The sequence below is a fragment of the Staurois parvus genome, unplaced genomic scaffold, assembly GCF_062004578.1.
Source record: "Staurois parvus isolate SC_StPar_1 unplaced genomic scaffold, SC_StPar_1.0 ptg001192l, whole genome shotgun sequence".
Lineage (NCBI taxonomy): Eukaryota > Metazoa > Chordata > Amphibia > Anura > Ranidae > Staurois > Staurois parvus.
The window spans coordinates 3,491,185-3,635,363 of record NW_028318988.1 but is presented as its reverse complement, the minus strand read 5'-3'; the positions used below and the strand labels follow the sequence as shown (position 1 = coordinate 3,635,363).

Below are 144,179 nucleotides of genomic sequence, written 5' to 3'. Positions count from 1 at the left end.
CGTTTCCATTGTATATTTACAAATGCATTCTGTCTGTGTATTATTACTGAGAATAGAATATTGTTGAGAGGAAAAACTGTACTGATAATAGTACCAAGTATTCATTTTCCTTACTGTTTGGAATGACAATATAAATATATGTTTAAAGTTAAGGGACGTGTCTAAGCAGGTACCACAATTTTTAATGAGTGAATAGAAGTTGTTTGAATGCAGAATTTTTTTTTGTGTGATTTTTTGTGTAACCTGTGGTCCTAGGACAAGTGGTCCTCAGCGGATAGCCACAGTGAATATATGACCCGCTGTGTGTTCTTTGGGGTAGGATGTTGAGTCAGAGACTAGCCTATTGCCACTCAGTGAGGGGACGCCCTTCTGAGCATAGAACAGTGAGATAAGAGATATAGCCGGCTGCTGGTACACAGCCTTTGAGTTAAAAATTGAAACTCTATGTCCCGGAGTTATGCATACTGTCATTTCTAAGCAGAATAATGAAAATCAAAAAGGGAAAATGGGAAATAGCTTAAATAAAAAAGTTTTACCGTTAATGAATAATTGCGGGCCAACAAAAGCAAAACCTTTACATTTACTAAAAATTGCAAAAGCTGCAGGGTTAAAAATGTCTAAACTTCACCCAAGCACCCCCATTGTTAAAATGACGGTGAGTGGGGTACCAAGTGCCCTCAAACATCATCCTAAGTGGTGCAAAATAACCAGAAAAGAATATAAGGAAGACCCTACTAAGTGGTGGCCACCCGAAGGATCCTTATACACACCAACCATAGATGCACTATTTAACTTGCTTTTTAAAATGTCTGATTGTGGGGGAATTGAAAGTTTAGCAGCATGGGAGGAGGTATCCAGATAAAATGAAAAAACCCTTTGAACCGCCTCCTTATAAGATATGTTTTGAAAAACTGTGTTACAACTAGAGGAGTAAGAGTTACCAAATGAATGGGCTTCCCCTTATGTTGTATATAGGAGACAGCTAGCAGCAGCATCAACCTCGATATTTGATGAACCTATACAAGGGGAAATGCCGGAAATGCCGGAACCCTCTTACATTGCCCAGCATCCCCCATAGTACTAAAGGATCCCCACAGAATAGCCTATAGAACTACCCAAGGCTAGACATGCAGCTGAACACAGGTATAGTACTGGAACATTATTCCAGCAGGATGAGGAAGTTTGGGAATTCACACCCCCAGAGCCCAGAAAAAACGTAGCTGAATTTACAAAAATAGATATAAAACCTCCTTTTATGAATCTAACCTCCACAGCAGTCACTAGATCAAAAGACAGGGAGCAGATGAAATGCACAACGGCAGATATTCAAAGGGATAGAGAGTACTATAGTTCCCAATGGCAGGATCCCCCCCTAGAGCAGATGCCATTAAGGGAGGTTCTCTACCAGGGTCAGAGCCAGATGGGGAAAAATATAGAGCAAGGATTGAGAAGGTATATGATCCTTGGAAGCATCACGAGATTAGGGTAATGATTGCAGATTTTCCTAATATTCAAAAGTGCCCAAATAAATGGTATAAAAGAATACTATGGCTACAAAAAACCCAACAAGCCACTTATAGAGATATGTGGATATTGATTGACTGTTCAATGCCAGAGAAATATGTGGATGTTTGGAAAGTGTTTACTAAGACTAAAGGATCATGTGAACAAGGGATAATAAAAAGGGAAGGAAATGTAGAGGATGTCTATGAGGAAATGGTTGAAAGATTAAATGCGTTTCTAAAAGATTGGCTGTCTACTACGTTTGATAAAGGCCAGGATATGCGAATGTTGATGGATGTAGTTCAGAAAAAGGATGAGGATGTTTTAGAATACTGGAGTAGATTTAAAGATGCCATTTAGAAACATACTGATTGGATGATTGATGATGATGGTGATATGCAACAACCTGAATTGATGAATGTTCTCTTGGGTGGATTGCTGCCTGAAGTAAGGGAAGAAATTGAATTTCGTACAGTGGGGTGGTGGAAGAAAGCTGCTGCAGAGTTGGTTAAAACCGCTCAGCTTGCATATGAAGTCTTTCAAAAGCGAAGAGAAAATAGAGAAGAAGGAAAAAACGAAAATAATGAATGTTCGAGCACCAATAGTGGAAGAGAAAAATAATGGGAAACCGGAACCCATGAGTGTACCTGTCACGTACCTGATAGGAGACTGAAATGACGATGTCGGCCTCACTTGTGTCACTAGCCCTGACCCCACTGGAGGTGGAACAGAGGGTGTCTAGGGACCAGGGGGACAAGAGCGCCAGTAGATGTTGTTTGCAGCTGTTGCAGTTGGTGACCTTGGAAGACTGATGAACCTCCGATTCAGGATCAGTAGTGATATGCAGAGCTGGTATGGTAGATCGCCAGGTGTGCACCAGAGCAAGGCAGGGAGCTGAGATGGGAGACAGGAGCAGTGTCAAAGGAATAGCCAGGGTCATCAACGGGCAGACAGCAAGGTGCCAAAGTCAGGAGCAGAGCCGAAGTCAGGAACCAATATCAAGCAGGAGAGTAATCAGAGTCAGGTCAGGAGCAAGTCGGGTCAGCAACAAGGAAATCACACAGGAACGAGCAGGAAACAGGAAACAGCTGAAGACCAGTCAGCACTCAGCATAGGCAGAGGCACCTTTTAAATAGTCCGTCTGGTCGTGCGTGTGCACGTGCATGTGTGTGCGCGATCATGCATTTCTGTGCGCATGTGCACGTCTATTCGCCAGCCGTCTCACGGGATGGTCAATACAACCATCTTGGAAAAAATTGCACACCTTGAATCCAGCTGTAATGGACCGCCTGGCGGCACCACTAGCACTCCACTGATCAGGCATCCCCAGAACACGGAATCTAAGCCCTAGAGTAGTCCTAGAGGGCCCCTGATGGTGGGGATGGACTTGGAGTACCCTGAGACCAGGTCGTGACTACTGAGTATACCTGTCAGTGGTAGGGGTGTTCGCCAGGGGCTCCCACAGGGGAGAGCCTGATATGAGGAGGTCGGGTGACCCCGATGGGATGGATGGATGGCTGAGCAGGTGCGAGGTCAGACAAGCCGGGTCGCTAGCCGTGGGGATGGTGCGGTACAAAGCAGCGGGCAGAGAATAGTCGGGTCACACGCCAGGTCAGTAACAGAAGATCAGATCCAATAGGGGGCATCCGGGAGAGAGGTCAGGCAAGCCAAGGGTCAGAGCAGGAGAATACAGCGTGGTCAGGTACAATCCGGGTCAGCAGCTTACAGGATACAGGTTCACAGGTTCAGGAATGCAGGTAAGACCAGAAGGCACTCAATGACAGTTCAGGGCCGTTTAAATATCGCGCCCTGCGCTGTCATTGGTGCCAGGTGCACTCCCGCGGCTCCTAGTGCGCTGGACCTAGTGCCCGTGTCCCTGCACAAGGCGGCGCACTGCGCCTGCACCGGGACCAGCGCCGCGCTGATCCATGACATTGCCCCCCCCCTACGGGCAACCTCCGGATGCCCACCCGATCTCTGCACCACGGGTGATCACGAAGAAACCCCCGGACAAGCCTAGGTGCATGAACATTTTGGGCCGGTTCCCAGGAATTGTCCTCCGGACCATAGCCCTTCCATTTAATTAGGAACTGGGTCTGACCCCCCTCCTTCGGCACTTCAGGATTGCTTCTACCTCAAATTCTTCTTGTTTTTCGATAGTTATGGCCTCCGGAGGTCTGGACTCTTGATTTGGAAAGGGATCTGGGACCACTGGTTTCAGCAGGGACACGTGGAATACTGGGTGGATCTTGAACCTCTCAGGGAGGATGAGCTTGTATGCCACTTTGTTAATTATTCGCTTCACACAGAAAGGGCCTACAAACTTTGGTCCCAATTTCCATGAAGGACACAACATTTTCAAATTTGTTGTTGCCAACCAGACCTTATCCCCAGGTTGCAGCACCAGGTCCCCCCTTCGCTTCTTATCAAAAGCCTTCTTGTTATCCTCCTGGGCCCGAGAGATGGCCTCCTGAAGTAATTTGTTGTTGGTGAAGAACAAAGTAAGCGCGTCTTGTGTGGCTGGAACTGGACACTCGGGGACCAGATCAGGAAGGAAAACAGGGTGAAATCCAGTTTGAAAAAAACGGGGATTGCTCCGTTGCTGAATGATTTGCATTGTTGTAGGCAAATTCTGCCAAGGGTAAGAGCGTCAGCCAATTATCCTGTAGGAAGGATGTGTAGCATCGCAGGTATTGCTCCAGGGTCTGGTTAGTCCTCTCTGTTTGCCTATTGGTCTGTGGGTGGAACGCGGAGGAGAGGGACAGTTTGATATCCAATGCCTTGCATAGAGCCCTCCAAAATTTAGAAGTGAATTGGACTGCTCGATCCGAGACGATGTCTTCTGGGACTCTGTGTAATCTTACTATTTCCTGAATGAAGATTCGTGCAGTCTCGGATGCCGACGGAGTATTCTACAAGGGTAAGAAGTGGGCCATCTTAGATAGTCGATCGATGACCACAAGGATTGCGGTGTGGCCCTGGGACGGAGGGAGCTTGACTATAAAGTCCATTGCGCTCCTTTGCCATGGTCGTTCAGGTATCGGCAGTGGGCGCAGCAGTCCTCAAGCCTTGTTTCTTGAAGGTTTGTTTCTTTGACAGACGGCGCAGGATTTAACGTAATGTTTGCAGTCCTTAGCCATGCTCAGCCACCAAAATGAGCGTTGGAGAAGATCCAGGGTTTTTGCTAGGCCAAAGTGTCCTGCCATCGGGTGATAATGACAATGTCCCAAGACTAAAGTTCGGACTTCTTCAGGTACCGCGATCAACCCCTCCTTCCATAGGAGTCCTCCCTTGTTCTGGAGGGACACCCCAGATGGGGCTGACATTGCCGTGGATGAGTCCAGGAGTTTCGACCGAAGCTCCGTTTGGAGGGCCAAGAAGTTCCCTGAGGACAGAATGGTATCGGGTACTGGTTCTTCCTTGGGTTCCTCAAACATGCGTGACAGTGTGTCGGGCTTCATGCAGGCGCAACCGCCCTAATACCTTTGCCACATGAATCCTGTGAGCCTTAAGTGAGGGAGAAAAGATCAGTATGTCATCCAAGTAGACGATTACAAAAACATCAAGGTAGTCCCTGAATATATCGTTCACAAAATGCTGGAACGTGGCTGGGGCATTGCACAGCCCAAATGGCATGACCAGATATTCAAAGTGCCCAAAATGAGTACGGAACGCTGTCTTCCACTCGTCCCCCTCCCTTATGCGAACCAGGTTGTAGGCCCCTCTTAAATCTAATTTGGTAAACACGGCCACGGATTTCAGACTCTGAAACAGTTCTGGGACCAGGGGCAAAGGGTAGCGATTTTTAATCGTGACCTTGTTCAACTCGCGATAATCAATGCAAGGTTTCAGAGATTTATCCTTTTTCTCCACAAAGAAGATCCCCGCCCCTGCTGGTGAAGTGGAGGAGCGGATGAACCCCTTTTGGAGATTGTCCTCAATATAATCCTTAAGGACCCCTAACTCTAGTTCAGATAGGGGGAAAATCCGCCCAAAAGGGATCTCAGAGCCTGGCAACAGGTCAATGGGACAGTCATATGGGCGGTGGGGGGGCAGGGTATCTGCCCCTCGCTTACTGAAAACATCCAAGAAGTCAGGATAGGCTGCGGGAATAACTTGTTTTAGGTTAGAGTCCCCTTCGGAGCACAGGAGGACTTGGGGGGTTGCTGGGCCCGAAGTGCGACAGTGTTCCTGACAGTATGGAGAGGGGAACAGGATAGACCTGGTCTCCCAGTCAATCTGGGGGTTATGGGCCCGCAACCAAGGGAGCCCCAGAATGACTGGGAAAAGGGGTGACGCAATGGCATCTAGGCGGAGGAACTCTTGATGCTGATTGGCTATTGTGGTGGCGATAAGGGGGGTCTTTTGATTAACCACTTCTGATTTAATCTGGGAGCCATCTGCCAAAAATATGTTAAGGCTCCTTTTTCTGGGTTGTAGGGGAATCTCCTGCTGGCGAGCAAAGTCTAAGTCCAGAAAGCAACTGCACGCTGTCACCTCCACGGTTCTTTCTGGAAGCTGGAAGGAGAGGGGCACAACTAAGTACTGGGAATGACTAACATTGCCAATAGATAAGGAGGAAAAAGAGGTAGACTTATTCGCTTTCAGAAGACAGGATCGTACCATATGACCGGCTTCACCGCAGTAGAGGCAGAGGTTCTGGGATCGTCTCCGCTGGCGTTCCTCGGGCGATAATTTAGGCCGGGCCAGACCCAGCTGCATAGGTTTCTGGGCATCCCCAGGAGGTGGGGTCTGGTTATCCACCCTAGTGGGTTGACCAGGGCCTAGGATCGGAGCCCATGTATTTCCGTGACCCTGGCCAGACCTCTCAAATCTGCGTTCCCGCAGTCTCCGGTCTATTTGGATTGCCAGGGCTATGGGATCTTCTAGAGACTCGGGTAGGCCTACTTGGGCCAACTCATCCTTAAGGGATTCTGAGAGACCCATACGAAACTGGTGCCACAGAGCAGCCTCGTTCCAACGTGTGTCCCCCATCCATCGCCTAAATACCGAAGCATACTCCTCCGCCGCCCGTCGGCCCTGTTTAAGCGAGTATAATGCCGATTCGGCGGAGGCTGCCCGCTGCGGGTCATCGTAGAGCAGTGGTTCTCAACCTTTCTAATGCCGCGACCCCTTAATACAGTTCCTCATGTTGTGGTGACCCCCAAACCATAAAATTATTTTCGTTGCTACTTCAGAACTGTAATTTTGTAGTGGGAGGACTAGCGCCCCATCACTGATGTCAGTGGGAGGAATAGTGTCCCATCGTTGGTATCAGTGGGATGAATAGTGCCCCATCGTTGGCGTCAGTGGGAGGAATAGTGCCCCATCGTTGGCGTCAGTGGGAGGAATAGTGCCCCATCCTTGGCGTTAGTGGGAGGAATAGTGCCCCATCGTTGGTGTCAATGGGAGGAATAGTGCCCCATCGTTGGCGTCAGTGGGAGGAATAGTGTCCCATCGTTGGCGTCAGTGGAAGGAATAGTGCCCCATCGTTGGCGTCAGTGGGAGGAATAGTGCCCCATCGTTGGCGTCAGTGGGAGGAATAGTGCCCCATCGTTGGCGTCAGTGGGAGGAATAGTGCCCCATCGTTGGCGTCAGTGGGAGGAGTAGTGCCCCATCGTTGGCGTCAGTGGGAGGAGTAGTGCCCCATCGTTGGCGTCAGTGGGAGGAATAGTGCCCCATCGTTGGCGTCAGTGGGAGGAATAGTGCCCCATCGTTGGCGTCAGTGGGAGGAATAGTGCCCCATCGTTGGCGTCAGTGGGAGGAATAGTGCCCCATCGTTGGCGTCAGTGGGAGGAATAGTGCCCCATCGTTGGCGTCAGTGGGAGGAATAGTGCCCCATCGTTGGCGTCAGTGGGAGGAACAGTGCCCCATCGTTGGCGTCAGTGGGAGGAACAGTGCCCCATCGTTGGCGTCAGTGGGAGGAACAGTGCCCCATCGTTGGCGTCAGTGGGAGGAACAGTGCCCCATCGTTGGCGTCAGTGGGAGGAACAGTGCCCCATCGTTTGTGTCAGTGGGAGGAACAGTGCCCCATCGTTGGTGTCAGTGGGAGGAACAGTGCCTTATCATTGGTGTCAGTGGGAGGAATAGTGCCCCATCGTTGGTGTCAGTGGGAGGAATAGTGCCCCATCGTTGGTGTCAGTGGGAGGAATAGTGCCCCATCGTTGGTGTCAGTGGGAGGAATAGTGCCCCATCGTTGGTGTCAGTGGGAGGAATAGTGCCCCATCGTTGGTGTCAGTGGGAGGAATAGTGCCCCATCGTTGGTGTCAGTGGGAGGAATAGTGCCCCATCGTTGGTGTCAGTGGGGGGAAGAATAGTGCCTATCATTGGTGTCAGTGGGGGGAGGAATAGTGCCCCATCGTTGGTGTCAGTGGGGGGAGGAATAGTGCCCCATCGTTGGTATTAGTGACACAAATGATGGGGCACTATCCCTTCCACTGACACCAATGATACTTACCTTGCTGGCCCCTGCTCCAGCCTGGGCTCGCTCTCTCCCTCTCCCATCTACAGCCTGCAGAAGCAAAATTTGCACTTACCTGTCAGCTGTCTTCCTTCTCTGGCCGCTCTCCTCTTTACTCGCTCCTGCAGAGCTCCCTCGGTCTTCTTCGATCTGCGCGCTCTGCCGCTCGGCTCCTCCTCTCCAAGCTCCACCTCCTCGCCGGTGATTGGCCGCCTGTGTGCCTCTCCTGAGCTACAGTTCCGGTGGCCAATCAGCGGCGAGGAGGTGGAGCTGTTGAGTGATCCCGGAGGTGTGGCCAGGTTACAGGGGCGCATATCATCCCGCCCACAGATCGCGAGACAGAGCAGCGGTGTCTCGGTTCCTAAGACCATCGGAAATATGTGTTTTCCGATGGTCTTAGGCGACCCCTGGGAAATGGTCGTTCGACCCCCAAAGGGGTCGCGACCCCCAGGTTGAGAACCGCTGTCGTAGAGGATGGCCATAGCCTCAAAAAAGTCTTTCACCGTCTCAAGGTGTGGGTCATGGTTCTCCCTTAACCGATGGGCCCAGTCCTGGGGTTCGTCCTGTAATAAGGAGAATATGAACCCCACCTTAACCGACTCTGTCACGAAGGTGCATGGTTGTAGGTCAAAAAATAGGAGACAAGAATTCCGGAAAGCCCTGAAACGAGTGCGGTCTCCGCGAAAACGTTCCGGCAGGGGTACTCGGGGTTCCACCATAAGTGGTGGGGCAGAAGCCCCCATGGCTGGCCCAGGAGCCTCTCCGAGCGGAGGTGCCGAAACAGGGGCCTGTGGGGTAGTGTCAGATACTGAAAGGGTCTGGAAACGGTTTTCCAAATGCATGCATTTGTCCTGTAGGGCCACCACGGCCTGTGTCAGGGCCAACAAGTGCCTGCAAATGTCTTCCAGCGGGGAGGGCCCTCCTCTAGGCTCAGTCATGGCCGTCTGGTACTGTAATGGACTGCCGGCACCACTAGCACTCCACTGATCAGGCGTCCCCAGAGCACGGAATCTAAGCCCCAGAGTACTTGTTCACCAGGGCCCCTGATGGTGGGGATGGACTTGGAGTACCCTGATACCAGGTCGTGACTACTGAATATACCTGTCAGTGGTAGGGGTGTTCGCCAGGGGCTCCCACAGGGGAGAGCCTGATATGAGGAGGTCGGGTGACCCCGATGGGATGGATGGATGGATGGCTGAGCAGGTGCGAGGTCAGACAAGCCGGGTCGGTAGCCGTGGGGACGGTGCGGTACAAAGCAGCGGGCAGAGAATAGTCGGGTCACACGCCAGGTCAGTAACAGAAGATCAGATCCAATAGGGGGCATCCGGGAGAAAGGTTAGGCAAGCCAAGGGTCAGAGCAGGAGAATACTGCATGGTCAGGTACAATCCGGGTCAGCAACTTACAGGATACAGGTTCACAGGTTCAGGAATGCAGGTAAGACCAGAAGGCACTCAATGACAGTTCAGGGCCGTTTAAATATCGCGCCCTGCGCTGTCATTGGCGCCAGGCGCGCACCCGCGGCTCCTAGTATCCATGCGTGAGTTCAGACGCTGCGGACGGCCTGGACCTAGTGCCCACGTCCCTGCACAAGGCGGTGCACTGCGTCTACGCCGGGACCAGCGCCACGGTGATCCCTGACACCAGCCTTGAGCAGAGGTTAAGGAGAGAGATACAGACATATCATGCCCAATTTTCTGAACCCTTCCATAACTCTTTTATATCCATGTATTTTCAGGCTGCCAAGAAACTGAACGTTAGCCAATGCTGAATATGTACAAATGCACCCATCTCACATCAAACCATACCATTGCTAGGTGTTCCCAATAGTTTGCAAGACTAGAGGACAATGCACATTTTGGTGGTGGTAGTCTTGCTCAAACTGATCGCTCCATTTCCCTTCTGTTATTAACTAATGTTCCTATGCAACCACCAGCAGTGTATTCACTTTACAAGGATCTACTCACCAGAGTTGACTGCACAAGGTTTTCAAACCACTACTCGGAATATAGGTAATTCTAACTGTATGGCCAAGGCTGACACACGATACTGGTTTGATGGCATAGACACAGTCTGGAGTACTGACAGATATCCCAAACTAGATGACCAGACACGGCAACAAAGCTCCAGACAAAATAAGACGAAACTCTAAATGTGCTTGCAAAGCTATAACTTTAAAAAGGCCTTCTCTGCTCCTCCCGGATATTACTTTATATGTGGGAAAAAAGGCTTATACATGGATTCCATTAAATGCCATGGGTGTTTGTTATTTTGGTAGAGTAATCCCTGCCACCTGGTATATGGAAGATGATGAGTTTAAAGAAACACAGATGCATAGGATACCTAAACACTTTATAAATATATAAAAGAGATCTGCCTATTGACCCAGACACTGGTAAAGCAGAGACGTCTAATACCAGTGATGGCGACAAGACAGAGATTGCATCACAGGATCAGAAATTTAAACCTCTGTTTGCTATACCATGGGTGAACAGATGTTGTCTTAAGAAATCTTTCAGTTTTATCATTGATTTGGCAGATCTGATGGATAACATCATTGTCTTATATGATAAACTTTGTAGTCATCACAAATAAGTTAAAAATGATTAAAAAGGAAGCACTCCAACACCGGCTCGTGTTGGATTACCTCACTGCTAGTCAAGGTGGAATGTGTGCCATGGTGGGATCTGTTTGCCGCAATTACATCAGAAATGATACAAGGGCAGAAGATGCCATCATTTCACATGTAGGAAGAGTGCAGCATTTGAAACTGGCTTTCCATAAGGAACATACTGAGACCGCTTGGGTTGATGGAAGCTGGGAGAGCTGGCTCTCGTGGCTTAATCCTCTCAACTGGTTCTCAGGAATTGGAGGTTGGTTTTATGGAATTCTGCATGGAATGTTGTACCTAGTCAGATTTATTGTTGCTATAATCCTTATAATCAAATGTGTACCAAATATTTTCAAATGTATGAAGATAGGTACAAAAGTGTGTACTAATACTGGTTCTTTTGAGCCCCAAACGTCACGTGTGATGACTGCTTATGAGATGGTGTCTCGCATTCCTGAAATTTGCCCTGAAGATACAGGGGAGGTCTAATACCTAAGAATTCGAACAACAGGAGGGACTGTAAAGATGAGAAACAAAATGGAGTCAGATCATCATATCATCCTTATATTGAGAGTTCCTTTTATTCTGTTTTCCTGTACTTGTTTTTCAGTTCTTGAATTCTTTTGGCATTATATAACCTTTGTAACATATCTTGTATCTTGTATCCTGTTGTTGTTGGGACATTATAATTCTCCAGTAAACTTATATCAGACGAATGCAACAGAATTGATGTTGATGGCCTTCATTCAAAAGGTGTACTTAACATCAGTAATCTGTGTTACCAAGCAATTGAGGTGTACCTAAAAAAGTGGCCAGTGAGTGTACTTAGCATTTACTTCCTGGGATGCATCTGCCCCTAGCTTAGGCATGCAGGCAGGACGATGTGCTTAGTTCAGCAAAGCCCTCCTCCTCTACTGAAGGCTGGGATGTATGACATTATTTGCCTAGGTATGGAAACCAGGAAGTAACTTAAGAAATGTAAAAAAAGTTTAAAACAGGTACATAAAATATACGTTCCTATCTATTTACTATCAGTATGAGGATTAAAAATAGTGAATTTTGATTGAGAGAATGAAGTTCCACTTTATTAAGTGCCGGCAACAGAGGGGAACAAGGCTATAGGAAAAGATTGTTTTACAATGTTGTAATGCTGTGTTTATTTGGACACCAGGCTGGTGATCTGGCAAAACACACCTCTTTTATTAGTGGGACGCAACTATTAGAAATTAGCGTTATTAACTATTAACTATTAATTATTAACTATTAGTTATTATCATAACTGTATAAGCAATAACAGTTAAAAAAAATAAAAAATAAAAAACTATTCCCCCCAGCCCAGAGTAGTACAATGTCACTATGGTGACACTGAACTACTCTGAGGAAAGTATGTGTCAGGGTCCTGTCCACGGCAGAATATCTGGAAGATCTGGCATTTCTGCCAGTACTCTGCATGGTCGCAGAAGTACACATCAGCCTCAGTTTGGTGCCAGATGGCCTTTATAAGGAGGCTCATCACTTCCTCTAGTTTCTGGATGATCTCTAGCTCCCTGTGCCCTGTTCCTGTTTCCTGTGATTCTGACCTGTGATTTCCTGTTACCGACTCGGCTTTCTCCTGGACCTGTCTACTCTGCTTTACCCCTGATCTGACCTCGGCTTGGCTTACGGATACTCTCTGTCTCGCTCCTCTGTGCATGACCTCGGCTATCCTATCTGACTACATCTAATCTGATTCCCACCTGGTACCTGACCTTGGCTTGAATTGACTACTCAGTAAACATCTAAATCCCAGAAGGGCTTACATGCCATGCACAGGCGCCTCCTGTCTGCAGACCTATCTCCGTGCACCAGCTGTGCTTCTGAGTGGACCACCAACCAGCACTCCTACAAGTGACCTGTGCAACTTTGGGCCAGACTCCCGCTGTCCGGAAGTCTGGGAGTCCGGGAGTCCAGAACTTAGCCGCAAGGGAAGCCCTCTCTCCATTGGCCTCCATCACCAGGTACGTGATAGTTTCATCCAGCCAGTATGTCCAAAGCCGAGAGAGGCGCTTCTGCACTAGAGGCCCTGTGCCAACAGATGACGGCACTTACCCAAGCAGTGAAGGATCTACAGCAAGGATATTTCCAGCTAGAAGGGCGTATTCACTCCCTCTCTACTTCGGCGGACCAGGATCGCTCCGCCAGTTCCAATCCAGTAGCGGCACCTGCCAGTCAGTCTCCTGCCACCACTCCATCTATATGGTTTTTTTTTTAGTTGTTTTTTTTTTTTTAGTTTAGAATGTTATTTTTCATAAACACAAAGATTTTAACAAAATAATCAATATATCAAACTTACCTTCCATAGTTCAGCTCCCATGACAAATAATAAAAGAAAACTTTTGGCAAGGATTGAAATGTTAATATTTTGATCTTCTTCAAAATTTAATGAAACAAACTGAATTTTGCACGATTGGTTTAAATGTTGTTTAGTAATTGGCTACATATGTGTAGCATGGCTTTTCCTTCATTTTTGCTTGCTAGTAAATAAACTACGCTGTGATTAGCTTCTATTTAAACCCCTGGTTATAACACAAACATGGGGTCTAAAACTAATTAGAATCCTCCAAGGAATGATTAACTAATGTTGCCATTGAAGTTGTTGTTGTTGTTTTGGTGGTTATAATTAATTGATTAAAAAATATCTTTCCCACATGCCTTGCCCTGTAGAGACTAATCAAATTGTTTCATTGTTAATTGGTTAATCTAACTATCCATAGACACAAAATCTAAAAACTATCCATAGACACAAAAAATGTATGTAGTGATTATTTTTTTTTACTATTTATATTATTTATAATTAGAAATTTTAATGTACAGTATATTCTTTAGAAACCTTCAAAGCATTATTTTCTTAAAGGATGTATTCATTCATGATCATAATTACTTAACTTAACATTACTTAACATTATTTAACAAATATAGTTCATATACTTTCTTTAGCATGTAGCACTACGCTTGTGATGGTCACTATGTTGTGGGCATTCCTAAGCCTCTCTGCATAGCCAGGAAACAGGTTTTTCTCACACCAACTTGCATCCAGAGACAATGACCAGTCCATGGGTTTTGTTATTTTTAAAAGGGAAATCAACTTGGATGGGGAATTGGGATTATGGGATGCGCAGTTTGGCTTGAACAATGGAAGGGGAACTACAACAACTATCTATCATCCTCCCTGGACGCTCTTGCTCCTCTTTCTACATGCAGAACCAGGCCTCGCCTGTCACAACCCTGGCAAACAAATGACACCAGAAGTCTCAAGAGACGCAGCCGCACTCTTGAGAGAGCATGGCGTAAAAATAAATCCCTGGAAAACTTTACACTCTACAAATCCGCTCTTCTCAAATACAACTCCAGCCTCCACGCTGCTAAGCAAACCTACTATAACACTCTCATCAAGACCCTCTCATCCAATCCTCATCAACTCTTCTCTACTCCTAATTCCTTACTCCACCCCCCACTGCCTCCACCCACCAACTTATTTACTGCACAGGAGATTGCTAGTCACTTCAAGAAGATCGACACAATTCGTGATGAGATCTCCAGTGTCAAGCTTCCTCCTCTAACCAACATACCAGGCCCAACACCAAACTCAACACTCTCCTCCTTCGACCCTGTTACCACCATGGAAGTTACCGAACTCCTTTCCAAGGCCCACTTCACCACCTGTCCCCTGGATCCTGTCCCCTCATGACTGTTGCAGCCTCCTTCCTGCTCTATCCTAAACTCTCTAACCCACATCTTCAACCTCTCACTCTCCATGGGCACCTTTCCCTCCCCACTCAAACATGCACTGGTTACCCCCATCCTCAAAAAACCCTCGCTGGTCCCCACTTGTCACTTGTTTGAATAACTTAAGACCCATCTCCCAAGCTTCTTGAGCACCTTGTTCACAACCGTATGAACTGCTACCTCACCGGCAACAACCTTCTTGATCCCCAACAGTCTGGCTTCCGCCCACAACATTCCACAGAAACTGCCCTTCTAAAGCTCACTAATGACCTACTAACTGCTAAAACCAATGGCCATTACTCCATACTCATACTCTTTGACCTTTCCACTGCCTGTGACACAGTCGACCACCCGCTCCTCCTCAGTAAACTCCACTCCATCGGCCTCCGTGACTCTGCTCTCTGCTGGTTCTCCTCTTACCTTTCTCAGAGCACTTTCAGTGTCACATACAACTCCTGCCACTCCGCTCCGCTTTCTCTTTCTGTTGGGGTACCCCAATGTTCTGTTCTTGGACCCCTCCTTTTCTCTCTCTATACCTCCTCCCTGGGCCAACTGATAACCTCCCATGGCTTCCAATACCACCTCTATGCTGATGCCACCCAGATCTATCTCTCCACTCCCCAGCTCACCCCCTCAATCTCCTCACATATCACAAATCTACTAAGTGACATATCAGCATGGATGTCACATCACTACCTGAAACTCAATCTTTCAAAAACTGAGCTTGTAATATTTTCTACTCCCCGATCCCCCACTCACGACTTTACCATTAAGATCAACAGCACAACCATTGGTCCTTCCCCTCATGCCAGGGTGCTAGGCGTAATCCTAGACTCTGACCTCTCCCTTGGGCCCCACATCCACTACCTGGCTAAATCCTGCCGCCTCAACCTCCGGAACATTTCCAAAATCCGCCCCTTCCTGACCAATGACACCACAAAACAACTTATCCACGCCTTGGTTATATCCCACCTCGATTACTTCAACTCCCTCCTCACTAGTCTACCGTTACACAGGCTATCCCCCCTTCAGTCTATTATGAATGCTGCTGCTAGACTCATACACCTTACCAACCAATCAACAACTGCTGCCCCTCTCTGCCAATCCCTTCACTGGCTTCCACTAACCCAACGTATAAAATTCAAAATACTAACCACAGCTTACAAAGCCATCCACAACACTGCCCCTAGCTACATCACCAACCTCATCCACAGATATCGGCCAAATCGCCCACTCCGCTCCTCCCAAGATATCTTCCTCTCTAGCTCCCTCATCACCTCCTCCCACGCTCACCTCCAGGACTTTTCCAGAGCCTCTCCCATCCTCTGGAACCCCCTACCACAGCATGTCCAGTCAGCCCCCACCCTGTCTGCCTTTAGGCGATCTTTGAAAACTCACTTCTTCATGGAAGCCTACCCCACCTCCACCTAAGAACTGTACTTGAATCACTTCCACCAGATCATCCCCCACAGCTATCACCTTTTTATCACCTCCCCCTTCCTTTAAATTGTAAGCTCCATGAGCCGGACCCTCCTATTCCTTCTGTACTGAAATGTATTGTTATTGTATTGTCTCCCTTATATTGTAAAGTGCTGCGCAAACTGTTAGCGCTATATAAATCCTGTATTATAATATTAATAATAATAATATGTACAAAGGCAGATCCTGGACTGTTCTTTTCCTGAAAGCCGTCAGTCATTGTGGATCAGTAGCAGCTGTCCTTTGCTGGAGAGGAACTAGAAGCCCCTCAAAAATCACTTTACTTCTTGTAACTACATGCAGAGATGTCTTCTCTCCCCTTCTCTCTATTTCCAGCTTCACAGCCTACAAGCACTACCAGTCCTCCTGGCTTCTTGGAAGATCTCCTGGGACAAGGATTAAAGATCAAGTTCAGTGCTGTCTTTAGAAAGCTTGCTACGTGTGGCAGTCTTTCCCCTTGTACATCCCAGAGTGTACTGCTGTACTCACACTGTCCTCTTTGCTCCCTGTTGCTCCAGGCCTTGATCCCATTTGCACCTCTCCTCTGAATGTATCCTCCTGAGCCAACCAAAGCCCAGTCCAGAGGCCGGCTCCCCCAGACCTAGGAGACCCCTCCTAGACACCGACAGTCTCCTCAGCACTCCATCTTCTCTTTCACCTGACTCCTCTGTGAGCCTGACTCTCCCATATTTATAGGCCTGTCCACTACTCTACCAGGGTCTCCAAATTTGGTATTGTCCAGATCCCCCCATAAATATGCATATTAGGCCTCCGTGCCTTCCTGCTTACCAACTTCTGGAAAGTTCTATAGTCCTCCTGAGTCAGGAGGAGGCAATAGAGCCACAACCTGTTGAGTCATCCAGCTGACTTGCAATAACCCGACCTTAATCACATGACTCACCCAACTACCATGAGTCATACTCAATGATTTTGCCTATAACACACTACACTACTCTAGTAGCACACTAGAGGGTGCTACAAGTATTTTCAGAATTTAAAAAAAAAAAAAATATTTTTTATTTACGTGTTGGTTATTCTTATATATACATATAATGAAAGGAGCGGCAAGTTCTTCTACAATAATAAATTGTTCTACTACATTACCATGGATTTATCCTTCAGTCTCGGGCCTTTGCTTGGGGGACTGTAGCCAACGTGGCATGTTCCTAACACATATGGTGGGATGTTTAGAATTCCGAATCACAAAGATAACAAATTTAAACAGATCCAAAATAATGAAATTAAATTCATCCAAAATTCGATTTGAAGACAAATTAGAAAACAACTTAGAAAACAAAATCAAAAACAAATTTGAATTTGAAAACAAAATTGAACACCAATTTAAAGCGGAGCTACATCCAAAAGGGGAAGTTCTGCTTTAAGGACTGGTCCCCCGCTCCCTATTAAGGAATGGCACCTTTAGGGAGCAAGGGGGGAGCAGGTACCTGAAACTGACAGGTATCCGCTCCCACTTCCTCTGTGATTGCCTAGGCGGTTCAAAGTGTAAGTTGAACTCCCTCCCTCCCTGTATCTTCTGGGACACGTGACAGGTCCTAGAAGACTACGGAACCATCACAAAGCCCAGCACAACTCGCGCATGCGCAGTTAGCATTGAAGCCGCAAGCTGTTACAGCTGGGGGCCCACACTGAAGATGCCAGCACCGGGATAACAGGGCGACTGGTGAAACGGCTGCAGGGGGGAGGGGGGCACCACAGGATCAAGGGACAGGTAAGTGTCCATTTTTTTAAAAGTCAGCAGCTGCAGTTTTTGTAGCTGCTGACTTTTATTTATTTTTGTTTATTTTGAAATCTACACGTGTATGGCCAGTTTAACTTTTCGAATTCTGTTGAATTTTTTCGAAGTCGGTTGAAATCTATTCGATTTCAAACTACTTTTCGAATTTCGAATGTGAACGACTTTTCAAATTTGGACAAAATGTTTCCGATCTGAATTTGAATACAAATTACTGAAGCAAATCGAATTGAACAAATTTACCAAATCCAACTACACCAAATTTATTAGATTTCGAATCGAAAGAAAACACATTTTTTTCTTTTGCACATATCTAGTGGGACTTCCCCAAAATCTGCACATCTATACAAAGTACAGTACTCATACAAGTGAAAAAGAGGTAAGAACAGGGGTGCCATACAGGAATGTGTGATCTTGCTTGAACCTTATATTGGAATAAACATTTTTGGACTTTACGAGAAGTGCCAATTCTATTGTAATGCTCCTGTTCTTATCGATTCCCTCAGTACTAGGCTGAAAAAACATTGTGAGGCTTTCAGTTTTGTGAGAACTACCAACCCAGTAAAAACATGCTGCACCCCACCACTGCTATAACATTTGGTGAAAACCAACCTTGGAAGTCTGGTTCTATCCATCTTCCACTCAAATTATTTCAGAGGAGACACTCCTCTCCCTCCTTCTCCATCTGCCTGTTGTATTCAGATAGGAGGTCAATCTACCACAGTTTACTGGTCAAGGAATCTCTGGCTTTCTCAGAAAAATTCCTGGCTGATAAATGCTGATGTACATATATAAAAGAAGACAGTTTTTCCGATCACCATCACAACAGTCACAGTGTCCCTAATCACCACCATAGAAGACACATTGTCCCTGATACCCGCCACACCAGTCATAGTGTCACCATAAGGAATCATTTACATGTGCAGTGCTTTCAGAAGAGGGATCCATGTTCAGATCGTTCTTCAGAAAGCATTTGACAGGCAGTAAGAAGGTGTGGTATTACCTCCTCACTGCCTGCTTTAACCCCTCGGACCTCGTACAAGAGCTCCAATTCGAATAGGTTGTGATCTGTGGGCATATAAGGGGTATAATCCCTGCTATGGCTTCTGCCTCTTCAGCTCAAAGGGGTAGTGGTTAAGAGGTAGTGTCCCTGATTGTAGCCATACAAGTTCCAAGTGTCACCAAACCAGTGTAAGTCAGTAATAGTGTTTCTGATTCCTGCCAAACTAGCTCTCAGTGTCACCAGACCAGTGTAAGCAAGAAACAGTATTCCTGATCACTACCACATTAGTGCAGAGTTGCCTCTGCCTGCAGCCTGTACTGACCCTGGCCTGTTTATTGACTTCATTTCTGCCTGCTGCCTGGACTCATCCTTTGCGACCACGTCTCTGCTTGCCACCTGAACTGACCCATTTCCAGAAACGTGGCAAAAAATTAAGTCTTCAAAATATTCACCATGACTCTTACCTTGGGGTGTCCAAAATGTGATAATTTTGTGGATGTTTCTACTGTGCTGGTGCTCCAGGACCTTCAAAATTGTGATAGGTAGTCAAGGAATTAGATCTGTGTTTTATGTTCCTAGAAAGACTGAAAGTGCTCCTTGGATTTCTGGCTTCTCTATATAGTTAGACTGTGAAAAAGGCTCACACATGTGCTATCCCCATACTAGGAAGGAGTAGCAGAATGTGCTTTGGTATGTAATTCCAAGTATGCCTGTTATGTCTGTTAGAAATATCTTATCAATTGACAACTTTGTGTTAAAAGCACAATTATATTTTCTTTTCTGCATTTTCTACAAACTTTTGAAAAGAAAATAGCATTTTCAAAAGATTTACTGTACCTTTCAGAAAATAACTTTTGGTGTTTGATTTTCAAAATGTGGTCATTGTGTAGCCTCACAAGTCTCTGGCACTTCAGGTAGTCAGGAGATGAGATGCTGAAATAATCTCCTTGAAAGCCCAAATGTGCTCCTTAAATTTTGGGCCCTATGTGGTATCCCCATACACAGGAGGAGTAGAAGAATGTGTTTTTGGGTGAAATTGTAAGTTTTCCTATGCTGTGTGTTAGAAATAACTTGGTAGATTTACAACTTTGTGGAAAAAATTATTTACTTTCTTAATTTTCCAAAAGATTGTGACAAAAAACTACAACTTCAAACTCACCATGCCTCCTACTAAATGACTTTCACTGTCTAGTTTCTAAAAAGGATAATTTTGGGCGTATGTCTACAGTTTTGGCATTTTAGGGCCTCAAAAAATGGGATAAGCAGTCAGTACATCAGGATTGATACATTTTCAAATAAATATACCATAGTTTATAACTTTCACACAAATAAAAAGTAGACATTGATTTGTTTTTTTTTTCCACTAAATAAATGTAACAGAATACATGTTGGCCCAAATTTATGAAGAAAGATTATTTATTTGCAAAATATTATACCAAAAATAAGAAACGCATTTTTTTTAATCAAAATGTTGGTCTTTTTTCCTTTATATACTGTAACAAAAATAAATTAATAAATTAAATGAAAAAACCCAGTGGTGACTAAATGTTACTATCTATCTAAAAAAATTCACTTGAGTACAGTGTTGCATTACTGAGTAATTGTCATTCAAAGGGTGATAGTGCTGAAAACTGAAAAAAAAAGCCTGGGCAGGAGGGGGGGGGGGGGGGGACTGGGACTGGGATGCTCTTCCTGGGCCAATCCAGAATAACATTCAGAGAATCTATTTTTTTTTTTAAACTAGCCATGGCTGTGAGATAGACCCAAACAACACAAACCACATCCATACAATAGAGCAAAATCTCAATCCGATGAATTGGTGCTGTGCTTAAGGTTGGAAAAACAATGTTTTGGTTGAGGTAAAAAGCCAAGACTGCCTTGGGAATAGAAGAGGGCTTAAACCCCAAAATAACCTTATGCTGGTTTAGAAAACCAGAAAAGTTTCCTTACAAGACAGGACAATCAGTTCAGACACTCGTCTAGCCAAACTGATAATTACATAGAGAGCCACCTTTTGACTAAAAACAGGAATATCTGTGAAAGGCTCAAAGGGAGGTTTGCGAAGCACTGAAATTCAGATCCCATGGAAGCAGAAATAATTTAATGACGAAACCCCCTTTAAGAAAAGCCTTCACGACTTTATGACTCCAACTGAGGCCTCAGTGCCAAAGTTGACTTCTGAGTTCAGGTTTAGGATCCAGGGACAGTGAAGGGACTGCACTGTAACAGACACATTGGGGGATCACTCAGAATTTGGTGCAGCTGTGCATGGTAGCCAATCCGATTCATAATTTCAACTTGTTCATTAAACTTTGACAAAAAAACTGAAAGCTGCTTGGTTTCTGTGCAGAGTTGCACCATATTTTGCACTCTCAGCTTTTAGTAAATCAACCCCAAATCTCACTAAGTGAACTCTGAGTTCCAGAAGTGCAGAAATATACTGGGGAAGATCTACAAGGAATTGAAAAGACACTGGGAAAGACCATAAAAAGAGGAGGTGGTAGAGAACAGACTATAATTTGTATCCCTTAGACATCACCTCTTGCACTCAGGCATTGAAGATGAAAGACTTCCAAGTGTTCACAATTTCCACAATATATCCCTCCACTTTGAAAACTGGAAGCACACCTTCATTCCGAGGACTTCTGTGGAGATATAGCACTGTTGGAGTGCCAATGTTTGTGAGCTCACAAAAAATGGCCTTGGGAAGCTGAGAGATGGGAATAAATTGTGTGACTGATTACAAAAGGTACACATTGAGAAAGAAAAGGATGGAGTACCCTTGTGTTGCTAATACTTACCCTTCTTACCTTTCAGTAGGTGAGTGCAATTGGTGCAGGGTAGGTTCACGGAAAAGCTTAGGGTTTAATGTTTATGTTTCCAGCAACTTCATGTAGAAATTCACCAGACCGAATTTTAATGACCCATAATGCCCTTCCTGACCTTTCAACTATGGTCATCTGGTGAACAAAAGCAAAACAGGGTGCACTCTCTTTGTGGTTTAGTTTGTTCATTTGGATCACGTCTTATGGTCAGCAGGGTTAGAATGTCCAAAAAATTTTGACTTTGTTATGTAGAAACCCAGTCACTATACTCACCACTTGTCAATTTATGTTGGAGTAGTTTAGGGAGAGCTGACACACTGTGTAGATAAAGTTGATGTCTCTATGGTGCTTTACTGTGCTATTGTGATGTACCTTGGTTGGTGGACAAGAGGTCTTCCCTTGTGGCTCTGGTCTGAGAACCCCTGAAGGTGGTGACAGAGGTACAAGGCTCAAAGAAGCACAGATGCCCATAGCTTGGCAGCAGGTTTGGAGACGTAGTCAGGATGAGCCACGTAATACAGCCAGAGGTAGCACAGCCAGGGGTAGCATTGGCAATGATCATCATGGATAAAGTATTGATCTTAGATTATGTATTGAGCATTGCACTTTGGCTCTGAATCATCTGAATAACTCTTCTCTATCCCATCACAGGTAAATATCTGCAATCAATATCCATCTGTAATATTGCCCATGCCATGTATGAATACTAATTCAAAACAGCAAAGAGAAGAAGCACCTCTAAGTGCAGTATAAACAACTTTAATAGGTAACAAATGTAGAACAACTCACATTGTGTATAATGAAAGCAAGCTCAAAAGGATGGGAGGACGGCTGTGTCCATGGTGTGTCAGCCGCGTCCGCACTATGAAGACCGTAGATGTACAGAAAGAGCCGGCCGGCATGTGCTATCTTCTGAAGATGGCGTCTGGAACCCATCTTGAGGCGCAACGTCGACTTGAGCGTAATGACGTATGTGGACCAGCATGCATAGCAACACTTTTCGGAGCATGCGCTAGACCTAAGGGTGATGATGAAAAATAATAAAGAAATGATGAATTAATAATAAGATAATAAAAATAATTCTAAAAAATTGCTTAGAATGATTTGAGAAATGTTTTTTTTAAAGATATAATTATCAATCAGAATAATAAGTAAAAATTGGTAGATAAGGATTAGAAACTTTAAAAAAAAATGTTTTTTTAATCTATTAAATAAAAACTAAAAATTGGAGAATTGTTAATTAAATTTAAATAAAACGCATGTACAATCACTATTCATAAGAAAGCACCAGAAGGCTTTAGAGGATGGTGTTAACGTCTAATTCTTCATTAAGACTAGAGATGAGCAAATTATTCAAAAATTCGATTCGGCTGATTCGCCGAATTTGCGGGAGAAATTCGATTCGATGCGAATTTATTCGCTGCAAATTTAACTAATTAAAAGGGTTTCTAGGCTTCAGAGAGCCTTTATATTAGTGCAGAACACTGTACCTTTAATTTAAATGCCCTTGGAGTCTGCTGGGGAAGAGAAATAATACTGTCAGTCAGTATGACATGCAGATGAGTGCCGTCGATCTTAGAATCACCGCACACTTCACTCATTTGGGCAGTCACGGGGCACGACGAAGAAGAAGAAGAAGAAGAATGAAAAGAAGAATGAAAAGAAGAATGAAAAGAAGAAGAAGAAGAATGAAAAGAAGAAGAAGAAGAAGAATGAAATGAAGAAGAAGAAGAAGAATGAAAAGAAGAATGAGAAGAAGAATGAAAAGAAGAAGAAGAAGAATGAAAAGAAGAAGAAGAAGAATGAAAAGAAGAATGAAAAGAAGAATGAGATGAATGAAAAGAAGAATGAGATGAATGAAAAGAAGAATGAAAAGAAGAAGAAGAAGAATGAAAAGAAGAAGAAGAAGAATGAAAAGAAGAAGAAGAAGAATGAAAAGAAGAATGAAAAGAAGAAGAAGAATGAAAAGAAGAAGAAGAAGAATGAAAAGAAGAATGAAAAGAAGAAGAAGAAGAATGAAAAGAAGAAGAAGAAGAATGAAAAGAAGAATGAGAAGAAGAATGAAAAGAAGAATGAAAAGAAGAATGAAAAGAAGAATGAAAAGAAGAAGAAGAAGAAGAAGAATGAAAAGAAGAAGAAGAAGAATGAAAAGAAGAATGAAAAGAAGAAGAAGAAGAATGAAAAGAAGAAGAAGAAGAATGAAAAGAAGAATGAAAAGAAGAAGAAGAAGAATGAAAAGAAGAAGAAGAAGAAGAAGAATGAAATGAAGAAGAAGAAGAAGAATGAAAAGAAGAATGAGAAGAAGAATGAAAAGAAGAATGAGAAGAAGAATGAAAAGAAGAAGAAGAAGAATGAAAAGAAGAAGAAGAAGAATGAAAAGAAGAATGAAAAGAAGAAGAAGAAGAATGAAAAGAAGAATGAAAAGAAGAAGAAGAATGAAAAGAAGAAGAAGAAGAAGAATGAAAAGAAGAAGAATGAAAAGAAGAAGAAGAATGAAAAGAAGAAGAAGAAGAAGAGGAAGAATGAAAAGAAGAAGAAGAATGAAAAGAAGAAGAATTCCAGTACAGCAAAAAGTGTATCTGCAGAGAGCTCCGCTATTTCTGACAGTTCTCTGACAGTTCCTTCACATTTACAGCGGTTGAAACATTGTATCTATTTGTTTCCGAATAAAAACATCTGTATCCTAAATGGAAACAAATAGATACAATGTTTCAACCGCTGTAAATGAACTGTCAGAACTGTCAGAGAACTGTCAGAAATAGCGGAGCTCTCTGCAGTGACACTTTTTGCCGGCTGATCGGGGAAAATTCGATTCGTGCATCCGAAGTTTGCTAAAATTCGGATTCGGTGCGAATCGAATTTTTCCTAATATTCGAAAGGAATTCCACTTTGCCAAGTTCGATTCACTCATCTCTAATTAAGACCCCTTGGAGACAATGTATCAAGCATGAAAATCAAATAGGTTTCTTGTGAGCATAACTTAGAAAAATGTTCAGATTCAGAGAGATGCTTGGATATAACTTTTTAAAACAGATTGTAGAGTCTCTCAGAATGCAATAGCTAACTTCCTGACCTATCATCTTTCGAGACCCTGTGTATATATGTGCCCTAGACTGTGTTGTGCTGTACCCTATACTAATATTCCACTAGTGTATGGTAGCGACAAAAGCAGTCCTTGAGGCAGAGACTAGGTTGGCCAGGACATGAGGGACAAAAAAAGCGGGTGTCATGCCTATATCCCCATCTGCTACAGACACAACATCTTTTTTGGGGTGTCCTTTGGGTTGGGGTACCAGGAATGGCATCGGGAAAATGTCTCTCATGCAGCTGGCTAACTGCATCTGTGTTGGGGGTGTGGGCCACAGCACCTTCTGGATACAAAAGGGCCGTGATAATCTCTTCCTGGAATTTTAGGAAGGATCCACTTCATCCAGTTGCTTTGTAAAGCACAAAAGCATTATATAGAGTCACCTGAAATGAATAAACAGACATGTTTTTGTACCAGTGTCTGGTTTTTCATGAAACTAAGTACGGCTTCATCATCTGGTCGTTGAAGTCCACCCTTCTCATGTTAAGGTTATAGTTGTGGACACAGAGGGGCTTCGCAACAACACCAGCTGCTGTGGCAATTTGGATGGTCGTGTCTGTGTGAATGGAAGACTGGATGAAAACATCCCGTTTGTCCTTCCACTTCACTGCAAGCAATTCATCATTCCTCAAGCAGGCTTTCTCCCCTTTTCTAAGTCGGGTATTTACAAGCCATTGGGGGAAGCCCCGGTGATTAGGACGCATGGTGCCACATGCGCCAATTCCAAGATTCTACAACTATCTAAATAGTGGCACGATTGAATAAAACCTGCCCACGTATAAGTGGTACCCCATATGGAAAAATTAGGACACCAAGTCCCAAACTATCTTGCCACTGTTCCCCATGTAGTCTGGGGGCTCCACGCAACTATCTTTTCCCTCGAAAATCCAAAACTTGTATGTATAGCCTGTTGCCCTCTCACAGGTCTTATACATCTTGACCCCATATCTTGCGGGGGAGAAATTGTTTGAGTGCAAGGCGGCCAGAAAAATTAATGAGGGACTCATCAACGCAGATATTTTCTGGGGAGTATAGACATCTGCAAATTTTTCGGTTAAGGTGATTTACAAGGGGCCGAATTTTGTGGAGCCAGCCAAATTCAGGGTCACCCTGAGGATGACAGAGTGTAAGGGACCGCCCGGCGGTACCACTAGCACTCCACTGATCGGCTGTTCCCAGCGTACGGAGTCTAAGCCCCAGAGTACTTGTTCACCAGAGCCCCTGATGGTGGGGATGGACTTGGAGTACCCTGGGACCAGGTCGTGACTACTGAGGACACCCGTCAGTGGTAGGGGTATTCGCCAGGGGCTCCCACGGGAGAGAGCCAGGTATGAGGAGGTCTGGAGACCCCGCTGAGAGGGATGGATGGATGGATGGCTGAGCAAGTGCAAGGTCATACAAGCCGGGTCGGTAACTATGGGGACGGTGCAGTACAGAGCAGCGGGCAAAGAATAGTCTGGTCACACGCCAGGTCAGCAACAGTAGGTCAGATCCAATAGGGGGCATTCAGGAGAGAGGTCAGGCAAGCAAGGGTCAAGAACAGGAGAAATCAGCAAGGTCAGGGCACAATCCGGGTCAATAACTTACTACAACAGGTTCACAGGATACAAGGAGACCAGAAGGCACTGAATGACAGCTCAGGGCCGTTTAAATATCCCGCCCTGCGCTGTCATTGGTGGCAGGCGTGCGCCCGCGATCTCTACTGCGCATGCGCAAACTTGGTTGCCGGGGTCGGCCAGGTCCCGGCGCCCGCGTTCCTGCACAGGGCGGCGCACTGCGCCTGCGCTGAGCCAAGCGGCGCGGCGATCCCCGACATTGCCCCCCCCCTACGGGCAACCTCCGGATGCCCACCCGATCTCTCCACCACGGGTGATCGCGAAGAAACTCCCGGACTAGTCTAGGTGAGTGGACATTATGATCCGGTTCCCAGGAATTGTCCTCTGGACCATAGCCCTTCCACTTGATTAGGAATTGGGTCTGGCCCCCCCTTCTTCGGCACTTAAGGATCGTTTCCACCTCAAATTCCTCTTGTCCTTCGACAGTTATGGCCTCCAGGGGTCTGGATTCTCGTTCTGGGAAGGCATCTGGGATCACTGGTTTCAGCAAGGATACGTGGAAAACTGGGTGAATTCTGAACATGTCAGGAAGGATAAGCTCATATGCTACTTCGTTGACCATCCGCTTTACCCGAAAAGGCCCCACAAATTTAGGTCCCAATTTTTTCGAGGGACAGAGCATCTTTAAATTGGTTGTGGCCAACCACACCTTCTGCCCAGGCCGCAACGCCAAATCTCCTCTTCGTTTCTTGTTAAATGCTTTCTTATTGTCCACTTGGGCCCGAGCGATGGCTTCCTGGAGTATTTTGTTGTTGGCGGAGAAGAAGGTCAATGCATCCTGCGTTGCCGGAACTGGGCATTCAGAGACCAGATCAGGGAGAAAGACAGGGTGAAACTCATAATTAGAAAAGAACGGGGACTGTCCCGTTGCAGAATGGCTTGCGTTGTTATAAGCTAACTCCGCCAGGGGTAAGAGTGACAACCAATCATCCTGCAGGAAAGACGTGTAGCAACGCAAGCATTGCTCCAGGGTCTGGTTCGTCCTCTCAGTCTGACCGTTGGTCTGAGGGTGGAACGCAGAGGAGAGAGACAACTTGATGTTCAGGGCCTTGCACAGAGCCCTCCAAAATTTAGATGTAAATTGGACCCCTCGATCAGAGACAATGTCCTCAGGTACTCCATGAAGTCTAACGATCTCCTGGATAAATATTCGCGCCGTCTCGGCTGCTGACGGAGTCTTCCTTAGTGGCACGAAGTGAGCCATTTTGGATAGGCGATCAATGACCACCAGAATGGCTGTGTGATCTTGCGATGGTGGGAGCTCGACTATGAAGTCCATCGCGATCCTCTGCCAAGGCCGTTCGGGAATCGGCAAAGGTCGCAACAGCCCCCAGGCTTTGCTCCTCGATGGTTTGCTCTTCTGGCAGATGGTACAGGATCTCACGTAGCACTTGCAATCCCTAGCCATGTTTGGCCACCAAAAAAGAGCGTCGGAGAAGCTCCAGAGTTTTGACTGGGCCAAAGTGTCCAGCCAGCGGGTGATCGTGGCAATGCCCCAAAACCAGGGTCCGGACCTCCTCAGGTACTACGATTGCATCTTACTTCCACAGGAGTCCCCCCTTGTTCTGGAGGGATATCCCAACTGGGGTTGATGTAGCCGTAGATGCTTCTATTAGCTTGGAGCGAAGGTCCGTCTGGAGCGCCAAGAAGTTCCCTGAAGACAGGATAGTGTCGGGTACCAGTTCTTCTTCGGAGTCCTCATACATACGGGATAGCGTGTCGGGCTTCGTATTCTTAGATCCGGGCCTGTAGGTAATATGAAAATTAAACCTGGAACAGAACAAGGCCCATCTCGCCTGCCGTGGGCGTAGACGCTTGGCAGTCCTCAGATACTCCAGATTCTTGTGGTCTGTGAAAATCAATATGGGGTGTGAGGCACCTTCCAGCAGGTACCTCCATTCCTCTAACGCGGCTTTGATAGCCAACAGTTCTCGATCACCGATATCGTAATTTTTCTCCGCTGAGGTGAGTTTCCTCGAGAAGAATGCTACGGGATGGAGTAATTCTTTGGTGCCTTTCCGCTGAGACAGGATGGACCCTACCGCATTCTCCGATGCATCTACCTCCAAGATGTAGGGCAGGGCCACGTCCGGATGGCCCAGAATGGGTACCAAGGTAAAAAGCTTTTTCAGGGCTTCGAAGGCTTCTTGAGCCTCTGGTGTCCATTTGAACCGGGTTCCAAGTTTGGTTAGTTGAGTAATGGGGGAGACCAGACCCGTGAAGTTCTTGATGAACTTCTGATAAAAGTTTGCGAACCTTATAAACCGTTGGACACCTTTTTTGTCCGTGGGTTCAGGCCAATCTAAAATTGCAGAGACCTTCTGGGGGTCCATCGCGACCCCCGCAGTGGAGATAATCAGGCCTAGAAACGTGATGCTAGATTGCTCGAAGCAACATTTCTCCGCCTTGGCATATAACCCATGCTGCCGCAACCGCCCCAATACCTTAGCCACATGCATCCTATGATCCTCCAGGGAGGGTGAAAAAATTAGTATCTCGTCCAAGTAGACGATAACGAAGACATCCAAAAAATCCCTGAAGATGTCGTTCACGAAATGTTGGAAGGTGGCTGGTGCATTGCACAGCCCAAATGGCATGACCAGGTATTCAAAGTGGCCAAACCGGGTACGGAAGGCTGTTTTCCACTCGTCCCCCTCCCTTATGCGTACCAGGTTATAGGCTCCCCTTAAATCAAGTTTTGTGAATATGACCGCAGCCTTTAGGCTCTGAAATAGTTCTGGTACCAATGGCAACGGGTAACGATTTTTGATCGTGACCCTGTTCAGCTCCCGATAATCGGTACAGGGTCTCAGGGTTTTGTCTTTTTTCTCCACGAAGAAGATTCCCGCTCCTGCTGGAGAAGTGGAGGGGCAGATGAATCCCTTCTGGAGGCTGTCCTCAATATATTCCTTTAGGGCCCCCAATTCAAGCTCAGATAGGGGAAAAATTTGCCCAAAAGGAATCTCAGAGCCTGGACAGTCATACGGGCGGTGGGGGGGCAGAGTATCAGCTCCCCGCTTACTGAATACATCCAGGAACCCATGGTAGGCTGCGGGAATAACCTGTTTCAAATCAGAGTCTCCTTCAGAGCATAGGAGAACTTGGGGCCCTGCAGGGCCCGAAGTGCGACAATGTTCCCGACAGTATGGAGAAGGGAACGAGATTGACCCGGTTTCCCAGTCAATTTGGGGGTTGTGGGCCCGTAGCCATGGGAGCCCCAGAATGACTGGGAAAAGAGGTGACGCAATAGCATCCAGGCGGAGGAATTCCTGGTGTTGGTTGGCAATGGTAGTGGCAATGGGGGGAGTTTCCTGATTAACTACCCCCGATTTTATCTGGGACCCATCGGCCAAAAAGATGTTGAAGCCCTTCTGTCTGTGTTGGAGGGGAATGCCCTGCTGGTGAGCAAAACCTAAATCCAGGAAACAGCTGCAAGCCCCCGAATCAACTATGGCTGTCACCTCCACGGTCCTTTCTGGAAGCTGAAAGGAGAGGGGCACTGCTAAGTATTGCGAAGGACAGGTATTGCTAATAGATAAAGAAGAAGAACGGGTGCACTTACTCATTTTCTGTGGGCAGGATCGCACCATATGACCAGCTTCACCGCAGTAGAGGCAGAGGTTCTGGGCTCGTCTGTGCTGGCGTTCCTCCGGTGGTAATTTAGGCCGCGCCAGGCCTAGCTGCATAGGTTCTGGAACATCTCCTGGTGGTGGATTCTGGATGCTTTGTCGGGTTGATTGGCTGGGGCCTAGGAATGGACCCCAGGCATTTCCGTGACCCTGGCCGGACCTCTCGAGCCTGCGTTCCCGCAGTCTTCGGTCAATTTTAATTTTCATGGCAATAAGGTCTTCTAGAGACTCGGGAACTTCCACCCAGGCTAGCTCATCTTTCAAGGGATCGGAGAGCCCCATACGGAACTGGTGCAGCAGAGCAAACTCGTTCCAGCATGTGTCCCCCATCCACCGCCTGAAATCAGAGGCGTATTCCTCTGCCGTCCGCCGGCCCTGTCGGAGCGCATACAAGGTCACTTCGGCAGAGGCTGCCCGCTGTGGGTCATCATATAAGATGGCCATCGCTTCAAAAAAACTATTGACTGATCCCAGATGAGGATCATTGTTTCCCCTTAACCGGTGGGCCCAATCCTGGGGTTCACCCTGCAATAGTGAAATGATGAATCCTACTTTCACATTTTCAGTCAGAAAGGTACGGGGTTGTAGCTCAAAGAACAAGAGGCAGAAATCACGGAATGACCGGAAGCGTGTGCGGTCCCCGTGAAAGCGCTCCGGTAAGGGTACTCGGGGTTCCGCCATAGGGACCGGGGCAGAAGCCTCTGAGACTGGTTCCTGAGCTACCAGAGCCGGGGGTGCAGAAACCGGGGCCTGTGGAGCTGGGTCAGAGATAGAGCAAGTCTGGAAGCGATTTTCCAGCTGCATACATCTGTCCTGCAGGGCCGTTACGGCCTGCGTCAAATTAGCTAGGTGCCTGCAAATTTCCTCTAGCGGGGAGGGCCCTCCTCTAGGCTCAGTCATGGCCTTCTGGTACTGTAAGGGACCGCCCGGCGGTACCACTAGCACTCCACTGATCGGCCGTTCCCAGCGTACGGAGTCTAAGCCCCAGAGTACTTGTTCACCAGAGCCCCTGATGGTGGGGATGGACTTGGAGTACCCTGGGACCAGGTCGTGACTACTGAGGACACCCGTCAGTGGTAGGGGTATTCGCCAGGGGCTCCCACGGGAGAGAGCCAGGTATGAGGAGGTCTGGAGACCCCGCTGAGAGGGATGGATGGATGGCTGAGCAAGTGCAAGGTCATACAAGCCGGGTCGGTAACTATGGGGACGGTGCGGTACAGAGCAGCGGGCAAAGAATAGTCGGGTCACACGCCAGGTCAGCAACAGCAGGTCAGATCCAATAGGGGGCATTCAGGAGAGAGGTCAGGCAAGCAAGGGCCAAGAACAGGAGAAAACAGCAAGGTCAGGGCACAATCCGGGTCAATAACTTACTACAACAGGTTCACAGGATACAAGGAGACCAGAAGGCACTGAATGACAGCTCAGGGCCATTTAAATATCCCGCCCTGCGCTGTCATTGGTGCCAGGCGCGCGCCCGCGATCTCTACTGTGCATGCGCGAACTTGGTTGCCGGGGTTGGCCAGGTCCCGTCGCCCGCGTTCCTGCACAGGGCGGCACATTGCTCCTGCGCCGAACCCAGCGGCGCGGCGATCCCCGACACAGAGTGTGTTGTCATTAAAATTCACATTATAAAAAACACATTATACTCTCATACTGTATCTATGCCTGGCCATGGCAACAGAGAACACGGGCATATGATGAATCGGGTCTGTGGACCTAAACAACCGCAATTCATTTTTTTAGCAATGCCCATGCTGAGGGTTAGGCCCCCCAAAAATTTAAAATCAGAAACCATAATGGGTTTCCATGCGAATGGTCTGACAAGGTTTGAATTTGGGTTGGCGGCGATAAACTGCTGTGCATATAAATTGCTTTGATCCACAATCAATGCATACAGATCATCTGTGAAAAACAGTTTAAAAAAATAAAGGGGAGTATTTAAATTTGCAGTTTCCACCTGAATTACAGGTTGGGCAGTGAATGGGGGAAGTATGGTTGCTGCAGAATTTGTGAGCTTCCATTCGGGATTTGCAAGCACATCCGGAAGGATACTAGGGGTTCTACAGATCTGTGTGCAAATTTTTAGTGGCTGTGGGACACTACCTGTGCTCGCCACCACACCAGCTTGTACTGCACTTATGGGACTCTCACATCATGAAGTGATACTGCAGTGCTGGTATGTAGAAGACCAGGATGTACTAGGCCACTGGTGCTTGCCAGTTCACCAAAAAGTAAAGTGGCACTAGTACTGGCACTCTGTTGCATTTGAGAATCATCATGCGTTTGTAACGGGAACGGGGTCGGGTACACCTGACCTTAGCAGGGACCTCTTCTCCATCGTCCCAGCTATCTGTCAGGGTGCCGCTGCTGTCTACAGGTTCATATTCTGAGGCTGATTGTGTCATTGAGTCTTCTTTTTCACTCTCACCTGACATGCTAAGAATACTGTAGGCCTCTTCTCTAGTGTACCTTTCCATTGACATTTTGGCCACTAAATTTATAGGTAGCTAGTGCGACTGACGGAAAAAAGAGCACCTAACTGTCAGGAACTGCTTGAACCTCTGCAAACAAAATTTACCAGCAAGTGCTAACAGAGATCAGGCGTGATTTTGCGATCACTGCAATTTTGTGTGTAATGTATCAAGTAACAGTGATCTACTGACACTGCACTTGCTGGGGGAGAAGAGGGGGTAAGCGTAGGGGCTAAATGCAGGTGCTGGCAGGTGGCAAGGCTGTTCCTGCTAACGCTGCATTTTTGGGAACACTATACTAATGTGAACGCTGGTATAGTACTGATCTGATCAAAGATATTGATCCGTGCAGACACTATACTAGCAATGGAGGTTTATTGTGTATATGACCGTGTTCCTGGCAATCAAGGGGTTGTGATTACTGGTGTGCTGATGGAATGTGCACAGAGGGAGAAGATTTCATCACTTCCTTTACCTGTGTAACTATAAACACAGGTACAGGAATATCCCTGATAGGACAGGGATCGATCATCTGATTTAGGCTGACCATCACTGGCCTAAATCTCACGACACCCGCGGGTTGGCGGGGACATGCGCGCGTACTCTTGGCCCCCAAAAACCATGGGAGTGCGAATCACGTATACATACATGATTTTGTGCACCCATACCGCCTTGTAGCAGTATTTCTGCTATAGGGCGGCATGAAACAGTTAAGGACCCCGTAGGACCCCAAATTCTTTCCAACCAGTACCATCCTGCCAGTATCCAAACCGGTGAGCCTGCCGTCTGAGAACCTGCCTTCCGTGGTTCAGCCTGGTGCCTCGGCACCCGCACTTGAGCCTGATGTCTCTACCCAGCCTGATGTCTGTACCCAGCCTGATGAACTGATCCAGCCTGATGTCTGTACCCAGCCTGATGTCTGGACCCAGCCTGATGTCTGGACCCAGCCTGATGAACTGACCCAGCCTGATGTCTGGACCCAGCCTGATGAACTGATCCAGCCTGATGAACTGATCCAGCCTGATGAACTGATCCAGCCTGATGAACTGATCCAGCCTGATGATCCTATCACGCCTGATGACCCAGTACCCGCTGTCGATCCAGACGATCCGGTACCTGATGACCCAGTGCCTGCTGTCATGCCTGGTGACCCGATGCCCGCTGTCGAGCCAGACGATTCAGCGCCAGATGACCCGGTGCCCGCTGTCGTGCCAATTGACTCAGAGTCCACTGTTGTGCCTGGTGACTCGGTGCCCACTGCCTTGCCAGATGACGCGGTGCCCGCTGTCAAGCCAAATGACCTGATGCCTGGTGACCCGATGCCCGCTGTCGGGCCAGACGATCCAATGTCTGACCCAGTGCCCGCGGTCATGCCAGTTGACTCGGAGCCCACTATCGTGCCTGTTGACTCGGTGCCCACTGCCTTGCCAGATGACGCGGTGCCCGCTGGCGAGCCAAATGACCTGATGCCTGGTGACCCAGTGCTCGCTGTCATACCTGGTGAACCGATGCCCGCCGTCGAGCCAGACAATCCCATGCCTGATGACGCGGTGCCCACTGGCGAGCCAAATGACCTGATGCCTGGTGACTCGGTGCCCACTGCCTTGCCAGATGACGCGGTGCCCGCTGGCGAGCCAAATGACCTGATGCCTGGTGACCCAGTGCCCGCTGTAATACCTGGTGACCCGATGCCTGCTGTCGAGCCAGACAATCCCATGCCTGATGACCCAGTGCCCGTTGTCATGCCTGGTGACCCGATGCCCGCTGTCGGGCCAGACAATCCAATGTCTGACCCAGTGCCCGCGGTCATGCCAGTTGACTCGGAGCCCACTGTCATGCCTGGTGACTCGGTGCCCACTGCCTTGCCAGATGACGCGGTGCCCACTGGCGAGCCAAATGACCTGATGCCTGGTGACCCGATGCCCATTGTCGTGCCTGATGACCCGGTGCCTGCCGTCCCTCCTGGGGGCCCGGTGCCCGCCGCTCCGCTTGGGGGCCCGATGCCCGCCGCTCCGCCTGGGGGCCCGATGCCTGTCACCCCGCCTGGGGGCCCGATGCCCGCCGCTCCGCCTGGGGGCCCGGCGCCCGCCGCTCTGCCTGGGGGCCCGGCTCCCGCCGCTCCGCCTGGGGGCCCGGCGCCTGGCACTCCGCCTGGGGGCCCGGCGCCCACCGCTCCGCCTGGGGGCCCGGCGCCCGTCGCCCCGCCTGGGGGCCTGATGCCTGTCGCCCCGCCTGGGAGCTCGATGCCTGTCGCCCCGCCTGGGGGCCCGATGCCCGTCGCCCCACCTGGGGGCCCGGCGCCCGCTGCTCCACCTGGTGGCCCGGTGCCTGCTGCTCCGCCTGGTGATCCGGTGTCCAGCTCGATGTGCCTCTGCCAGGAGTCCTGCCCGGAGTCCAGCTCGATGTGCCTCTGCCCGGAGTCCTGCCCGGAGTCCTGCCCGATGGGCCGCTGCCCGGAATCCTGCCCGATGTGCCGCTGCCCGGAGTCCTGCCCGATGTGCCGCTGCCCAGAGTCCTGCCCGATGTGCCGCTGCCCGGAGTCCTGCCCGATGTGCCTCTGCCCGGAGTCCTGCCCGATGTGCCTCTGCCCGGAGTCCTGCCCGATGTGCCTCTGCCCGGAGTCCTGCCCGATGTGCCTCTGGCCGGAGTCCTGCCCGATGTGCCTCTGCCCGGAGTCCTGCCCGATGTGCCTCTGCCCGGAGTCCTGCCCGATGTGCCTCTGCCCGGAGTCCGGCCCGATGTGCCTCTGCCCGGTGTGCCGCTGCCCGGAGTCCTGCCCGATGTGCCGCTGCCCGGAGTCCTGCCCGGTGTGCCGCTGCCCGGAGTCCTGCCCGATGTGCCTCTGCCCGGAGTCCTGCCCGATGTGCCCTTGCCCGGAGTCCAGCCCGATGTGCCGCTGCCCGGAGTCCTGCCCGATGTGCCGCTGCCCGGGGTCCAGCTCGATGTGCCTCTGCCCGGTGTGCTGCTGCCCGGAGTCCTGCCCGGTGTGCCGCTGCCCGGAGTCCAGCCCGATGTGCCGCTGCCCGGAGTCCTGCCCGATGTGCCAGTCTTTGATATCCCGCCAGTTACCAGACCCGGGCAGTGGAACATTTTGCCCAGCTAGGACTGTTTGGAGCGTCCTGAGGCCGCTCCTTGAGGGGGGGGGGTACTGTCAGGAATGGACTTTCCAGTAATGGTGGGACCCACCTGCCTTGTGGGCTGCAGTACCAAGGCTGGCCAGCGGGTGCTCCCGGCAATCAGAGACTCAACCCTGCAGCCAGCCTAACACCTGAAACTGCTTATGCAGGTGCATTTAAGTAATGGCCAGACCTGCAGTTTTTGCCTTGGTGTGTGTGTTTTTCCTGGGCCCTGTATCTTGTTCCTGCATTCCTGTTCCTGTTCCTGTCTCTGTCTGATTCGTTGCTGACCCTGCCTGATTCCGGACCTCTGCTGACTTCTCCTGTTTCATCCCTGGCTTGTGACCCCGACCATTCTCTGCCTGACCCCCTGTACCTACCTGCCCGATTGTTATTGACCCGGCCTGCCTGACAACGCTTGCATTGTATATATTGTTATCTGTGGGTGGTTTGGTTTGGTTTGTTTGCACTGTGTTATGTTTTAGTATTGCACTGCGTTTATGTTTGTATTGTTAGTGTTAATAAATTATATTGCTTATAACTTATCTGAAGCCTGCGTTTCCCTGCGTCAGTCACATACCTCTGGTCACACCCTGGAGCCCTGACATTTGGTGTGTGTTTTTCCATGGGCCCCTGTACCTTGTAACCTGCGTTCCTGTTCCTGCCTGACTTGTTGCCGACCCTGCCTGATCCTGACCTCTGCTGACTTCTGTTTGATCCCTGGCTTGTGACCCTGACCATTCTCTCCGCCTGCTCCTCCTGTACCTACCTGCCCGATAGTTATCGACCCGGCCTGCCTGATTACGTTGTGCTCTATATGTGTATGTACCTGTGTATCTTTATCAGTTTAGGTTTGGGTTTGTTTCACCTTGTTTTATGTATTTGTGTTAGCTTGGGGTTTGGTGCACTGCGTTTATGTTTGTATTGTTAGTCTTAATAAATTGTCTTATTTATACCATATCTGAAGCTTGCGTTTCCCTGTGTCAGTCCACACACTTCTGGTCACACCCGCATCCCTGACATTACACCAAGGCCATCCTGACCAGAAGTGGCTGCACAGGGAAGCCATCTTGGCTTGTTGCTGGGAAGGATGGATCTTGATGAGGTTGTGTATTTGTCGCTGCTGGTTTTTGATGACAGAGAATATGCTTATCAGACTCTGAGGGAGTATACCCGGGATCAACTGCTAGAATGTATACGGATCGCTCATGTTCTAGTAGATCAGGGCACAGAGTTCTCTGAGGTGCAACCTTTGATTCAGGTTTGTGTAGAGTTGGCTTCATCTGGTACCCCTGAAAGCAGGAATGACTTTTTGCCACCATTTAGTGCAGACCAGGTAGAGTCCCTGGGAGCATTCCTAGAGTTTTTGGAGCATTATGCTGCATGTTCACCACAGGTATTAAGGGATTGTATAAACGTAGTGCAGTCTTTGACCAGACAGGCTTTGTGTAAGCTGAGCTTTGTTCAACCCATACTGCAGACATGGTCAGACTTGTTGCACCCAGCCTCAGTCAGCTTACAACGTCATTCCTCCGCTCAAGGCACTCTTCCTGCATCCCCGACAGCACCCCCAGTGACGGCCCAGTATACTCTGCTAACTACCACATATCAGTCCTCTGCTCCCACTCGCTGCACCTATCCTTACTTTAACCCTGTAAAGAAGTCCTCTGTAGCAACTGCTCCTTCCTCTGTTCCATCCTCCAGCTCTTCTCTGTCTTCAGCTGCTCCATCCGTTTACAAACCTGCTCTTACTTACAGTGCTCCAGTAACTAAAACCAGGAAAAGGCGAAAATTCTTTCCAACCAATACCATCCTTCCAGTATCCAAACCGGTCAGCCTGCCATCTGAGAACCCACCTTCCGTGGTGCAGCCTGGTGCCTCGGCGCCCACAATTCAGACTGATGTCTCTACCCAGCCTGATATCTTTACCCAGCCTGATGTCCTTACCCAGCATAATGTCTCTACCCAGCCTGATGAACTGATCCAGCCTGATGATCCTATTATGCCAGACGACTCGATGCCCCTGTTCCGCCAGATGACTCGGTGCCCGCTGTCTTGCCAGTTGACTCAGAGCCCGCAGTCTTGCCAGACGATTCGGTGCCCGCAGTCTTGCCAGACGACTCGGTGCCCGCAGTCTTGCCAGACGACTCGGTGCCTGCTGTCTTGCCAGTTGACTCGGAGCCCGCAGTCTTGCCAGACGACTGGGTGCCCACAGTCTTGCCAGATGACTCGATGCCCGCTGTTCCGCCAGTTGACTCGGAGCCCGCTGTCGGGCCGGTTGACTCAGAGCCCGCTGTTGTGCCTGGTGACTCGGGGCCCGTGGTCTTGCCAGATGACTTGGAGCCCGCGGTCTTGCCCGATGACTCAGTGCCTGCTGTCGAGCTTAAAGACCCAATGCCCGCTGTTTTGCCAGATGACTCGGTGCCCGCTGTTCCACCAGACGACTCAGTGCCCGCAGTCTTGCCAGATGACTCAGTGCCCGCAGTCTTGCCAGACGACTCAGTGCCCGCAGTCTTGCCAGACGACTCGGTGCCCGCAGTCTTGCCAGATGACTCGGTGCCCGCAGTCTTGCCAGATGACTCGGTGCCCGCAGTCTTGCCAAACGACTCGGTGCCCGCAGTCTTGCCAGACGACTCGATGCCTGCTGTTCCACCAGTTGACTCGGAGCCCGCGGTCTTGCCAGATGACTCGGAGCCCGCGGTTTTGCCAGACGACTTGGTGCCCGCAGTCTTGCCAGATGACTCAGTGCCCGCAGTCTTGCCAGACGACTCAATGCCCGCTGTTCCGCCAGTTGACTCGGAGCCCGCTGTTGTGCCTGGTGACTCGGAGCCCGCGGTCTTGCCAGATGACTCGGAGCCCGCAGTCTTGCCAGACGATCCAATGCCTGATGACCCGTTGCCCGCTGTTGTACCTGGTGACCCGATACCCGCTGTCAAGCCAGATGGCCCGGTGCCCGCCGCTCCATCTGGGGGCCCGGTGCCCGCCGCTCCACCTGGGGGCCCGGTGCCTGACACCCTGCCTGGTGACCCGATGCCTGCTGTCGTGCCTGGTGACCCGATGCAAGCTGTTGAGCCAGATGACCTGGTGCCTGCGGTCGAGGAAGACAATCCAATGTCTGATGACCCGGTGCCCGCTGTTGTACCTGGTGACCCGATACCCGCTTTCGAGCCAGATGGCCCGGTGCCCGCCGCTCCATCTGGGGGCCCGGTGCCTGCTGCCCTGCCTGCGGGCCCGGTGCCCGCCGCTCCACCTGGGGGCCTGGCGCCTGCCGCTCCGCCTGGGGGCCCGGTGCCTGCAGCCCTGCCTGGTTGCCCGGTGCCTGCCGCTCTGCCTGGAGGCCCGGTGCCTGCTGCTCTGCCTGGTGGCCCGGTGCCTGCTGCTCCGCCTGGTTGCCTGGTGCCCACCGCTCCGCCTGATGGCCCGGTGCCCGCTGCTCCGCCTGGTAATCCGGCGTCCAGCCTGATGTGCCTCCGTCCGGTGCCCAGCTCAAAGTGCCTCCGTCCGGTGCCCAGCTCGAAGTGCCTCCGTCCGATGCCCAGCTCGAAGTGCCTCCCTCCGGTGCCCAGCCCGATGTGCCAGTCTTTGATATCTCGCCAGTCACCGGACACGGGCGGTGGAACATTTTGCCCAGCTAGGACTGTTTGGAGCATCCTGAGGCCGCTCCTTGAGGGGGGGGTACTGTCAGGAATGGACTTGCCAATAGTGGTGGGTCTCACCTGCCTTGTGGGCTGCAGTACCAGGGCTGTCCAGCGGGTGATCTCAACAACCAGAGGCTCACTTCGGCAATTAGCCATCACCTGGGGCTGATTGCAGGTGGTGTATTTAAGGGATGGCCAGACCTGCAGTCTGTGCCTTGGTGTGTGTTTTTCCATGGGCCCCTGTACCTTGTAACCTGCGTTCCTGTTCCTGCCTGACTTGTTGCCGACCCTGCCTGATCCTGACCTCTGCTGACTTCTCCTGTTTGATCCCTGGCTTGTGACCCTGACCATTCCCTCCACCTGCTCCTCCTGTACCTACCTGCCCGATAGTTATCGACCCGGCCTGCCTGATTACGTTGTGCTCTATATGTGTATGTACCTGTGTATCTGTATCAGTTTAGGTTTGGGTTTGTTTCACCTTGTTGTATGTATTTGTGTTAGCTTGGGGTTTGGTGCACTGCGTTTATGTTTGTATTGTTAGTCTTAATAAATTGTCTTATTTATACCATATCTGAAGCTTGCGTTTTCCTGTGTCAGTCCACACACTTCTGGTCACACCCGCATCCCTGACAGAGCATTTTTTCCTTTAAAAAATCTACATCAGCATTCCCTCACTCTAGACCTCACCCAAGATAGCCGCTTTGCAACTTTTGGTCTACGTCTGGTGTCCCTTACTGACGTGTTTTGTCACATCCATTTTTATCAAAGGATGTACTCGTCAGACCAGCAGCCACTTAGGCGGGTAGCAGTCGCTATTTTGGAAAAGGGCATTGCTATGCTTGTAAATCTCCTTGCATCTCCCTAGAGCTCCACATGAGTAAATAGGCAGATGAACAAATACAATACCTTAAAAATGATAAAATACAATACCTATTAATGATAATAAAAGGGCAATAAACCTATAGAATAAATAATATAGATCTAAAAATTGAGCACCTGAGAGCATGACAATCACACTGCCCTCTAATGGGGTAAAGTTTAACCATTATTAACTGCAACAGAATCTAGCACATATAGCCAATTATACACAGACAATAATAGCCTCATATCGTGCATTGTCAAAAGCTAGTCTCAAAACCCTTAGACAATACTCATAAAAGCATAATAACAATAATAATAATAATTGGGCAGCATAATAATAAAATTAATAGGGGAATATTATAATATAACATATTGTCTAGGCATCAATATTGGACCAACAATTTTATGATCACACATAGTGCCTGATAAATGGGTATATGGCCGGTCACTTAATATATCATCAGGAGATAAGTCCATTACCTGACATTAGGACCACTAATATATCAGACCCCACACAACATGATATATCACCAGGAGGAGGGGAGTCAGAAAAATGTATATAGTTAATTACACACCAGCATTATCCTGAAATGGTAAATGGTCAGAACATACTCATATTACCAAAGGAGAATCATAAGTCCTAGCAGAAAATGTATAGAATGATGGTCGCCTATTGTTAAGAGCCATACAGTGAAGAAACCACCAGAGACCAATAATCACCTATCAATAGGAATAATGTAGAAATTACAGCGATCATAAAGGAAGAACATGCCTGTGTATATCCAGTCTTCCCCATATGTTAAACTCAAAACAGGAATCATTGTGGTCAATTAAATAAGACCACTAGATATTCATACCTACTATTATGAAGATTGCTAAACAAAATTAATCTCCATACTCAGTAGAAGTAGCAGAATGTATTTTGTGTTGTAATTCCATATATACGCATGACTCGTGTGAGCAATATATCATTTAAGTGACAACTTTGTGCAAAAAAAAATGTCTTTGTCATTTTCCAAAAACTTGCAGAAAAAAAATAAATCTTCCATGGACTCAATATGCCTCTCAACAGATAGCTTAGGGTTTCTACTTTCCGAAAAGGGCTAATTTGGAAGTGTGTGTACTGTCCTGATATGTTAGCACCTAAAGAAATGTGATAGGCAGTCAGAAAGGAAAAGTTGTTTAAATTCCATTATCTATACCATAGCTTGTAGACGCTATAACTTTCACACAAAGCAATCAATATATAATTATTGTGATTTTTTTTTACCAAAGACATGTAGCAGAACACATTTTGGCTTAAATTTATGATGAAATTTGAGTTTTTTGGATATTTGTTATGACAGAAATGAGAAAATATAGGTTTTTTTTTCAAAATTTTCAGTCTTTTTTTATTTATAGCACCAAAAAGAAAAAGCGCACAGGTGGGGGGCATGGCTTGGCGCTCAAAGAAAATGGCCACCTAGAGAAGGAGCTCCACAAGACCCGCAGCTTCATAAGCACACCCGCTGTTAATCTGCCCATCTGACATGAGCAAAATAGCAAGGAACACTGCTGGGAATAGGTCCCACCACTCGATTGCTACACCTGTCGCTCAGAGCAGGAAATATTTAAACAGACTCCGCAAGTGAGCCGCGGGACACCAGCCAAGATGGCACCAAGCCATCAGAAGGAGGAGCATAGTGAGGACTCACACTCAGCTTCAGAGGACATGGTGAGATACATAAAGGCCCCGAATCTCCCCCTGACATTAGCTGACATGACGGTCATTGATGCCGACATTAAGGGAGCATTTTTCTCCGCCATTACAGAGCTAAGAGCTGATCTTTTAGCTCTCTCAGACAAGATAGTGGAACAGGCCAGCATTAAGAGGGACAAAGCCATTGGTAGATTAGAATCTGGGGCAGATGCCCATGCTTCACATCTGATCACTATTCACAGACAGAAGATCTGGACAATCGGGGGAGACGGAAGAATATTAGAGTGCGGGGATCCCTGAATCAGTGGAAGCTGATAAAATCCAAACTGCTTTATACTCAGTGTTTAATAGTTTGATTGATCGCCCCTCAGATATTCCTATTGACTTTGTCCATGCCCACAGAGCGTTAAAGTCTAAACCCTTTGATATGAATCGTCCTAGAGATATAATATGCTGTCTGCAAAGTTGCAGTTTAAAGGAGGACATTTTAGCTAAAGCCAGAGAGCAGGAGTTAATTACATTCAATGAGCACACCATTTTATTATTCCAGGATTTATCACCTATTACATTGAAGAACAGACGTGCACTACGCCCTTTACTGGGATTACTCAGAGAACAAGGGATAGCGTACAAATGGAGATTCCCTTTTGCATTACAAGCTTCTTACAATGGGAATGTCTACTTGCATAAGATGCCGGAGGATCTACATGCATTCTGTGAGAGTCTTCATCTACCAACCATGGACTTGTCAGAATGGTATGCTGAATTCCACCTCCCTGCTGCACCACATAGTCCACCATGATCCCCTCTATCTTCCCTGTGAAGCCACCTCACAAAATGGGTAAATACAATAGGCAACAGTGGGGTGGACTATTCCGCTCGCCATTCCTAAACAAAGGCCTACGGCAAGGAGAACTAGCTTGACTGCCCCATAATGTTTATCCACATTACTTACCGACCCCTGGGGGTTATCCAGATGGTACTTAATTGGATAGCATATTTTATAATATTGTCGCTCTCACCTTTTCTCCTCTTTAGTTTCTGGCGGATATTTATCTGTTGTTCTTGAGCTTTCAAAGGCTTTTAGTTTGAGATCACTAGTTCTCTTATCCTTATTGTTATACTAAAGTGATCATTGGTTTTGTGTATGGTTATATGGGCATGTTATGTCAGATGGCTTTTTGGAGGGTCAGCATGGCCTGCCCAAATATGGAGAGAGACGGGCCTAGCAAACCGCTGATGTCTTGTGGTACCTGCTGTGTCATTGATGGACAATGCTGTACCCAGAACCTCCTGGATTTCTAGTACTCCTTTTCTTTCTTTATGAGTACAGACTTGCCATTGGACATAGGATGCTTCCTTAGCTCATATTATACTAGATTTGAATTTTAAGTGCAGGTGGTATTACATGGTATACTATGACTGGGTATCTGAATCGCATTTATCATATGCTATGTGTTCTTCCAGTGCTCCTGTGTAGTATCTAACAGTTTATTTCTCTTGCTGCTCCAAACTCTTGGTGGCTCTAGTAAGAATCAGGCGAACACCTCACACGACTCCCCAACAGTGGTAACAAATTCTATTTATCACCTGTTCATTAACGTGACCACACTCTACTTCACCTAAATCCACACATATTGGAGGTATTATTATTGTATTTCTAGAGTCCATTACCCCTGGGTGACTCCAAGGGGCATATTTCTCCTCTTTCTCCTCTTCTCCCTATCTTCACCCACCTTTCTCCCTCCCTTTTATTCTTTCTGTCATCGTTTTTTCGTCTATTTTTTTATATTCTGACTATTCTGTGAGGTTAATACTTTTGAGATACTTTGCTGTAACATCGCGTACTCAGCTCTAGGGTCTCAACCCACTTTAATTTCACATAATGTTAAAGGTTTAAACATTTCAGAGAAACGTACGCAAATTTTGAGAAAGTTACAAAAAGCTCGACCTTTATTTGTCTTTTTGCAGGAAACACACTTTAGGACAAATCGTGTACCAAACCTGACTTCGTCTTACTTTCGTAAGGCATATCACTCTACCAACACACTGGCCAAGACCAAGGGAGTCTTGTCAAGGTCCTACCTTTTCGCAGAGGTTATGCTGCTCCATGTGCTGGCATCCATCTTGGGTTTCTGCAAGCATGGTGGGAGTCTTTTATGCTTTCAGGCCTCTGCGGTCCATCCCCCAGAGGGGTGTGATTGAGCACATTTAAGCTGGTTGTCTGCACGTGCTCTTTGCATTCATGTCCTGTTTGTTAGTGTTGTTGCAAGCTCTTATTCTACTCTCGTGGCTCTCCTGGAAACTGACTCGGCTTTGTCTAAGACTACTCTCAGCCTTATCCCTTTATCTGACCTCCTGTTGCTGAACCCGGATTGTGACCCGTGTATTCTTGTCTACCGTTCTGTACTGTCTGTCCCGCTGTTATCGACCTGGCCTGTCCGACTACGCTATCGCTCTTATCTGGTTCCTACCAGCTATACGCCATTGGCGGCGGCCATTACCGCAGCTGGGGTTTCTCAGGGGCCACGACCTGGTTCCTGGCTGCGTCAAGTCCATCCCCACCATCAGGGGCCCTGGTGAAGAGCAGCCTGGGGCTTAGACTCTGCGCCCTGTGACCCTGCCATTAGGCCTGCCTGTCCATTCCACAGCTCCTGCCCTGACAGGTCTCCATTTTAATCAGCAGGCTGGTGGGATTCGAGGTCACCCACCAATTAGTAGACCCTGAGGGTCGCTATTTGTTTATTAGAGGCACTCTTAGAGGGTTTCCACTTACACTGGTGAGCGCATATTTCCCCAACGTTAACCACATGGCTTTCTGTAAAAAGCTTGTTGAAGAGCTCAGGGGATTCGCTTCTGGTTGTCTTCTGCTGGGGGGAGACTTTAATATCCCCTTGAACCCTTTACAAGATACTTCCACCAGTAAACCTAGTGTGAGATATCCAATACTGAAACGCCTAAAACTGCTGTTGCAATCTCTAGCCCTTCTTGACTCCTGACGCTTACTTAACCCAAATGGCAGCAATTATACCTTTTTTTCACCACCCCATATTAAATATTCTAGGACAGATTTTATCTTTGTTTCCCAAAGGGATCTACCCCTATTACAGGAGGCCCATATTGGAATTCAAATATCTCAGATCATGAGCCATTTCCATTGCGCTTCAAGTACCTGAGACACAGACAAAACATAGTTTCTAAATCCCACTTTACTTACCGACCCAATCTCCTTACAAAAGGTTACTGAAGAGCTACAGATGTACTTCTCCCTAAACACATTGGAAGACCTGTCACCACTTACTGTTTGGGAAGATCACAAATGTATACTCACAGGGGAACTGATCAGTCTGCGGGCCTATTGTAAAAACTCTCAGAGAACAAAATTTGTGAACTTTCTACTAAAATTGCTTGGCTTGAGATGGCTCCTAAACAAACCTTAGCCAAACAAGTAGCGGTGGAACTAATGGACACTTGGGAAGAACTTAAACAATTATTAGATTCGAAGGCTAAACGTATGCCTTTTCATAAAACAAAAGTATATTATGAACATGGAGATAAAGCAGAGAAACTATTAGCTAAAGCTTTAAAGGAATTCACTATGGCTTCCAATATTCTGGCGATTAAAACACAGACAGGCAGTCTGACCCATCTTACGTATCAGATTGCATCAGAATTCCAGGCCTATTATAGTAAGCTATATAACTTGCCATCTACATATAGGCCCCCTTCTCTCCAGGGAGATAGGGCATGGATTGTTGAGGACTACATCGCTTGTAGTGGGATACCCAGACTGCAGGAGGAGACTGAATTATTGGAAGAACCTTTTACTGATACTGAGCCATTAAATCGGCGGGACACAGCTGGTAATGACCGGCTGTGACCCGGCGACGGACACCTGCGGCCACGATCGGCGGCGCAGGTAGGGCGGTGGCGCGCCTCGCCCCCTACCTGTTTTGCAAAAGCACGTTTTAAAACGTGGTTTTGCGCAGCCATGCCACTCTGCCAACGTATTTCTACAATGGCTGGGCAGCATGTGGTTGACCATTTTCTGGCAGCACTTATTTCGGTAATTGCCTAGCCTGAGAAGGATCCCACTGATTGCGCTAATTTTCCACCGATTTCATTGTTAAATGTAGACCTGAAAATTATGGAAACAATGATAGATAAGCGCTTGCAGCCTTATTTGATTTCACTCATTGGCCTGGAACAGGCCGGGTTCATGTCAGGAAGGGAGGCCAGAGATAATGTTATCAAGGCGCTGTATCTTTTCACACAAATGTTCAATTAGCACACGTTTACAAGAAACCTCTTATAGAATTCTAACTCAATGGTACGCTACACCCACAAAAGCGAGATCGTGGTTCCCGCAGTACTCTGATCTATGTTGGCGTTGCCGGAGACGGGGGGGACATGTTGCAGATGTGGTGGACTTGAGGGAATTAGGGAATGGAGTTGCATGGTTAATCATATTCATAACCTTGAAGAAACCTTGGCAATTGCGCATGAGCGTTCGGAGCAATTCCATAAGATTTGGACTTGCTTGTTTGTAGGTGACCAAATACTTATTTTCCACCATAATTTGCAAATAAATTCTTTCCAAATCAGCCAATGTGATTGTCTGGATTTTTTTTCTCATTTTGTCTCTCATAGTTGAGGTCTACCTATGATGCCAATTACAGGCCTCTCTCATCTTTTTAAGTGGGAGAACTTGCACAATTGGTGGCTGACTAAATACTTTTTTGTCCCACTGTACCACCAAAAGAAAGCTCTATTTGTGTAAAAAAAGGACATCTTTTTTCATTTATCTACAGCGTTGCATGACCGCGTAATTGTCAGTTAAACTAGTGCAGTGCTGTATAGCAAAAAATGGCGTAAATTGCATAATCTATACCATAGTTTGTAGACGCTATAACTTTCACACAAAGCAATCATTGTACACTTATTGGGATTTTTTTTACCAAAGACTTGTAGAATACATTTTGCCCTAAATTTATAACTAACTTTGAGTTTACTATATTTTTATAGCCAAAAGTAAAAAATATAGTTTTTTTTTAAAGTTTTCAGTTTTTTTGTTTATGGCGGAAAAAATAAAAAGCGCATAGGTAATCAAATACCACCAAAAGAAAGCTCTGTTTCTGCGAAAAAAAGGACATACATTTCATTTGGGTACAGCATTGCCGGACTGCGCAATTACCAATTGCAGTGCTGATAAAGGCCTGGTCAGGAAGGGGGTAAATCCTTGGGAGGGCAAGTGGTTAAACATATTTCAGACTGATGTGAACTTCAAAAACGCATCTACCATGAAAGCTAAACATCCCCCATTTCACAATAATAATGTATATATACCAATCCCCAGGAGTCAGGCAATGACACCGTGTGATGGATGGGCTCAGCCACAGCTCCGGCCATGCTCCTGATGCGTTTCACCCCGCCCATAGGAGGCTTGGTCACAGAAGCTCTGTGACCAAGCCCCCTATGGGTGGGGCAAAACGCGTCAGTAGGCATGACTGGAGCAGCAGCTGAGGCCATCCATCACACAGAGTTGTTCCCTGACTTCTGGGGATTGGTTTGAGAGGCGTTCACCCCCTCACACACGACCAAGTCTCTGGAGTAGCTTGGGATGCTGCTCCCTTCTCTCTTTTCTGCCAGCAGGGTGACTATAATTCACAGTGTATAAAAAGACAAAAAGAGGGCGCTTGGGTCTAGTGCATTACCTTAAAAGATGAGATTTATTGATAAAAAAGTATAATACTCACAAGAGAAATAAAATCAAATAGAAAGCATGTCACAATGAATGCAGTGTGGTCCAAAAAACCCCATGAAGGTGGTCTGGTGGGGGACCGTAGACATCTAGATAGCTGGTGGATGGCGCGTTTTGAGGTTGAGGGATTCTTCATCTAGCGATGATTGGGATGATTGCCCCGGAGGACCAAAGGCTGGGAAATCCATCCGGCCAAAATACAAGGTCCGTCTCAGGTAGTGAAATTCCTGGGGATACAGTGGAATAAGGGGTACATAGAGATCTTGCCCAAAGCAAGAAAATAAAAAAAAATGTGAAATATCTTAGTAAATGGAGAAAGTGTTATGATTTTGATGTATCATTAGACAAGGATTCTTGTGTTAAGCTATGTAGGAGAATTAAAACTGAAGCCGGCACTAAAAGTATAGGAAACAGGTGCTCATGAATGAAATGAAAATAGAACAAATGGGTATAGCATTGACCGAGTTTTGAGTCTACTACTGACTATGAGTGTTGTATATGAATACATAACATATCTGTTGGGACCCCAGACTGCTATGAAGTCATAGAGAATCATAGAGACCTGGTAAATGTTTTACAAGCTTGATGGTTTAAGAAAGTAGATATGCTGATTTTGTTGTTTTTTACTATAGAAGTGTTTAATAAGGATGGAACGGATGTGTATGTTGTTGAGAAAGATACATAGTAAGGAAGTGTGGGGAAAAGAGGTATGGCAGGACATTGAAAGTTTTGTTCAAAACATGACCGTAACTGTTTATCATGTGGATGCTCATGTCCCTCTTGACTCATTAGAATGTTTGTTTAATTCTCAAGCAGACTCTGCTGCAGCCATATTCAAAGCATCCGATGCAGAAAGAGAAGCTGAAATTCAGGAAACATGGCTGCAGGGTACAGCCCTTTGGGCTCACCAAAAAAGTGGACATCTTGGAGAAAAGGCCACTTACAGGTGGGCACAGGAAAGGGGGATACCATTAACTATGGACATAATTAAATCCATCATCCTTAAATGTCCAGTATGTCAACATGTACAAAAAAGAGAGGTCCCACACACAGTGATGGGACACATTGGAAGAGGTAATTTGCCAGGTCAGATATGGCACATGGATTTCATCGGACCTCTCCTAGCAAGCAGGGGATGTAAGTATATTTGCACGGCGGTAGATACTTACTCAGGTTATCTAGTCGGGTTCCCCTGCAAAGCTGCTACTCAGTGGAGTACTTTGAGGACTATAGAAGTGATAACCCAATATTATGGAACTCCTTTGCAAATTCAGACAGACAATGGTTCCCACTTCACAGGACAACAGGTAAAAGATTACACCATGCAGCATAACATTGAATGGGTGTACCACATTCTCTACTAACCTCAAGCAGCTGGGTTGGTGGAGTGAATGAATGGTATACTAAAATCCACTTTAAAGAAGTTGCAAGGGTCTGATGCATATGGTCAATTAGCAACTAGATCAAGTATGGCGCTCCGAGGAGCAGTAGTTCTAGGAGGGTTAATAGATGCTGATTACCAGGGAGAAATCAAAGTAGTAATAATCAACCTTAGCACTGAAGCTATGATTTTACCAGCCCAGGACCGAGTAGCTCAGTTACTTTGATTCCTTTATATATTGCTAACATTAAAGAGGGAGAGGCTCCCACAAAGTTAACGGTTAGAGGAGACCAAGGCTTTGGCTCTACTAACACAGTTAATGTAGAGGCTAAAATTTGGGTACAGGGGGCATTTGGTCCCCCGGAACCGGCAGAAGTAATAGCTGTAGGTAAGGACAGCAGTCTACTGATCATGAAACCAGGCAGAGAAAAGTGGGAATATGTCCCACAAGGAAAATGTTATTTGCGAGAATGATTCATACTGTATTGTCTTTCACAGAGCAACAATGTACTTGCCTTCAGTCTTGGAATCCTTGGTATCGTGTGGTTGGTGGAATTAGAGGTCGGAGCGTGGACTCCGGGAGTTAAAGTAACAGATACCGGCAATGCCAGAATGAGCTGGGGTTGGAAAAGCATGCGTACGAATAGAACTCAAGATGATTTTATATGCCCAGCTAATCAGCCCTGCCTCATTCTAAATATAACCTTCAATGGTACTGTATGGACAGGAGCTCCAATAGAGGGTTACAAGCCAACATATGCGGTTCATGGAAATGAAGGTGTGATAAATGTAATCTCTGAAGTTAGCATTTGCTGTTGCCAACAGGAAGCAAGCTTCATTTATTTGTCAGCTGCAAATAGGAGGTCCGTAACAAGAAACTGTACCACTAAGACCAAAGCAAGTACTGTTTTTCAGTTTGCTCTTAATGAGACAATCATTATGACTTGTACCAACGCCAGTGAAATCCAAGGAAGACCATGGTGGGGTCAGTACTTAATCTTCGTAAATTCAAACACCACTCGTATCGACCCCGGACATATTAAAAGATTGCCTTCTACATGTGAAAAAGTGGGTCAACATGCACAGAAAACTGTTATACATGCTCAAATAACATTCCCAAGTACTGTAAAAAGCTGTATGAAACGGAAAAAGAGGGCATGGTATGATACATTGCTTGGGGGTTACGGCTCCCTAACAGGAACCTTAAATGGGTTTGATATTGAAACACTAGCAAATAGAATGTCTAATGCTGGGAGTAAGATTAACGATGCTTTAACTATGCAAGCTAAATGGATGCCTACTATATTCCGTCCAGTTAGTATAGCTGCTGGAGTTGATAACATGATGCTTCATCTAACAAATGCTTCAAATAATTTTGCAAAAGGTTTTGACACTAATGTTGCAAAATTTATTAACTGGACGGTGTGTACATTGCAAACCATGTATGAGCAACAACAAAAAGTTAATATGCAGGCTACGTTGATCACCGGAAATGAATTAGTATGGAGGACCGTGTTCAACAAGAATGTCCCCATAGATATGTGGATACATTTGGATGCTCAAAAGATGATTTGTAATGACACTACCTGCCTTGGGACAATAATAATGTATAATATTACTAAATCAACTATAATGTGTAAATTTGTTGTGATGCCTTTGATTATTGGTGCGCCTGGCGCTCAACATTATTGGAGCCCAGAACTATATGGCACCCATGTAGATAATGATAATAAGACTCATGATCTTTCTTTTTGCGATGATACTTTAGAGGGAAAAATCTGTAAGCTACAGTCTTCCGTATATGAGCCATGCTTGTTACAGAGCACTGTAAATATATGTAAATGGACCATCTTACCAATTTCCTATGAGATGATGATTGAAATAGATCCGCAAACTGTGTGTATGGTGACCAACACTCCCGTGATAAAGGGAATGAGAGTTCCCTTCTCAGGCTGTGTTAGTAATCTGTCTTCTTTAATTTGGCACAATGAAACCTTTATATTACAGGGTGACAAGGAAGAATCAGTCCAAGAATATTGGAAGGGTTTTTCATTGGAGATCCCCAATTGGGAGTTCAATTTAACGGTTTTGAAACAATTAATGAATGAATCAATAGAAGTCCAACAACATATCAAATATTTAAATAAGACGATTGCACAACACAATGTGACTGCGACCATAGTAGGTGGAAAATTGATAAAAGTGGGGTCTAGTATAGCGGAAGCTACTTCCCATCACTGGTGGGATGTGTTTCTAGGCTATTCCCCTTCCGCTACTAAGGTTCTAGATTTTCTGGTTCACCATCTACTGATTATTATGATTATAATAGTTTTATTAACTCTATGGAACTGTTATATAGCTTACAAGCTATTTTGCAAGCGACCAATTATGGTCATGGCAACTTATGTCACTTGAGTTTCAATCAAGGACCGATTGTGATACATATGTGACATGGGTGTATAGAATGTATGTGTGAAGGATGATTGACACTCAGTTGCCATAATTTTAGTAGAATATATCAGTGGAGGGGTAACTAGAGTTTAGAATAATAAGACAAGGACATTGTTAAGATCTATCAAGGCTAGATCTATGATTCATAGTTACCAGATGTGCAGTTGCAATCAGTCAAGGATTTATAGTTATAAGATATATAGTCGAACAAGTCAAGGTTCATAGTCACAATAGTTACACAAATAGAGTCTACTGCGCATGGCAGTAAACAAGGACACTGCAAATTATGTATATAAGAGACGGGGGATTCTAGGGGAATTTGGGACTCATTGAAGACGCGGCAGACGTGCCTTGCGGTGATTTCCCGGATTTCCCCTTTGCTGATTGCTGAGAGTCCCCCAATCGTTGGCCAACGAGTGATGCTACAATATCCGGTGATGTATTGATGCTTTATTCTTACTATAATATGCTCTAAATATGATTTGCAATTCTGACAATTCTTATGTTATTATACTAACAGAACTTATTCAATAAATCATGTTTTGCTTTAATATTTATTAAGCCTAATCCGTGTATTAGTGAGCGATTGTAGTAGTGTTAAAAACACTTTGTTTTGAGGCAAAACAACCTCGTGTAGAAGAATGTGTTCATTGTTCCTTTGGAACCACAAGTGCCCGCGCATTTTGCTTTCCCAATTGGTTCTCTCCAAATCCAAAGGAGGGATTGGGCTCCCAGACTTACAACTATATCACTTGTCTTGCCATCTTTCCAGAATCATAGATTGGACTGTTCATTCGACCACTAAAGCCTGGGTGCATTTAGAAAACTCTTTCTCCCCTTCCCCCATAGCATCGATCCCCTGGCTTCTGGCGAAGCACACCCTTCAGTCCCTCCTCAAACATCCACTGATTGGGCCTACCCTGAAAAGCTTCTGTTTGACCTGCAAGTCGGCCTCCATTTCGGACCCTCCTAACCCTTTAACCTCTCTCCGCTTAAACCCAGATTTCCCCCCAGGCATGCACAGGGCCTTTCTGTCCAAACATTGGCCACATAGCCAGATGAAAGCAGAACACTTTTTCCAAACAGGCCAACTGAAATCCTACTCCTCTTTGGTGGGTATCATGAGGGACTACACCTTTCCCTTTTGGGCTTACCTTCAAATTAAGCATTTTCTTCAATCTCATGCACAGCGTCACAAATGGATCCGCCCTCTTAGCCCCTTTGAATCTATTTGCTCTAAAGCCGAACCTCAGAGGCACCTAATCTCATTAGTTTGCCTCCTACTAGTTGGCGATGGGAATCCTTACTCACTCCCCGCCTGCCGAATTGGAGTAGGGACCTGGAAATAGACTTCTCCTCCTTGGACTGGGACCAAATGTTTACATACTCCCACAAATGCTCACTGAATGTATCAACACAAGAACATGGATACAAACTGGCCTCCCGCTGATATAATACCCCCTCTAGAATCCATCACTATAGTCCCTCTCTGCCCAACAAATGTTGGAGATGTGGAGCACCCCATGGGTCTATTCTCCATATCTGGTGGTCTTGCCCAACTCTTCTGGCAGGAGGTTCACTGTATAACCTTGTCAGTATCCACTATACCTCTCGATTTTTCTCCGGCCCAATTTCTCCTCCACTATGCCCCTCTTCCCAGACGACTTTATTTCAAATCACTCACTATGCATATGCTCAAATCGGCTAGACTCTGTCTACCTGTTCTTTGGGGATCTACCCACCCCCCTTCAATATGAGATTGGCTCACACATTTAGGCAGAGTTGCGGAGATGGAGGAGCTGATTGCTTCATCACAAGATAACCCAACTAAATTTTCCCATATCTGTTCTTGCTGGACTCACTTCCAAATGACCTCTGAATACTGTTCCCTTATGGGTCTTTACACTTGACTTTGTGCCGAACCTGCATTCCTACATTGCTTTCTTCATCACATCGCACCGCGACCATTTTAAGGTTGCCAAGATAGTCTTTCCTACCCTTTACGCTGGTCGGAGCGAGACACCCTCATGTTCATGTTCAATGTGCCCGATTGCCTGACTCATGCTTAGATCCCTTTCGGGGCTTTTTTTTTCTCTCTCATCTCTCTCTCTGGCTCTCCATCACACATCCTTCCCTACCCCCCCTCTTACTCTTTTCTTATCATTCCCTTTACCTTCCCTTTCCTCCTTTCTATTTTGTATGTCTTACCTTACTCTCCTCCTCCTACCCTTCCACTCTTTTCCATGCCCATAGTCGACATACTCCCATACCCATACGCAATCTACAAATACGTTTCATCCGATTCACAAAGACCTCTCCTCAAACATTGGTAACCACTAATTGTAGCCCCCGTTATACCTCATGGATAGTATAGAGCTCTCTACACCTCTGCACCAGCTTTCCTCTATAGGATGTACTGAGCCTCTACTCACATCCTCTGCCCCTCTACCCTGCTTTTACACGATGTAAGACATATGGGGGAATAAACAACTGATCCTGCCCGTTTTGTGGATTTCCTACACCTTACTATGGTTATGGGTATCAAGTGCCTTCATCCTTGCTGTGACCGTATGTTGTCTCCTCTAATCGAATATCATTAATAGTATGTGCGACATGAGATCGTTTTCTCTGTCTGATTACCTAAGCATCTCTCACTGTATGGTATTTGTTATTTGTTATACATTGCGATTTTCATTATCACATTGTATCTCTTTGTACTCATTGTAATTTTTGTATGCTCTGTGCTTTCCTAATAAACTTTATGGAAAAAAAAATGAATCTGTTTACATGTCCATGCTATTACTAATGCAGTCCGTACCACATTGAGTCAAAAATCCTATTTCTCTCTTATCCATTGAAGGACACAGAAACCTTGAATAACTGGGTTGTCCCAAATCAGTCCAGCATATACGTGAGTAACAGCAACACATGCCAACAGTGCCAAAAACGACTGTAATATATGCCAACAGGCCTCAAAGAGTTGTCTTTGACACTTTTTGTCCAAAGCTGGCATCAGCAAAGGCTTAAAAGAGGATGTGTGCAAAGAGGACCAGCTGGAAATCATCCAAACTTGGGAAACTGAGCCCAGATGCAAAAAGCTCAAAAAGCACTCCAAACCCTGACTGAGTGAGCTTTCAGTGGAAAGGGGGAACCTTGTCCTTAAGCTTGAACTTTGGTCTGACTGATCCACCTGGAAATGGTGGTGCTAGAGACTGGGATGCCCTTCCTGGGCCAATCCAGAATAACAAGCAGAGAATCTATTTTTTTTTAAAACTATCCATGGCTGTGAGATAGACCCAAACAACACAAACCACATCCATACAATAGAGCAAAATCTCAATCCGAATTGGTGATGATTACATAGAGAGCCACCTTTTGACTAAAACAGGAATATCTGTGTAAGGCTCAAAGGGAGGTTTGTGAAGCACTGAAATTCAGATCCCATGGAAGCAGAAATGATTTATTGGGGAGACCCCCATTAACAAAAGCCTTCATGACTTTATGACTCCAACTGAGGTGTCAGTGCCAAGGTTGACTTCTGAGTTCAGGTTTGGGATCCAGGGACAGTGAAGGGATTGCACTGTAACAGACACATTGGGGGATCACTCAGAATCTGGTGCAGCTGTGCATGGTAGCCAATCCGATTCAAAATTTAAACTGGTTCAGTAAGATTTGACAAAAAAAACTGGAAGCTGCTTGGTTTCTATGCAGAGTTGCACCAGATTTTGCACTCTCAACTTTTAGTAAATCAACTCCAATTCTCATTAAGCGAACTCTGAAATTTGTGGTCATAAATTAACACATTCAGAACCTTGAGTTCCAGAAGTGCAGAAATATACTGATGAAGGTCTGCAAGGCACTGAAAAGACATTGGGAAAAAACAGAAAAGGAGGAGGTGGTAGGGAACACAACTATAATTCGTATTCCTTAGACATCACCTCTTGCACTCAGGCATTAAAGATTCAAGACTTCTACGTGTTCACAATTTCCACAATATATCCCTCCATTTTGAAAACTGGGAGCACACCTTCATTCCGAGGACTTCTGTGGAGATATAGCACTGTTGGAGTGCCAATGTTTGTGAGTAGAGATGAGCGAAGAAATGAAAAATTCGATTCGACTGATTCGGCGAATTCGTGGACAATATTCGATTCGAGTCGAATAAATTCGCTGTGAATTTAACTTAAAAAAGGGTGTTTCTAGGCTTCAGAGAGACTTAATATTAGTGCAGAACACTGTACCTTTAATTTAAATGCCCTTGGAGTCTGCTGGGGAAGAGAAATAATACTGTCTGTCAGTATGACATGCAGATGAGTGCCGTCGATCTTAGAATCACTGCACACTTCACTCCTTTGGCCAGTCACGGGGCCAAAACCAGTGTTTGGAGCCACAGTGTGGCGGTGGAGGCAGCAGCAATGGGAGGCCATACAGCAACCTATGACAAAATGGAAACCAGCAGGAGCGTGAGGAGACCTGAAAGTGGCACATGGCAGAGTGGGAGCAATGGGAGGCGGTACAGGGACCCAGGTCACACTATGGGCCCAGCAGCAGCGTGACCAGGCGGTACGGGGGCCCATGGCCGATATGGGGCTTGGTGGCACCTATGGAAGGCCTGTAATCTGCCAGCAACCTATGACAAAATGGACAACCGCAGGAGTGTGAGGAGATTTCAAAGTGGCACATGGCAGAGTGGAAGCAATGGAAGGCCGTACAGGGACCCAGGTCACACTGTGGGACCAGCATCAGCGTGAACAGGCGGTACGGGGGCCCATGGCCGATTTGACCTCATTCATCCCATAGTCCTGCCGACTCACGAATAGCGTGGCCTCCTCAAAGGGCCTGAGCAAGCGCAGGTGTCACACATGAGCTGCCAATGGCTGACATCTAAGTTACACAGGGAGTACCTTTATCCGCTTTTAACATCAGGAAATCTGTGATGGCCTTTAGCTGTTCGTAAAGGCGGTCTAACATATGTAGGGTTGAATTCCACCTTGTTGCAACGTCACAGCATGAGGAGTCGGTACGGGGGCCCATGGCAGATTACATGCCTGGCAGCAGCTATGTGAGGCCCGTAATCTGCCTGCACCCTATGTCAAAAAATGTAACACACCAGCAGTGTGTGAGGAGACCTGAAAGTGGCACATGGCAGAGTGTGGCGATGGAGACAGCAGCAATGGGAGGCCGTACAGGGACCCATGAGAGACTCTGGACCTGGCAGCAGCATGAGGAAGCGGTATATAGGGGCCTATGGCAGATTAGGGGCCTGGCAGCAGCTATAGGAGGCCCATAATCTGCCAGCACCCTATGTCAAAAAATTCTACACACCAGCAGTGTGAGGAGACCTGAAAGTGGCACATGGCAGCAGAGTGTGGCGATGGAGACAGCAGCAATGGGAGGCCGTACAGGGACCCATGACAGACTCTAGACTTGGCAGCAGCATGAGGAGGCGGTATATAGGGGCCCATGGCAGATTAGGGGCCTGGCAGCAGCTATGTGAGGCCCGTAATCTGCCTGCACCCTATGTCAAAAAATTTAACACACCAGCAGTGTGAAGAGACCTGAAAGTGGCACATGGCAGCAGAGTGTGGCGATGGAGACAGCAGCAATGGGAGGCCATACAGGGACCCATGAGAGACTCTGGACTTGGCAGCAGCATGAGGAGGCGGTATATAGGGGCCCATGGCAGATTAGGGGCCTGGCAGCAGCTATGTGAGGCCCGTAATCTGCCTGCACCCTATGTCAAAAAATTTAACACACCAGCAGTGTGAAGAGACCTGAAAGTGGCACATGGCAGCAGAGTGTGGCGATGGAGACAGCAGCAATGGGAGGCCATACAGGGACCCATGACAGACTCTGGACTTGGCAGCAGCATGAGGAGGCGGTATATAGGGGCCCATGGCAGATTAGGGGCCTGGCAGCAGCTATGTGAGGCCCGTAATCTGCCTGCACCCTATGTCAAAAAATTTAACACACCAGCAGTGTGAAGAGACCTGAAAGTGGCACATGGCAGCAGAGTGTGGCGATGGAGACAGCAGCAATGGGAGGCCATACAGGGACCCATGACAGACTCTGGACTTGGCAGCAGCATGAGGAGGCGGTATATAGGGGCCCATGGCAGATTAGGGGCCTGGCAGCAGCTATGTGAGGCCCGTAATCTGCCTGCACCCTATGTCAAAAAATTTAACACACCAGCAGTGTGAAGAGACCTGAAAGTGGCACATGGCAGCAGAGTGTGGCGATGGAGACAGCAGCAATGGGAGGCCGTACAGGGACCCATGACAGACTCTAGACTTGGCAGCAGCATGAGGAGGCGGTATATAGGGGCCCATGGCAGATTAGGGGCCTGGCAGCAGCTATGTGAGGCCCGTAATCTGCCTGCACCCTATGTCAAAAAATTTAACACACCAGCAGTGTGAAGAGACCTGAAAGTGGCACATGGCAGCAGAGTGTGGCGATGGAGACAGCAGCAATGGGAGGCCGTACAGGGACCCATGAGAGACTCTGGACTTGGCAGCAGCATGAGGAGGCGGTATATAGGGGCCCATGGCAGATTAGGGGCCTGGCAGCAGCTATGTGAGGCCCGTAATCTGCCTGCACCCTATGTCAAAAAATTTAACACACCAGCAGTGTGAAGAGACCTGAAAGTGGCACATGGCAGCAGAGTGTGGCGATGGAGACAGCAGCAATGGGAGGCCATACAGGGACCCATGACAGACTCTGGACTTGGCAGCAGCATGAGGAGGCGGTATATAGGGGCCCATGGCAGATTAGGGGCCTGGCAGCAGCTATGTGAGGCCCGTAATCTGCCTGCACCCTATGTCAAAAAATGTAACACACCAGCAGTGTGTGAGGAGACCTGAAAGTGGCACATGGCAGAGTGTGGCGATGGAGACAGCAGCAATGGGAGGCCGTACAGGGACCCATGAGAGACTCTGGACCTGGCAGCAGCATGAGGAAGCGGTATATAGGGGCCTATGGCAGATTAGGGGCCTGGCAGCAGCTATAGGAGGCCCATAATCTGCCAGCACCCTATGTCAAAAAATTCTACACACCAGCAGTGTGTGAGGAGACCTGAAAGTGGCACATGGCAGAGTGTGGCGATGGAGACAGCAGCAATGGGAGGCCGTACAGGGACCCATGAGAGACTCTGGACCTGGCAGCAGCATGAGGAGGCGGTATATAGGGGCCTATGGCAGATTAGGGGCCTGGCAGCAGCTATAGGAGGCCCATAATCTGCCAGCACCCTATGTCAAAAAATTCTACACACCAGCAGTGTGAGGAGACCTGAAAGTGGCACATGGCAGCAGAGTGTGGCGATGGAGACAGCAGCAATGGGAGGCCGTACAGGGACCCATGACAGACTCTAGACTTGGCAGCAGCATGAGGAGGCGGTATATAGGGGCCCATGGCAGATTAGGGGCCTGGCAGCAGCTATGTGAGGCCCGTAATCTGCCTGCACCCTATGTCAAAAAATTCTACACACCAGCAGTGTGAGGAGACCTGAAAGTGGCACATGGCAGCAGAGTGTGGCGATGGAGACAGCAGCAATGGGAGGCCGTACAGGGACCCATGACAGACTCTAGACTTGGCAGCAGCATGAGGAGGCGGTATATAGGGGCCCATGGCAGATTAGGGGCCTGGCAGCAGCTATGTGAGGCCCGTAATCTGCCTGCACCCTATGTCAAAAAATTTAACACACCAGCAGTGTGAAGAGACCTGAAAGTGGCACATGGCAGCAGAGTGTGGCGATGGAGACAGCAGCAATGGGAGGCCATACAGGGACCCATGACAGACTCTGGACTTGGCAGCAGCATGAGGAGGCGGTATATAGGGGCCCATGGCAGATTAGGGGCCTGGCAGCAGCTATGTGAGGCCCGTAATCTGCCTGCACCCTATGTCAAAAAATGTAACACACCAGCAGTGTGTGAGGAGACCTGAAAGTGGCACATGGCAGAGTGTGGCGATGGAGACAGCAGCAATGGGAGGCCGTACAGGGACCCATGAGAGACTCTGGACCTGGCAGCAGCATGAGGAAGCGGTATATAGGGGCCTATGGCAGATTAGGGGCCTGGCAGCAGCTATAGGAGGCCCATAATCTGCCAGCACCCTATGTCAAAAAATTCTACACACCAGCAGTGTGTGAGGAGACCTGAAAGTGGCACATGGCAGAGTGTGGCGATGGAGACAGCAGCAATGGGAGGCCGTACAGGGACCCATGAGAGACTCTGGACCTGGCAGCAGCATGAGGAGGCGGTATATAGGGGCCTATGGCAGATTAGGGGCCTGGCAGCAGCTATAGGAGGCCCATAATCTGCCAGCACCCTATGTCAAAAAATGTAACACACCAGCAGTGTGTGAGGAGACCTGAAAGTGGCACATGGCAGAGTGTGGCGATGGAGACAGCAGCAATGGGAGGCCGTACAGGGACCCATGAGAGACTCTGGACCTGGCAGCAGCATGAGGAAGCGGTATATAGGGGCCTATGGCAGATTAGGGGCCTGGCAGCAGCTATAGGAGGCCCATAATCTGCCAGCACCCTATGTCAAAAAATTCTACACACCAGCAGTGTGAGGAGACCTGAAAGTGGCACATGGCAGCAGAGTGTGGCGATGGAGACAGCAGCAATGGGAGGCCGTACAGGGACCCATGACAGACTCTAGACTTGGCAGCAGCATGAGGAGGCGGTATATAGGGGCCCATGGCAGATTAGGGGCCTGGCAGCAGCTATGTGAGGCCCGTAATCTGCCTGCACCCTATGTCAAAAAATTTAACACACCAGCAGTGTGAAGAGACCTGAAAGTGGCACATGGCAGCAGAGTGTGGCGATGGAGACAGCAGCAATGGGAGGCCATACAGGGACCCATGACAGACTCTGGACTTGGCAGCAGCATGAGGAGGCGGTATATAGGGGCCCATGGCAGATTAGGGGCCTGGCAGCAGCTATGTGAGGCCCGTAATCTGCCTGCACCCTATGTCAAAAAATTTAACACACCAGCAGTGTGAAGAGACCTGAAAGTGGCACATGGCAGCAGAGTGTGGCGATGGAGACAGCAGCAATGGGAGGCCGTACAGGGACCCATGAGAGACTCTGGACTTGGCAGCAGCATGAGGAGGCGGTATATAGGGGCCCATGGCAGATTAGGGGCCTGGCAGCAGCTATGTGAGGCCCGTAATCTGCCTGCACCCTATGTCAAAAAATTTAACACACCAGCAGTGTGAAGAGACCTGAAAGTGGCACATGGCAGCAGAGTGTGGCGATGGAGACAGCAGCAATGGGAGGCCATACAGGGACCCATGACAGACTCTGGACTTGGCAGCAGCATGAGGAGGCGGTATATAGGGGCCCATGGCAGATTAGGGGCCTGGCAGCAGCTATGTGAGGCCCGTAATCTGCCTGCACCCTATGTCAAAAAATTTAACACACCAGCAGTGTGAAGAGACCTGAAAGTGGCACATGGCAGCAGAGTGTGGCGATGGAGACAGCAGCAATGGGAGGCCGTACAGGGACCCATGAGAGACTCTGGACTTGGCAGCAGCATGAGGAGGCGGTATATAGGGGCCCATGGCAGATTAGGGGCCTGGCAGCAGCTATGTGAGGCCCGTAATCTGCCTGCACCCTATGTCAAAAAATTTAACACACCAGCAGTGTGAAGAGACCTGAAAGTGGCACATGGCAGCAGAGTGTGGCGATGGAGACAGCAGCAATGGGAGGCCATACAGGGACCCATGACAGACTCTGGACTTGGCAGCAGCATGAGGAGGCGGTATATAGGGGCCCATGGCAGATTAGGGGCCTGGCAGCAGCTATGTGAGGCCCGTAATCTGCCTGCACCCTATGTCAAAAAATGTAACACACCAGCAGTGTGTGAGGAGACCTGAAAGTGGCACATGGCAGAGTGTGGCGATGGAGACAGCAGCAATGGGAGGCCGTACAGGGACCCATGAGAGACTCTGGACCTGGCAGCAGCATGAGGAAGCGGTATATAGGGGCCTATGGCAGATTAGGGGCCTGGCAGCAGCTATAGGAGGCCCATAATCTGCCAGCACCCTATGTCAAAAAATTCTACACACCAGCAGTGTGTGAGGAGACCTGAAAGTGGCACATGGCAGAGTGTGGCGATGGAGACAGCAGCAATGGGAGGCCGTACAGGGACCCATGAGAGACTCTGGACCTGGCAGCAGCATGAGGAGGCGGTATATAGGGGCCTATGGCAGATTAGGGGCCTGGCAGCAGCTATAGGAGGCCCATAATCTGCCAGCACCCTATGTCAAAAAATTCTACACACCAGCAGTGTGAGGAGACCTGAAAGTGGCACATGGCAGCAGAGTGTGGCGATGGAGACAGCAGCAATGGGAGGCCGTACAGGGACCCATGACAGACTCTAGACTTGGCAGCAGCATGAGGAGGCGGTATATAGGGGCCCATGGCAGATTAGGGGCCTGGCAGCAGCTATGTGAGGCCCGTAATCTGCCTGCACCCTATGTCAAAAAATTCTACACACCAGCAGTGTGAGGAGACCTGAAAGTGGCACATGGCAGCAGAGTGTGGCGATGGAGACAGCAGCAATGGGAGGCCGTACAGGGACCCATGACAGACTCTAGACTTGGCAGCAGCATGAGGAGGCGGTATATAGGGGCCCATGGCAGATTAGGGGCCTGGCAGCAGCTATGTGAGGCCCGTAATCTGCCTGCACCCTATGTCAAAAAATTTAACACACCAGCAGTGTGAAGAGACCTGAAAGTGGCACATGGCAGCAGAGTGTGGCGATGGAGACAGCAGCAATGGGAGGCCATACAGGGACCCATGACAGACTCTGGACTTGGCAGCAGCATGAGGAGGCGGTATATAGGGGCCCATGGCAGATTAGGGGCCTGGCAGCAGCTATGTGAGGCCCGTAATCTGCCTGCACCCTATGTCAAAAAATGTAACACACCAGCAGTGTGTGAGGAGACCTGAAAGTGGCACATGGCAGAGTGTGGCGATGGAGACAGCAGCAATGGGAGGCCGTACAGGGACCCATGAGAGACTCTGGACCTGGCAGCAGCATGAGGAAGCGGTATATAGGGGCCTATGGCAGATTAGGGGCCTGGCAGCAGCTATAGGAGGCCCATAATCTGCCAGCACCCTATGTCAAAAAATTCTACACACCAGCAGTGTGTGAGGAGACCTGAAAGTGGCACATGGCAGAGTGTGGCGATGGAGACAGCAGCAATGGGAGGCCGTACAGGGACCCATGAGAGACTCTGGACCTGGCAGCAGCATGAGGAGGCGGTATATAGGGGCCTATGGCAGATTAGGGGCCTGGCAGCAGCTATAGGAGGCCCATAATCTGCCAGCACCCTATGTCAAAAAATGTAACACACCAGCAGTGTGTGAGGAGACCTGAAAGTGGCACATGGCAGAGTGTGGCGATGGAGACAGCAGCAATGGGAGGCCGTACAGGGACCCATGAGAGACTCTGGACCTGGCAGCAGCATGAGGAAGCGGTATATAGGGGCCTATGGCAGATTAGGGGCCTGGCAGCAGCTATAGGAGGCCCATAATCTGCCAGCACCCTATGTCAAAAAATTCTACACACCAGCAGTGTGTGAGGAGACCTGAAAGTGGCACATGGCAGAGTGTGGCGATGGAGACAGCAGCAATGGGAGGCCGTACAGGGACCCATGAGAGACTCTGGACCTGGCAGCAGCATGAGGAGGCGGTATATAGGGGCCTATGGCAGATTAGGGGCCTGGCAGCAGCTATAGGAGGCCCATAATCTGCCAGCACCCTATGTCAAAAAATTCTACACACCAGCAGTGTGAGGAGACCTGAAAGTGGCACATGGCAGCAGAGTGTGGCGATGGAGACAGCAGCAATGGGAGGCCGTACAGGGACCCATGACAGACTCTAGACTTGGCAGCAGCATGAGGAGGCGGTATATAGGGGCCCATGGCAGATTAGGGGCCTGGCAGCAGCTATGTGAGGCCCGTAATCTGCCTGCACCCTATGTCAAAAAATTTAACACACCAGCAGTGTGAAGAGACCTGAAAGTGGCACATGGCAGCAGAGTGTGGCGATGGAGACAGCAGCAATGGGAGGCCATACAGGGACCCATGACAGACTCTGGACTTGGCAGCAGCATGAGGAGGCGGTATATAGGGGCCCATGGCAGATTAGGGGCCTGGCAGCAGCTATGTGAGGCCCGTAATCTGCCTGCACCCTATGTCAAAAAATTTAACACACCAGCAGTGTGAAGAGACCTGAAAGTGGCACATGGCAGCAGAGTGTGGCGATGGAGACAGCAGCAATGGGAGGCCGTACAGGGACCCATGAGAGACTCTGGACTTGGCAGCAGCATGAGGAGGCGGTATATAGGGGCCCATGGCAGATTAGGGGCCTGGCAGCAGCTATGTGAGGCCCGTAATCTGCCTGCACCCTATGTCAAAAAATTTAACACACCAGCAGTGTGAAGAGACCTGAAAGTGGCACATGGCAGCAGAGTGTGGCGATGGAGACAGCAGCAATGGGAGGCCATACAGGGACCCATGACAGACTCTGGACTTGGCAGCAGCATGAGGAGGCGGTATATAGGGGCCCATGGCAGATTAGGGGCCTGGCAGCAGCTATGTGAGGCCCGTAATCTGCCTGCACCCTATGTCAAAAAATTTAACACACCAGCAGTGTGAAGAGACCTGAAAGTGGCACATGGCAGCAGAGTGTGGCGATGGAGACAGCAGCAATGGGAGGCCGTACAGGGACCCATGAGAGACTCTGGACTTGGCAGCAGCATGAGGAGGCGGTATATAGGGGCCCATGGCAGATTAGGGGCCTGGCAGCAGCTATGTGAGGCCCGTAATCTGCCTGCACCCTATGTCAAAAAATTTAACACACCAGCAGTGTGAAGAGACCTGAAAGTGGCACATGGCAGCAGAGTGTGGCGATGGAGACAGCAGCAATGGGAGGCCATACAGGGACCCATGACAGACTCTGGACTTGGCAGCAGCATGAGGAGGCGGTATATAGGGGCCCATGGCAGATTAGGGGCCTGGCAGCAGCTATGTGAGGCCCGTAATCTGCCTGCACCCTATGTCAAAAAATTTAACACACCAGCAGTGTGAAGAGACCTGAAAGTGGCACATGGCAGCAGAGTGTGGCGATGGAGACAGCAGCAATGGGAGGCCATACAGGGACCCATGACAGACTCTGGACTTGGCAGCAGCATGAGGAGGCGGTATATAGGGGCCCATGGCAGATTAGGGGCCTGGCAGCAGCTATGTGAGGCCCGTAATCTGCCTGCACCCTATGTCAAAAAATTTAACACACCAGCAGTGTGAAGAGACCTGAAAGTGGCACATGGCAGCAGAGTGTGGCGATGGAGACAGCAGCAATGGGAGGCCGTACAGGGACCCATGAGAGACTCTGGACTTGGCAGCAGCATGAGGAGGCGGTATATAGGGGCCCATGGCAGATTAGGGGCCTGGCAGCAGCTATGTGAGGCCCGTAATCTGCCTGCACCCTATGTCAAAAAATTTAACACACCAGCAGTGTGAAGAGACCTGAAAGTGGCACATGGCAGCAGAGTGTGGCGATGGAGACAGCAGCAATGGGAGGCCATACAGGGACCCATGACAGACTCTGGACTTGGCAGCAGCATGAGGAGGCGGTATATAGGGGCCCATGGCAGATTAGGGGCCTGGCAGCAGCTATGTGAGGCCCATAATCTGCCAGCACCCTATGTCAAAAAATTCTACACACCAGCAGTGTGTGAGGAGACCTGAAAGTGGCACATGGCAGAGTGTGGCGATGGAGACAGCAGCAATGGGAGGCCGTACAGGGACCCATGAGAGACTCTGGACCTGGCAGCAGCATGAGGAGGCGGTATATAGGGGCCTATGGCAGATTAGGGGCCTGGCAGCAGCTATAGGAGGCCCATAATCTGCCAGCACCCTATGTCAAAAAATTCTACACACCAGCAGTGTGAGGAGACCTGAAAGTGGCACATGGCAGCAGAGTGTGGCGATGGAGACAGCAGCAATGGGAGGCCGTACAGGGACCCATGACAGACTCTAGACTTGGCAGCAGCATGAGGAGGCGGTATATAGGGGCCCATGGCAGATTAGGGGCCTGGCAGCAGCTATGTGAGGCCCGTAATCTGCCTGCACCCTATGTCAAAAAATTTAACACACCAGCAGTGTGAAGAGACCTGAAAGTGGCACATGGCAGCAGAGTGTGGCGATGGAGACAGCAGCAATGGGAGGCCATACAGGGACCCATGACAGACTCTGGACTTGGCAGCAGCATGAGGAGGCGGTATATAGGGGCCTATGGCAGATTAGGGGCCTGGCAGCAGCTATAGGAGGCCCGTAATCTGCCAGCACCCTATGTCAAAAAATTAAACACACCAGCAGTGTGAGGAGACCTGAAAGTGGCACATGTTTGAGGCATGATTCATGGCGGATTTAGTCAGTTGTGTCAGGAACTGGTGGTTTGAAATCCAGACTAATCCACGCCTGATTCATTTTCACAAACGTGAGTCTCTCCACACTTTGGGTGGACAGTCGTGTCCTCCGCGGAGTTACAATACCTCCTGCCGCACTAAACACGCGCTCCGATGCCACGCTACTGGCCGGGCATGACAGCCTTTCAAGGGCAAATTCAGCTAGTTGGGGCCAAAGGTCAAGTTTCGTTGCCCAGTAGTCAAGGGGATTGTCTACCTCGGTTGGCAGGGTGCTGTCCAAGTAGGCCCAAGCCTGTTGTTTGAGCTCCTGCTCCAGGTCCACCTGATGCTGCTGCTGCTGCTGCGGCTGGTTAGTAGTTTCCTCACTGCGCTGGTGAAGAAAGCTACTCATCATCGACTGCAGACTGAGGCAGCCGCTGCTGGTGGAGCTGCCACTGCTCCTACCACCCCACCCCTCCCCTGCTGCCATGCCAGCGGAACGCGAGCGCACAGGGCCCACAGTGTCTGAGGATGGACGTTGGCGCACAAAGGCAGAGACCAACTGACTACATAGGTGGTTTTTATAGTACGTAATTTTGGCCTCCCTCTCAGCAGGTGTGAAAAAGGCCACCATTTTGGACCGGTAGCGAGGGTCCAACAAGGTGGACAGCCAAAAGTCATCCCTCTGTCTGATGGTTATTATTCGGCTGTCGCTACGCAAGCAACCGAGCATGCTATGGGCCATTTGTGCCAAGGAATGCGAGGGACTCCCTGCCTCCATCTCCACAGCATACTGCCACGGTGCGTCTGGGTCCTCTGTCTCCTCCTCCTCCTCTACCAGATGCTCCTGCTCCTCCACTCCTGTCCGCTGAGTGGAAAAACCACCCATTTCACTCAATAATTCCTGAGCACAAATGTCCTCCTCTACCTCCTCCTCTTCTTCCTGTCCTGCCCCCACAGGGGTCATGTGGCGTTGAGATCTGTGCGCCACGTCTACCGCACCCTGACCAGCCATTGTTAACAGCATTTGTTCCAGGACGTGCAACAGAGGAATGACGTCGTTCATCCCATAGTCCTGCCGACTCACGAATAGCGTGGCCTCCTCAAAGGGCCTGAGCAAGCGGCAGGTGTCACGCATGAGCTGCCAATGGCTGACATCTAAGTTACACAGGGGAGTACCTTTATCCGCTTGTAACATCAGGAAATCGGTGATGGCCTTTCGCTGCTCGTAAAGGCGGTCTAACATGTGTAGGGTTGAATTCCACCTTGTTGCAACGTCGCAGATCAGGCGATGCTGTGGAATTCCGTTCTGCCGCTGCAGCTCAATGAGGGTGTTCTTTGCGGTGTAGGAATGGCTGAAATGCATGCACAGTTTACGTGACATTTTAAGGATGTCTTGCAGTGGGATGGTGGATTTTAGGAACCGCTTGACAACCAGATTGAACACGTGAGCCATGCATGGCGCATGGCACAACCTTCCTTGACGCAGAGCAGACACCATGTTCTTTCCGTTGTCAGTCAACATGGTTCCGATTTTTAGTTTGCGCGGAGACAGCCATCTGTCGATTTCTCTGTTCATTACACTCAGCAGTTCCTCCCCTGTGTGACTACGTTCGCCAAGGCATACCAGGTGCAGCACAGCGTGACACCGTTGCGCCCTGCACATGTGATATGCCGGTCGGGTAATGGGACTTGGCACGGGGGTGGCGGCTGAGGACACGGCGGAAAAAGAGGTGGTAGAGGCGGACATGCTTGCTGGACCAAGGACGTGCAAACGTGGAGGCAAAAGCGTCGTGACCTGTCCAAGTTGCTGGTGCGGCTGTGCCGGCACCACGTTCACCCAGTGGGCCGTAAATGACATGTACTGTCCCTGACCGTAGTTACAGCTCCACACGTCGGCGCTGCCGTGCACTTTGGCAGAGACCGACATGCTCAAAGACTGGCCCACCATCTCTTCTACATGTGAATGCAGGGCTGGCACTGCCTTTTGGGCAAAGAAATGACGGCTTGGCACTCTCCACCGTGGCGCGGCACAAGCCATCATTTCTCGGAAAGGTGCTGAGTCCACCAGTTGGAAAGGGAGGGACTGCAGCACCAGCAACTTGGACAGGAGGACGTTCAGCTTTTGCACCGTCGGGTGCGTGCTCGCAAACTGTTGTCTCTTGGATACGGATTCCAAGAAAGACTGTTGACGGAATCCGAGAAGAGGAGTAGCAGGAGAAGGAGCATCTGAACGAGCGGAAGATGCCAATGAGCGACAACTCCCCTCAGCAGAGGTGTTGGAGCCTTGACTGGCTGATAGAGGGCGATTGACGACGTCGGGTGACGGAGCAAGTAACGGAGCGGGTGATGGAGCGGGGGCTGGGGCAGGCAGAACCGCCGTATGTTTATCACGGTTTTCCCAGGCCACCGAATGGTGACGCTGCATATGCTGACGCAACGCTGTAGTCCCAACATGGGCCCCCTGGCCACGCTTGCATTTCTGGCCACATAGTCGACATACGGCTACGTTTACTTCCTCGGGCGGCTTGAGGAAAAATTGCCACACCACCGAGTAGGAAACTTTGCCCCCGCTACTCTTCACTGGCTGACTGCTACTTCCTCCGTGCGCAACGGCACCACTACTGGCCGTGGTGGTAGGCTGCAGTGGAGCTGGTGCTCTACTCCGTGGACGTTTGGCTCCACTGACACTGATGCGACCCTGCTGCTGTCTCCTGGGCAACCCACCGACTGTTTTGCTCGCTGCCAAGCTGCCACCCTCTTCTCCTGATGATGCGGAAGAAATTGCCTGATGACGACGAGGCTGCCAAGTGCGATCAACCTCCTCATCATCAAGTAGGGTCTCCGCCTCACTACTAGCCCCCTCGGCTGCGTCTGGGTCAGGAGACAGACCTGTCTCTAGACCGGCTACCGAGCCACTCTCCTCGCCAGTACTTGTTCGCTTGGCTGCTGAAAAGGCCGATGTCTCCCCCCGTTCCTGACCGCCCTCTGTTAGCTCTTCCTCACTGTACAGTGGGGCTGAGCCCACAGCATGCGATACTTCGCTTGGTGAGGGAACAGCAAAGGACAGGGGCAGGTAGAGGACACGTGATTTCAGTGGGCTTGGTCCCGGGCCATGCCAACTAACGGTTGTGTCTGACGTACCCACCGACCGTTGGCTGTAGGTGTCAGAGGTGACCTGGGAAGAGGAAGACGACCGAGCCAACCAATCAATGACGGCAGGGTTGTCGGTGGAGACACGACCGCTGGATGACATCGGGAGCACTGGCCTCTGGCTGCGAATACTGCTGCCTCGACCCCTTCCTCTGCTGCCACGTCTGCTCGCTCCTAAAACATTGCCTCCTCTGCCACTCCTCTGCATGTTGTCTGACATACTATTTAATTCAACGATTAGGTGTCCCTGAGTAACAATTCTCTGGCACTCAGTAACAATTCTGTCTGTCCCTGAGTATGAATTCTGTGGCCCTGAGTAACAATTCTGTGTCTGTGCGAGTAACAATTCTGTGTCTGTGCAAGTAACAATTTTGTGTCTGTGCGAGTAACAAATCTCTGGCACTCAGTAACAATTCTGTCTGTCCCTGAGTAACAATTCTCTGGCACTCAGTAACAATTCTGTCTGTCCCTGAGTAACAATTCTCTGGCACTCAGTAACAATTCTGTCTGTCCCTGAGTATGAATTCTGTGGCCCTGAGTAACAATTCTGTGTCTGTGCGAGTAACAATTCTGTGTCTGTGCAAGTAACAATTTTGTGTCTGTGCGAGTAACAATTCTCTGGCACTCAGTAACAATTCTGTCTGTCCCTGAGTAACAATTCTCTGGCACTCAGTAACAATTCTGTCTGTCCCTGAGTATGAATTCTGTGGCCCTGAGTAACAATTCTGTGTCTGTGCGAGTAACAATTCTGTGTCTGTGCAAGTAACAATTTTGTGTCTGTGCGAGTAACAAATCTCTGGCACTCAGTAACAATTCTGTCTGTCCCTGAGTAACAATTCTCTGGCACTCAGTAACAATTCTGTCTGTCCCTGAGTAACAATTCTCTGGCACTCAGTAACAATTCTGTCTGTCCCTGAGTATGAATTCTGTGGCCCTGAGTAACAATTCTGTGTCTGTGCGAGTAACAATTCTGTGTCTGTGCAAGTAACAATTTTGTGTCTGTGCGAGTAACAAATCTCTGGCACTCAGTAACAATTCTGTCTGTCCCTGAGTAACAATTCTCTGGCACTCAGTAACAATTCTGTCTGTCCCTGAGTAACAATTCTCTGGCACTCAGTAACAATTCTGTCTGTCCCTGAGTATGAATTCTGTGGCCCTGAGTAACAATTCTGTGTCTGTGCGAGTAACAATTCTGTGTCTGTGCAAGTAACAATTTTGTGTCTGTGCGAGTAACAATTCTCTGGCACTCAGTAACAATTCTGTCTGTCCCTGAGTAACAATTCTCTGGCACTCAGTAACAATTCTGTCTGTCCCTGAGTATGAATTCTGTGGCCCTGAGTAACAATTCTGTGTCTGTGCGAGTAACAATTCTGTGTCTGTGCAAGTAACAATTTTGTGTCTGTGCGAGTAACAATTCTCTGGCACTCAGTAACAATTCTGTCTGTCCCTGAGTAACAATTCTCTGGCACTCAGTAACAATTCTGTCTGTCCCTGAGTAACAATTCTCTGGCACTCAGTAACAATTCTGTCTATCCCTGAGTATGAATTCTGTGGCCCTGAGTAACAATTCTGTGTCTGTGCGAGTAACAATTCTGTGTCTGTGCAAGTAACAATTTTGTGTCTGTGCGAGTAACAATTCTCTGGCACTCAGTAACAATTCTGTCTGTCCCTGAGTAACAATTCTCTGGCACTCAGTAACAATTCTGTCTGTCCCTGAGTAACAATTCTCTGGCACTCAGTAACAATTCTGTCTATCCCTGAGTATGAATTCTGTGGCCCTGAGTAACAATTCTGTGTCTGTGCGAGTAACAATTCTGTGTCTGTGCAAGTAACAATTTTGTGTCTGTGCGAGTAACAATTCTCTGGCACTCAGTAACAATTCTGTCTGTCCCTGAGTAACAATTCTCTGGCACTCAGTAACAATTCTGTCTGTCCCTGAGTAACAATTCTCTGGCACTCAGTAACAATTCTGTCTGTCCCTGAGTAACAATTCTCTGGCACTCAGTAACAATTCTGTCTGTCCCTGAGTAACAATTCTCTGGCACTCAGTAACAATTCTGTCTGTCCCTGAGTATGAATTCTGTGGCCCTGAGTAACAATTCTGTGTCTGTGCGAGTAACAATTCTGTGTCTGTGCAAGTAACAATTTTGTGTCTGTGCGAGTAACAAATCTCTGGCACTCAGTAACAATTCTGTCTGTCCCTGAGTAACAATTCTCTGGCACTCAGTAACAATTCTGTCTGTCCCTGAGTAACAATTCTCTGGCACTCAGTAACAATTCTGTCTGTCCCTGAGTATGAATTCTGTGGCCCTGAGTAACAATTCTGTGTCTGTGCGAGTAACAATTCTGTGTCTGTGCAAGTAACAATTTTGTGTCTGTGCGAGTAACAATTCTCTGGCACTCAGTAACAATTCTGTCTGTCCCTGAGTAACAATTCTCTGGCACTCAGTAACAATTCTGTCTGTCCCTGAGTAACAATTCTCTGGCACTCAGTAACAATTCTGTCTATCCCTGAGTATGAATTCTGTGGCCCTGAGTAACAATTCTGTGTCTGTGCGAGTAACAATTCTGTGTCTGTGCAAGTAACAATTTTGTGTCTGTGCGAGTAACAATTCTCTGGCACTCAGTAACAATTCTGTCTGTCCCTGAGTAACAATTCTCTGGCACTCAGTAACAATTCTGTCTGTCCCTGAGTAACAATTCTCTGGCACTCAGTAACAATTCTGTCTGTCCCTGAGTAACAATTCTCTGGCACTCAGTAACAATTCTGTCTGTCCCTGAGTAACAATTCTCTGGCACTCAGTAACAATTCTGTCTGTCCCTGAGTATGAATTCTGTGGCCCTGAGTAACAATTCTGTGTCTGTGCGAGTAACAATTCTGTGTCTGTGCAAGTAACAATTTTGTGTCTGTGCGAGTAACAATTCTCTGGCACTCAGTAACAATTCTGTCTGTCCCTGAGTAACAATTCTCTGGCACTCAGTAACAATTCTGTCTGTCCCTGAGTAACAATTCTCTGGCACTCAGTAACAATTCTGTCTGTCCCTGAGTATGAATTCTGTGGCCCTGAGTAACAATTCTGTGTCTGTGCGAGTAACAATTCTGTGTCTGTGCAAGTAACAATTTTGTGTCTGTGCGAGTAACAATTCTCTGGCACTCAGTAACAATTCTGTCTGTCCCTGAGTAACAATTCTCTGGCACTCAGTAACAATTCTGTCTGTCCCTGAGTAACAATTCTCTGGCACTCAGTAACAATTCTGTCTATCCCTGAGTATGAATTCTGTGGCCCTGAGTAACAATTCTGTGTCTGTGCGAGTAACAATTCTGTGTCTGTGCAAGTAACAATTTTGTGTCTGTGCGAGTAACAATTCTCTGGCACTCAGTAACAATTCTGTCTGTCCCTGAGTAACAATTCTCTGGCACTCAGTAACAATTCTGTCTGTCCCTGAGTAACAATTCTCTGGCACTCAGTAACAATTCTGTCTGTCCCTGAGTAACAATTCTCTGGCACTCAGTAACAATTCTGTCTGTCCCTGAGTAACAATTCTCTGGCACTCAGTAACAATTCTGTCTGTCCCTGAGTAACAATTCTGTCTGTCCCTGAGAATGAATTCTGTGGCCCTAAGAATTCTCTGGCACTCAGTAACAATTCTGTCTGTCCCTGAGTAACAATTCTCTGGCACTCAGTAACAATTCTGTCTGTCCCTGAGTAAAAATTCTGTGGCCCTAATAACGTTTCTGTGGCCCTAAGTAACAATTCTCTGGCACTGAGTAACAATTCTGTCTGTCCCTGAGTATGAATTCTGTGGCCCTAACTAGCGTTTCTTTGTCCCTAAATAACGATTCTGTGGCCCTCATTAACAAGTCTGTGTCCCTGAGTAATGGTTCTCTGTCCCTAAGTAACTTCTCTCTGTCCCCAATTCTCGTTTCTGTGGCCCTAACTCTGTCCCTGTCCCTAGTACAGAGCGGTCTGCCTCTGTTCAATGACTGCAGGCAAATGAAGATTTCCAAAATGGCCGCTATATATACCTCGACCATTACACAGTGCTGGCTGGCTGGCTGCTGATTGGCTGATGCGATCACATGTCGTTGAGGAATGCATTATGGGGCAGCGCGCCTTGTCTGCGCGCCTTCCCCGACATCCCCGCTCCGTCGCCGCACATGTCAGCCGCCATTTTCGGAAAAATTTCGATTCGCGCGTCCGAATTAGGCTGTTTTTCGGATTCGGCACGAATCGAAATTTTTCCGATATTCGACTCGAATTCCACTTCGGATGCTTCGATTCGCTCATCTCTATTTGTGAGCTCACAAAAAATGGCCTTGGGAAGCTGAGAGATAGGAATAAATTGTGTGACTGACTACAAAAGGTACACTTTGAGAATTAAAAGGATGGAGTACCCTTGTGTTGCTAATGCTTACACTTCTTACCTTTCAGTAGGTGAGAGCAATTGCTGCAGGGTAGGTTCATGGAAAAGCTTGGGGTTTAATGTTTAAGTTTCCAGCAAATTCATGTAGAAATTCACCAGACCAAATTTTCATGACCCATAATGCCCTTCCTGACCTTTCAACTATGGTCATCAGGTGAACAAAAGCAAAACAGGGCGCACTCTCTTTGTGGTTTCGTTTGTTCATTTGGATCACTTCTTATGGTCAGCAGGGTTAGAATGTCCAAAAATTGTAACTTTGTTATGTAGAAGCCCAGCCACTATACTCACCCGCAGCCACTTGTCAATTTATGTTGGAGTGGTTTAGGGAGAGCTGACACACTGTGTAGATAAAGTTGATGTCTATATGGTGCTTTACTGTGCTGTTGTGATGTACCTTGGTTGGTGGACAAGAGGGCTTCCCTTGTGGTTCTGGTCTGAGAACCCCTGAAGGTGGTGACAGAGGTACAAGGCTCAAAGAAGCACGGATGTCCATCGCTTGGTAGCAGGTAACTGCCAGGGTCAGAGACGTAGTCAGGATGAGCCATGTAATACAGCCAGGGGCAGCACAGCCAGGGGTAGCATTGGCAATGATCATCATGGATAAAGTATTGATCTTGGATTAAGTATTGAGCATTGCACTTTGGCTCTGAATCATCTGAATAACTCTTCTCTATCCCATCACAGGTAAATGTCTGCGAGCAATATCCATCTGTAATATTGCCCATGCCATGTATGAATACTAATTCAAAATAGAAAAGAGAAAAAGCACCTCTAAGTGCAGTATAAACAACTTTAATAGGTAACAAATGTTGAACAACCCACATTGTGTATAATGAAAGCCTCCCCCCACCCCCCAGGAATGCCATGTCCACTAGCCAAGAAGTACAAGATGCTAAAGAAAGGAAAAACAAAAGAGTTCCTGTGGCTCTGGGAGTTTATTTGTTTGCAGGGCATGGGTGGAACTGGTGTCTCGCAGGAGCAAAGTCAGTTGAATATGTAAATGGCTCAGTTCAGGTGGCAAGCAGAGACGTGGTCAACAAACAGGCAAAGGATGAGTCCAGGCAGCAGGCAGAAAGGAAGTCAATAAACAGGCCAGGGTCAGCACAGGCTGCAGGCAGAGGCAACTCTGCACCAGGGGCGGACTGACAACTCATGGGGCCCCCGGGCAATAGGGGATCATGGGGCCCCTGTGTCCTTGCCCAAACTCACAAAAGCCTATGAAAAAGGTACCAGGGGCATCTCATGGGGCCCCCTACTGACCCCGGTCCCTCGGACAGTGCCCGAGTTTCCAAATGGTCAGTCCGACCCTGGTCTGCACTAATGTGGTAGTGATCAGGAATACTGTTGCTTGCTTACACTGGTCTGGTGACACTGAGAGCTAGTTTGGCAGGAATCAGAAACACTGATGCGTTGCTGACTTACACTGGTTTGGTGACACTGGAACTTGTATGGCTACAATCAGGGACACTACCTCTTAACCGCTACCCCTTTGAGCTGAAGAGGCAGCGACCATAGCAGGGAATATACCCCTTGTATGCCCAACGATCAAGACCCATTCGAATTGGGGCTCTTGTACGAGGTCCGAGGGGTTAAAGCAAACGGTGAGGAGGTAATACCACACCTTCTTACTGCATGTCAAATGCTTTCTGAAGAATGATCTGAACATGGATCCTTCTTCTGAAAGCACTGCACATGTAAATGATTCTTTATGGTGACACTATGACTGGTGTGGCGGGTATCAGGGACATGGTGTCTTCTATGGTGGTGATTAGGGACACTGTGACTGGCGTGGTGGTGATTTGGGAAAACTGTCTTCTTTTATATATGTACATCAGCATTTATCAACCAGGATTTTTTCTGAGAAAGCCAGGGATTCCTTGACCAGTAAACTGTGATAGATTGACCTCCCATCTGAATACAACAGGCAGATGGAGAAGGAGGGAGAGGAGTGTCTCCTCTGAAATAATTTGAGTGGAAGATGGATAGAACCAAACTTCCAAGGTTTGTTTTCACCCAATGTTATAGCAATGGTGGGGTGCAGCATGTTTTTACTGGGTTGGTAGTGCTCACAAAACTGAGAGCATCACAAAGTTTTTTCAGCCTAGTACTGAAGAAATCAGTAAGAACAGGAGCATTACAATAGAATTGGCACTTCTCTTAACCCCTTCACACCGGCCGAACGCAAAAGTGCGGCCTCCCGGTGTCTGGGTCTAGACGCCAAGCGGCGCACATTTGCGTTCTATTAAAAAAGGACATATGTGCCAAGAGCGCGTGCCCTGCTCGCTCTCAGCACACATGTCCTGTACTCACGGAAAGGTCCTGATCTCCTCTTTCGATCAGGACCTTTCCCGATCATGTGACAGCACTTCACGGTGGTCACATGACCCTAAACCCCGCCCCACCTCCCGGCTTCTGAAACTCTTAAAGGGCCAGGAGGAGCAGGCATGAAGGGGTTAAAGTCCAAAAATGTTTATTCCAATATAAGGTTCAAGCATGATCACACATTCCTGTATGGCACCCCTGTTCTTACCTCTTTTTCAATTGTATGAGTACTGTACTTTGTATAGATGTGCAGATTTTGGCGAAGTCCCACTAGACATGTGCAAAAGCAAAAAATTTGTTTTCTTTCGATTCGAAATCTGATAAATTTAGTGTAGTTGGATTCAGTAAATTCGTTCAATTCGGTTTTGGGATTTGTTTCAGTAACTTGTATTCAAATTCAATTCGAAAACATTTCGACCAAATCTGAAAAATCATTCACATTCGAAATTGATTCAACAAAATTCGAAAAGTTGTTCAAAATTGAATAGATTTCAATGGAATTCGAAAGGTTAAACTGGCCACACACGTGTAGATTTCAAAATAAACAAAAATAAATAAAAGTCAGCAGCTACAAAAACTGCAGCTGCTGACTTTTAAAAAATGGACACTTACCTGTTCTGTGGTGCCCCCCCCCCTGCAGCCCATTTCACCAGCCTCCCTGTTATCCCGGAGCTGGCATCTTCAGTGTGGGCCCCCAGCTGTAACAGCTTGCGGCTTCAATGCTAACTGCGCATGCGCGAGTTGTGTTGGGCTTTATGAATGGTCCCTTAGTCTTCTGGTACCTGTCACGTGTCCCAGAAGATACAAGGAGGGAGGGAGATCAAATTACGCTTTCAATCGCCTAGACAATCACAGAGGAAGTGGGAGTGGATACCTTTCAGTTTCGGGTATCTGCTCCCCCCTTGCTCCCTAAAGGTGCCATTCCTTAATGGGGAGCAGAGGACCAGAACTTAAAGCAGAACTTCTCCTTTGGGGTGTAGCTCCGCTTTAAATTGGTTTTCGAATGTTTGTTCGATTTTGTGTTTGAATTCAAATTTGTTTTTGATTTTGTTTTCTAATTTGTCTTTAAATCGAATTTTGGATGAATTTCATTTCATTATTTTGGATCTGTTTAAATTCGTTATCTTTGTGATTTGGAATTGTATACATCCGAATCTCTGAATAACAAAAAAAAAGTGTCCGAAATTCGATCTGGAGTGAAACGAACCCCGCATGTCTAAGTCCCACCATATGTGTTAGGAACATGCCACGTTGGCTACAGTCCCCCAAGCAAAGGCCCGAGACTGAAGGATAAATCCATGGTAATGTAGTAGAACAACCTATTATTGTAGAGGAACTTGCTGCTCCTTACATTATATGTATATATAAGAATAACCAACATGTAAATAAAATATAATATGTTTTATTTTTTTTTTTAATTCTGAAAATACTTGTAGCACCCTCTAGTGTGCTACTAGAGTAGTGTAATGTGTTATAGGCAATCGTGTATGACTCATGGTAGTTGGGTGAGTCATGTGATTAAGGTCGAGTTATTGCAAGTCAGCTGGATGACTCAACAGGTTGTGGCTCTATTGCCTCCTCCTGACTCAGGAGGACTACAGAACTTTCCAGAAGCTGGTAAGCAGGAAGGCACGGAGGCCTAATCTGCATATTTATAGGGGGTCTGGCCAATCCCAAATTTGAAGACCCTGGTAGAGTCCTCAGCTCTACCTCTGAAGAAGTGTGTGCACTACGCCGCCGGTGCCACGTGGAGGCCCGGTGGCCATCTTTAATCTTAAAGGGTCAGTCATTTGATTAAACCTGGCACCATTGTGAGTTTTTCCTGAACACTCCTGTTTTTCTTGAATAAAATCATTTTCATCAACCTACTACACTATGGGTTCTTTCCTGTGTCTTCTGCGATGAGCCTTTTCAGCTTCTGCAGACCCAGATTGATCCCTGCACCAGCCTTTGAGAGGAAGAATTTTCCACTTCACACACTTCTGTAAGGATTTCTGTGACCTCTATTTCGCCACACGAGGGCACTTCATCTCTACTATCTTCAGCTTCTGCCCATTACCAGACCAGAAAAGAGAGGGGAATCTCCATGATATCATATACACATGCGTATTATTAATACGTTTCTGGTTAGTGAGCATTTCTAACTTTTGCACTGGGAATCAGCGAGCACCATTACTGGACTGTGATTTATTTATTTATTGATTTATTTATTCATTTACTTTGGTTTCATTAATTATTTATATCTGCCCGCAATATAGTAACATCACACAGCACTGCATTTTCTTTATATATAGAGTAGTAGACAGGCCTATTAATATTGGAGAGTCAGGCTGACAGAGGAGTCAGGTGGAAGATGGAGTACTGAGGAGACTGTCAGTGTCTAGGAGGGGTTTCCTAGGTCTGGGGGAGCCGGCCTCTGGACTGGGCTTTGGTTGGCTCAGGAGGATACATCCAGAGGAGAGGTGCAAATGGGATCAAGGCCTAGAGCAACAGAGAGCAAAGAGGACAGTGTGAGTACAGCAGTACACTCTGGGATCTACAAGGGGAAAGGCTTCCACAAGCTTTCTAAAGACATCACTGAACTTGATTCTTAATCCTTGTCCCAGGATAGTTTTGGATAGTTTTTAGATTTTGTGTCTATGGATAGTTAGATTAACCAATTAACAATGAAACAATTTGATTAGTCTCTACAGGGCAAGGCATGTGGGAGAGTTATTTTGTAATCAATTAATTATAACCACTAAAACAACAACAACAACTTCAATGGCAACATTAGTTAATCATTCCTTGGAGGATTCTAATTGGCTTTAGACTCCCTGTTTGTGTTATGACCAGGGGTTTATATAGAAGCTAATCACAGCGTAGTTTATTTACTAGTAAGCAAAAATGAAGGAAAAGCCATGCTACACATATGTAGCCAATTACTAAACAACATTTAAACCAATCATGCAAAATTCAGTTTGTTTCATTAAATATTGAAGAAGATCAAAATATTAACATTTCACTTCTCGCCAAAAGTTTTCTTTTATTATTTGTCATGGGAGCTGAACTATGGAAGGTAAGTTTGATATATTGTTTATTTTGTTAAAACCTTTGTGTTTATGAAAAATAACATTCTGAACTAAAAAAAAACCAAAAAAAAAATTTGACATTTAAAATAGATTTTTTGCTAGGTAAATATGAAATTACAGTTTTTGTTTTTTATTTTTTTTTTTATGCAATTAAAACAAAATAAGAAAAGCCATGCAAAGCAAAAACATAAAACAAAAGATGATACAAGAAACTATATGAACTATATCATAAAAAGCTTGTGTCCCTTTACTTGGACTTAGTGGTAAATTGATAGGATTATCCCTCTTTCCCAGGGATGGATGGATGGATAGATGGATGGATGGATGGACGAAGTGTTCCCTCTTCCCAGCGGTGCGTATCCTCACTTTCTTATGGATTTTCCTGGAGCCGGATAGATGGACGGGAATATCCTTCCCACTAGGGTGTCTCCTTGCTTCCTTAGGGACAAAATATCCTGGAAGCTGATTGGAAGCTGATTGGTTTCTATGCAGAGCAGCACCAGATTTAGCACTCTCCACTTTTAGTAAATCATGCCCACTGTATCTTTTTCTCCATTTAAAAGAGAAAGAAAACTGTGATAGCCAATCAGTTATCAGTCACTGATTTTACTACTCCCACCCCAACCACTACCTCCTTTAACTGCAAAGGCAGTGTCTGGGGGTGTACACATGCCATGGCCGCTATGCTTTGCTTTGTAGCCATGGTAGGAAACGCACCCCCTGGCGTTTTTGGCAGGTGTTACTACCTGCTGTATGCAACCCATTCAAGTGAATGGGGCCACTCTGCAACCGTCCTGCAACCAGGTGGTATTGAAAGGTTTAAAGCAGGCAGTGAGTTGGTAATACACCTCCCCACCTGACCTATGCTATCTAAAGAGCAATGCCAATGCAGATCACTCTTCAGAGAGCACTGCCAGTGTGAATGAGCCCAAAGTGTTAAATATCAAGCAAGCAGAGGAAGGGAGGGAAGGAAGCACACAGAGATCCTGGATTTCTTTTTTCCTATCATAAAGTCTCTGTTAGGTGCGGACTGACCATTTGGAAACTCGAGGGCCCGGGGTCAGTAGGGGGCCCCATGACATGCCCCTGGTACCTATTTCATAGGCTTTTTTGAGTTTGGGCAAGGACACAAGGGCCCCATGATCCCCTATTGCCCGGGGGCCCCATGAGTTGTCAGTCCACCACTGGTCTCTGTAAGAAACAGGATTCCTGCTGATAGAAAAGAATGCATGAAGTCTGCGTTCTGTTCCTCTTACACTGAGGCCCTGATTTACTAATGTGCATAGACACATTTCCATGGGCTAAAGTTCACTTTTCATTAGAGTCCGTCTACTTTTAGACGGCAAAGACATTTACTAAATAAAGAGTCTAACAAGTAGACTCGAAAACAAATTTACTAACTAGGCACAATACAGGAATCCGTCTAAAAAAGCAAACGTCCTAGAAGCACGTCTATTAAAACGAAAAATCACTGTAGAAACGTGTTCACATTGAAAACTTTCCCAAATATTTGGACTTCACTTTAAACAATATATTACATCTCCAAAAAAATTTTCAATGGGTAAAAAATAGTTTTTTTTAAGGGAATTCATGACAGTCAAGAACTAGACGCTTTTCCAACGTCTTTGCAGGGATAGAAATGAGCATGTGCAGGACACAATTTAGCCGTCTGCCGTGGGCGCTTTCTATTTAACTGCTGTTTAATAGTAAATCTCTGTGCAGAGTCCTCTGCAAGATGGCAATCGATTGCATCTACTGTGTTTGACAAACATCACTATTTATAGCTAGGCATATCTTTATGTATTCTAATTTGATTTCCTTAGTTCTATTGATTCTATTTTTGTTTCTTATACTTTATAATTATTTCTGTAATGGTTTTACATATTTCGAAGATCTAGATAATATATATTTTGACAGCTGAATCTAAAATTAAAGCTCGGCAATTAAAAAATAAAAATAAAATGGCGTAGGATCCCCACTCCCATCCATACCAAGCCCTTTGGGTCTGGTATGAATTTAGAGGGGAATCCCCACGCCAAAATTTAAAAAAAAAATGGCATGCGGTCCTCCCCCAAATCCATACCAGACCCTTATTTGAGCATGGAGCTGGCAGGTCAGTAAAGGGGGGGGGGGGGGACAAGCGAGCACCAGCCCCCTCCTGAATCATACCAGGCCACGTGCCCTCAACATGGGGGGGTGCTTTGCAGCAGGGGGGCTCCGTTCCAAAGCACTTTGTTGATTGGGACAAGGGCCTCTTCCCCACAACCCTGACCAGTGGTTGTGGGGGTCTGCAGGTGGGGGGCTTATCGCAATCTGGAGGCCCCCTTTAACAAGGGCCCCCCCTATGTGAATGAGTATGGGGTACATGGTACCACTACTCATTCACAAAAAAACAAAAAGTGTAGTGTAAAAACAGACAGGACACGGTCTTTGACAAATCCTTTACCCCATGTACCCCATACTCATTCACATAAGTGGGGGATCAGTATCTAGGGGCCCCCTTGTTAAAGAGAACTTCCATATTCTGATAAGCCCCCCGCCCGCAGACCCCCACAACCACCGGCCAGGGTTGTGGTGAAGAGGCCCTTGTCCCCATCAACATGTGTTTTTGGAGGGGAGCCTCCCTGCCCTAAAGCACCCCCCCATGTTGAGGGCATGGGACCTGGTATGGTTTGGGGGTGCGGCGCTCGCTCGTCTGCCCCTCTTTCCTGACCTGCCGGGCTGCATGCTCGAATAAGGGTCTGTTATGGATTTGGGGGAGGGAACCTCACGCTGTTTTTTTTTATTTTGGGGTGGGACTTCCCCTCTAATATCCATACCAGACCCAAAGGGCTTGGTATGGATGGGAGGGGGACCCCACAGCTTTTTTTGATTTATTATGGTGCTGGTTTTTAAATGTAATTATCGCTTTTTTTCTTCACTATAGCTCAGAAATTCAGCTGTCACTTTCCCCCAGCAAAAAGAGAAAGTTTTCTTTGAGTTTATTTCCCTAAAGGAAAAAATGTTTACTTTTAGTTTCTTAAAAGAAACAAAGTTTCCTGTAACTCTGGGGAAAGTGACAGCTCCAACATACACTACATATTGCAAAAAAATTATTAAAAAATGTGTAAACCGAGGCATTATTTTAAATGGATTTTCATTTGTAAACCGAAAATTACGTTAACCAAGGTGTTGGTAAACCGAGGTACGCCTGTATTAGTATTGCAATCCTTTGTATTGGGATACATAGAACCAACATACATCTGAATTGGCAACATAGCACAACATTTGTCACATTTGAGATATCTGGCTTGTTACACTGACCTTGCCCAGGGACTTAGGGTTGATTCACACCACAGAAATACAGGCTGGTGTCACAGCTCCATGGATTAGTGGTTAGCACTACTGCCTCACAATGCTAGGGTGATCGGTTTGAATCCCGACCACCTTAATGAAGTTGCATGTTCTCCCTGGACGGCTGTCTTAACATACATGTGCTGGTGGCAGCATCTTTGCTTTCTGTCTAAATCAGGCATGTCCAAAGTCCGGCCCGTGGGCCAATTGCGGCCCGCGTTCCGGACTGAAACGGCCCCACAGGTGAGCTACCCAAATATATAACTTACGGCCCCTGGTAGTGATTCCCTGAAAGCTACTGAGGACTCCAGCGATCTCTAGCTGCAGCACTTGACATCATCAGCTGACGCAGGAAGGAGAGCCCAAATCTCGTGACGTTCGAGATCTCCTGAGATTTGGGCTTTCCTTCTCTGTGTGCCGGCTGATGACGTCAATTCCCGCTCGACAGATCCCTGGAGTCCTCTGTGGCGTTCGCAGAATCACTAGTGGAGGGCCGTAAGATATATATTGGGCAGCTCATCTGTGGGGTCCGGAACGTGGGCCGAGTGATGCCAGGTGGTGCGCAGGGAATTACTACTGGGGCTACCATTTATCAATTTGGGCTATAATGGATTGGTGCTCAGGATCGCTTGACGTCATTAGACAGTGCAAGGAGAAACAAAGCCCAAATCTTGCGACCTCCGAGATCTCGCGAGATTTGGGCTTTCCTTCTCCCTGTGCTGGTGATTTAACACCTGTTTAGATTTGTCATCCAAGTCACAAAATGAAAAGTATGCCGTTTTCAATAAACTTTTGCATAAAATAGTTCATTTGCATTTAATTTTAATGGTTCATCAGAATGTCGGGCAAAATGGTCGGCCCTCGCACATGTTCACTTCATCAAATCTGGCACTCTTCCAAAAAAGTTTGGACACCCCTGGTCTAAATGATCCCTAGAATATGAATTAGAAGGTGGCACCTTATGTGAATGTCAAACGATGGGATGAGATAAAGGCCTGGATTAAAGATTGATTTGATATTGCTTGTTTGCACTCCACCCCCTTTTGGGAAGGGTTTGTCAAGCCAAGAGCTGAGAGAGAGAGAGAGCGAGAAAAGGATTTGGAGGGGAATCCCCACACCAAAATTTAATAAAATAATGGCGTGGAGTCCCCCCCTCCAAATCCGTAACAGACCCTTATCTGAGCATGCAGATACCGCATGCCTTCAAAGATTTATTTCCTTTGTTGAATTGCCTGCTAGGTTCACACTAGATGCAATTTAAAATTGCACTTTTGGTTGGCAATTTCACATGTTTTCTGTAGATTTCCCAACGAGTTATTGCGTTTTCAATTGTGTTTTGCATTGCGATTTCTATTGTAGTCTATATGTGAAATCGCCACAAAATGCAGAAAAAGTTAGACAAGAACTACTTTTGAAATTGTGCTGCAGCAAATTGCACATGTTAAGACATTCACATTCATTAGTTCCGATATCAGGTACGATTTCAATTCCCAAATCGCACCTTAAATTGCGCACCCTGGATGCAACTTGGCATGTGATTTGCATGCCCTGCAACTTTGCAAATCGCATGCCAAATTGAACCCGATGTGACTAGGGCTAACACCACAGTCATATCTAATCCGATTTGTGAAGTTGCACGATTTCAAAATCAGATTGGATGTGAACGGAGCCTATAGCAGACAATAGGTTGCGACTTGGCTTATGATTTGCAAGTCACCTGGCATGCAGATCGCATGCCAAATTGCACTCGATGTGACTGGGGGCCACCTCGGTTACATTAAAGCGGATTTTGAAGTGGTGCGACTTACAGCACGGTCACATCATGCCCAACTTTTAAAGCATGTGGCTTACAGTGAAGTCACATGATTTCAAGGTCGGGGACATGCCGATTTCAAGTGCAATTTGGAAGACAACTGAAACAGATCTCTCTGCAAATCAAACCAAAAGTAGTCTATTCACTACTTTATAAATCATTGCGGCTCCAACCAAGTTTGAACCACACCAATATGAACGCTCTAAAATTGGTCACATCAAGTGCGACTTGGCATGCAATTTGCATGACATTCGACTTGTAAATCGCATGCCAAGTTGCACCCTATTGTCCACAATTAGAGCAGTCACATGGGTGCGTTTCCAACGCCGATTTTTAAAGTAGTATATGTACTACTTTTGTGGAGATTTGCATAGATACCTGTGTCAGATGTCTTGCAAATCACAAGGAAATCGGCAACTTCACTGTAAGTCACACGATTTCCAAATCAGCTTTGATGTGACCGGGGTGTAAAGTCTTTTTATGTTTGATTTCATGAGTGTTTTTCTGATTTATGGGAAATCCCGCATACTAGCAAAAGTGAATTGACATTTTCAGTATTGCATGCGAGATGTGGTCATGTGACTTCCTTAACTCATGCGATAATCTGGAGTGAATAGTGCCCATAGTGCCAATAAATGTTGCCATGGGGTTCCTCTTCACATCCCTGTTCAATTTTCTGTTGTATGCTGCACAGGTACACTGCACTGTTGCTTTCTTTCTGACTCTGATTTGCGGGGCCTGTATATCAAGGATTAACGCAGGTGGGAAGAGGATTGGTTCAGGATAATCAGGTGCAATCACTTTCTCTGACCAAATGAATGATAGTGGTGGGTGTGGCCTTCATTGGGGGTGGGGCCTTGTTTGGCCTGCTCCAAATCCAACCTATGTTATAAAAAGACCTGAAGTAGTGGCTGGTTTGTCCTGGTAATAGGCCGGGTTATTTTCAGCAAGTCCTTGCCTGTGGTGGTTTGGGGAGGGGGGAGAGGAAGAAGAAATATTGTGCTGAATTGCCCCAGACCCCACTCAGGGTGTGTTTTGATGTGGGCTGTAAATGTTTTGCATTTTCTTCCTTCTAAAGTGTGTTTGTGTATTATTGTATTATTATTATTATACAGGATTTATATAGCGCCAAGAGTTTGCGCAGCGCTTTACAATATAAGATAGACAGTACAATTACAATACATTTCAGTACAGAAGGAATAGGAGGGCCCGGCTCGTGGAGCTAACAATCTAAAGGAAGGGGGAGGTGATACAAAAGGTGATAGCTGCGGGGGATGATCTGGTGGAGGTGATTCAAGTACAGTTCTTAGGTGGAGGTGGGGTAGGCTTCCCTGAAGAAGTGAGTTTTCAAAGATCCCCTTAAGGCAGACAGGGTGGGGGCTGACCGGACATACTGTGATAGGGAATTTCTGAGGATGGGGGAGGCTCTGGAGAAGTCCTGGAGGCGTGCATGGGAGGAGGTGATGAGGGAGCTAGAGAGGAAGATGCCTTGGGAGGAGCTAGGTGGGCGATTTGGGCGGTATCTGCGGATGAGGTCGGTGATGTAGCTAGGGGCAGTGTTGTGGTTGGCTTTGTAAGCTGTGGTTAGTATTTTGAATTTTATACGTTGGGTTAGTGGAAGCCAGTGAAGGGATTTGCAGAGAGGGGCAGCAGTCGCTGATCGGTTGGTAAGGTGTATGAGTCTAGCAGCTGCATTCATAATAGACTGAAGGGGGGATAGCCTGTGTAATGGTAGACCAGTGAGGAGGGAGTTGCAGTAGTCAAGGCGGGATAAAACCAAGGCGTGGATAAGTTGTTTTGTGGTGTTATTGGTCAGAAAGGGGCAGATTTTGGAAATGTTCCGGAGGTTGAAGCGGCATGATTTAGCCAGTGAGTGGATGTGGGGCCTAAAGGAGAGGTCAAAGTCTAGGATTACGCCTAGCACCTTGGCATGGGGGGAAGGACCAATGGTTGTGCTGTTGATCTTAATGGTAAAGTCATGAGTGGGGGATCGGGGGGAGGAAATATTACAAGCTCAGTTTTGGAAATATTGAGTTTAAGGTAGTGATGTGACATCCATGCTGATATGTCACTTAGTAGATTCGTGATACATGAGGAGATTAAGGGGATGAGCTGGGGAGTGGAGAGATAGATCTGGGTGTCATCAGCATAGAGGTGGTATTGGAAGCAATGGGAGGTTATCAGTTGGCCCAGGGAGGAGGTGTAGAGAGAGAAAAGGAGAGGCCCAAGGACAGAACCTCGGGGTACCCCAACAGAAAGAGGAAGAGGAGTGGAGGAGGAGGAGTTGTATGTGACACTGAAAGTGCGCTGAGAAAGGTAAGAGGAGAACCAGGAGAGAGCAGAGTCATGGAGGCCGATGGAGTGGAGTTTACTGAGGAGGAGCGGGTGGTCGACTGTGTCAAAGGCAGCGGAAAGGTCAAGGAGTATGAGTATGGAGTAATGGCCATTGGTTTTAGCAGTTAGTAGTTATTGTACAATGTTTGTGTGTTTATTATTTTTGCATTGTAATCCTAACACAAGTCAATTGCTCTGCTCTTCCAAATCTGCACTTGGCTATAGTTTGCTTATTTAGACTGAAATGTAGTTTTAGGACAAACCTGATGAGAAAAGTATGTGTGGGAGATTTGGGGAGGTGAGAGGTGTTTGTTATTTTGGCACTTTCTTATGTATTTTTATATTGATAATTTGATCTGGAGCCTGTTTTGTGGATAGATAATCCTACTAAGTGGTGTGTTAATTTTATGGCTCTGAAAATGTTGCTTGATTCATATTACCCGTTTTTTTCCTGCTGTAACCTGTGAAAGCACAGTTCATTAGAAATATCATCTTTTAGAGTGTAAGCTCTTATGAGCAGGACCGTTCTATTTAAGCAACTTCAATTGTAAAAAGTGGACAGTCCAAGGTATTTAGTAAGAAGCATGGCGAGTTTTTTGAAGTTGTAATTTTATGCCACAATTAGAATATATATAATTATTATTATTATTATACAGGATTTATATAGCGCCAACAGTTTGCTCAGCGCTTTACAATATAACGGGAGACAATACAGCAACAATACAGTTCAATACAAGAGGGATAGGAGGGCCCTGCTCCTTGGAGCTTACAATCTAGGATATATATATATACATACATATTTTTTATTTTTTTTTTACATGCTATCACCACTGCAGTACAGCATCCTTATATGACTGGTATGGCGGTGATCAGGGATACTGAGTGGTAATAGTATGGGGGGAAAAAAAAGAAATGAAGTAATTCTGATAAAAAAATTTTTACTATTTTATCTTACATACTTTCATCAGAGTAGTTCAGTGTCACCAAAGTGACATTTTGCTACTCTGGGCCGGGGGGGGGAATCGTTTTTTTTTTTTTTTAAACTGTTATTGCTTATACAGTTATGATAATAACTAATAGTTAATAATTAATAGTTAATAATGCTAATTTCCAATAGTTGTGTCCCACTAATAAAGGAGGTGTGTTTTGCCAGATCACCAAGTGAAAACAGAGGGGGGAAGTAAGCCAAAGAAAAGAAAACTGATGCAGCCATCACATCTAGTGATCGGTAAGCTGCAATATATTACATTTTTGTCTTTGGGTTTAATACGGCTTTAACAAAAGCCTGGTGTCCAAATAAACACAGCATTACAAGATTGCAAAACAATATTTTCCTGTAGCCCTGTTCCCCTCTGCCTCTGTTGCCGGCACTTAATAAAGTGGAACTTCACTCTCTCAATCAACATTGACTATTTTTAATCCTCATACTGATAGTAAATACAGTTGCAAGAAAAAGTATGTGAACCCCTTGGGATTACGTGGAGTTTTGCATGAATTGGGCATAAAATGTGCTCTTAACGTCATCTAAGTCACAACAATAGAAGAACACAGTCTGCTGAATATAATAATACAAAAACATTAGATGTTGCCATGGTTTAATTGCACATAACATGTAAACATTCACAGTGCAGGGAGGAAAATGTATGTGAACCTTTGGACTTAATAACTGGTTGACCCTCCTCTGGCAGCAATAACCTCAACCAAACATTTCCTGTAGTTGCAGATCAGACCTGCACAACGATATGGAGTAATTTTGGTCCACTCCTCTTCACAAAACTGTTTCAGTGTAGCAATATTCTTGGGATGTCTGGTGTGAATCGCTCTCTTAATGTCATGCCACAGCATTTCAATCGGGTTGAGGTCAGAACTCTGACTGGGCCACTCCAGAAGGCATATTCTGTGCTGTTGCAGCCATTGTTTTGTTGAATTACTTGTATGCTTTGGGTCATTGTCCTGTTGCATCACCCATCCTCTGCGGAGCTTCAGTTGGCGGACAGATGGTTGTACGTTTTCCTGCAAAATGTCTTGATAAACTCTGGAATTCATTTTCCCATCAATGACAACAATCCGTCCAGGCCCTGAGGCAGCAAAGCAGCCCCAAACCTTGATGCTCCCTCCGCCATGTTTTACAGTTGGGATGAGGTTTTGATGTTGGTGTGCTGTGCCTTTTTTTCTCCACACATAGTGTTGTGTGTTCTTCCCAAACAACTCAATCTTGGTTTCATCTGTCCACAGTATATTCTGCCAGTATTGCTGTGGAACATCCAGGTGCTCTTTTGCAAACTTCAAACGTGCTGCAATATTTTTTTTGGACAGCGATGGCTTCCTCCGTGGTGTCCTCCCATGTACTCCATTCTTGTTTAATGTTTTCCTTATTGTAGATGTGTCAACAAAAATGTTAGCATGTGCCAGAGATTTCTGTAGGTCTTTAGCTGACACTCTGGGATTCTTCTTTACCTCATGCAGCATTCTGCGCTGTGCTCTTGCAGTCATTTTGACAGGACGACCACGCCTAGGGAGAGTAGCAACAGTGCTAAACTTTCTCCATTTGTAGACAGTCTGTCTTACCGTGGACACATGAACATCAAGGCTCAAGGAGATACTTTTGTAACCCTTTCCAGCTTCATGCAAGTCAACAATTCTTGATCGTAGGTCTTCTGAGAGCTCTTTTCTGCGAGGCATGGTTCACATCAGACAGTGCTTCTTGAATCCAGTAAACCCAAAACAGGTGTGCGTTTTTTAAGGGCAGGACAGCTGTCAGCAACACATCCAATATCATCACACTGATTGGAGTCAAGGTTGGCTCACTCCTGGCTCCAGTTAGCTCTGGGAGAAGTCATTAAGCTAGGGCCTCACATACTTTTTCCTCCCTGCACTGTGAATGTTTACATGTTATGTGCAATTAAACCATGGCAACATCTAATGTTTGTGTAGTATTATGTTCAGCAGACTGTGTTCTTCTATTGTTGTGACTTAGATGATGTTCAGAGCACATTTTATGCCCAATTCATGCAAAACTCCACGTAATCCCAAGGGGTTCACATACTTTTTCTTGCAACTGTAGATAGGAAAGTATATTATATTTACCTGTTTTAATTTTTTTTTTTTTCACATTTCTTAGGTTACTTCCTGGTTTCCATACCTAGGCAAATAATGTCATACATCCCAGCCTTCAGTAGAGGAGGAGGGGTTTGCTGAACTAAGCACACCCTCCTGCCTGCATGCCTAAGCTAGGGGCAGATGGATTCCAGGAAGTAAATGCTAAATACACTCACTGGCCACTTTTTAGGCACACCTGCTCAATTGCTTGGTAACATAAATTACTGATGTTAGGTACGCCTTTTGAATGAATTGAATGAAAGCCATCAACATCAATTCTGTTGCATTCATCTGCTATAAGTTTACTGGAGAATTATAATGTCCCAACAACAACAGGATACAAGATACAAGATATGTTACAAAGGTTATATAATGCCAAAAGAATTCAAGAACAGAAAAACAAGTACAGGAAAACAGAATAAAAAGAACTCTCAATATAAGGATGATATGATGATCTGACTCCATTTTGTTTCTCATCTTTACAGTCCCTCCTGTTGTTCGAATTCTTAGGTATTAGACCTCCTCTGTATCTTCAGGGCAAATTTTAGGAATGCGGGGCACCATCTCATAAGCAGTCATCACACGTGACGTTTGGGGCTCAAAAAAAACAGTATTAGTACACACATTTGAAAATAATTGGTACACATTTGATTTTAAAGATTATAGCAACAATAAATCTGACTAGGTACAAAATTCCATGCAGAATTCCATAAAACCAACCTCCAATTCCTGAGAACCAGTTGAGAGGATTAAGCCACGAGAGCCAGCTCTCCCAGCTTCCATCAACCCAAGCGGTCTCAGTATGTTCCTTATGGAAAGCCAGTTTCAATTGCTGCACTCTCCCTACATGTGAAATGATGGCATCTTCTGCCCTTGTATCATTTCCAATGTAATTGCAGCAAGCAGATCCCACAATGGCACACATTCTACCTTGACTAGCAGTGAGGTAATCCAACACGAGCCGCTGTTGGAGTGCTTCCTTTTTAATCATTTTTAACTCATTTGCAATAAATACAAAGTTTTTATCATATAAGGCAATGATGTTATCCATCAGATCTGCCAAATCAATAATAAAACTGAAAGATTTCTTAAGACAACATCTGTTCACCCATGGTATAGCATATATAAAGTAATATCCGGGAGGAGCAGAGCAGGCCTTTTTAAAGTTATAGCTTTGCAAACACATTTAGAGTTTCATCTTATTTTGTCTGGAGCTTTGTTGCCGTGTCTGGTGATCTAGTTCGTGATATCTGTCAGTACTCCAGACCGTGTCTATGCCATCAAACCAGTATCGTATGTCAGCCTTGGCCATACAGTTAGAATTACCTATATTCCGAGTAGTGGTTTGAAAACCTTGTGCAATCAACTCTGGTGAGTAGATCCTTGTAAAGTTAATACACTGCTGGTGGTTGCATAGGAACATTAGTTAATAACAGAAGGGAAATGGAGCGATCAGTTTGAGCAAGACTAACACCACCAAAATGTGCATTGTCCTCTATGTCTTGTAAATTACTGGGAACACCTAGCAATGGTACGGTTTGATGTGAGATGGGTGCATTTGTACATATCCAACATTGGCTAATGTTCAGTTTTTTGGCAGCCTGGAAATGCATGGATATAAAAGAGTTATGGAAGGGTTCAGAAAATTGGGCATGATATGTCTGTATCCCTCTCCTTAACCTCTGCTCAGGGCTGGATTCAAGGTGTGCAATTTCTTCCAAGATGGTTGTATTGACCTCTTTCAATATGGTGGTATTAATCGAGAAGACACCATATACTTTACACTTGTCCTTATCACGGGTCTAGTCATACACCATTACTGTGATCCACTCCAGCATCCCACCACAGAGAATAACACTCCAGAGACCCACATCAGGCTTAGGTCCTAGAAGATTCATGTTGTCTCTTGGCCCGAGCAAGTGTCAGTGGAGGTGATCTGGAAGGCAAAGCTACAGAACAATACTTGCCGGCTGAGGTCCGGGCTTTACTATCCTCCGGAGCTACAGCTCTCTTACAATGTGAACCATGCATCCAATACTTGTAGTTTTTCAGTTTTACTGCCATGGGAGACACAAGAATAATTTGGAAAGGTCCCTTCCACTTAGGAGATAAGGTAGTCTGTGGTGTGTAATTCTTGATGTACATGAAAGACAGCCGAAGGCTGGGCCCACAGATTCAGAGGGTACACGATGCCACACAGACACAGACAGCTGTTCTTTTACAATTACGTTTACTGAACAGTTATAGTGAACATGCAGTTGAGCGTACATAAACAGAATGATAACAGCGCATAACCATACAGTAAGAATAATACTGTCTAACACTAACCCTGTACTTGTGGACTTTTCCCCAATGTCCAGAAAGCAGTCTGGCTGCGCCTGAATGTTCCTGAGCCAGATATAACGTTGGGGTGCACCCTAAGTATTGCGCAATACTATTTGTAATCCAAAGGAAAGTGGAGTATGTCTCTTGTAACTTTCTGGTATAACCAAAATGTCACTGAACATGTGTGGTGCGATGTGCTGCGGCAAAGCCGCACTTACAGTTCCTTGGCAGGCTCTTGGTGCTTTTTCCTGATCCACTGGTCCACTCCAGAACCGGACTATACAGTCACTTGTTTCCCGGTCTCGTCGCCGTGAATCTTCCCTAGGTGCCATCGCCAGACTCCACTGTGAGCCGTAAATCCTCTTCCAAGCTCCACACAGATTCTCCAGACGTCCACAGCACACACCAGCCAGACCCAGACTACCACTGCCTCCTCTGCACAGGAACTCCTCCCCTTCCCATAGAGTTTGTGATGCAGTAAGTAATTTCCTAATTACAGCCTCAAACCTGTATTTACAGTTCACTATGACCCTTCTGAGGGTTCTATTCGGCCCCTAAATTAGTATTCATTAAACTTTATAGGGTAAATAAGTATTTGTTCTGTGTTAGCAAACATCACTGCAAAATCGATTCTTGTACTTTGCTGCCATCTACTGACCAAAGAGCATATTGCAGGCACATTATAATTTAACATTGGACATCAGTATTTATTCATGTGTCACACCCTTACATACACCCAATCTCCAAAATTCAGTCCATATGTCCGTTCACTTGTATCCACTGGTTGTCCTGCTTTGATTCTGGAAAAAGCCTCAGAAAACACATTTACCAATTTCTGTACATAGTCTATCATGGCATCTTGACCACTTAATAAAGTAACTGCCTCTGGCTGTATAGGTGTTCTTCCAAACAGTATGTCGAATGGGGACAGTGAATGTTTTTCTTTGGAAGTAGTTCTGATGGCTGTTAAAGCTATTGGTAGTGCCTCTACCCATGAGCTTTCTGCATTGGCTGTTAGTTTGGCCAAGTACCTTTTCAGGTTTTGGTTACTGCGCTCCACTAGTCCACTGGCCTGCGGTCTATATGGAGTATGTAACTGTTTCAGTTCTAAAATACCCACCACCTCTGCCGTGAGTTTATTGTCAAAATGTGCCTTTTGAATGAAGGCCATCAACGCCAATTCTGTTGCATTCGTCTGATATAAGTTTACTGGAGAATTATAATGTACATCGGGTCACAAAGCATGCAGAAAACAATGTGACAAAAAATGATTACATGAGTGGATGTTTATATAGGAATTCTTCAACATGACTTTCTATCTAGGGCATAAGTCCAAATCACGAGAAAATTCCTGTCTAGTTGTCTCAGCACAAAATTGGGTCACACTGACCTCTTGGACACGATAAATGTTACTTGTCATAATAACTCAAACTATGGTTACGCAAAAGGGACTTTTTTATGATTATAAAAATAGTGATTTCCGAGAAATGGTCAGTGTTCCGCCAACCAATTCTGGACAAGATAAACCACAGATGTCCCAACAACAACAGGATACAAGATATGTTATAAAGGTTATATAATACCAAAAGGATTCAAGAACAGAAAAACAAGTACAGGAAAACAGAATAAGAGGAACTCTCAATATAAGGATGAAATGATGATCTGACTCCATTTTGTTTCTCATCTTTACACTAATCAGCCAGTCACGTGGCAGCAACTTAATGCATTTAGGCATCTAGACATGGTGAAGACAACTTGCTGAAGTTTAAACCAAGCATCAGAATGAAGAAGAGAAGGGATTTAGGTGACTTTGAACAAGTCATGGTTGTTGGTGCCAAATCGGCTGGTCTGAGTATTTCAAAAACTGCTGCTCTACAGGGATTTTCACACACAACCATCTCTAGGGGTTACAGAGAATGGTCCGAAAAATAGAAACTATCTAGTGAACGGCAGTTGTGTGGATGAAAATGCCTTTGTCACATCTATGGTAGTGAGCTCTATAAAATCACAGCTTGGGGTTCCCCAGGGTGCAGAATCTAAGCCCCAGCCTGCTTGTTCACCAGGGTCCCTGATGGTGGGGATGGACTTGGAGCAAGCTGAAACCAGGTCGCGGCCCCCAGGTACACCCAGCTGAGGTAGAGGAGGCAGCTAGAGGGAACAGGGTACACCAGGAGTAGACACAGGAGATCCAGTTGGAAAGCCGAGGTCAGGACAGGCGGAAAACTAGGAATGTCAGGAACGAAGCCGGGGTCGGTACACAGATATACTAATAGATACTCAGTAGACAACAGGGGAGCTTCAACTACAACTGTTGCTCAGGCAATGTGGCCCATCTGAGCACATCTTAAATAGACAGACAGACAAGGAGGTGGGACAGGAAGTGATGGAAGGAAAGGACATAAAACCCAGGGAATAGCAGACGACGTCCATAGGTGAGCATAGGACAACACACATGTGAAGGAATCAAGAGCAGCATGGAGGTAAATGTAAACACACAAGAGGCTGAAAGCTAACTTGTGACAGCCTTGCTGATGTCAGAGGTCAAAAGAGAATGGGGAGACTGGGTGCTGCAACATTCAGATGGTGGGGTCAGAATTTGGAGTCAACAACATGAAAGCATGGATCCATCCTGCCTTGTAACAATGGTTCAGGCTGGTGGTGGTGGTGTAATGGTGTGGGGGAGATTTTCTTGGCACTAGCAAGGTGTACCTAATAAACTGGCTAGTGAGTGTATATTACCTGCCCTTACTCAAGAATGGCCATGGCCAGAAATGCTGTGGGGGGGGGGGGGGGGGGGGGTGTCAAAGTGATTTCTCAGCAAAAAAAAGCATGCAGACAAGGATAGATGGGTCATTTTGCTTTGAATACTAAAAATGAATTCAATAGAATTTTTGGTTTGTGGCACTCAGATGAAGTGCAGTTCCGCTTTAACAATGAGCCTACTGGTGTCCATGTTGCTGCAGAAGATGCTTCTTCCTCTCCTTGGAGCTAACATACTGTATGTTAAACAACTCAGGTGGGAGTTATGGGAGCTAAGGAGTTATTTTGGTTTCTGCTCTTCTGTTAAATCCCAGTTGCATGAAGTCAAAATGTTGCATCGGGGGGAGGGGTGGGGCTTCCGAGAGGACACAGCATGATTGACTAAGGAAGGAGAGCACGTGATTGTGATCCCACTTTCCTTCTGCTGGCAGATAATGGCATCATCCTGCATCTCACAACTTTCGCCTCCTAAACTTGGATTTTTACAGACAGTTCTACCAACATTTACGGATGGGATAAAAAATGGTCTGTGTTTTACAAACTGTCTGTAAAATTACAGTTGGCAACCCTGGTCCTACCTGTAGGATGAAAGAAAATAGTAACTGTCCAGAGCTGTCTAAACTTTATACATTTTATATTTTCATCTCATTTTCAGAAAGGAATATGTTATTGAAAGTATGTCTATAAGTTTCATTCTGATTGAAAATGCTAAATTGAACTGAAAATATGGTTCAGATTTCCCCAGTGGTCCCCCTTCCTAATATTCATGCAGAAACCAGGGTGGATCTTAGACCAGTACCTGTACATATACACTATATTGCCAAAAGAATTGGGACACCCCTCCAAATCATTGGATTCAGGTGTTCCAATTCCCTCTATGGCCACAGGTATATAAAATCAAGCATCTAGGCATGCAGACTGCTTCTACAAACATTTGTGAAAGAATGGGCCGCTCTCAGGAGCTCAGTGAATCCAAATGTGGTACCGTGATAGGTTGTCACCTGTGCAATAAGTCCATCCGTGACATTTCCTGGCCACTAAATATTCCACGCTCAACTGTTAGTGGTATTATAACAAAGTGGAAGCAACTGGGAACAACAGCAACTTAGCCATGAAATGGTATATCACGTAAAATGACAGAGAGCGGGGTCAGCACATGCTGAAGCGCACAGTGCTCAGTCGCCATCTGTCTGCAGAGTCAATAGCTAAAGACCGCCAAACTTGGTGTAGCCTTCAGATTAGCACAACAGTGCATAGAGAGCTTCATGGAATGGGTTTCTATGGCCGAGCAGCTGCATCCAAGCCTTACATCACCAAGTGCAATGCAAAGCGTTGGATACAGTGGTGTAAAGCACGCCACCACTGGACTCTAGAGGAGATGTGTTCTCTGGAGTGACCAATCACTTTTCATTGTCTGGCAATCCAATGGATGTGTCTGGGCTTGCCGGTTGCCAGAATGGTACTTGTCTGACTGCATTGTGCCAAGTGTAAAGTTTGGTGGAGGGGGGATTATGGTGTGGGGGTTTTTTTCAGGGGTTGGGCTTGGTCCCTTTGTTCCACTGATGGGAACTCTTAAGCCATCAGCATACCAAGACATTTTGGACAATTTTAGGCTTCCAACTTTGTGTGAACCGTTTGGGGATGGCCCCTTCCTGTTCCAACATGAGATGCCCACCAGTGCACAAAGCAAGTTTCATAGAGACATGGATGAGAAAGTTTGGGGTGGAGGAACTTGACTGACCTGCACAGAGTCCTGACCTCAACCTGATAGAACAACTTTGGGATGAATTAGAGTGGAGACTGTGAGCCAGCCTTCTCGTCCAACATCAGTGCCTGACAAATGCACTTCTGAAAGAATGGTCAAACCCTCCCATAAGCGCCCTCCTAAACTTTGTTGACAGCCTTCCCAGAAGAGTTGAAGCTGTTTTAGCTGCAAAGGGTGGGCCATCTAAATATTGAACCCTTTTGAACTAGGATTGGGACGCCATTAAAGTTCATGTGTGTGAAAAGGTAGGCGTGCCAATACATTTGGCAATATAGTGTATGTAGCACCCTCCTAGTTAGCTAGAGGGAGCTAGCTTATTATTTTGTAGACAGAAGATTGAGTAGTAGCCTAGGCAATAGTCAAGTGGGTCAAATTCAGAGCTGCAGATCAGTTCCTTGACATCTCTCCCTGCTATAGAACCTTAGAGAAGATTCTAGAAGCAGTGGACGGAGGTGAGGATGAGCTGATCTGCACTCTCATGGGATCCTGACCAATCCCCAAGCAGGGGGCTTGGCATGGGGTCAGGACAGCCCTTAAAAGTGGCTAAGATGCAATGGGAAGGCGCCTACCTACAGGCAGGGTGCTGGAAAGGAGGATCACTCAGCGTCATCATCCCCCAGAGCAAAGTACACCTGTAGAGTCAGAAAAGGAGCTAGCCCAGCAGAAGGCCTGAAGTCAGCCACCTACCTAAATCTGTACGCAGGACTGAGACTGAGTGAGTAGTTCTACACCCCCTTGGCAAAACAAGGGAAAAAGAGAGGTCTAGTGGGAAACCTGATTAGCTCCTTTACCTGGGACTGTTTCATTTAAAGTTGCAAGCACTGGATTCCCCTGCCCAGGGATTCCCTCTGGCAACTGTATAAGAAGCAAATTATCTGTGGTCTAAGGAGATACACCTGGAGAGGCTAGAGTGCTCCCCAAGAAGAAGTTCTACTGTGTAAAGACTTGTACATAGTTGCTAAGGAGTTTGTTTTCAGTTTCAGTTCCACTGGGCATCCTGTACATCCCCTATCATCCTCACAGCAAGACAGGGGGTGAGAGGTGCTGCAGATCTGGATGGAGGACAGGAGCTACACAACTCATTATGTTACAATCAGGTGATTACCGCTTGTTAGTTTGAAAAGACTCTCCCTCTCTGTGCAGATCTGCAGCGCACCTCCCACCCCCTGCCCTACTGTAAGGATGGAAACAGTGGCCAGGTGGGGGACCCAGAATACGACACCCAGCTGCTAAGTGGCCCAGACAGGACTGTCACTTGGTCTGGGTCTGGACCACGGTCCACCATTTATTGATCCCTGAATTAGATATTTTGTGCCATTTGCTAGTTTTCACTAAGAGGCGCCTGCTGCATCTGCTGGTACCCAGCCCCTGAGCCCACACATCTATATTTTAGATTATGATATCCATCCAGGAGGATTTGGTACTGTCCATACTGTAACTCTGGCAACAAATTTGAAGCCCTAATGAAGAAGGATGCTTTGGTTCAAAACATGTTTGTTACTGGTTATAGCACTGATGCTATTTGAGCAATAAAATAATATAATGAATTAATTGTATTTATTTTCTATGATCTAGGTCAATGAAGATTCCTTGCAATCTGTTTCTTCCAATGCAACTTTTACCCATGTGACAGAATTCATCCTTTTCGGATTCCCGAGCCTCCAGAATTACCACATTTTACTTTCTTGTGTATTTCTTTGTATCTACCTCTTCACCCTCTCTGGCAATGGCTTTATCTTCTGCTTGGTCATCTTTGACCGGCATCTCCATACCCCAATGTATTTCTTTGTCAGCAATTTGTCCTTTATAGATATGACTTACACTTCAGTAACCATCCCGAAGATGTTGGCCAAGTTCCTGATGAACCTGGATACCATTTCCTTCACCGCCTGCTTTGTACAGATGTATATTTTTCTGTCTTTGGTAGCAACAGAGTGTTATCTCCTGGCCATAATGGCCTTCGATCGCTACATAGCTATATGCTCACCCTTACACTACCAAACCATCATGACAAGACAACTTTACATAATACTGTCAATGTCAGCCTGGTGTGGAGGCTTTGCTGCTCCAATTGTAGTCACCATTCTTGCCTTTAAGTTACCTTACTGTGGTCCAAACATACTCTACCATTACTACTGTGATAATGATCCACTGCTCAGTTTGGCTTGTGCCGACCTATCCCTCAATATTGCAGCTGGGTCTTTTGCTGGTGCCTTTGTCATTTTGTTAAGCTTTTCTGTAATTCTTATATCTTACACAAAAATTATTTTAACAATCCTCAGAATCAGTTCCAAAGGAGGCCGGAAGAAAACCTTTTCTACCTGCGCCTCTCACTTTACAGTTGTCAGTATATTTTTCTTGCCGATTATGTTTGTGTACATTCGTCCACCAGCCCTCTACTCATCTGATGTGGACTCTTTGTTGTCCATGTTATATACAGTATTAACTCCCATGATGAATCCCATAATATACAGCATGAGAAACAAAGATGTTAAAATTGCTTTCCAGAGGAAAATAGGCTTCATCTGTACCAGAAGTAGTTTGGCCACAGAATAGAATGCATGTGATTAATGAATAAAGAAATTTGTTAACTTGGATGTATGTCCTTTAGAAGATGAATTAAATGGACATTCTATAACAGTTTTGGCTCCATTTGTTCTTAATTTTATACAGTTTCAGACTGATGTTTTTTTACTATATATGCATTATTTATAACGTTTTAAGAGTTTCTGCTTCTGCCCAAGGCCATGAATTATAGTCACCATGCTGGCAGAAAAGAGAGAAGGGAGCAGAGTCCCGAGTTACTTCAGAGACTTGACCGTGTGAGGGGGTGAACACCGCTCAAACCAATCCCCAGAAGTCTGGCAACAACGCTGTGTGATTTTATGGCAAATGTTACAATATAAACAGAACAGTTTTCTTCTTTTTTTCCTGAGAACAGCAGGAAAACAGACAATGAACAATTCTGTGAGTCATATAAATCCCAGCAGGGACAGGGTCTGCATCATAACCAATGTTAGTATGCTCCGTGTGAATTTAACAATAATAGTAGAATTACATTTTACATTTTAGTGTAATTGTGTTCATAATATCCAAGGGCGGACTGACCATTCGGGCTCTAGGGCACTGCCCTAGGGCCCAGGGTCAGTAGGGGGTCTCATGAGATGCCCCTAGTACCTTTAATAGGCTTTTTTGGGTGTGGTTTTGAGCGTGGGTGACGACACAGGGGCCCCATGATCCCCTATTGCCCGGGTGCTCCATAAGTTGTCAGTCCACCCCTGATAATATCAATCTACAATGATTCTCGGACAGTATCAGCATACACAGCTGCAAAAAGAATTGGTATTGATAGAAATGATCAAGTGGTAATTTAAAGTACAAAGATACAAATATCTGAAAAAGTATACACAGAGGGAGAGCAGGTCGCCCTGCAATACATCATAATCAGCCAGTGATCAGCCTGTCATAGTCACCAGACAAATGGAAAAGTAACCAAGCAGTCCAAATCTTATGGAATTGCTCCGAACTCTCATGCGCAATCGCCAAGGTTTCTTCAAGGTTATGAATATGATTAACCATGCAACTCCATTCCCTAATATTGGGTACAGTAGTCGATTTCCAGTGTCTGGGGATAAAAGACTTAGCTGCATTTAATAAGTATTTGGTTAAAGTGCGTTTGTATTTGCTAATTGAATAATTTGAGATATGCAATAAGCAACATTTTGGAGTCAAAATCAATTTTGTTTCAGTAACACGATGTATCAGGGATCTTTCCAAAAATTAGCAATCTGGGGGCAAGTCCTCCACATTTGCAACATGTCTCCGCTCTCCGTCCGGCCACGCCAACATAGATCAGAGTACTGCGGGAACCACGATCTCGCTTTTGTGGGTGTAGCGTACCATTAAGTTAGAATTTTATAAGAGGTTTCTTGTAAACGTGTGCTAATTGAACATTTGTGTGCCAAGATACAGCGCCTTGATAACATTATCTCTGGCCTCCCTTCCTGGCATGAACCCGGCCTGTTACGGGCCAATGAGTGAAATCAAATAAGGCTGCAACCGGTTATCTATGATTGTTGCCATCACTTTCAGGTCTACATTTAGCAATGAAATCGGTCGATAATCAGTGGGATCCTTCTCAGGCTTGGGAATTGCCAGAAAATGGTTAAGGGAGAGTTGCAGCTCCTTCAAAGAATTCAACACCTGAAGAAGAGGAGAGCGAATGAGCTGGAGAAAAGTTTTGCAGTAGAGAGAATTGAATCCATCCGGGCCAGGACTTTTGCTTTAGACTTTTAATGGCTAAGTCAAGCTCAGTATCAGTGAAAGGTTCTTCCAATAATTCAGTCTCCTTCTGGAGCCTGGGTATCCCACTACAAGTGATGTAATCCTCAACAATCCATGCCCTATCTCCCTGGAGAGAAGGGGGCCTATGTGTAGATGGCAAGTTATATAGCTTACTATAATAGGCCTGGAATTCTGATGCAATCCGATAAGTAAGATGGATCAGACTGCCTGTCTGTGTTTTAATCACCAGAATATTGGAAGCCATAGTGGATTCCTTTAAAGCTTTAGCTAATAGTTTCCCTGCTTTATCTCCATATTCATAATATACCTTTGTTTTAAAAAAAAGCATACGTTTAGCCTTCAAGTCTAATAATTATCTAAGTTCTTCCCTAGTGTCCATTAGTTCCACGGCTACTTGTTTGGCTAAGGTTTGTTTATGAGCCATCTCAAGCCGAGCAATTTTAATAGAAAGTTCACAAATTTTGTTCTCCAAGAGTTTTTTACGTTGGACCCCCAGACTGATCAGATCCCTTCTGAGTATACATTTGTGAGCTTCCCATACAGTAAGTGGTGACAGGTCTTCCAATGTGTTTAAGGAGAAGTACGTCTGTAGCTCTCCAGTAACCTTTTGTAAGGAGATTGGCTCTGTAAGTAAAGTGGGATTTAGGCACCAGAAACTATGTTTTGTCTGTGTCTCGGGTACTCAAAGCGCGATGGAAATGGGCTCATGATCTGAGATAGTGTGAATTCCAATATGAGCCTCCTGTAATAGGGGTATATCCCTTTGGGAAACAAAGATAAAATCTGTCCTAGATTATTTATTATGGGGTGGTGAAAAAAGGTATAATTGCTGCCATTTGGGTTAAGTAAGCACCAGGAGTCAAGAAGGGCTAGAGATTAAAACAGCAGTTTTAGGCAATTCAGAATTGGATATCTCACACTAGATTTACTGGTGGAAGTATCTTGTAAAGGGTTCAATGGGGTATTAAAGTCTCCCCCCAGCAAAAGACAACCAGAAGTGAATCCCCTGAGCTCTTCAAGCTTTTTACAGAAAGCCATGTGGTTAATGTTGGGGAAATATGCGTTCGCCAGTGTAAGTGGAAACCCTCTAAGAGTGCCTCTAATAAACAAATAGCGACCTTCAGGATCTACTAATTGGTGGTTGACCTTGAATCCCACCAGTCTGCTGATTAAAATGGAGACCCCCTTGGTCTTGGCCAGTGTGTTCGTAGAGTGATATGCCTTAGGAAAGTGAGACAAAGTCAGGTTTGGTGCATGATTTGTTCTAAAGTGTGTTTCCTGCAAAAAGACAAATATAGGTTGAGCTTTTTGTAATTCTCTCAAAATTTGCGTACATTTCTCCAGAATGTTTAAACCTTTAACATTATGTGGAATTAAAGTGGGCTGAAACCCTAGAGCTGAGTACACCATGTTACAGCGAAGTATCCCAAAAGTAATAACCTCACAGAATAGTCAGAGTATAAAAAAATAGAAGAAAAAAAGATGAAAGAAAGGAGAAAAGGGAGGGAGAAAGGTGGGGGAAGATAGGGAGAAGAGGAGAAATAATCCCCTTGGAATCACCCAGGGGTAATGGACTCTAGAAATACAATAATAATACCTCCAATATCTGCAGTACAAGCTGGTGCAGTGGCGAGCACCAAGAATTTGCACACAGGCCCATAGAGCCTCTAGTATCTTCCCGGATGTGCTTGCAAATCCCGATTGGCATCCCACAAATTCTGCAGCACCCGTACTTTCCCCATTCACTGCCCCACTTGGAATTCAGGTGGAAATAGCAACTCTAAATACTCCCCTTGATTTTTTTAAACTGTTTTTCACGGACGATCTGTATGCATTGATTGTGGATCAAAGCAATTTATATGCAGAACAGTTTATTCAAACCTTGCCAGACCATTCGCATGGAAACGCATTACGGTTTCTGAATTTAAATGTTTGGACGGCCTAACCCTTAACATGTGCATTACTAAAAAAAATGAATTGCGGTTGTATTGGTCCACAGACCCGATTCATCATATGCCCGTTTTCTCTGCTGCCATGGCCAGACATAGATATGAGAATATAATGCGTTTTATGCATTTCAATGACAACACACTCTGTCATCCTCGGGGTAACCCTAAATTTGACTGGCTCTACAAAATTCGGCCCCTCGTAAATCACCTTAACTGAAAAATTTGCAGATGTCTATACTCCCCAGTAAAACATCTGTGTTGATGAGTCCCTCATTAATTTTCCTGGCCGCCTTGCACTAAAAAAATTTCTCCCCAGCAAGCGTGCCAGATATGGGGTCAAGATATAGAAGACCTGTGAGAGGGCAAAAGGCTATACATACAAGTTTTGGATTTACGAGGGAAAAGATAGTCACGTGGACCCTCCCCAAATGCCCAGACTACATGGGGAACAGTGGCAAGATAGTTTGGGACTTGGTGTCCTCATTTTTCCACATGGGGTACCACTTACACGTGGACAGCTTTTATTAAAGCGTGCCACTATTTAGACATTTGTACTATCTTGGAATTGGCGCATGTGGCACCGTGCGACCTAATCACCGAGGCTTCCTCCAACGGCTTGCAAATAACCGACTTAGAAAGAGGGAAAGGGCTTGAGGAATGATGAATTGATGAATTGCTTACAGTGAAGTGGAAGGACAAACAGGATGCTTTCGTCCTGTCTTCCATTCACTCAGACATGACCTTCCAAATTGCCACGGCAGCTGGTGTTGTTGAGAAGCCCCTCTGTGTCCACGACTATAACCTTAACATGGGAGGGGTGGACTTCAACGACCAGGTGATGAAGCCATACTTAGTTTCCCCATAAGCCAGACACTGGTACAAAAACGTGTATGTTTATTCATTTCAGTTGACTCTATATAATGCTTTTGTGCTTTACAAAGCAACTGGACAAAGTGGATCCTTCCTAAAATTCCAGGAAGAGATCATCACGACCCTTTTGTATCCAGAAGGTGCTGTGGCCCATACCCCCAACCCAGATTCAGTTAGCCGGCTGCATGAGAGACATTTTCCCGATGCCATTCCTGGTACCCCAACCCAAAGGACACCCCAAAAAAGATGTTGTGTCTGTAGCAGACATGGATATAGGCATGACACCCGCTTTTTTTGTCCCTCATGTCCTGGCCAACCTAGTCTATGCCTCAAGGACTGCTTTTGTCGCTACCATACACTAGTGGAGTATTAGTATAGGGTACAGCACGACACAGTCTAAGGCACATATATACACAGGGTCTCGAAAGATGTTAGGTAGTCAGGAAATTGGCTATTGCATTTTGAGAGACCCTATAATCTGTTTTAAAAAGTTAAAGTTTAAAAATAAATAAAAATAAAAAGTTCAAGTCCAAAAATAAATTACTACTATTCTACTGTTACGATTTTACTGTTTTATTGTTAACAATTGCTGTTTTCTTTGCAGAAATGTCATTCAGCTGCAGCACAACTTGTTTATTCTGACAGCAACAGGGTCTTGCTCTTGGAATATACATAAATAGGTGTGTGCAGCACTGTTGGATTATATTTTTCATCCGCAGTTAAAAAAAATAGCATATATGCTGAAGCATGGGGGCCTGGGATGGCCAGTTTGGCACATAGATAATGCAAGGGCAGAGGAGATATCTAGAATCTGATAGACCCCAGATTTCTCAAAAAAGAATATATGACAATGCCCATTGAAGTTATAGGGGATATTAAAGGGACAGTGTAAAAATAATGTAAAAAATCAAGTTAACTTAAAAAAAGCACCCTCTACCCCCCCCCCCCCCCCCCGCCACTGGCCTTCCATGCGGCCGATTGCATGGAGGAGCCTGCAATAGTGACGTCACGCCGCAGACGGCTGCATGGAGGGCCGGTGGCCATCTTTACTTGTCTTCATGTGAATGCTGACTTTTTCAATATATTAATCCTTTCCAATTAATAAAATACTACACTATTAGTACTTCATTTGACTTTGACTTAGTGTATACGAGCCCCCAAGGAGGAGAAATCCTTAGTTCTATGTGGAAATTGATCCGGTGGTCTGAGGCTTACCTGGAGTTGTCCCTGGAAGCTGAGAGTGTCCTGTGAGTGAGATTGGAGTTAGTTTGTGTGCTTATGGTGTGCCAAATGATTCCACCAACCTCGCCTACACCCTGATGACCACACTGGGATAAGATATACATATGCGCATATTTTCTGCGCTTCTGGTGAGTGCATTCACATTATTGGTCTACATCACGGAGATCACCAGCACGAATCACGGATTACCTTGAATTTTGGACTTTCTTACCCTGTTTATTTATAACGCACTTCAGTCACTTTGTTATTGTTGCTTATATCAAGCACATGCGTTATTTTATGACGGTTCACCATTTAAATTCTAATCATTTTTAGCGCTTTTTAGCGCCCACATTAGTACTACAATATTGCTATCTCAAGCGCTGCATTTGTATTTATATGACTGTTTAGAGGTTAAAAGGTTTTACCTTTAATGCCAGCAGCTGTGCTACCTTTGCGCTCACTTATACCCCTTATATATATATATTTATTCACTAGGGTGTCTGCTTTAAATATATATAATGTTTGGGGGTTCAAAGTAATTTCCTAGCAAACAATACTGATTTTTTTCCATGTGAACCAAAAGGGTCAGAAAAGGCTTGGTTGGAAGAGTGGGTGATGTGTGGCATAAACTTCTATTGCCCCCCATCCCGCCAAAATGATGCCTTTTTGGAAAGTAAACACCCCAAACTATTTTCTGAGAGGCATGTTGAGTCAATAGAAGAATTTATTTTTTTCACCACAAGTTTTTGGAAAATGACAAAAATATTTTTTTTTACACACAATCGTCACTTAAATAATTTATTGCTCACATGCCATGGGTATATGTGGAATTACTCCCCAAAATACATTCTGCTACTTCTCTCGAGTATGGGGGTACCACATGTGAGAGACATTTTGGCAGTTTAGCCAAGTACAGGACCCCAAAATCCAATAAGTACCTTCAGGCTTTTAAAGGGATTTCCTCATTACACTACCTATCACAGTTTTGGAGGCCCTGAAATGCCAGGGTAGCACCAAACCTCCCCCCCCCCCAAATGACCCCTTTATTTTCCAAAAACGTGTGGCGACAAACGAGATCTGCAAAATCCTCCCCATGCTTCTTATCAAATTCCTTGGGGTGTCTACTTTGCAAAAAGGGGTCATTTGGGGGGGATTTTGGTGCTCTCCTGGCATTTCAGGGCCTCCAAAACTGTGATAGGTAGTGAGGAAATGAAATAAGGAATTTACGCACCTTCAGGCTTTCAAAGGGGTCATTGGATTTCAGGCTCCTGTATGTGGATAGGCTCCCAAAAAGTCTCACACATGTGGTGTCCCCATACTTAGTAGAAGTATCAGAATGTATTTTGGGGTGTAATTCCACATATACCCATGGCTTGTGTGAGCAATATATCATTTAAGTGACAAATTTGTGCAAAAAAAAAGTTTTTGTAATTTTCCAAAAACTTGTGGAAAAGAAAATAAATCTTCCATGGACTCAATATGCCTCTCAGCAGATAGCTTAGGGTGTCTACCTTCTGAAAAGAGGTCATTTGGGGGTGTTTGTACTATCTTGATATTTTTGCAGCTCAAGAAATGTGATAGGCAGTCAGAAAGTAAAAGCTGTGTAAATTGCTGTATCTATACCAATAGTTATAACTTTCACACAAAGCAATAAATATACACTTATTGGGATTTTTTTTTACCAAAGACATGTAGCAGAATACATATTAACTTAAATTTATGACAAAATTTGATTTTTTGGGATTTTTTTTATGACAGAATTGAGAAAATTTAAATTTTTATTTTTTTTTATTTATAGCGCAAAAAATAAAAAGCACACAGGTGATCAAATACCACCAAAAGAAAGCTCTATTTGTGTGAAAGAAAGGACAAAAATTTAATCTGGGTACAGCTTTGAATGACCGAGCAATTGTCAGTTAAACTAGTGCAGCGCTGTATAGCAAAAAATGGCTTAAATTGCAGTATCTATACTATAGTTTGTAGACGCTATAACTTTCCCACAAAGCAATCAATATACACTGATTGGGATTTTTTTACCAAAGACATGTAGCAGAATACATTTTGGCCTAAATGTATAAGTAACTTTGAGTTTACTATATATTTTTTATAGCCAAAGTAAAAATATTGGGTTTTTTTTTCAATATTTTCAGTATTTTTTTGTATATAGCACAAAAAATAAAAAGTGCACAGGCAATCAAATACCACTGAAAGAAACCTCTATTTGTGTGAAAAAAAGGACATAAATTTCGTTTGGGTACAGCTTTGCATGACCGTGCAATTGTCAGTTAAACAAGTGCAGCGCCGAGTAGCAAAAAATGGTGTAAATTGCAGTAACTATACCATAGTTTGTAGACGCTATAACTTTCACACAAAGCAATCAATATACACTTATTGGGATATTTTTTTACCAAAGACATGTAGCAGAATACATTTTGGCCTAAATGTATGACTAATTTTGAGTTTGCTATATATTTTTTATAGCCAAAAGTAAAAAATATTGGGTTTTTTTTCAAATTTTTTTTTTTTTGTTTATAGCGCAAAAAATAAAAAGCGCACAGGTGATCAAACACCACTGAAAGAAAGCTCTATTTGTGTAAAAAAAGGTACAGCATTGAATGACCGCACAATTACCAGCTGAAAAGTGCAGTGCTGAATAACAAAAAAAGGCCTGGTCAGGAAGGGGGGTAAATCCTCAGGAGGGCAAATGGTTAAACATAGTTCAGACTGATATGAACTCACTTCAAAAATGCATCTTCCAGGAAAGCTAAACATCCCCCATTTCACAATAATAATGTATATATACCAATCCCCAGGAGTCAGGCAATGACACCGTGTGATGGATGGGCTCAGCCACAGTTCCGGCCATGCCTGCTGATGCGTTTCACACCGCCCATAGGAGGCTTGGTCACAGAAGCTTTATGACGAAGCCCCCCATGGGTGGGACGGAACGCGTAAGTGGCATGGCTGGAGCGACAGCTTAGGCCATTCATCACACAGTGTTGTTGCCTGACTTCTGGAAACTGGTTTCAGCGTCGTTCACCCCCTTACACACGGCCAAGTCTCTGGAGTAACTCAGGATGCTGCTCCCTTCTCTCGTTTCTGCCAGCAGGGTGAATATAATTCACAGCCTTGAGCAGCGCCAGAAGCTCATAAACCATTGCAAATAATGCATATATAGTAAAAAAAATCAGTCTAAAACTGTATAAAATTAAGAACAAGTTGAGCCAAAACTGTTATACAATGTCCATTTAATTCATCTTCTAAAGGACATACATCCAAGTTAAGAAATGGCTTTATTCAATAATCACATGCGTTCTATTCTGTGGCCAAACTACTTCTGGTACAGATGAAGCCTATTTTCCTCTGGAAAGCAATTTTAATGTCTTTGTTTCTCATGCTGTATATTATGGGATTCATCATGGGAGTTAATACTGTATATAACATGGCCACCAAAGAGTCCCCATCAGATGAGTAGGAGGCTGTTGGACGAATGTACACAAACATAATCGGCAAGAAATATATACTGACAACTGTAAAGTGAGAGGCGCAGGTAGAAAAGGTTTTCTTCCGGCCTCCTTTGGAACTGATTCTGAGGATTGCTAAAATAATCTTAGTGTAAGATATAAGAATTACAGAAAAGCTTGACAAAATGACAACGGCACCACAGAAAGCCCCAACTGACATCTGGAAGGATAGGTCAGCACAAGCCAAACTGAGCAGTGGAGCACAATCACAGTAGTAAGTGTAGAGTATGTTGGGGCCACAGTAAGGTAACTTTAAGGCAAGAAGGGTGTTTGTGATTGGAGCAGCAAAGCCTCCACACCAGGCTGCCATTGCCAGTATTATGTAAAGTTGTCTTGTCATGATGGTTTGGTAGTGTAAGGGTGAGCATATAGCTATGTAGCGATCGTAGGCCATTACGGCCAGGAGAATACACTCTGTTGCTCCCAAAGACAAAAAAATATACATCTGTACAAAGCAGGCGGTGAAGTGAATGGTATCCAGGTTCATCAGGAACTTGGCCAACATCTTCGGGATGGTTACTGAAGTGTAAGTCATATCTATAAAGGACAAATTGCTGACAAAGAAATACATTGGGGTATGGAGATGCCGGTCAAAGATGACCAAGAAGAATATAAAGCCATTGCCAGAGAGGGTGAAGAAGTAGATACAAAACAATGCACAAGATAGTAAATTGTTGAAATTCTGGAAGTTCGGGAATCCAAAAAGGATGAATTCTGTCACATGGGTAAAAGTTGCATTGGAAGAAACAGATTGCAAGGAATCTTCATTGGCCTAGATCATGTAAAATAAATAGAATTAATTCATTATATTATTTTGGTGCTCAAATAGCATCAGCGCTATAACCAGTAACAAACCAGTTACAAACACGTTTTGAGCCAAAGCATCCTCCTTCATTAGGGCTTCAACATTGGTTGCCAGAGTTACAGTATGGACAGTGCTAAATCCTCCTGGATGGAGTGGATGATGTGTGGGCTCAGGGGCTGGGTACCAGGAGATGCAGCAGGTGCATCTTAGTGAAAACTAGCAAATGATACATAATATCTAATTTAGAGATCACTAAATGGTGGACCATGGTCTGGACCCAGACCAAGCGACAGTCCTGTCTGGGCCATTTAGCAGCTGGGTGTCTTCTCCCGGGTCCCCTACCTGGCCACTGTTTTCATCCTTACAGTAGGGGTAGGGCAGGGGGTGGGAGGTGCTGCAGATCTGCACAGAGAGGGAGAGTCTTTTCAAACTAACAAGCGGTAATCACCTGATTGGTAATATAATGAGTTGTGTAGCTCCTGTCCTCCGTCCAGATCTGCAGCACCTCTTGCCCCCGGCCCTGCTGTGAAGATGATAGGTGGGACACCCAGGAGAGGATATCCCAAGCAGATAACTGCCTCTGCCCTGCTGAAGGTAGAACTGTGAGGCTGGGGAGGCTTGTATTGAAAAGGGCACTGTAATATAAATGGGCACTCTGATGTGAGAGGAACTGTGTTATAAAGGGGTGCTGTGTTATAAAGGACTGTTGTGTTATAAAGGGGTGCTGTGTTATAAAGGGGTGCTTTGTTATAAAGGGTACGGCAAAGTAATAGGGCACTGTGATGTGAAGGAGAATACAATGTAAAAGGTATACTGTGATATGAAGGGGCACTGTGATATTTGTTTATTTCAGGCACTTATATAGCGCTGTCAATTTACACAGCGCTTTACATACAGTATATATTTTACATTCACATCAATCCCTAACCCTCAAGGGGTGTACAATCTAAAGTCCCTAACTCACATTCATACATATATATACTAGGGCCAATTTAGACAGGAGACAATTTACCTACCAACAAGTCTTTGGAGTGTGGGAGGAAACCAGAGTACCTGGAGGAAACTCACACAATCACAGGGAGGACATGCAAACTCCAGGCAGGTGGTGCCGTGGCTGGGATTCGAACCAACGACCCTAGTACTGCCAGGTGGAAGTGCTAACCATTTAGCCACCGTGCTGTGCTGATATTTAGGGGACTCCAATGAAAGGGGATCTGTGTTGTGAAGGGGAGCTGATGACTGTGTAGTACTACCTTAAAGAGATGAGGCTGTGATATGAAGGGGATTGTGATGTAAAAGTAATTGGAGATTGTGGTCACTAATGTAAAGAAGGGACTGTGATGTTAAAAAGGGTTGTGATGTAAAGGAGGCTATGAGGGGAAGGATAGGTTAAAGACACTGAGCTGTGACATACAGGGGGAGCTGTGATGTACAGGGGGATCTGTGATGTACAGGGGGAGCTGTGCTGTGTTATGGTGCAAACATGAGACCTCTGACAGAAGAAAATGTTACTGACTGGTCCTACGTGAATTTTAATTCAAGACCCTTGATCTAATTGCTCAAACAATAGCCTTTCCAGCATTAGTATATGTAGCACTACCCCCTTAGGAGTCGCTAGAGATTTGGGTTCCCCTGTAGTCCTGCACAGCCAGGCAACACACAGTTTTCTACAGACTTGCATTCAGAGTCAGTAAACAGTCCTTGAGTTTGGCTTTTTATGTTTTATTAAAGGGTGTTGAACTTGGATGAGGTAAGGGGTTTACGGGATGCCCAGTGGAACTGCAACTGAGGACAAACTCCTTAGCAACTATGTACAAGTCTTTACACAGTAGAACTTATGCTTGGAGAGCACTCTAGCCTCTCCAGGAGTACCTCCTCAGACCCCAGATAATCCTCTTCTTATACAGTTGCCTGAAGGAATCCCTGGGCAAGGGAATCCAGTGCCTGCCACTTTAAATGAAACAGTCCCAGGTAAGGAGCTAATCAGGTTTCCCACCAGAGTGCTCTTTTTTCTTTGTTTGGCCTAGGGGGTGTAGGTGTACTCACTCAGTCTCAGTCCTCCATGCAGATTTATGTAGGTGGCTGCCTTCAGACCTTCTGCTGGGCTAGCTCTTTTTCTGGAGCTACAGGTGGTCCTTGCTCTGGGGGTTGATGATGCTGAGTGATCCTCCTTTCCAGCACCCTTCCCACTGGGCCTCCTCAGAGGGTCCTGCATCTCAGCCACTTTTAAGGGCTGTCCTGAACCCGAGGCATGCCTCCTGCTTGGGGATTGGTCAGGAGAGTGCAGACCAGCTCATCCTCATCCCCGCCCACTGCTTCTAGAATCTTCTCCGAGGTTCTAGAGCAGAGAGAGATGTCATGAAACTGATCTGCACTTAACATTGACATCAAACTGCTAGCAAAAATCCTCTCTTCACGTCTTAATTTGTGTATTGGTTCTCTAATTCATAACGACCAAGCGGGCTTTATCCCAACTAGACAAGCGGGTGATAACATCAGGAGTGCATCTCTTTTAGCAAACTTAGCCAGGTCTCGTAATATTCCTGCCTGTTTCCTCTCCCTAGATATCCGAAAAGCATTCGATACCGTCTCATGGCCATACCTCAACTATATTTTGCATCATTGGGGTTTTGGCCCACACTTCTTAACCTGGATCTTCTCGCTGTATCGAGAGCCTTCAGCCACAATTAGGTATCTGGGGCACAGGTAAGCTCATTTCCCGATTTCTAGAGGCACGAGACAGGGCTGTTCTCTGTCCCCCCTGCTCTTTGCCCTGGCTATAGAGCCCCTAGCCCTCTTAATCAGAGCTAACCCGGATGTTAAGGGACTCGAAATAGGGGGCACTCATCATAAATTATGTCTCCTTGCGGATGACGTCTTGCTCTTTCTCACATCTCCATTGACCTCCTCTCCTTCCTTACTCCGGCTTCTCGAGAAGTTTGGCGAGCTCTCGGGTCTAATAATAAACCCCAATAAATCAACAGCACTCAACATTTCTCTCCCCCCTATAGAATTGGCGCACTTGAAGCAGATTTTACCATTCCCTTGGTCACAGTGCCATATCCCTTTCTTGGGAATCAAACTGACTCCTAAGCTATCAGACCTTTACGCAGCTAATTATCTTCCGATGCTAAACCACCTTTCTGCCCTTCTGACCAAATGGTCTTCCCTTCCCCTCGCATGGCTAGGCAGAATAGCAGTTATTAAGATGTCAATCCTCCCAAAAATTCTATATCTGTTTAGAGTCCTCCCAGTCCCAGTCCCCCCTCATTACCTCCGCACACTGCAGCGTCGCATCTTTTCCTATATTTGGGGCAATACTCGCCCTCGTATACCTCGCTCCACCCTCTATCGCCCTAAGCTCAGTGGTGGTCTAGGCCTACCCGATATTAGCAAATATTATCTAGCAGCGCATTTAGCCCAGTTACCTAAATATCATGCAACTTTTGAAATCCCTCAATGGGTTGTGCTTGAATCGATAGAATGTGACCCCTTATCTACAGCTAACTTGCTCTGGTTGAGGCCAATAGACCGCCGCACTATATCCAACCCCATCACTTCTCACTTCCTATCCTTATGGGACAAATTGAAAACCCGCTATCTCCTCCAATCTCCACATAATCCTATGCTCTCGTTCCTGCGAAACCCAGCTTTTCCCCTGGCCAGGCAGACACCCCTTTTATTCAAAGCCTGGTCCTCTGCTAATTTATTCCGTACACATCACTTCCTACAGAGGAATAAGTTTAAATCCTTTGCCTCGCTGTGGGAAACGCATGGCCTCCCAGCCTCCGAGATATTTCGGTACCTGCAGCTACAACACTTTTACGCCCCCTACACCACAATAATCAATCGACCAGACACCATGTCTATCTTTGAACGAGCGTGCTGCAAAGACCCTCATAGACGTGGGCTTATCTCCTGCTTATATTCACTCTTTACTACCTCGATTACCACGTCCCCCCCTCTGTATACCCACAAGTGGGAAGTGGATTTGGGTAAGGAATTCGATCCGTCTGAATGGGACCGCATTTGGGCCAACAGAAAATCATCCTCACAGAACATTATAACATTGGAAACAAATTATAAAATCTTAACCCGCTGGTACTTGGTCCCGGCAAGAATCGCAAAATTCACCCCTAATTACTCGCCCAACTGTTTTAGAGGCTGTACAGACCCAGGAACACATTACCATATGTGGTGGGACTGCCCAATAGCCCGAATCTTTTGGGATGACATTTTTGCCATGTTATCTACACTTAGCACTATCACCCTACAACCCGACCCAATGACTGCCCTACTCAATCAATGCCCCCCTGGCATCTCCAATTCGCAAGTTAAGCTCATTATGCAAGTTACGACGGCAGCTAAACAGGTTATAGCGAAATCCTGGAAATCCCCCACCCTAAGTGTTGCGGCCGTCAAAACCAGAATAACGCAAGCCATGATACATGCAAAGGTGGAAGCCACAATTCTCGACACGATTCCTAAATTCTTGCGCATATGGAGCCCCTGGGTATAACGCTTCCTCCCGCCTAATTTTTATGAATCACTCCTTCTCCCCTGATTTGTGTACTATGCGCTAAAGATATTGTCATTGGCCCTTTGTACACAACACGTAGGGGTTATTGTACACTTGCTGAACACTCATGGAGTCATTGTTGCTGTTCCTCTTCCCCTCCCCCCCCCACCCCTGTCTGACCCCCCTTTAAACATCCCCCTATTTCTTTAATGCATTTGGGAGACATCACTTTGGCTGGAACAATAATGTCTTTTGTTGTCAACTTTTACCTACCTGTTTCTGCTAGTAATGTATAGACAATTGTACTATGGCCCTCATTCATATTGTTTTTTTAATGTCCTATTGCCACTTCAATGTCCAGTGTACATTAGCAATGTCTCTTTGTTTGTTCCACTCTGATTTATTGTTAATAAAATTGTTTGAACAAGGAAACTGATCTGCAGAGCCTCTCAGCCCTGAGCTGAATGTAGCACTGACCTGAATGCCTGCCTTTACACACACACATGAACTTTAGTGGAGTCCCAATCCTAGTCTGAAAGGGTTCAATATTGAGTTGGCCCTGCCCTTTGCAGCTATAACAGCTTCAACTCTTCTGGGAAGGCTGTCCACATGGTTTAGGAGTGTGTCTATGGAAATGTTTGTCCATTCTTCCAGAAGTGCATTTGTGAAGTCAGGCACTAATGTCAGACAAGAAGACCTGGCTCGCAGTCTCCACTTTAATTCATCCTAAAGCTGTTCTATCGGGTTGACGTCAGGACTCTGTGCAGGTCAGTCAAGTTCCTCCACCCCAAACTGGCTCATCCATGTCTTCATGGACTTTGCATTGTGCATTGGTGCGCAGTCATGTTGGAACAGGAAGGGGCCATCCCCAAACGGTTCCCACAAAGTTGGAAGCTTGAAATTGTCCAAAATGTCCTGGTATGCTTATGCCTTAAGAGTTCCCTTCAGTGGAACTAAGGGGCCAAGCCCAACCCCTGAAAAACAACCCCACACCATAATCCTCCTTCCACCAAACTTTACACTTGGCACAATGCAGTCAGGCAAGTACCATTCTGGCAACCGACAAACCCAGACACGTCCATCGGATTTCCAGACAGAGAAGCGTGATTGGTCACACCAGAGAACACGCCTCCACTGCTCTAAAGTCCAGTGGTGGCATACTTTACACTACTGCATCTGACGTTTTGCATTGCACTTGGTGATGTAAGGCTTGGGTGCAGCTGCTCGGCCATGGAAACCCATTCCATGAAGCTCTCTACGCACTGTTGTTGTGATAATCTGAAGGCCACATGAAGTTTGGAGGTCTTTATCTATTGACTCTGGTAGACAGTTGGTTTGTGCACTGTGCGCTTCAACATGCGCTGACCCATGGCATACCACTTGGTGGGCTGCTGTTACAATTTGGGGCCAATTTTCCTTTAATAATGAAAAAAATCAGGGGATATATTTTACCATGTAATACTAAAGTGTGCGGTCTTGTGAGCTACTATGATGTATACAAAGTGCTGATAAATATTTAAATGATTAAATACTATAAATTATACTAAAATTGTGGTAAACCAATACAATAGTGAAAATAAAATTAAAAATGGGTGTAAAAACTGTGAAAAAATGTGGTTCGCTTACACTCTACACATACTCATACCATTGTGTCATAAAGAATAAAATCAGAAATTGTGTCGCGCTCCACTACCAATTGCAAAAAATGTGAATAAATAGAGCCGGATGGATGGGAATATCCCTCTTCCCACTAGGGGGTCTCCTTGCTTCCTTAGGGATTTTTCTCCATAGGTGTAATGGCCATGAAATGTAATAAAAGAATATAGTGCCTTATCCTCTTTACAAATTTGAATGTGTGACGTCACGATGCTTAAAGCAACATACAGCAAGTATTCAGAAATATTGGAAAACTTTACTGTGGATTCAAATTTCAAAATGTTAATGTGTTTTGAACATGTAATACATGTGAGTGCACTACTTTATTTAATAAATTACATTTTAAAGAGGATAAGGCACTATATTCTTTTATTACATTTCATGGCCATTACACCTGTGGAGAAAAATCCATAAAAAGCAAGAGGACCCCCTGCTGGGAAGAAAGAACACTCCATCCATCCATCCATCCATCCATCCCAGGGAAAGAGGGATAATCCTATCCATTTACAACTAAGTCCAATTAAAGGGACACAAGCTTTTATGACCTCACTAAACGGTTTGGTCATATACACCAGGTGAGAGCACAACCGGGGAAGGTGCACAATATTTTTTATGATTGGTGGACTGCACGGTTATTATCTCCTATCACAGCACTAGAAGTGTCAAAGTCACAGACTTAATAAGGACATGTTTGCAGCAGTAATATAATTGCAGTAATATTGATATATATTCCTTTGATGCTGGACTATTATTGATTAAATATTTATTTATTCACATTTTTTGCAATTGGTAGTGGAGCGCGACACTATTTCTGATTTTATATTTTACCATTTACCACAAAAAGGACCCGATTGGTCCTGAAAAAAAAAAACAAGGTATAATCCACTTGGATACACAAAGTAGTTGTGATAAATGTGTCAAAATTCCAAATTTGTGTTCAGGCATTAAGTTTTACCCTCAGTCACCAAGGGGTTAAGTATAATAAAATATATTTAAAAAATATGCCATTTATTAAAGTTTCTTTATATTTTTGCAATATATGTAACGAGAAGAGAATTGTTCTTTTTTAGTCAAAATTGTCTCATGCTTTAGATTTTCTGCCCTACACTGTCAACATTATTTTAGGTTCATATAGCTTATTGTGTTATCTTTTGTTTTATGGTTTTGCTTTCCATAACTTTTCTTATTTTTTTTCAATTGCATTAAAAAAAGGAAAGGAAAAGAAAACAAAAATCGTAATTTCATATTTACCTAGCACAAAATCTATTTTAAGTGTTAAGTGTTATTTTTCATAAACACAAAGATTTTAACAAAATAATCAATAAATCAAACTTACCTTCCATAGGTCAGCTCCCATGACAAATAATAAAAGAAAACTTTTGGCAAGAATTGAAATTTTAATATTTTGATCTTCTTCATAAATGAATGAAACAAACTGAATTTTGCACGATTGGTTTAAATGTTGTTTAGTAATTGGCTACATGTGTGTAGCATGGCTTTTCCTCCACTTTTTCTTAGTGGTAAATAAACTACGCTGTGATTAAACTTCTATTTAAACCCCTGGTTATAACACAAACGGGATCTAAAGCTAATTATAATTCACCAAGGAATGATGAACTAATGTTGCTTTGAAGTTGTTGTTGTTTTGGTGGTTATAAATAATTGAATAAAAAATAACTCTCCCATATGCCTTGCCCTGTACAGACTAATCAAATTGTTTCATGGTTAAACCAACTATCCATGGTTAAACTAACTATCCATAGACACAAGTGACCAAACAAAATGTATGGATTTATTCATTTTTTAAACTATTTATATTTATTTATTTATATTATTTATAAATATACATTTTAATGTACAGTATATTCTTTAGAAACTTTCAAAGCATTGTTTTTTTAAAGGGTGTATCTGTTGATGATCATAATTCCTTAACAAATATATTTTGTTTTCTTTCTTTAGCATGTAGCTCTACCCTCGTGAGGGTCACTATGTTGTGGACATCCCTAAGCCTCTCTCTGCATAGCCAGACAACAGGTTTTTCTCACACCAACTTCCAGAGACAATCACCAGTCCATAGGCTTTGTTATTTTATTAAGGGAAATCAACTTGGATGGGGAATAGGGATTATAGGATGCTCAGTTTGGCTTGAGGGGGACACTTCCCTCCTATGTACAAAGGCAGATCCTGGACTGTTCTGTTCCAGAAAGCCTTCAGTCATCGTGGACCAGTAGCAGCTGTCTAGAACTAGAAGCCCCTCAAACATCACTTTACTTGTTGTAGCTACATGCAGAGATATCTTCTCTCCCCGTATAGAGCTGCTTCCAGCTCCACAACCTACAAGCACTGCCAGCCCTGCTGGCTTCTTGGAAGAAATCCTGGGACAAGTATTAAGGATCAGGTTCAGTGCTGTCTTTAGAAAGCGTGCTATGTGTTGAAGTCTTTCCCCTTGTAGAGCCCAGAGTGTATTGCTGTACTCACACTGTCTTCTTTGCTCCAGGCCTTGATCCCATTTGCCCCTCTACTCTGAATGTATCTTCCTGAGATAGCCCAAACCCAGTCTAGAGGCTTGTCCACCACTCTACCAGGGTCTCCAAAATTGAGGTTGGCCAGACCTCCCATAAATATGCAGATTAGGCCTCCGTGCCTTCCTGCTTACCAACTTCCGGAAAATTCTATTGTCCTCCTGAGTTAGGAGGAGGCAATAGAGCCACAATCTGTTGAGTCATCCAGCTGACTTGCAATAACCCGACCTTAATCACATGACTCACCCAACTACCATGAGTCATACACAATGATTTTGCCTATAACACATTACACTACTCTAGTAGCACACTAGAGGGTGCTACAAGTATTTTCAGAATTAAAAAAAATAAAATAAAATGTTTTATATTTTATTTACGTGTTGGTTATTCTAATATACATATAATGAAAGGAGTGGCAAGTTCCTCTACAATAATAAATTGTTCTACTACATTACCATGGGTTTATCATTCAGTGTTGGGCCTTTGTTTGGGGGACTGTAGCCAACATGGCATGTTCCTAACACATATGGTGGGACTTAGACATGTGGGGTTGGTTTTGCTCCAGATCGAATTTCTGACAAATTTTTTTTCTTATTTGGAGATCCAAATGTATAGAATTTCGAATCACAAAAATAAAAAATGTAAACAGATCCGAAACAGTGAAATGAAATTTGTCCAAAACTCAATTTGAAGACAAATTTGAAAACAAATTAGAAAACAATATCAAAAACAAATTTGAATCCAAAAACAAAATTTAACAAACATTCGAAAACCAAATTAAAGCGGAGTTACACCCAAAAGGGGAAGAATCTTATGTTTGCACTATAATACATCACAATCCCCCTTTACATCAGTGTCCTCAGCCTCCCTTCACATCACAGTCTCCCCTTTATATCAGTGTTCACAGTCCCCATTTATATCACAGCCCCCCTTTATATTCGATTCCCCTTCACATCGCAGTGCCCCTTTCCACTGCAGTACCCTTTACATTACAGTGCCCTTTTATATTGCAGAGTCCTTCACATCATAGTGCCCCTTTATATCACAGTGCCTCTCACATCAGAGTACCCATTTATATCAGAGTGCTCCTTTCAATGCAAGCATTCCCTGCAGAGACCTGCAGCACCTTATGCTGATAAATGGCATGGCTGCAGTCCAGACAGGACTGTCAGCCAGTTCGGGTTCGGACTGAGGTCCACCATTTAGTTATCCCTGTGGTAAAATATAAAAGATGAGGTTGTTTCAAGTGAATAGATACCAAACATGTTAAGCCCTAAAACTGCACACACCCATAACATAACAAAAACTACGGTACCCAAAACTCTGCATAGGAGATGCTTTGGAAGCCTTTACAGGTACATTACTGTGCATATAAAAGTGATGTGATAGCTTTTCAGCTCCCCAAATCACTTCTACAAGAAAGACAACATGAAACTATAAAAATGAATCTGTTTACATGTCCATGCTATTACTAATGCAGTCTGTACCACATTGAGTCAAAAAATTATATTTTCTCTCTCATTCATTGAAGGACACAGAAACCTTAAATAACTGGGTTGTCCCAAATCAGTCCAACATATGCATGAACAACAGCAACACATGTCAACAGTGTCAAAAACTACTGTAATATATGCCAACAGGCCTCAAAGAGTTGTCTTTGACACTTTTTGTCCAAAGCTGGCATCAGCAAAGGCTTAAAAGAGGATGTACGCAAAGAGGACCAGCTGGCAATCATCCAAACTTGGGAAACTGGGCCCAGATGCCAAAAAGCTCAAAAAACAATCCAAACCCTGACTGAGTGAGCTTTCAGTGGAAAGTGGGAACCTTGTCCTTAAGCTTGAACTTTGGTCTGACTGATCCACCTGGAAATGGTGGTGCTAGAGACTGGGATGCCCTTCCTGGGCCAATCCAGAGTAACAAGCAGAGAATTTATTTTTTTAAAACTAGCCAATAGAGCAAAATCTCAATCCGATGAATTGGTGCTGCGCTTAATGTTGGAAGAACAATGTGTTGGTTGAGGTAAAAAGCCAAGACAGCCCTGGGAATAGAAGAGGGCTTAAAACCCAAAATAACTTTATGTTGGTTTAAGACCAGCAAAGTTTCCCATTGAAGCAGAAATGATTTAATGGGGAGACAACCTTTACCAAAAGCCTTCATGACTTTATGACTCCAACTGAGGCGTCAGTTGAAAGGTTGACTTCTGAGTTCAGGTTTAGGATCCAGGGACAGTACAGGGACTGCACTGTAACAGACACCTTGGGGGATCACTCAGAATCTGGTGCAGCTGTGCATGGTAGCCAATTAGATTCTAATTTCAACTTGTTCATTAAGCTTTGACAAAAAATCTGGAAGCTGCTTAGTTTCTATGCAGAGTTGCACCAGGTTTTGCACTCTCAACGTTTAGTAAATCAACCCCAATTCTCACTAAGTGAACTCTGAAATTTGTGGTCATAAATGAACACGTTCAGAACATTGAGTTCCAGAAGTGCAGAAATAGACTGGGGAAGATCTGCAAGGCATTGAAAAGACATGGGGAAAGACCAGTAAAGGAGGAGGTGGTAGAGAACACAACTATAATTTGTATCCCTCAGACATCACCTCTTGCACTCAGGCATTGAAGATGCAAGACTTCCAAGTGTTCACAATTTCCACAATATATCCCTCCACTTTGAAAACTGGGAGCACACCTTTATTCCGCGGAGATATAGCACTGCTGGAGTGCCAATGTTTGTGAGCTCACAAAAAATGGCCTTGGGAAGCTGAGAGATGGGAAGATATTGTGTGACTGACTACAAAAGGTACACTTTGAGAAAGAAAAGGATGGAGTACCCTTGTGTTGCTAATACTTACCCTTCTTACCTTTCAGTAGGTGAGTGCAATTGCTGCAGGGTAGGTTCAAGGAAAAGCTTGGGGTTTAATGTTTACGTTTCCAGCAAATTCATGTAGAAATTCATCAGACCAAATTTTAATGACCCATAATGCCCTTCCTGACCTTTCAACTATGGTCAGGAGGGTTAGAATGTCCAAAAATTGTGACTTTGTTATGTAGAATCCCAGTCACTATACTCATCAGCAGCCACTTTATGTTGGAATGGTTTAAGAAGAGCTGACACACTGTGTAGGGAAAGTTGATGTCTATATTGTGCTTTACTGTGCTATTGTGATGTACCTTGGTTGGTGGACAAGACGGCTTCCCTTGTGGCTCTGAACCCCTGAAGGTGGTGACGGAGATACAAGGCTCAAAGAAGCATGGGTGTCCGTAGCTTGGTAGCAGGTAACTGCCAGGGTCAGAGACATAGTTAGCATGAGCCACGTAATACAGCCAAGGGCAGCACAGCCAGGGGTAGCATTAGCAACTATCATCATGGATAAAGTATTGATCTTGGATTAAGTATTGAGCATTGCACTTTGGCTCTGAATCATCTGAATAACTCTTCTCTATCCCATCACAGGTAAATGTCTGCTAGCAATATCCATCTGTAATATTGCCAATGCCATGTATGAATATTAATTCACCCTGCACTGCTATATGGTAAATGTCTGCTAGCAATATCCATCTGTAATATTGCCCATGCCATGTGTGAATGCTAATTCACAATGCACTGCTATGTATATGGTAATCTATACTGCTTTTAAAATCCACCTCTGATGCATAACTATCAATGTTCTTTTTGGTCATTCTTACTGTTTCAAAAATCTTTAACTCTGGCCCATATCGCTGTGGTGTTTATTTTGATCTTATTGTCTGACCCAAATTTATGAGCTGATCCTAATCTTTACAACTCTACCCTCCTGCTCTCTTGTTGCCTCTTGTAGTCCTCCTTTGGTGTGAGAAGTTTGCCCTGCTAGCCATGTGTCTCTGCTAAGCATTCCTAATTGATTAACTGGCAATACCTCCACCCAACTCAGTATAAATTTAGGCCTTCCTTAGGGGAGACACAGCCAGGGGCAGCACAGCCAGGGGCTGCATTGGCAATGATCATCATGGATAAAGCATTGATCTTGGATTAAGTATTGAGCATTGTACTTTGGCTCTGCACTTCAGCGAATGCACAAAGCGAGAAACCACAGCTGACAACTTCAAATACTAATCAGACTACAGGTGACCTATTTCCCCATCCAGCTCTTTTAGCTCTTATCCAGTCTGCTTCTTAATCTCACCACTCTGTAACATGCATTCCCTACTCATCCTTCTCACAGTTGTGTTCTATCTCTTCAAACTCTCTCTCCTTCACCCTTCTTCTCCACAACACAGCTTATATATATCACCCTCACTCCTGTTTTCACCTTACCACTGTACTCATCAACTCCTGCTAATTCTGAACCCACATACTAATAAAACCTCCAGGACACTGGAACCTGTCCCTCCATATATATCATACTCCCATATTACCTCCCTCACCCTTCTGCTTCTCCTGACATCTGGAGACATATCCCCAAATCCTGGGCCACCATCTTTTTCCTTTGATCAACACACCCAGCACCCGCTATCCTCCAAAAGCAGCCGCAATCCACACAATCTAGTTACTAATCCTCTTCTTCCTAGAACAGCCTCCCTTTTACCTGTGCCCTCTGGAATGCCTGCACTGTCTGTAACAAACTGACCTCTGTCCACGACCCTTTTATCATAAACTCCTTTAACTTGCTTGTGATTATGGAAACCTGGCTTCATGAATCTGACTTTCCCTCTCTTGCTGACCTCTCCCATGGTGGTCTCCTCTGGACTCACTCACCCAGGCCTAGTGGATGGAAAGGAGGTGGAGTTGGAATCCTCCTATCCCCTCACAGCACTTCTCAGGTCTTTCATTCACCTCTCTCTCTGTCCCTCTCCTCATTTGAAGTTCACTCTATTCATCTGTTCTCTCCAGTTTCTTTAAGAATTGATGTGATCTATCCTCCTCCTGGACCGGTATCAAGCTTCCTTGATGACTTCTCTGCCTGGCTGCCTTACTTTCTCTCTTCTGAAATTCACAATCATTCTTGGTGACTTCAACATCCCTGTTAATCTTAACACTCCTGCTACCTCTAAACCTTTGAGCCTAACCTCTTCTTATGACCTAAAACAATGGACACGTGCTTCTACTCACTCTTATGGTAACTGTCTCGACCTTGTATTCTCCTACCTGTGCACTCCTTGCAACCTCACCAACTTTCCTCTTCCTCTCTCTGATCACTCCCTTATTAGCTTCACTCTCTCCTTGGCTTCCTCCTCCTTGTCTTCCAGCTACCAAATAGTTACCCATAGAAACCTTAATTATCTTAATCCTTCTCTTTTTTCGGCAACAGATTGTCTTTATGACAAAATATAAGCCCTGTTCTGCCCCAACCTGGCCACTTCTGTCTACAATAGTTTACTGTCATCCACCCTGGACACATTGACCTCCCTCACTACACACAGAATTAGGCCTCGACCTCTACAGCCATGGCAAACAGACAATACCAGATGACCCAAAAATGTAGCCATGCTCTTGAGTATTTATGGCGTAAGACTAAGACCCAGCAAGACTTTGACCAATATAAATCTGCCCTTCAAAAATACAATTCTTGTCTCCACACTGCCAAACAGACCTATATTATCACTCTCATTAACACCCTCTCACGCAATCCCCGTCAACTCTTTTCTACCTTTAACTCTCTACTTTGTCCTTCTTTACCTCCTCTCACTAACTCACTCACTGCCCAGGAGATCGCTAGTCACTTCAAAAATAAAATTGATACAGTTTGTGATGAGATCTCCATTGTACAAATATCTCCCTCACCCTACACTCTTTGTCCACCTGCAAAATCTATACTTTCCTTGTTTAACAAAGCTACTATAGAGGAGCTTGGTAAAGAGCTTGGTAAACTTTTTTATAAAGCCCACCTAACCACCTACCCCCTGGACCCTTTTCCCTTGCAAATACTACAGTCACCCTCTGGCTCTATCCTTCATTCATTAACTCATATCTTCAATCTCTCCCTTTCTACTGGCATCTTCACCAACTCTCCAAAACATGAGCTAGTCACCCCCATAATTAAAAAGGCCTCACTGGACCCCACCAATCTTAGCAACCTAAGACCCATCTCCTTACTCCCTTTTGCCTCCAAACTCCTTGAACATCTAGTCTACAATCTGCTGAGCTGCTTCCTTATTGAGAATAACCTTCTCGATCCCCTTCAGTCTGGATTTCGCCCACAATACTCCACAGAAACTGTTCCCCTAAAACTCACAAAGGACTTACTAACCCCTAAAACTAATGGTCACTATTCTGTACTCTTACTCTTGGACCTTTCCGCTGCCTTTGACACGGTTGACCACCCCCTCCTCAAAAAAAAAAGTTCTATGTACTTGGTCTCCGTGACTGTAGTCTCTGTTGGTTCTAATCTTACCTATCTCACCACACCTTCAGTGTCACAACTCTACTTCCTCCTCTCCTAATCCTCTTACTGTCTGGGTCCCTCAAGGTTCTGTCCTTGGATCTCTCCTATTCTCGATCTATACTTCTTCCTTGGGTCAGCTGATAGCTTCCCATGGTTTCCAATACCATTTCTATGCTGATGACGACACACAAATCTATCTCTCTACTCCTCAGCTCACCCCATCCGTTTCCACGCATATCACCAATTTACTTACAGACATATCAGACTGGATGTCACACCATTTTCTAAAACTCAATCTATCCAAAACTGAGCTCATAATATTTCCTCCCCCACGTGCCTCTTCCCCTGATTTCTCGGTCAGGATCAAAAGCACCACTATCAACCCATCCCTGCATGCCAGGGTGCTAGGTGTAACCCTGTATTCTGAACTATCCTCTCAGGCACACATCCAATTCCTGTCCAAATCATGCCTCCTCAAACATTTCCAGAAAGCTCCCCTTTTTTTAATAATTATTTTATTTTAAGACAGTTTCAACACAGAACATAAATGTTTACAAAAACAATCCAATGCATCACGGCTGAGTATTACATAGGAACCAAGATCATACATACGGTAGCATTAGCTCAAATAAACCAGTAGAGAGCACATCCAGTGAGTATCAAGATAGTGCAGCCAAAGCTGCGTACGGTTTCAGAGCAAAATCAGAATGAGATCTGTCAAGTAGATACATTAGAATGTAGACAAGATTTCGTAATACGAACTGTCATTGTTACAAAATGGGAGCCCACAATAGGCAAGTAATAGGCCCAAACACTGAATGAGGGGCTAACCCAATCATAAGAAAGAGGAGGTAGAAAGGGAAACAAAAAACAAACATGATATAGAGAAAGGAAGCATGCAAGTGAAACGTCAACAGAGCAGGTAGATCAGGAATGAGCTTCCCTGATCAAAGGAAAAAAAAGGAAAAAGGCAGGAGGAAGTAGATAGAGGTGAGGTGGTACCCCCCCACCCACCCCCCCGGGGGCGGGAATCAATCGAAGGAGATGACATCAACAGGTAGCAGAAATCTCCCATGAGTATGAATCAGTGTACATAAAGTAATGCCAGGGTCACTAAGTTTCAGTAAAGGCTTCCTCCATATTATGTAACGTGGCCATGAGATCCTCAATGACCCTGAGGTCCTTGACTTTAGCAAACCAAAGAGCCAACATTTTTCCATCAGAGCGGAATACAGGCTTTAAAAAATATATAGTGTTGCGCTCCCAAACCTCAAAACAATATATTGTTATTTAAATTTGATCTCTATAAATCAAAATGATGTGTGTGAATAAACATAAATACTAATATTCTAATACTTTAAATTGATACAAATAAATAATGTGCATGAAAAGTAAACAATAACAATAAATCACTAAAAAATATATAAATAAATATAAAAAATAAAATATAAAAATAAAAATAAAGATAATGTCCCAAAAAGTGACTTTGTGCTGGAAAATCTTCAATCTAAAATAATTATAAATCGGTGACTGCTTGTGAATCCTCCCTCCAGTGAAGATGTGCGCTCACCTCAAGCTTAGGTGAACCGCAAGCTTATATAGCCTAATTGCAGGCTTCTTATGAGGTGAGCGCACATCTTCACTGGAGGGAGGATTCACAAGCAGTCACCGATTTATAATTATTTTAGATTGAAGATTTTCCAGCACAAAGTCACTTTTTGGGACATTATCTTTATTTTTATTTTTATATTTTATTTTTTATATTTATTTATATATTTTTTAGTGATTTATTGTTATTGTTTACTTTTCATGCACATTATTTATTTGTATCAATTTAAAGTATTAGAATATTAGTATTTATGTTTATTCACACACATCATTTTGATTTATAGAGATCAAATTTAAATAACAATATATTGTTTTGAGGTTTGGGAGCGCAACACTATATATTTTTTGCGGTTTATCACATTGGTAGTTATGTGCTAGAGGTTTGCGATCCAGCATTAGAGTGTATTAATTGGGAGTTTTTGTTCACTTTCTGGCTCGCAAGATATTTCTAATGGAATACAGGCTTTAGCAGCATTCAGGAGTTGTATAGTGAGGGAGAGTTTATACTTCTTAATGGGTCTCTCTGACAAGTGCAAAAGGCAGGCCGCCGGGTCGCCACGCAGGTCAACATCACTAAGTTGTTTAATGACACTGAGCACTTCCTGCCAGAAGGGTTGAATCAATGGACAATGCCAAAAAATGTGGAGCATGGATCCCTCCCCCATTCCACACTGCTAACATAAGCCAGGAATCTGAGGGGAGATGCGATGGAGTGTGGCGGGGACCCTATACCATCTAGTGAAGATTTTATAGCTGGTTTCCGGGACCCTAGAGTCATTTGAAGATTTGTGAGAGAAATATAAAATCTTCTCCCTTTGCTGTGTCTGTGATAATTTTTGGACTCATTATGTCACGATCAGGGGTCAGGCTCAAAGACCAGTTGCTATAGCAGTGGAAAGTCTTACCTAAAACCAGCAGGATAGGTACACAGGCAGGTCACCGTGGCAGAGGAGTGGGATCACCTGAGGTGCGGAGTCTAAGTACCAACCAGTGTTCACCAGAGCTCCTAATGGTGGAGATGGATTTGGCTGCGTGTTAGCACCAGGTCACGGTCTTCAGGATCACCCCACCAGGAGATGAACAAGCGAGGTCCAGTAGCGTATAAACATGTAAGGATCAAACAGAAGTGTAGTCAGTAAACAAGCCAATGTTGGTAAGGAGCAGTCGCAGGTTGGGATCAGGCAGAAGCGTAGACGAGAACAAGCCAAGGGTCAATAACGAGTGATAGCAAAATACGGATAACAGCAGAGATGATAAGGAGCACGATACTGGCTGGAGAGCACAATATTCTGGCAAACAGGAAGTGCAGAGACATGGCTTATATCAGGAAGTTCATGGGAGGGGCAAGGGGTTCAAGGTTCATGATAAACAAAGTCAAGGTAGGATCATCCAAATAATTGTCAAGGGAGCTGTCCAGCATTCTAGGTGGCTCAGCAAGAAGAAACATTGCCACTTACTGCAGAAAGCCCAAGTTCGGACCCAGGCTCTGACAGTACTCTCCTACTCACAGACTGTCCCCTGGACTTCTTAGGACCAGGCTTGTGGGGAAACCTCTGGTGGAATTCTCTTGTTAGTCTATGAGCATGAACATTTTCCTCAGGCTCCCAAGAATTCTCCTCTTGCCCATATCCTTCCTATTGGACAAGATATTGCAATTTTCCTCTAAACCTCCTGGAGTCAAGAATCTTCTCCACCACATATTCTTCTTTACCTTGTACCTCAACAGGTGGAGGAGGTGGAAGAATTCTTCCAGAGAAAGGAATTTCATGAAATGGTTTGAAAAGCGATACGTGAAAAACAGGATGAATCTTCATACTGTCAGGAAGCTTTAAGCGAAAGGTGACTGGGTTGATCTGAGCAGAAATCTGGAAAGGTCCCACAAACTTTTGGTCCAACTTTGCAGATGGAACATGAACCTTCAGATTTTTGGTTGATAGCCAAACCTTGTTGCCCACATGAAAGGTAGGAAGTGATCTGCGATGACTGTCAGCAGCCTTTCTATAACATTCCTGAGCCTCCCCCAAAGTCTTGATCAACTTTGCCTTAATCTCTTGCAATGTAGTTAATCTGTTAGCAACACCAGGAATCTGAGTTGCGATAGGGAGATCAGGAATAAAAACTGGATGATACCCCGTTTTGAGGAAAAAAGGGCTTTGGGAGGTGGAGCTATGTTTAGCATTGTTTTTTACAATATTTTTTACAGTGGGGGGATGTAAAATCTAAAGTCCGTACTCCCCAGTTGATGGAAGGATTGTGAGTGGAGAAACAAGGAAGGCCCAGGATGATGGGAAACTTGGGTGACGTAATCAGCTAAAAGCTGATGGTCTCACAATGGTCAGCCTCAAACTGCAGTACCAGGGGAACCATTTTATAGGTAACAGGTAGAGATGAGCGAATTATTCAAAAATTTGATTCGGCTGATTCGCCGAATTTGCGGGATAAATTCGATTCGATGCGAATTTATTCGCTGCGAATTTAACTTATTAAAAGGGTTTCTAGGCTTCAGAGAGCCTTTATATTAGTGCAGAACACTGTACCTTTAATTTAAATGCCCTTGGAGTCTGCTGGGGAAGAGAAATAATACTGTCAGTCAGTATGACATGCAGATGAGTGCCGTCGATCTTAGAATCACCGCACACTTCACTCATTTGGGCAGTCACGGGGCCAAAACCAGAGTGTGGAGCCACAGTGTGGCGGTGGAGGCAGCAGCAATGGGAGGCCATACAGCACCCTATGACAAAATGGAACCCACCAGCAGTGTGAGGAGACCTGAAAGTGGCACATGGCAGAGTGTGGCGATGGAGACAGCAGCAATGGGAGGCCGTACAGGGACCCATGACACACTCTGGACCTGGCAGCAGCATGAGGAGGCGGTACAGGGGCCCATGACAGATTATGGGCCTGGCAGCAGCATGAGGAGTCGGTACGGGGGCCCATGGCAGATTACGGGCCTGGCAGCAGCATGAGGAGGCGGTACAGGGGCCCATGGCAGAGTGGCCAAGCGTAAGCAGCTTAAATTGAAGGCCATACAGAGGCCTATGTTAAAAAGTCCCCCCAGCAGCAGTGTGGGGAGACGACTATCAAGAGTCCAATGGCAGAGTGGCGGAGCAGAAGTAGCTTCAATTGAAGAAGAAGAGGATGAGGATGAAGAAGAAGAAGAGGATGAGGATGAAGAAGAAGAAGAAGAAGATGAGGATGAAGAAGAAGAAGAAGAGGATGAGGAAGAATAAGAAGATGAGGATGAAGAAGAAGAAGAAGAGGATGAGGATGATGAAGAAGAAGAAGATGAGGATGATGAAGAAGAAGAAGAAGAAGAAGAAGAAGAAGAGGAGGATGAGGATGAAGAAAAAGAAGAAGAAGAAGAGGATGAGGATGAGGAAGAAGAAGAAGAGGATGAGGATGAAGAAGAAGAAGAAGAAGAAGAAGAAGAAGAAGAGGATGAGGAAGAAGAAGAAGAAGAAGAAGAAGAGGATGAGGATAAAGAAGAAGAAGAAGAAGAGGATGAGGATGAAGATGAAGAAGAGGATGAGGATGATGAAGAAGAAGAAGATGAGGATGAAGAAGAGGAAGAAGAAGAAGAGGATGAGGATGAGGAAGAAGAAGAAGAGGATGAGGATGAAGAAGAAGAAGAGGATGAAGAAGAAGAAGAAGAAGAAGAGGATGAAGAAGAAGAAGAGGATGAGGATGAAGAATAAGAAGAAGAAGAAGAAGACGAGGATGATGAAGAAGAAGATGATGAGGATGAGGATGATGAAGAAGAAGAAGAAGAAGAAGAGGATGAGGATGAGGAAGAAGAAGAGGATGAGGATGATGAAGAAGAAGAAGATGAGGATGACGAAGAAGAAGAAGAGGATGAGGATGAAGAAGAAGAAGAAGAGGATGAGGATGAGGAAGAAAAAAGAAGAAGAGGATGAGGAAGAAGAAGAAGAGGATGAGGATGAAGAAGAAGAAGAAGAAGAAGAAGATGAGGATGAAGAAGAAGAAGAAGAAGAAGAAGAAGAAGAGGATGAGGATGAGGATGAAGAAGAAGAAGAAGAGGATGAGGATGAAGAAGAAGAACAAGAAGAAGAAGAAGAAGAGGATGAGGAAGAAGAAGAAGAAGAAGAAGAAGAAGAAGAAGAAGAAGAAGAAGAAGAAGAAGAGGATGAGGATGAAGAAGAAGAAGAAGAAGAAGAAGAGGATGAGGAAGAAGAAGAAGAAGAAGAAGAAGAGGATGAGGATGAAGAAGAGGATGAGGATGAAGAAGAAGAAGAGGATGATGGTGAGGAAGAAGAAGAAGAGGAGGAAGAAGAAGAAGAGGATGAGGATGATGAAGAAGAAGAAGAAGAGGATGAGGATGAAGAAGAAGAGGATGAGGATGAAGAAGAGAATGAGGATGAAGAAGAGGATGAGGATGAAGAAGAAGAAGAAGAAGAAGAAGAGGATGAGGATGAGGATGAGGATGAAGAAGAAGAAGAAGAAGAGGATGAGGATGAAGAAGAAGAAGAAGAAGAAGAAGAAGAAGAAGAAGAAGAAGAGGATGAGGATGAGGATGAAGAAGAAGAAGAAGAAGAAGAAGAAGTAGGATGAAAATAAGAAGAATTCCATTCCAGCAAAAAGTGTATCTGCAGAGAGCTCCGCTATTTCTGACAGTTCTCTGACAGTTCCTTCACATTTACAGCGGTTGAAACATTGTATCTATTTGTTTCCGAATAAAAACATCTGTATCCTAAATGGAAACAAATAGATACAATGTTTCAACCGCTGTAAATGTGAAGGAACTGTCAGAGAACTGTCAGAAATAGCGGAGCTCTCTGCAGGGACACTTTTTGCTGGCTGTAGAAGGGATGAAAATCGGCCGATCGGGGAAAATTCGATTCGCGCATCCGAAGTTTGCTAATTTTCGGATTTGGTGCGAATCGAATTTTTCCTAATATTCGAAACGAATTCCACTTCGCCAAGTTCGATTCGCTCATCTCTAGTAACAGGTCCTGAAGATAAGATTGAACCATCAACTGTATACATATCAATAGGCGTAAATGTATTCCTTGCTTGAATATTATTACTGTGGGCAAATTCTATATCCATAAAGTTCCCCCCAGCCCCGGAGTCCAGCATAGCTGAGCAGAAGATTTCACGGCCCTCGTAGACAAGTTTAATGGGGATGACAAAATGAGAGAGCAGAGAGTTCACTTTATTTTCTTCAGGAATCAGTGGGGAGACAGACTGGCAAATAGAGTTTATTTGTTCAGGCACAATCTCATCAGCCATAGCAATTGTTCTTCTAACTTTGTTAGGACAATTAACTGCATAATGACCAGAGTCCCCACAATATAGACATAAATTCTCTGAACGTCTTCTCTCTCTCTCCTGAATGGAAATGGATTTCTTGATAGCATACTCCTGCATAGGCCCAGGAGTGTTAGAACCCAGAGAGGCTTTTGAATCCTGCTGAACAAATGGACCAGCAGAGACATGTCCCTATTACTTCCAAACATTCCCAGCCTCTCCTTACTCCTTTCTGTAAGTCTTTGATCGATGCAGATACATAATTGGATGAATTCCTCAAGATCATTAGGAATATCTACTCTGGCAAGCTTATCCTTTACCTGTTCAGAAATCCCCTGGTGGAACTGGCTTTTTTGTGCTGCAGGGTTCCAAGTGGAATCTGCGATCCAACATCTGAATTCGGCTGTATATTCAGGGACCGAGTGTTTACCCTGCCGCAGACTATGCAACTTTGCTTCGGCAGTAGCACAACGGTTGGGATCATCAAAAACCTGATTCATCGAGGTTAAAAAGGTATCAAAATTATTCAGAGTGCCATTGTCTTTTTCTATAGAAGGGGAGGCCCAAGCTAGAGCTTCCCCAGTCAGAAGTCCAATAATAAACACTACCTTCTTTTTCTCTGAAAGAAATGCAGCAGGGTGCATTTGGAAATATATACAACATTGAGTAAGGAAACCCTGTAGTGGCGGCGGTCTCCATTAAACTTAGATGGTTGAGGCTGAGGCTGGGGCATATGTGAGTTGGTATCATCTTGGTTCAGCAGTTGTCTCTACAGAATCTGAATCTCTCCCTGTTGCCTATCCACTATGCTTTCTAGTTTGGCAACTTTTTCTTGATGGGTCACATCGAATTCCTGCCGCTCAGCAATTTGCTGCCTAAGAGGAGCCACAACGTTTGCTATAGCGGCCTCCATGTTTGAGACAGATTATTCTGTCACAATCAGGGGTCAGGCTCAAAGACCAGCTGCTATAGCAGTGGAAAGGCTTACCTGAAAACAGCAAGATCGGTACACAGGCAGGTCACCATGACAGAGGAGTGGGATCTCCCGAGGCGCGGAGTCTAAGTTCACCAGAGCTCCTAATGGTGGAGATGGATTTGGCTGTGTGTTAGCACCAGGTCGCGGTCCTCAGGATCACCCCACCAGGAAGTGAGAAAGCGGAGGTCCAGTAGCATATAAAGAGGTAAGGATCAAATGGAAGCGTGGTCAGTAAACAAGCCAAGGTCGGTAAGGAGCAGTCGCAGGTTGGGATCAGGCAGAAGCATAGTTGAGAACAAGCCAATAGTCAATAATGAGTGATAGCAAAATACGGATAACAGCAGAGATGATAAGGAGCACAATACTGGCTGGAGAGCACAATATTCTGGCAAACAGGAAGTGCAGAGACATGGCTTATATCAGGAAGTTCATGGGAGGAGCAAGGGTTCAAGGTTCATGATAAACAAGGTCAAGGTAGGATCATCCAAATAATTGTCAAGGGAGCAGTCCAGCATTCCAGGTAGCTCAGCAAGAAGAAACATTGCCACTCACTGCAGAATTCCCAGGTTGGACCCAGGTTCTGACTTATTATTAAAGAAAATAAAATTCCTCAAAAGATAGTTCTAAGGCCAGCTGTTATCTGTCTGCCAGTTTGCAAGACCGGGTGTCTGCCTGATGAGGAAATCTCAACAAGGTGTGTTAATAACCTGTGTGAACATACAATAGAGGCACTCAACAAATAACTTCCAACCTTGTGAAATGACTGGGGTAGACAAAAGAGGGCCATAAATGATAATCGTGAGAGACTGTCTTCTTTACATACAGCTTTGCGAGACCAGACAGAAACAATATAAGGCCTTGCAGAATATTTGCTAGTCAAACAAGCCCTCAAGGATGTTACAATTGCCAGTTTATTAACAGGAGGTCGGTCTGTCCTGGGAATGGACACTTATCAATTGAAGTCAATACGATGTCTTAGGGAAAATCAACTGAGTGTTTACTGTGATTACACTGACAATAGGCTAGTTAACTTGAGACTTCCTAAGCCATATTTCCATGAACTTTGCACTCAGCTCAAGAGGAAGATTTTAGTGTGACAAAAGGCTGACATATAGCTCAACTGAAATATTCTTAAAACTATATGTATATACTATGACACCGAGGTTAATTTAATAAAGTTGGATACAACAAAAGGATCAACTGAATATCATTAAGTCATAAGGACATATGAGATGGTTTGTGATTTGGAGTAAGCTATATTTCAAAACAAATATACAACACATGTGCCTACATCAAGATGTAGAGAGTGATGACATATATCACATGATGGACTGGAATTAAACGCACAAGATCTGATTTTATACCGTAACAAATTATGGAATTATTATATGGAGATCTGTCATTTTCAGGACAAAGGTTAAACATCAAAACACAACTCTCATATAAGGAAGGTGAGCTGCTAAATCAACTAATATATATATATATATATATATATATATATGTATGGACCTTATTCAAAAGAGATATTGGGAAAAGCCATTTTCATATCTCAACAGGACACAATTTTATCAATAGCGACATACTTCAGATAAAAATTAGTCATCCTTGACCTCCTTAGCGGTCTGATTATGTCAATATTTCTGTGCCAAAGTGGTACATTTTTTTTTGCGTGGAAATATGTTGGTTTTTTAGGCCTGTAATTCTTAGGAATAACTCACTGAAATCTGTCCGAACAAGAGTCTAGTAAACATCCCGGGTATGTTAAATTTGAAACACAAAATAATAAATTATAATATAATAAATAATCATAAAAATTATGATATAATAATAATAAATTTAATTCAATAATATAATCAAACCAAAAACACTGAAATTTGAAATATAGCGCCAAGTTCGCACATTACTGAGCAAAGTTGCAAAATCATTTTCTGATGACGAATTTCCCCCACGAATCATTATCACTCAATTCTGCAAGTGGTTCTGATTTACGATCACTGTTCTCTAGCCGGTCTAAAACTGTTTTTGACCTAAAGGGACGCTTTTTGGACGCCATGGACGTTTCTCAGTTTCCAGGCAGAAAAAACAGTAAAAATGCAGGCAGGGCGCCGGACAAAGCACTCGGGACAAAATGTATGTGAAATGGTTTGATGCAGGAATGTTATACTATGTGATTTTAGTGTATTTAGTGAATGTCACTTTTTAACATTTTTACATTTCCCGCCGGTTCTGTCCCCCGTACGTCCCAACGTCGCAGGAAACAGAACCCGGAAGACAGATGCCGGCATCGGCCGGAGGCCATTGCCGGGGACACTGCAGGAGGGACATCACGGAAACGAAGGACAAGGTAAGTGCTGGAGGGATCCCAGAGTAACGCTGCAGGGTAATCCCGAATGTAGCTCGGGGTTACCGCTTTTGGTACTGAAAGTTAGCCCCGAGCTACACTTGGGAATACCGCCAGGGGGGTTAAAATCACCATTTCATTCATGGTACTTGACTGCCCCCCCCCCCCCTCGATGGACAGGTAAAGAACTTTCAAAATAAACAACATTCTTACTGTCCAGTTGTCAAATACCGTGGGAGGTCTTACAAGACATTGGACATTTACCATATATACAGTATATGCAAGACTCTCATGAAAAAAAGAACTTTGACAACTTTGAACAACTTGAGAACTTTAAAACCCACTTGAAAACAACTTGAAAGATTTGGAAAATCTACAAGAACAGAAACTTACTTTGAAACTATTTTTGGAAACCTGCATTTTTGAAGAACTTATTTTTAAAAGAAGCTATTTTGTCAAAGAAGAAACTTTCTGCTACTGATCCCACTTTTTGCTTCTTGCTGACAAGAGACATTTTTTTACCAACTGCAATCTCACCAGAAGATCTCAGAAAACGTAATTCTGGAAGTGGTGAGAATTGTGTCAGAATATCGTAACTTTTATATATTTAAAACTGGCTAGAGCCTTAATCATATTTTATTGTGCTGGTTAGAGTAAGATTGCGCATATCTATATAAACGGCATGGTGTACGGAGATTAATTGCCTAATAATTGTTCTAACTTTTTGGATACTGATATCATATTGTGTACTAACATATTTGAAGCGTTTTGCTGTGCATTTTGTCAGGAATATTTTCCTAATTCCCTTCGGCCACGGGAATTGGAAATTATACCTTGAGCACTAACCATTTAGTACTAACCATTAAGAACTGTTTTATCATTGTGGTGATATATATATATTTTGTATTGTAATCCCATAGAGCAGGGAGCAAACTTTTTAAACAGGGGGCCAGTTCACTGTCCCTCAGACCGTTGGAGGGCCGGACTATAGTTTAAAAAAAAAAAACTATGAACAAATGCGGACACAGTACAGGAGATGACCAGAGACTGCGGACACAGTACAGGAGATGACCAGAGACTGCGGACACAGTACAGGAGATGACCAGAGACTGCGGACACAGTACAGGAGATGACCAGAGACTGCGGACACAGTACAGGAGAAGACCAGAGACTGCGGACACAGTACAGGAGATGACCAGAGACTGCGGACACAGTACAGGAGGTGACCAGAGACTGCGGGCACAGTACAGGAGGTGACCAGAGATTGCGGACACAGTACAGGAGATGACCAGAGACTGCGGACACAGTACAGGAGGTGACCAGAGACTGCGGACACAGTACAGGAGGTGACCAGAGACTGCGGACACAGTACAGGAGGTGACCAGAGACTGCAGACACAGTACAGGAGATGACCAGAGACTGCAGACAGTACAGGGGATGACCAGAGACTGCGGACACAGTACAGGAGATGACCAGAGACTGCGGACACAGTACAGGAGATAACCAGAGACTGCGGACACAGTACAGGAGATGACCAGAGACTGCGGGCACAGTACAGGAGATGACCAGAGACTGCGGACACAGTACAGGAGATGACCAGAGACTGCGGGCACAGTACAGGAGATGACCAGAGACTGCGGGCACAGTACAGGAGATGACCAGAGACTGCGGGCACAGTACAGGAGATGACCAGAGACTGCGGACAGTACAGGGGATGACCAGAGACTGCGGACACAGTACAGAGATGACCAGAGACTGCGGACACAGTACAGGAGATGACCAGAGACTGCGGACAGTACAGGAGATGACCAGAGACTGCGGACACAGTACAGGAGATGACCAGAGACTGCGGACACAGTACAGGAGATGACCAGAGACTGCGGACACAGTACAGGAGATGTCCAGAGACTGCGGACACAGTACAGGAGATGACCAGAGACTGCGGACACAGTACAGGAGATGACCAGAGACTGCGGACACAGTACAGGAGATGACCAGAGACTGCGGACACAGTACAGGGGATGACCAGAGACTGCGGACACAGTACAGGAGATGACCATAGACTGCGGACACAGTACAGGAGATGACCAGAGACTGCGGACAGTACAGGAGATGACCAGAGACTGCGGACATACAACGGCGGCGGGAATACTTGGCCGGACGCTCCATAAGACGCACAGATATTTCCCCCCAAGTGTGTCTTATGGAGCGAAATAGTGCCCCATCATTGGTGTCAGTGGGAAGAAACATACCCCATTATTGGTGTCAGTGGGAGGAATAGTGCCCCATCATTGGTATCAGTGGGAGGAATAGTGCCCCATCATTGGTGTCAGTGGGAGGAATAGTGCCCCATCATTGGTATCAGTGGGGGGAATAGTGCCCCATCATTGGTATCAGTGGGGGGAATAGTGCCCGATCATTGGTGTCAGTGGGAAGAATCGTGCCCCATCATTGGTGTCAGTGGGAGGAATAGTGCCCATCATTTGTATCAGTGGGAGGAATAGTGCCCCATCATTGGTATCAGTGGAAGGAATAGTGCCCCATCATTGGTGTCAGTGGGAGGAATAGTGCCCCATCATTGGTGTCAGTGGGGGGGAGGAAGTGTGCCCCATTGTTGGTGTCAGTGGGGGGAGGAATAGTGCCCCATCCTTGGTGTCAGTGTGGGGGGGGGGAATAGTGCCCCGTCATTGGTGTCAGTGGGGGAAGGGGATAGTGTCCCAACATTGGTGTCAGTGGGAGGAATAGCGTCCCATCATTGGTGTCAGTGGGAGGAATAGTGTCCCATCATTGGTGTCAGTGGGAAGAATAGTGCCATATCTTTGGTGCCAGTGGGAGGAATAGTACGTCATTTGTGACAGTGGGGGGGATAGTGTCCCAACATTGGTGTCAGTGGGAGGAATAGTACCCCATCATTGGTGTCAGTGGGGGAAGGAATAATGTTCCATCGTTGGTGTCAGTGGGGGGGAGGAATAGTGCCCCATCATTGGTGTCAGTGGGGGGAGGAATAGTGCCCCATCATTGGTGTCAGTGGGGGGAGGAATAGTGCCCCATCGTTGGTGTCAGTGGGGGAAGGAATAGTGCCCCATTGTTAGTGTCAGTGGGGGGAGGAATAGTGCCCCATCATTGGTATCAGTGGGAGGAATAATGCCCCATCATTTGTATCATTGGGAGGAATAATGCCCCATCATTGGTATCAGTGGGAGGAATAGTGCCCCATCATTGGTGTCAGTGGGAGGAATAATGCCCCATCATTAGTATCAGTGACACCAATGATGGGGCACTATTCCTCCCACTGACACCAATGACACTTAACTTGCTGACCCCTGTTCCAGCATGGTGCTGCTGCAGCCAGCATACCTGGTTGCAGCAGCACCATCTACACGGCACACTTACCTGTCAACTGTCCTTCTTCACTCCGGCCTCTACCTCACTCGATGTTCGTGGGGCCGCTCGGCTCCGCCTCCTCGCATCGAGTCCATCCCCAAGCGCAGGAGCATTTGTGTTTGCAAGATACAGCAGCCCCCTGCCCGCCCCTGTGCTTAGTGTCCCTTCCACGTGGCAAATACGCCCCTGCCTGCGGGCCGGATAAATGTCCTCGGCAGGCCGCATGTGGACCCCTGCCATAGAGGGTAGTGTGATATATATTTGACTGTGTGTAAGGAAATACTCATCACCAGTAGTTTCATTTGTATTAGTATACAGTATATATATATATATATATATATATATATTTGTACATAAATAAATTATTTATTTATCAAATCTGCAATAATTGTGTATATGGTAAGAAATCACGTTGGTGAAAAGAACTCAAGGAAAATTATAGCGTGGTGATCAAATTATTAAGTTGTCCATATTATTGGATTATTAATGAAGTATTTGCTGCATTTAACAGCTGGAGGCACTGCAATTTATTGTTTACAGGAGTCGGACACCGCCCAATTTATTTAGAATTAATTTTCTCAAAAACCACCACATGTTGTAAGTCGCAGGTCTAGGTCCGCCTCCCACTTAGCCAGAAACGGTGGAACGTAGTCTGCACCCGGGTGGATCATGATCATTAGCATTATTAGCATTAACATTATCTGTGCTAACATTAGTCCACTGACAGCTACAGTATCTCACGGAAGTGAGTCATCAAATTGGTCTGCATGGCTGTCATCCCAGAAGGAAGCCTCTTCTAAAGATGATGCACAAGAAAGGCCAAAAACAGTTTGCTGAATACAAGCAGACTAAGGACATGGATTACTGGAACCATGTCCTGTGGTCTGATGAGACCAAGATAAACTGATTTGGTTCAGATGGTGTCAAGTGTGTGTGGCGGCAACCAGGTGAGGAGTACAAAGACAAGTGTGTCTTGCCTACAGTCAAGCTTGGTGGTGGGAGTGTCATGGTCTGGGGCTGCATGAGTGCTACCGGCACTGGGGAGCTACAGTTCATTGGGGGAACCATGAATGCCAACATGTACTGTGACATACTGAAGCAGAGCATGATCCCCTCCCTTTGGAGACTGGGCCACAGGGTAGTATTCCAACATGATAACAACCCCAAACACACCTCCAAGATGACCACTGTCTTTCTGAAGAAGCTGAGGGTAAATGTGATGGGATGGGTAAGCATGTCTCCAGACCTAAACCCTATTGAGCATCTGTGGGACATCCTCAAACAGAAGGTGGAGGAGCTCAAGGTCTCTAACATCCACCCACTCTGTGATGTCATCATGGAGGAGTGGAAGAGGACTCCAGTGGCAACCTGTGAAGCTCTGGTGAACTCCATGCCCAAGAGGGTTAAGGCAGCGCTGGAAAATAATGACGGCCACACAAAATATTGACACTTTGGGCCCAATTTGGACACTTTCACTTAAAGGTGTACTCACTTTTGTTGCCAGCGGTTTAGACATTAATGGCTGTGTGTTGAGTTATTTTGAGGGGCAAATTTACACTTTTATACAAGCTATACACTCACTACTTTACATTGTAGCAAAGTGTCATTTCTTCAGTGTTGTCACATGAAAAGATAGAATAAAATATTTACAAAAATGTGAGGGGTGTACTCACTTCCGTGAGATACTGTATATTGTGCTAATTTAATGTGTATTTCAATGGGGTGGGCTACATATTCTTGTGTACCCTCATATGTTCACAGTTTTGATGCCAAACAGTCCTTTTTATGTTGTAGGAAGTTGAGAGCTTTAGCTATATATTTTCTCATAGCTTTTAGCTCATAGGTCTGTTGTGGTTTCTACAGGTGAATATTTTGTTGGCATGGGACAGGAGAATGCAATCACTGGACTCTCCAATGTCCTTATACACCATCACTCTCTAATCTCTGGACTGGTGGATATCCTGCAGCTGCTAGAGATAGGATGGTCCTTTCTACCTCTATCTTGGAAGATGCCGACAAGGGTAACCAGCCTAACAGTTTAAGGGGGGGCGTTCTTCGTCGCCCATAGGAGAGGACATTACTTATCTCTATTATCAGGGGTCAGCCATTCAATGCCATTGTCATACTCCAGATCTCAAGCATCTCAGGAGGAAGTGGACCTCATCCTGTCCTGGGCAGAACTTCATGTTTCTGCTCTGTCCACAGTGCTTATTCCAGGAGTGGCAAGTGTGCAGGTGGACTTCCTCAGCTGTCAACAGTTGTCACTGGGGGAGTGAGCCAATGGCTCCTGCTGTTCCCACCGAGTCCAGTAAAGAGGGAGAGAGCAGTGCCACTGCTGCCAAGCACTTTGCTTGATCGAGATCGGGTTCAGGTAAGTATTTGGTGGGAGAATGCATTAATGTGAAAAACCTTCAGCCTTTACAACCACTTTAAACTCCTGGTTATAAAATAAACGGGGGTCTAATGCTAATTAAAGAGCTCTAGGGATTGATTAACCCATGTTGCCATCTGAGCTTCTTGGAACGGCCTCATTAATGTTGTTGTTGTGTTGGTTATAATGAATTGAATTAAAAATAACTCCTCGAAAGGCCTTGCCCTATGGGGACTAATCAAATGATTTAACAGTTGCTTTGTTAAGTTAACTATCCATAGATATTAGTGACCAAACAAAATGTATCTACTTATTATTTGTTAGTGATATTATTTATATTTAAATTAAAATGTATATTTAAAAAAAAACCTTTACAACATAGCTTTCTTAAAAGATGTATTCATGTATGATTATCTTTTCATAATATGTGTATATAATGTATTTTCTTTATTATTTTAAGAGTGAAAAAATTCTTATTTTATTTTTACTTTGATACACAGTATAAGAAACATTGCAAATAATTTTGTATTTTTTTTTACTTTATTTGTCTAGATATGCATGTATTCATTAAATATCATCTTTTCATATTTTGTGTATATATTATCTGTCACAATGGGGTTTATTTACTGAAGCTGGTATGCTCAGAATCTTGTGCACTGACAAATTGTCAGGAATCTGGGTATGACCAGAAATGTGTGGACTGACACAGGGAAACGCAGGCTTCAGGTATAGTATAAACAATACAATTTGTTAAAGACTAACAATACATAAACGCAGTGCAAAACATAACACAGTGCAACAAACCAAACCTCCAACAAACAACTATACATACAACACTAAACGTAGTCGGGCAGGCCGGGTTGTAGCAAACGGGCAAACAAGGTACCAGGAGCAGGCAGGAGTGGTCAGGACTAGCCGAGGTCAGTACAGGCAGAGTTTGTGCAGAATCAGGATAGAAGCAAGCAGGATCAGGATACCGAGGCCAAGCGAAACAGTACAACAAGGCACTGACTGCAGGTCTGGCCATTCCTTAAATACACCTCCCGCAATCAGTCTCAGGTGATGGCTGGCTGCAGGAGTGAGCTTCTGGTTGCTGAGAGCACCCGCTGGCTAGCCCTGGTACTGCAGTCCACAAGGCAGGTGAGTCCCACCACCATTGGCGAGTCCATTCCTGACAGTACCCCCCCCTCAAGGAGCGGCCTCAGGACGCTCCAAACAGTCCTTAGTGGGCAAAATGTTCCACCTCCCGGGTCAGGTAACTGGCTGGATATCAGGGGCTGGCACATCAGGCTGGGCAGCGGACGGAGGCACATCAGGCTGGGCAGCGGACGGAGGCACATCAGGCTGGGCAGCGGACGGAGGCACATCAGGCTGGGCAGCGGACAGAGGCACATCAGGCTGGGCAGCGGACAGAGGCACATCAGGCTGGGCAGCAGACAGAGGCACATCAGGCTGGGCAGCGGACAGAGGCACATCAGGCTGGGCAGCGGGCAGAGGCACATCAGGCTGGGCAGCGGGCAGAGGCACATCAGGCAAGGCAGCAGGCAAAGGGCCATCAGGCGAGGCAGCCTGCACCGGGCCATCAAGCGGAGTAGCAGGTGCTGGGCCATCAGGCGGAGCAGCAGCAGGCACCGGGCCATCAGGCAGAGCAGCAGGCACCGGGCCATCAGGCAGAGCAGCAGGCACCGGGCCATCAGACAAGGCAGCGGGCACCGGGCCATGAGGTGAGGCAGCAGGCTCCGGGCCATGAGGCGAGGCAGCGGGCACCGGGCCATGAGGCGAGGCAGCGGGCACCGGGCCATGAGGCGAGGCAGCGGGCACCGGGCGATCAGGTGAGGCAGCGGGCACCGGGCCATCAGGCGAGGCAGCAGGCACTGGGCCATCAGGCGAGGCAGCGGGCACCGATGCATCAAGCATGACAGCGGGCACCGAGTCATCTGGCAGAACAGTGGGCACCGAGTCACCAAGCTCGACAGCGGGCACCGAGTCATCTGGCAGAACAGCGGGCACCGAGTCATCTGGCAGAACAGCGGGCACCAAGTCACCAAGCTCGACAGCAGGCACCGAGTCAACTGGCACGACAGCGGGCACCGAGTCAACTGGCACGACAGCGGGCACCGAGTCCCCAAGCTCGACAGCGGGCACCGAGTCATCTGGCACGACAGCGGGCACCGAGTCACCAAGCTCGACAGCGGGCACTGAGTCATTTGGCACGAAAGCGGGCACCGAGTCATCTGGCATGACAGCGGGCACCGAGTCATCTGGCACGACAGCGGGCACCGAGTCATCTGGCAGAATAGCGGGCACCAAGTCACCAAGCTCGACAGTGGGCACCGAGTCATCTGGCAGAACAGCGGGCACCGACTCACCAAGCTCGACAGCGGGCACCGAGTCAATTGGCATGACAGCGGGCACCGAGTCAACAAGCTTGACAGCAGGTACCGAGTCACCAAACTCTACAGCGGGCACCGAGTCATCTGGCACGACAGCGGGCACCGAGTCACCAAGCTCGACAGCGGGCACCGAGTCATCTGGCACGACAGCGGGCACCGAGTCATCTGGCATGACAGCGGGCACCGAGTCATCTGGCACGACAGCGGGCAGCGAGTCACCAAGCTCGACAGCGGGCACTGAGTCATCTGGCACGACAGCGGGCACCGAGTCATCTGGCATGACAGCAGGCACCGAGTCATCTGGCACGACAGCGGGCACCGAGTCACCAAGCTCGACAGCGGGCACCGAGTCATCTGGCAGAACAGCGGGCACCGAGCCATCTGGCAGAACAGCGGACACCGAGTCACCAAGCTCGACAGCGGGCACCGAGTCAATTGGCATGACAGCGGGCACCGAGTCAACAAGCTCGACAGCGGGTACCAAGTCACCAAGCTCGACAGCGGGCACCGAGTCATCTGGCACGACAGCGGGCACCGAGTCATCTGGCAGAATAGCGGGCACCAAGTCATCTGGCACGACAGTGGGCACCAAGTCATTTGGCAGAACAGCGGGCACCGAGGCACCAGGCCAAACCACGGGCACCGAGGCACCAGGCCGGACCACGGGCACCGAGGCACCAGGCCGGACCACAGGCACCGGGGCACCAGGCTGGATTGGGTCATCAGGCTGGATCATAAACCCTGGGTCATCAGGCTGGATCGGGCCATCAGGCTGGGTAGCGGGCACCAGGTCATCAAGCTGGATAGGATCATCAGGCTGGATCGGGTCCTCAGGCTGGATTGGGTCATCAGGCTGGATCGGGTCATCAGGCCGGATCGTGCCATCAGGCTGGGTAGCGGGCACCAGATCATCAAGCTGGATAGGATCATCAGGCTGGGTAGGATCATCAGGCCGGACCGGGTCATCAGGCTGGGTAGCGTACACTGGGTCATCAGGCATCAGGGCATCAGGCTGAACAACGGAAGACGGGGTCACAGACGGCAGGCTGACCGGTTTGGATACTGGTAGGATGGTACTGGTTGGAAATAATTTTTGCCTTTTCCTGGTTTTAGTTACTGGAGCACTGTAAGTAAACGCGGGTCTGTAAATGGATAGAGCAGCTGAAGGCAGAGAAGAGCTGGGGGATGGAACAAAGGAGGGAGCAGTTGCTACAGAGGACTTCTTTACAGGGTTAAAGGCAGGATAGGTGCAGTGAGTGGGAGCAGGGTACTGACATGTGGTAGATAGCAGGGTATACTGGGCTGTCACTGGGGGTGCTGTCGGGAATGCAGGAAGAGAGCTTTCAGCAGAGGAATGATGAGAAGCAGGACTGGTTTGTTGCAAGCTGACTGAGGCTGGGTGTAACAAGTCTGACCAGGACTGTAGTATCGGTTGAACAAAGCTCAGCTTGCACATAGCCTGTCTGACCAAAGACTGCATTGCGTTTATACAATCTCTTAGCACATGTGGTAAACATGCTCAATAATGCTCCAAGAAACAATCCACATCATCCTCCAATAACCACACCAGTGACTCTACTTGGTCTGTACTAAATGGTGGCAAAAAGTCATCCCTGCTTTCAGGGGTACCAGATGAAGCTAACTCTGCACAAACCTGAATCAATGGTTGTACCTCAGAGAACTCCATGTCCTGATCTACTAGGGAATGAGCGATCTGTATGCATTCTAGCAGCTGATCCCTGGTATACTCCTGCAGAGTCTGATAGGCATATTCTCTGTCATCAAAGACTAGCAGAGACAAATACACAACCTCATCAGGATGCATCCTTCCCAGCAACAAGCCAAGATGGCTTCCCTGTGCAGCCACTTCTGGTCAGGAATGGCCTTGGTGTAATGTCAGGGCCCCGGGTATGACCAGAAGTGTGTGGACTGACACAGGGAAACGCAGGCTTCCGGTATAGTATAAACAATACAATTTATTAAAGACTAACAATACATAAACGCAGTGCAAAACATAACACAGTGCAACAAACCAAACCTCCAACAAACAACCATACATACAACACTAAACGTAGTCGGGCAGGCCGGGTCGGTAGCAAACGGGCAAACAAGGTACCAGGAGCAGGCGGGAGAGTGGTCAGGACTAGCCGAGGTCAGTACAGGCAGAGTTCGTGCA

The 144,179-nt window shown here is 45.9% G+C and overlaps 3 protein-coding genes across 3 annotated transcripts; 2 read left to right on the top strand and 1 right to left on the bottom strand.

The window, feature by feature from the left end:
• The first annotated feature begins 48,153 nt into the window (after window positions 1-48,153).
• LOC149438440 (uncharacterized) lies at window positions 48,154-51,072 on the top strand. The gene is made up of 2 exons (XM_089659954.1): window positions 48,154-48,222; window positions 49,156-51,072. Exons 1-2 carry the CDS (start codon window positions 48,154-48,156, stop codon window positions 51,070-51,072), a joined length of 1,986 nt encoding a protein of 661 aa, XP_089516080.1.
• Window positions 51,073-92,890: 41,818 nt separating this feature from the next.
• LOC149438439 (olfactory receptor 6N1-like) lies at window positions 92,891-98,484 on the top strand. The gene is made up of 2 exons (XM_089659952.1): window positions 92,891-92,974; window positions 97,504-98,484. Exons 1-2 carry the CDS (start codon window positions 92,891-92,893, stop codon window positions 98,482-98,484), a joined length of 1,065 nt encoding a protein of 354 aa, XP_089516078.1.
• Window positions 98,485-107,573: 9,089 nt separating this feature from the next.
• LOC149438438 (olfactory receptor 6N1-like) lies at window positions 107,574-121,757 on the bottom strand. The gene is made up of 3 exons (XM_089659951.1): window positions 121,705-121,757; window positions 120,472-120,580; window positions 107,574-108,572 (listed from the first exon to the last, which is right to left on the bottom strand). The coding sequence occupies exons 1-3, from the start codon at window positions 121,755-121,757 to the stop codon at window positions 107,592-107,594; spliced, it is 1,143 nt and encodes a 380-aa protein (XP_089516077.1). The 3' UTR covers window positions 107,574-107,591.
• Between the last annotated feature and the right edge of the window lie 22,422 nt (window positions 121,758-144,179).

Excerpts from the sequence above, each read along its gene's own strand:
- LOC149438440 (XM_089659954.1), top strand. The coding sequence starts at position 48,154 with ATGGCTGCAGGGTACAGCCCTTTGGGCTCACCAAAAAAGTGGACATCT. Across the intron at positions 48,223-49,155 it reads GGAGAAAAGGCCACTTACAG|AGCAACAATGTACTTGCCTT; the intron begins GTGGGCACAGGA and ends TGTCTTTCACAG.
- LOC149438439 (XM_089659952.1), top strand. The coding sequence starts at position 92,891 with ATGGTCAGTGTTCCGCCAACCAATTCTGGACAAGATAAACCACAGATG. Across the intron at positions 92,975-97,503 it reads ATACAAGATATGTTATAAAG|GTCAATGAAGATTCCTTGCA; the intron begins GTTATATAATAC and ends TCTATGATCTAG.
- LOC149438438 (XM_089659951.1), bottom strand. The coding sequence starts at position 121,757 with ATGGTGGCCCAGGATTTGGGGATATGTCTCCAGATGTCAGGAGAAGCA. Across the intron at positions 120,581-121,704 it reads ATGTCAGGAGAAGCAGAAGG|TTACCTGCTACCAAGCTACG; the intron begins GTGAGGGAGGTA and ends TGACCCTGGCAG. Across the intron at positions 108,573-120,471 it reads CGTCTTGTCCACCAACCAAG|GCCAATGAAGATTCCTTGCA; the intron begins GTACATCACAAT and ends TACATGATCTAG.